At 35.5% G+C, this 139,680-nt stretch overlaps 18 protein-coding genes and 1 pseudogene across 24 annotated transcripts in view; 8 read left to right on the forward strand and 11 right to left on the reverse strand.

The window, feature by feature from the left end:
* Window positions 1–2,592: 2,592 nt before the first annotated feature.
* Window positions 2,593–5,474, forward strand: LOC145630085 (putative polygalacturonase). The gene is made up of 6 exons (XM_081682329.1): window positions 2,593–2,792; window positions 3,243–3,572; window positions 4,059–4,179; window positions 4,296–4,470; window positions 4,561–4,631; window positions 4,727–5,474. The coding sequence occupies exons 1-6, from the start codon at window positions 2,760–2,762 to the stop codon at window positions 5,440–5,442; spliced, it is 1,446 nt and encodes a 481-aa protein (XP_081538455.1). The 5' UTR covers window positions 2,593–2,759; the 3' UTR covers window positions 5,443–5,474.
* Window positions 5,475–5,916: 442 nt separating this feature from the next.
* LOC145630086 (protein GET1-like) lies at window positions 5,917–10,362 on the reverse strand. Its single transcript, XM_081682330.1, has 8 exons — window positions 10,013–10,362; window positions 9,430–9,606; window positions 8,888–8,970; window positions 8,577–8,647; window positions 8,127–8,197; window positions 7,964–8,045; window positions 7,693–7,742; window positions 5,917–6,373 (listed from the first exon to the last, which is right to left on the reverse strand). Exons 2-8 carry the CDS (start codon window positions 9,523–9,525, stop codon window positions 6,305–6,307), a joined length of 522 nt encoding a protein of 173 aa, XP_081538456.1. The 5' UTR covers window positions 9,526–9,606; window positions 10,013–10,362; the 3' UTR covers window positions 5,917–6,304.
* Window positions 10,363–11,278: 916 nt separating this feature from the next.
* LOC145630087 (glutaminyl-peptide cyclotransferase-like) lies at window positions 11,279–18,862 on the reverse strand. Its single transcript, XM_081682331.1, has 11 exons — window positions 18,502–18,862; window positions 17,692–17,748; window positions 17,112–17,147; window positions 16,383–16,447; window positions 15,638–15,701; window positions 14,308–14,425; window positions 13,689–13,786; window positions 12,950–13,020; window positions 12,831–12,858; window positions 12,507–12,561; window positions 11,279–11,754 (listed from the first exon to the last, which is right to left on the reverse strand). The coding sequence occupies exons 1-11, from the start codon at window positions 18,778–18,780 to the stop codon at window positions 11,651–11,653; spliced, it is 975 nt and encodes a 324-aa protein (XP_081538457.1). The 5' UTR covers window positions 18,781–18,862; the 3' UTR covers window positions 11,279–11,650.
* Window positions 18,863–23,522: 4,660 nt separating this feature from the next.
* On the forward strand, window positions 23,523–26,995 carry LOC145631546 (heat shock protein 90-1). Its single transcript, XM_081683648.1, has 4 exons — window positions 23,523–23,854; window positions 23,956–24,097; window positions 24,705–24,985; window positions 25,211–26,995. The coding sequence occupies exons 1-4, from the start codon at window positions 23,717–23,719 to the stop codon at window positions 26,759–26,761; spliced, it is 2,112 nt and encodes a 703-aa protein (XP_081539774.1). The 5' UTR covers window positions 23,523–23,716; the 3' UTR covers window positions 26,762–26,995.
* A 3,288-nt stretch (window positions 26,996–30,283) lies between these two features.
* LOC145631329 (uncharacterized) lies at window positions 30,284–32,669 on the forward strand. The gene is made up of 5 exons (XM_081683404.1): window positions 30,284–30,312; window positions 30,411–30,565; window positions 31,525–31,748; window positions 31,888–31,996; window positions 32,266–32,669. Exons 1-5 carry the CDS (start codon window positions 30,284–30,286, stop codon window positions 32,538–32,540), a joined length of 792 nt encoding a protein of 263 aa, XP_081539530.1. The 3' UTR covers window positions 32,541–32,669.
* Window positions 32,670–33,017: 348 nt separating this feature from the next.
* On the forward strand, window positions 33,018–35,740 carry LOC145630088 (uncharacterized). Its single transcript, XM_081682332.1, has 4 exons — window positions 33,018–33,092; window positions 34,113–34,188; window positions 34,311–35,162; window positions 35,247–35,740. The coding sequence occupies exons 1-4, from the start codon at window positions 33,045–33,047 to the stop codon at window positions 35,378–35,380; spliced, it is 1,110 nt and encodes a 369-aa protein (XP_081538458.1). The 5' UTR covers window positions 33,018–33,044; the 3' UTR covers window positions 35,381–35,740.
* Window positions 35,741–36,010: 270 nt separating this feature from the next.
* On the reverse strand, window positions 36,011–37,043 carry LOC145630089 (heavy metal-associated isoprenylated plant protein 39-like). The gene is made up of 3 exons (XM_081682333.1): window positions 36,866–37,043; window positions 36,659–36,734; window positions 36,011–36,548 (listed from the first exon to the last, which is right to left on the reverse strand). Exons 1-3 carry the CDS (start codon window positions 36,869–36,871, stop codon window positions 36,235–36,237), a joined length of 396 nt encoding a protein of 131 aa, XP_081538459.1. The 5' UTR covers window positions 36,872–37,043; the 3' UTR covers window positions 36,011–36,234.
* Window positions 37,044–38,805: 1,762 nt separating this feature from the next.
* On the reverse strand, window positions 38,806–39,884 carry LOC145630090 (heavy metal-associated isoprenylated plant protein 12-like). Its single transcript, XM_081682334.1, has 3 exons — window positions 39,745–39,884; window positions 39,471–39,549; window positions 38,806–39,389 (listed from the first exon to the last, which is right to left on the reverse strand). The coding sequence occupies exons 1-3, from the start codon at window positions 39,850–39,852 to the stop codon at window positions 39,064–39,066; spliced, it is 513 nt and encodes a 170-aa protein (XP_081538460.1). The 5' UTR covers window positions 39,853–39,884; the 3' UTR covers window positions 38,806–39,063.
* Window positions 39,885–45,429: 5,545 nt separating this feature from the next.
* Window positions 45,430–46,687, reverse strand: LOC145630091 (heavy metal-associated isoprenylated plant protein 39-like). Its single transcript, XM_081682335.1, has 3 exons — window positions 46,529–46,687; window positions 46,230–46,308; window positions 45,430–46,082 (listed from the first exon to the last, which is right to left on the reverse strand). Exons 1-3 carry the CDS (start codon window positions 46,532–46,534, stop codon window positions 45,763–45,765), a joined length of 405 nt encoding a protein of 134 aa, XP_081538461.1. The 5' UTR covers window positions 46,535–46,687; the 3' UTR covers window positions 45,430–45,762.
* A 1,796-nt stretch (window positions 46,688–48,483) lies between these two features.
* LOC145631548 (heavy metal-associated isoprenylated plant protein 39-like) lies at window positions 48,484–50,017 on the reverse strand. 2 transcript variants are annotated; one of them, XM_081683652.1, is made up of 4 exons: window positions 49,891–50,017; window positions 49,728–49,787; window positions 49,216–49,291; window positions 48,484–49,017 (listed from the first exon to the last, which is right to left on the reverse strand). In XM_081683652.1, exons 2-4 carry the CDS (start codon window positions 49,731–49,733, stop codon window positions 48,671–48,673), a joined length of 429 nt encoding a protein of 142 aa, XP_081539778.1. In that variant the 5' UTR covers window positions 49,734–49,787; window positions 49,891–50,017; the 3' UTR covers window positions 48,484–48,670. The 2 variants fall into 2 exon arrangements, with proteins under 2 accessions (XP_081539778.1, XP_081539776.1); XM_081683650.1 differs by lacking the exon at window positions 49,891–50,017 and having other exon boundaries at window positions 49,728–49,882.
* Window positions 50,018–54,011: 3,994 nt separating this feature from the next.
* Window positions 54,012–63,167, forward strand: LOC145631550 (protein REVEILLE 6-like). Of its 2 annotated transcripts, none has more exons than XM_081683658.1 (8): window positions 54,012–54,411; window positions 57,259–57,316; window positions 57,571–57,694; window positions 57,898–58,056; window positions 58,168–58,290; window positions 58,944–59,053; window positions 61,633–61,692; window positions 62,694–63,167. In XM_081683658.1, exons 1-8 carry the CDS (start codon window positions 54,164–54,166, stop codon window positions 62,709–62,711), a joined length of 900 nt encoding a protein of 299 aa, XP_081539784.1. In that variant the 5' UTR covers window positions 54,012–54,163; the 3' UTR covers window positions 62,712–63,167. The 2 variants fall into 2 exon arrangements, with proteins under 2 accessions (XP_081539784.1, XP_081539783.1); XM_081683657.1 differs by having other exon boundaries at window positions 54,013–54,411; window positions 62,689–63,167.
* Window positions 63,168–63,460: 293 nt separating this feature from the next.
* LOC145631551 (uncharacterized protein PAM68-like) lies at window positions 63,461–64,165 on the reverse strand. Its single transcript, XM_081683659.1, has one exon. The coding sequence runs from the start codon at window positions 64,099–64,101 to the stop codon at window positions 63,550–63,552; it is 552 nt and encodes a 183-aa protein (XP_081539785.1). The 5' UTR covers window positions 64,102–64,165; the 3' UTR covers window positions 63,461–63,549.
* A 229-nt stretch (window positions 64,166–64,394) lies between these two features.
* LOC145631549 (DUF21 domain-containing protein At5g52790-like) lies at window positions 64,395–72,756 on the reverse strand. Of its 4 annotated transcripts, none has more exons than XM_081683655.1 (14): window positions 72,616–72,756; window positions 70,502–70,737; window positions 69,211–69,297; window positions 69,021–69,097; window positions 68,862–68,945; window positions 68,599–68,712; window positions 67,901–67,987; window positions 67,605–67,744; window positions 67,439–67,526; window positions 66,669–66,742; window positions 66,257–66,435; window positions 65,911–66,155; window positions 65,386–65,432; window positions 64,396–65,101 (listed from the first exon to the last, which is right to left on the reverse strand). In XM_081683655.1, the coding sequence occupies exons 3-14, from the start codon at window positions 69,278–69,280 to the stop codon at window positions 64,807–64,809; spliced, it is 1,500 nt and encodes a 499-aa protein (XP_081539781.1). In that variant the 5' UTR covers window positions 69,281–69,297; window positions 70,502–70,737; window positions 72,616–72,756; the 3' UTR covers window positions 64,396–64,806. The 4 variants fall into 4 exon arrangements, with proteins under 4 accessions (XP_081539779.1, XP_081539781.1, XP_081539780.1 ...); XM_081683654.1 differs by having other exon boundaries at window positions 69,211–69,321; XM_081683653.1 differs by having other exon boundaries at window positions 64,395–65,101; window positions 69,211–70,737.
* Window positions 72,757–76,801: 4,045 nt separating this feature from the next.
* Window positions 76,802–77,821, reverse strand: LOC145630092 (uncharacterized). Its single transcript, XM_081682336.1, has one exon. It carries the CDS (start codon window positions 77,759–77,761, stop codon window positions 76,955–76,957), a length of 807 nt encoding a protein of 268 aa, XP_081538462.1. The 5' UTR covers window positions 77,762–77,821; the 3' UTR covers window positions 76,802–76,954.
* A 5,390-nt stretch (window positions 77,822–83,211) lies between these two features.
* On the forward strand, window positions 83,212–90,395 carry LOC145631553 (DUF21 domain-containing protein At4g14240-like). Of its 2 annotated transcripts, XM_081683661.1 has the most exons (14): window positions 83,212–83,390; window positions 83,505–83,533; window positions 83,813–83,889; window positions 84,648–84,731; window positions 84,838–84,951; window positions 85,563–85,646; window positions 85,816–85,887; window positions 86,397–86,464; window positions 87,611–87,698; window positions 88,033–88,106; window positions 88,185–88,554; window positions 89,498–89,544; window positions 89,642–89,723; window positions 90,059–90,395. In XM_081683661.1, exons 1-14 carry the CDS (start codon window positions 83,296–83,298, stop codon window positions 90,131–90,133), a joined length of 1,359 nt encoding a protein of 452 aa, XP_081539787.1. In that variant the 5' UTR covers window positions 83,212–83,295; the 3' UTR covers window positions 90,134–90,395. The 2 variants fall into 2 exon arrangements, with proteins under 2 accessions (XP_081539787.1, XP_081539786.1); XM_081683660.1 differs by having other exon boundaries at window positions 83,215–83,533.
* Window positions 90,396–91,386: 991 nt separating this feature from the next.
* LOC145631554 (uncharacterized) lies at window positions 91,387–97,782 on the forward strand. Its single transcript, XM_081683662.1, has 14 exons — window positions 91,387–91,506; window positions 92,235–92,371; window positions 92,715–92,884; window positions 93,016–93,162; window positions 93,260–93,311; window positions 94,058–94,232; window positions 94,556–94,638; window positions 94,907–95,119; window positions 95,323–95,439; window positions 95,753–95,909; window positions 96,593–96,700; window positions 96,808–96,873; window positions 96,949–97,172; window positions 97,263–97,782. The coding sequence occupies exons 1-14, from the start codon at window positions 91,452–91,454 to the stop codon at window positions 97,344–97,346; spliced, it is 1,788 nt and encodes a 595-aa protein (XP_081539788.1). The 5' UTR covers window positions 91,387–91,451; the 3' UTR covers window positions 97,347–97,782.
* Window positions 97,783–98,488: 706 nt separating this feature from the next.
* On the reverse strand, window positions 98,489–99,803 carry LOC145631555 (protein SAR DEFICIENT 4 pseudogene; annotated as a pseudogene).
* Window positions 99,804–101,677: 1,874 nt separating this feature from the next.
* On the forward strand, window positions 101,678–103,172 carry LOC145631556 (uncharacterized). The gene has a single exon (XM_081683665.1). It carries the CDS (start codon window positions 101,828–101,830, stop codon window positions 103,001–103,003), a length of 1,176 nt encoding a protein of 391 aa, XP_081539791.1. The 5' UTR covers window positions 101,678–101,827; the 3' UTR covers window positions 103,004–103,172.
* Window positions 103,173–127,218: 24,046 nt separating this feature from the next.
* Window positions 127,219–139,680, reverse strand: part of LOC145631557 (uncharacterized protein At3g49140-like) — a 14,506-nt gene continuing 2,044 nt past the window's right edge. Inside the window, exons 4-11 of the mRNA XM_081683666.1 lie at window positions 138,682–138,784; window positions 138,513–138,580; window positions 137,736–137,897; window positions 137,499–137,624; window positions 136,925–137,266; window positions 128,732–128,884; window positions 128,054–128,149; window positions 127,219–127,969 (exon numbers count right to left, since the gene is read on the reverse strand). Coding sequence (XP_081539792.1) covers window positions 127,865–127,969; window positions 128,054–128,149; window positions 128,732–128,884; window positions 136,925–137,266; window positions 137,499–137,624; window positions 137,736–137,897; window positions 138,513–138,580; window positions 138,682–138,784 — 1,155 coding nt within the window. The 3' untranslated portion in view covers window positions 127,219–127,864. The remainder of the gene's footprint in view (window positions 127,970–128,053; window positions 128,150–128,731; window positions 128,885–136,924; window positions 137,267–137,498; window positions 137,625–137,735; window positions 137,898–138,512; window positions 138,581–138,681; window positions 138,785–139,680) is intronic.

The raw sequence follows: 139,680 nt of genomic DNA on the forward strand, positions 1-139,680 counted from the left end.
CCTGATTGGCCGTGCTGACGCGCGTCTGTCAGGGCTGCAAATATAATTTTTTTTTTTGCATTTCCTACCCTCAAAACGCAGCGTTTTGAGGTGAAGCAAAGCAGACGCTTCCTCAAAACGCTGCGTTTCGAGGTAAGCTTAGCAAAAAAAAATTAAAATGCAGCTATACACGTGGGGCCCAGTTCTTCTTGGTCAGTTTTTTAATTTTGCCCAAACTTTGATCAAAAATTGATTTCCCCATGGGCATTTTTAATTTAGACCATTGATGGGGAGTTATTTTTTTTATTAAACCCCAAAAACTACCCATGGGCATTTTTCTCCCCATTGGTGGCAATGCTCTAATAACTTCATCTAAAGAGCAGATGTTCATGCTGAGCCTGAGCATTATTATGATGATTGAATAAGGATTCAGGTCGATTTTGGCTTGGAAAAAATGAGCATGAACTAATTTTTGGCCTAAGGCCTAACCATGGTGATCCATGTCTAGTCCTATTATTATTATCTTAGAAAATGTCAAAATGATACTTGCTGGTTCAAATGGGATTGACCATCTCACCCATGTCCAACTTGATTCTCAACTTGGGCTCATGCAAGACTTGACCAATGGAAAACTCAAACCACTACCTTACCCGATTCTTCACCCTGCAAACATAATGCTATAATATCCGAATATACACCGTACACAATCAAACTACTCCATATTTAAAAAGAAACGGAACGAATACTGATCTGATAGATACCCGAAAAAGATAGAGAATTCCCTAGACAATTGTACTTGGTAGGAAAATATCGTTTCACCAATATCTACTGCTCTACTCGTATTACATTAGACAAATGAAGTAGGAAATCATAAAGAATTAAAGATCAATCAATTAGTCTAAGGTGCACCCTTGTGCACCTTAAATAGGTGTAACAACGTAGCCCAAAAGCCCTAATTATACACATCCAATTAAAAAATGCCCTAAAACTAAAAAAACACGGAAATTGCAATACACCCACCCACACCCAATAAATGTAACGTCATTTCCAAACTCAAAAATCTTCTTCTTCTATATGATTTTCTCTCTCCTCTTTTTCACTTTCTCTCTCCTCTATTTCATTCTTTCACTAAAAAACTGTAAAAACTTCAATGGACATTAGGAAAGAGATGCAAAATCAAAAGGATCCTCCCCAAAAATGCTATTTTATGTAAATTTCACTTAATTTTGTTTGAATTTATATGATTATCACTTAATTTTGTTTGAATATTGTTCGAAATTTATTATGGAATTGTCAAAAAAATTAGTGAAATCAAACGGATATTTTATGTTCACATTTCGAAATGCATATGTTTATATTTTGAATTCTTATGTTCATATTTTTTTATGTATATGTTCACCTTCTGAAATGCTTAATTATGTTCATACGCATTCAAAAATGAATCAATGCATATGTTCATATTTTGAATTCATATGTTCATATTTTTAATACTTATGAATTGAGATGCATATGTTTCATAATCATATTATTTTTATTTCTTCAATTTTTTATGTTCATAATAAAATGCCTTATATTCATAATAATATTTTATATGTTCATAATGTAAATATTCATAGAAAATATTTGTTGTTCTCATTAAGTCTGTTTATGCATATCTTCTCTCTCTTAAATGCATATGATCATATTTTTTACGCATATGTTCACCTTTTAAATGGTTATATTCACTTTAAGGAAACCAATGCTTACGTTCATATATTGAATTGTTATGTTTACTTTCTGAAATGCATATGTTCATATGTTTTATGCTTATGTTCACTTTCTGAAAAGCTAATGTTCACATTTAAGGAAACCTATGCATATGTTCATATTTTGCATGATTATGTTCATTGATAAAAAAAATGTAGAAAATCAAATGAAATTCATACACAAATAAAATTGATCGAAGCTAAAAAAAATAATCAATTCATATGAATTCAAAAAATCAAATAAACAACCAATTCCATATTGTAAGTAACATATTCAATCGTTAAATCGAAAAAACGAGAAAAATAGAAAAAAAAAAAAAAGAGGAAAAAGGAATTAAAAAAGGAAGGAGAAAATATAGAGTATAATTTGTGAATTCAAAGATTCATATATACCTTAATCAATCGAAATTAAAGCACAAAATCGAAATTCACACAAAAATTCATACTTAATAACTATTTTCATGTTGTAAGAAACAAATTCAATAAAAAAAAGTGTAAAAAGGGGGGGGGGGAAATTAAAAAACAGAGGACAGAGAAAATAAAAAATGAAGGAGAAAAATAAAGGAGAAGAAACCTAATGTTCACTTTCTGAAAAGTTAATGTTCATATTGTGCTGTTGTTACACCTATTTATAGGTGCATGAGTGTGCACCTAAGAATATACGCCTCACATCATATGATATGTAGTCTGTAGTATGCAAGCCCCATGAATTGAAGGGCGACAAACCAAACGAACATCATTTCGCCTGCCCACTTTGGCCTTTTGCTGATCTCATTATTCGCTGCGTTACGAAATCTTATTTTTTTATCAGATTAGATACATTTATTTCATTGATAACAATCTATTATTACCATTTAACCAATTTAATGTAATTGTACTCCTTAATGATTTCTTTCCATTTTTATAAATCAAATAAAATCTTTGAGTTTCCTCTAATACTGATATTTATTTATTTTCTTCTGCCTATAAAATTCTTCATTTGACAGTCTTTATTTCATTTTTTATTATTTCACAAAATAAAGTACTTCTCCAATAATGTCTTCTTCTCTACTGTTCAAAACATACCATGTAAAGTCTCAACCTTTGTGTGTCATTCTTCATGTAGTTCTTTGATGCATCAATTTATAGGGGTTCCATTTTTTTTTTTTTAATTCGAATTTTTAGTGAAAATTTAAACATTTTCAAAGTTTAGTATAGCTAAATTGATAGGTACGGAGTAAAATCTTTTCTAATGCTCCGTAAATAATTTCGAAGGGGAGATGATTTTCCTTGATTAATGAATTGAGACTTGAGAGTGGGAACTCCTTTCAGTGACGGGATCCTTACTAGAGAGGATCCCGTCCTGAGATCTGGTCCTAAAGGACTAATTGTATGTTTTTCACAACTTTTTTTTAATTAAAAAAAAGTTCGTACTTTGTAATTTTTATGTAATCTTTCGAATATGATTAGAATATCGACTATAATTGTTTCATGAATTTTACCAATTGTCTTGATTCTAACATTTTAAAATTGGAACAGGCTTATGAAGTGGTTTTGGCCTTGTTATCAGTTATCCTACTACTAAGCATCAACTTAGTGGAATGTCGAACGGTTAGAGTGTTGGAGGGTGGAGTTCCGAAAGGGTGTCGAAAGCATGGTGCATTTTTGACGGATTTTGGTGGCGTAGGAGATGGAAAGACGTCGAACACCAAGGCGTTTCGATCAGCCATTGCTAGCCTAAGCAAGTATGCATCCGATGGCGGGGCGGAACTTATTGTTCCACCAGGGAAATGGCTGACTGGCAGCTTCAATCTCACTAGTAGCTTTACTCTTTACCTTGACAAAGATGCCGTTCTTATTGCTTCCGAGGTAATAAAACTCAATTCTAAACATGATTAATAGTTGAAATGTTGTCACTATAATGCCCCTATTTAAAGTTTAGTCAAATTATATCGTGCACTTGAGAGTATGGAGAACCGTGCTTTTAAAGTTGTTACATACACGGCCTCTCATACTCTCACTCGTTAAACATAACACTTGGATGGACAAAGGGAGGCATGAGATCCTCTATTGTGTATTTGTGTGTATACAACATACAAGTATATAAATCCAATTCGAACTTATCAAATTTATGTATCGATAAATGGGAGGACGAGGGTTTTAATACTCCCTCAGTCCAACAGTTGGCAACAATTTTGTTTTAGGATGTCCCAAATAATTGGCGATTTAGTAAATCTTGGAATTAAAATTTTTAGTACACCAATATGACCATATTACACCTAATATTGGATTTATAAACCATAGGATTTCATTTCCTATTCATTAGTTTCTTGGTCATTCTTATATGTCAAACAGGATGAATCAGAATGGCCTGTTCTTCCTCCCTTGCCTTCCTATGGAAAAGGCAGGGACGCTCCGGCCGGGAGATATGCTAGTCTCATCTTTGGAACCAACCTTACTGATGTTGTAATTACTGGTAATATTCTTAACACCTTAATCATCCTATTACCAACTTCTCTAGCTAATCTGTCTTGCTAAACAGACTGTCATGATCAAAATCTTATGCATCTGTTTTTTTGTTTAAATCAATAGGAGGCAATGCAACAATTGATGGCCAAGGGGCTTACTGGTGGGACAAATTTAAGAAGCAAGAGCTTAATCTAACGCGTCCTTACTTAATCGAGATTATGTTCTCTGATCAAGTTCAAATCTTTAATCTCACTTTACTGAACTCTCCTTCATGGAATGTCCATCCTATTTACAGCAGGTTGATTAGTCTTTAGATTATTCATTTTGGCCTAAATATTTACTTTTTTTTTTTTATCCTATGAAACTAATCTTTAGAGTTTCATTGCAGCAATGTTATAGTTCAAGGCCTAACCATCTTAGCTCCTGTGGATTCTCCTAATACAGATGGGATCAATCCAGGTGATTTCTAGAATTTCAGTAACATTGTGGAAGTGTGTACAAACTTATATCGCCAAAAGCCTAAACTCTTCAACCTATTTCTTATAATCATGCAGATTCTTGCTCGAATGTTAGGATTGAGGATAGCTATATAGTCTCAGGAGATGACTGTATCGCGATCAAGAGTGGTTGGGATCAATATGGGATCAAATTCGGAATGCCAACACAACATGTAAACATTCGAAGAATAACCTGCATTTCCCCTGATAGTGCAACAATTGCCTTAGGTAGTGAAATGTCAGGTGGAATCCAAGATGTAAGGGCAGAACAAATCACAGCAATTAACACAGAATCAGGGGTCAGAATTAAGACAGCCCCAGGGAGGGGTGCCTTTGTTAAGGACATATATGTCAAGGGCATGACCTTGAGTACAATGAAGTATGTGTTCTGGATGACTGGCGATTACGGGTCCCACCCTGATCCAGGTTTCGATCCCAAGGCGCTGCCTATAATCAGCGGGATCAATTACCAGGATGTGACAGCTGAGGATGTTCAGATGTCAGGAAATCTTGCAGGAATCGAGAATGATAAGTTCACCGGGATCTGTCTCTCTAATGTGACTATTTTTTTGGCTGAGAAACATAAGAAAGTTCAGTGGAATTGCACAAACATTGAAGGGACTACCAGTGGGGTTAATCCTCAAGCTTGTGATTTGTTGCCTGATAAGCAGCCTGGTAAAGTAGTGCCTTGTCCTTTCCCTACTGATAAACTTCCTATTGATGATGTTGAGTTGAAGATTTGTACAGTTAGGCCAAAACCTCCTAGATATTAGGCTAATCAAATGCAATTCTAGTCTTTTTAACTTCGCGGTTTGGTAATAAGATGATCGGTTTCTAGTTTAACTTTCATTTTAACTTAAGGACTGTAAAATATTTTCTACTCCGACTATATTTTCCCCTGTTTTCTAGGCATAAAGCTCTAATTCTTTGTAATCTAGTCCCAAGACTGTCATTTTTTAAAAAAGAAATAGTACATTACGCTCTATAAGCCAACTTGAAGGAGATCTTGACCCAATTAACATAAACTAAATACTACCTCCGTTACAGATTATATGCAACGATTTGACATAAAGCAGAGAGGGAAAATGTCTAATCGTAGCACATAACCTGTAACGGAGGTAGTTATTTTTTGTTCAATTTCCAGTAAACACAATAATTTGAGCCAATTTCCAGTTACAAACTCTGTTGGAAATATCTCAAACGGAGTATAAATGAATCTAGACCGAAGCCAATTCAGAATCCATGTATTCAGCAAAATATGTGAGAATGAAATGATACTTGTCCATTGAACCCAATTACAAAGCACATAATAAAGATTTACTTTGTACTTGTATTAGGAACCAGCAAGAGACATGTATTCTTCAAAGAATCGAAAAAGAAAAAAAGAAAAAAGAACATAACTAGATCAGTTATAATTCGTATGAGATGTCTGCATAAGACCAAGCAAGACCAAGTTTCAAAGCCTTCCAGCGTGCTATATACGTCGATCCTTTTCTATTGATTTACGCTTGCTTTATAACTTTGTGCCAGTGCGACAAAAACAGCAACATGAACCCATATATTTCAAATGCTCACTCAGACTTCAGAAATCTGAATTAAACAGCTAGCTGCTGACCACAAAACACCAGTAAAATCTTACATGACCTTCCGACAGATGAGCTTACTAACCCTGGAGCATAATATTAGCCAAGGTACAATACCAATCTGCGTACACAGGATTAGCAAGAATTTTTTGTTATAATTTATTTTTATATTGAAGTGAGATCACTAACTGTATCAAAATCAAAATAAGTACATCAGAACATGATAGCCTAAAAACCAAAAGAAGACACTTGCATGTTAGGTGTAATTGTGAGATAAATATGGGATCTTTAGTTAACTTAAATAAAAAAAATGTCATAAAAAGATTAGCACGTAGAGTAAATTCAGCAGCTGAAAGCCTGAAAATGGAGACACTTCAGAGTTCAGGCCATCCACTTAAGAAACCCAATGGAAGGGTAAGTGGCTCTGACCTGCTCATCCCAAATACTTCGTACAAGGGTGAAATCTGTTTCAATGACAGAAAGCATTCACTTTAGAGGGCCAACTATCACATCTCAGATTCCATGTACGATACAAGTATAGGATTGCTAGGAGCCTCAGACAGTAACCTAGCTGCATCTAAAGATGCTTTAAAGAAAATTCATTGTTGTGTGATATGGCTATTAAGACAGGACAAAAATACATAAAGGATAGTTTCACTGATGTCAGGGAAAAATAATTATTCCATAAAGGGTTTTATGAAGAGCATGCTGAGGATGCTCAAGATTTCTTGCACATAGGTCAGATTCATAAGAGTAATAAAATCACAAGACATAGCACACTTAACAGGATTAAAAAAAAAAGATCTTTTCTACAACGTGAGCAAATATGCCATACCATCTAGCAAGCACCCTGGCTGACTGGCAAATAGATGAATAAGGATAAAATCTCAAGGGTCTTGAATGAAAGACATCAGCTATGACTCTATGAAGCCCGTGAAAAGTGTCAGCCTGAAGTTAGACTAGAAGACCCCATTTAAGATCATGGAAACTGATATCTTACAGAAAGCAGGTGACTGATGTGGGAGAAGTTGTTGGGGAATCCAACCCAGTGTATACAATGTGATATAAATAAGCATGGGGTGGATAGATTCTGACAAAAGTCCAACGGTTAGTAGTGCAGGTAGCTACAATGGATGCCATGCAAGATTGCTTCTGGGTATAAGGCAGATTTGGCATGAAGCAGGATAAAGACTCAAGACTTGAGGTATGTGCATTGGCAGATCATTATCAAGATTGAAGCTCGTAAATTGTTTCAAACACTGAACACAACAAATGCATTTTTTTTATAATAATGAAAATTCAACTTTGCATCCTACAAATCTTCTAAAACCTTAACAATCATACCCTTGATAGGTAAGTAGTCAACTTGCAAAATGAGAGGTGCAGGAATCAACCAGTCATGCAAAAATTAAAGAGAAAAGAACCATATCACACTCATACCATCACTTTGTCCTCTGAACCACCACCAGATTTCCAAGATAGCATCCTTCCTGCACCAAGAAAATATATAGATTACAAGACTGTAGGCAGTGAATTGTATCATGAGCTAACACCCAGACACCATCTCTGATTCTCCCAAAGATTATTGTAGGTAGTTTCAAAAAAGGGTTAGTTGCTAATGTAAAAACCATACACACTAAATTTATAGAAGCTTAATAAAGAAACAAAAACATTGCAATAAAATGACTTGCAAGTGGTTGAAGTTCCTCACCAAATGGTTGTACAAGCTCCTTAGATATTGATCCAACAGGGTATTTCCAAAACCAAACTCCCAGCAAAAGATAGGTTAATGCCTGAAACACAGATAAATAATTTAAAACCTGAAATGTACAAGCACATAAGAATTAGCACAAGCAGAGTCTGCAAATAGGCACCTTTACAGGGGTCACATACTTCATATATGGATCGTATAATGATTTCCTATCCAGAATTTGTTGTTCTTGCCCTACAAGTGATGTCGAACACAAGACTAAAATCAATATTATGTATCAACAAATTCAAGAACAAGATCCCACGGGAATTCTCCATTTGCTAATACAGCTGTATAGTACCGTGTCAAATTACCAAATACTACTCCAACAGTACATATGGCAATTAGTAAAAGCCAGCAGAAAAAAATACATCTAAAGTTAAGTTTTGGACACAAGATACAATATCAAATCCATCACTTTGGTCTCTACAAAGAAAAAAGGACACACATTAAACCAGCTATAGACCAACTCGGTAATAAATAATAAGTTGCATTACATGACCAACAAGTCAAGATGATTTATTAATGCTTGTTAATCTGACAAAATGACAAGCTATGGTTTCCTTTCACTTACATTTTATAAGCTCTTTTTCCTTAGCTGCTGCCGTTCTCCTAAGTTTTGCTGCTTGTGCAAACGTTGATGGTCTATTGTCAACAATATGCACGAAGGTAAGAAGACACGAATCACACGATATTGCCAAGGGAGGTATAATATATAGGGAAAGCAGAAAAGTCAATAATATTTTTCTTGTGATAGTTACATGACGGTCAGTATACAGAAAATGGCAGGCAGCACTAATTCGCTTCAATCCCAGTCCTGGGTGAAGAGTTCAACTTAAATGCATTAATTTGATCCAACTATAACAGGAAATAACAAGACTCAACTGTGACAATGTGCTAGCTTCTTTCAAAAGCTGCTTAATTTCTGCACGCAGCTCCTTTTCTTCATCACTCGGAGCTCCTCCACTCTTGAGAGAAAAATAAACAAATAAGCCAATAAAGTCTCGGTTAGTGCTACATTATTATAGAGATTAAGCATATTGCGGGATACCCCCCACCCACCCACAAAAAAAAAAAGAAAAAAAAAAGAAAATCAAAGAAAACCACAATCATATAAATCTTAATCATCAGAATTCATGGTACCATTCTAAAAGAATCCGAAGTCAAAGTGTGCACAATTTTTCATAGAAGACAATAACAGTATAGAGCTATATGACATCTTTTCTGATACCATAACTGATTTGAACGACGACAGCTTCTGTAACAGGAAATGATAAGTTTCAAATACACTCCTTAAACCGTAAAACATCAAAATGTGATCTGCTCGTCGTATTTTTCAATTCTTGAGCTCATAGGAATTTATTACACTCTTTATTCATACATACTAGCGTGTGCACTATACTCAAGTAGAGAGAATAATGCATTACCTTAATTTGGTGCTCTAAGTATCTAGGAATAAACTGAAGCAAGGCAACGAGGATAAAGATCGTCGGAGCTGCCAAACTACTTCCATCATCATCCATTTTCTCTCCTGCTTAATCAAATTACAATAAAACCGGCAACAATTCGAGAGTCACGAATGCACCGTACTTCGGGACAACAACCTGTTAAAGACATTCAGTTGATAAATTCTACAGCATTGGTACAAATGATGACATAGTTAACAACTAAACAAGCAGACATTTATTTATAATTCTACTACAGGTGAAACAACTAAATTGGATTCGTGAATTTAGGATCACTAACTCTCACAAAAATAAATTAAAAGCATTAAGACATGAAGATTTACAATTCATAACAACTAGTTTGTCAATAAGTGATTGAATTAATTGAAATAAATCATATTATCGATCAAGCAATATTCAAATCGACAATTAAATACAACAAATCATCATAAATGAATGAACAAATGACCGATAAAAACAAATCACAGGTAAATATCAGTAGTATAAGCTAAAATTAACTAGAAATACAGCTCAAAATAAGAAGTGAAGAATGAAGAGCACTTACCAAAATTATTTAGGAATCTCCAAACTAGAGATAAATCACGAACCCTAATTTTTGGAAATAAAAGTCAAATCAGCCCTTAAAATTGACGGATTGATGAAGGATATAGAAATTAAAAGTATGAATCATGAAGTATTGAAGATGGAAGAGGTGGATGTTGCGTTTTTCAGCAAAATTAATGGTGGGACGTGGGTTTGTTCTTTCTTCTATTTGTTGGGCAGGAGAAAACTGGAGAAGGTGAACCGTTTTTTTATTTATTCGTTTATTTTAACGACTTCTAACGTGCCAGATTAGATGACACGTTTCGACTTTAACATATTTCATAAATCCTTTTTTTTTTTCCGAGGACACAATTCATAAGCTTGGTTTTGATTAATCGTGATTTATTTTAATTAACTTTCACTTTAAAAACGTTACTGCTTTGCCAATTTTACTCCTCAATTGATTTTTTTTTCCTTAAAATAAAATTAGAAAATGAAGTAAATGGTTACTTGTATTAATGAAGTTATTTGAAGATTTAGGGTGAGTTTATCCCCAGACCCGGATCCAGATTTCGAACTCTACCACATCAGCTTTCCACTAACTTTAAAATACTTTTATATTATTCAGATTCATACAAGACTTTCTCCAAATTTACACATTATCCCAAGACTCACTCCAAACTCATTTAATCCTCTTCAAAATATATTTATTTTTTTTGTAAAATATTATTTTTTTTTTAAAAAAAAATTATTGTAAACTTTTGGTTGGTGAGGTGGCTAATTTTCATTGGCCTTGCAAAGTCTTGACATGGGTTAGGATTTTCCAAACTCCATGTAAGACTCACATGAGTCTTAGATGAGTTTATTGCAAGAATCTTGAGTAAGACTCATGTTGAGACTTTGATTAAGACTTGCAATAAACTTACCCTTAGTTTTTAAAGCTTTCTCTTTAAATCTTACTCCGTATTCCGAAGTAAATACCGGGGGCGGAGACCGGTAAATACTCCGTATATTTCATCAAAGTAAAAATGTAGCTCAAGATAAACTTCACAAAACCCCACATGACTCTATATTTTCTTATACATAAATCACATTATGTTTTTAAAGAGTTGAAGATCGTGTGAAACAAGTAACAATACTGTAGTATGTAAATTTCAAAATTGACCTGGCAAATTTTGATCAACCCAAAGACGGATCAGAATTCGAAACCAAAAGCCTAAAACAATATTCCAAATTATACGAAGTATAAAGGAATAAATGGAAAAGTATAAAGGAATAAATGGAAAAGTAACCAAATCCGACTCGAAACCGGAAGGAGTAACCTATCTTTGTTCAAATAAAAAAGAGTTGGACATCATGATAATTACAAGCTTTTACCAAAAGTCCCCAAAGCTTTTCTAATGATTTGTATTCTATGTATAGCAAAATTAATAGAGTTACAAGTATTGAGATGGAGGAGAGAGCTCGCAGGTGTCAAATTCATTGGCACCCTGCAAAACAAAACGCTTACTACCAGAGCTTTGCTTAACATTCCAACTTAGCTGACCAGTAGGAACTATCAACCAGATCCGACGGGGACTGTATATACAAACCCAGCTCCATTTGTATCAAGAACAAAAAAATAACTAATTTAGTATCTTTGTTGGCGTGGCCTGCTGCTCTAGAAATGAAATTGCTCTCGGATACATAGCTGCTTAATATCTACACTTTCCTTCACTGGTTGCAACTTGATCTCATACAGCTTCGGCCAAAGTTTACCAGTCACTGCAAGGAAAGAATGTTATAAACCCAACTAGGTCATGATGGACTTAAAGACCTTTTTGTACTCTATTAGTCTTCTCCTTAATCTAAAATTTTTACCTTTTACTGTAATACACATGAGGCACAAACGAAAGGGGTAATTGAATCTAGGACCTAATAAACCTAGGTGGCTAAGGCCTTAATCAGATCCAGTATCTTGTACGGGGTAATACAGATGTTTATAAGTCTGGCCATTACAAATTAGACAGGCAGCCAAAAAAAAAAGCATTTGATCTACAACTATCAAGCAGACTAGCAGAGAGCTTGCTTAATTATGTTCCCTGCGCATGTTAAAGAACCAATATTTACTCTTCTGTTATACAAATACTAAACATCTATTAACTGTTATTTATAGCAGCTTAAAATTATTACGAGTAATAATTTACATCATAGAAGGAATGGTCCAATTAGGTTTAGAAATATATCAGAACGGAAAACTTACAATGGAGACGAAGCTAATTAAGGAATGTTGATATTAGGCTAAGAACAAAGAACGAATTTAGAGACCTTGAGGTAAATCACCCAGCTAAGTCGCATTGGGCTAAAAAGTTACGTGGGAAAGGGCATAGGAAGAGCAAAAAAAAACATTTACTAGTATTTATCTCATCATTTAAAGCACTGTGGCTTGTGAATGAAAGTTTCAAAATATCTCTGCTTATGCATTGCTAAAATTGATTGATTCCTCATGCAGGTAACATGCAAAAGAAATAGCTTACCAAAGATGCGCTGTTTACTGCTGTCCCAAGCTATGCCATTCAAAACGTCAATACTCTACAGAAATGTAAAATGTCATATATGAGAATTTAGAACCTTTTTCCCTCTAAAGGATACCCTATTGCAGGGCTCACAACAAAACCAGTAGTCCAGTACCCACCCCCCAGGCCCCCATCATGTGCTAACTATAACACTGAGGCAATCACAGCAGGCTACATGAGAAAACTTTCAAGAATATCACTTGTAAAAAGACTCATTAAAAAATTACGTAATAATAATAATAGAAAAATAAAATCATGGGCCATCTGATAGAGTCGAATTATTACCTTTTCACCAGAAGCTATCAATCCTTCCCTGAAAATTTGGGCAAAAGAAAAAGGTGTCAATATGATATTAGGAAGAAAAAATAAAAAGATGAGATTAGTTGCATAAATTCAGTGAGCACCTCAAATTGGGAAGAAGAATCCACCCAACCACAATGCCATCTCCAGGTGATATTTTAGCAATGCAATCAGTCTGCCCACGAAGAACGAATCAACTTTAGAAGGCTCACATGGCCCCAAGAAAAACACGTGCTACCAAGCCCCATTACAAGCAACCTTCAGGCCTCATATTTACCCACCCACCCAACCCCCCCCCCCCCCCCCCCAAAAACAAAAAAAAAAAAAAAAAAAAAAAAAACACACACACACACACTCTTTAGGCTTCCTAGGAAGCATAGAAAAACTTTCTAAAAATGGAGTTATTACCCATAGAAATCATGAATTAAAATTATCTAATGTAAAAGAAGACTTTCAAAGTGATATGAAACAAGTTGCTCAATAAGCACTAGTAATTAGCCCATTTATAAAAGATATTACAAAAGCTGCTGTCAGCACTAAAATAACGCCCTCTCATAACATAACCAGACTCTTGGCTAAATTATAGAGAAAATTGTCAACTGCCAACATATAATAAGTATAACTTTTTGGAACTGAAGTAAAGTTGGCCTCAGATTTTGAAAGGAAAAAGATGAAATATTTCACATGAGTTGGCACTGCCAGGCTGCAAGCTCAATATGCAAACACAGATGCTTCAAAAAGATTCAAGCAAAAGTTTACTGACTCAGTGAACTTCTCCGTAGGTTTGAAAACACAAGCAACAGAGCAGAAAGCCACAGTATTACAATTATACAAATGTATTACCATCCAAACATTTGCCCACACTTCACCATTCACAAACTCTAATTCATTCAGGTTGTGTACTTCAAGATCTTGATATCTAATGGTTTGCCTTTGAATTTCTGTAAACAAGTGCTAACATAAGTAAGGTTAAGTATGTCATTAACTAAAAGAAAACAGCAGAGCAGAAAAATATTCATCTAAAGAACCAAGGGTATATGAGAAATGTTATGTGCACCCACAACTGAGCTGAGATTACATTCAAATTACATAAGTTTCAGAAAAGATAGCAACGAGTAGAAAAGTAGACAAAAGACAGACATTGAAGTTGAAGGTGCAGTATTGCACAATAACAGTTCGTGCACATACTTACTCCCACTGTACAACAGCAAGTGAATGACATCTTGGCATGCAAGTTTTATGTATATGAAACCTAAGATCTCATCTATTCCACCTTTTTCCTATTGAATTTATCTTTGGGAGGGGGAGGGGGAGGGGAATAGAGAGGTGGAGAATATTCTAAATGTCAGACTGAGGAAAGATAATACACCAAATAGCAATGTGGGGAAATAGCAAATGAACTTTGAGACCAGGGATGTTTCGAATACTAAATGAGAAGAGCAGTGAAATCATAAACAGGTACCTTTCATAGTTTGGGGATCATATTGATATAATGTTGAAGAGCCATCACTTCCAAACAAGATTTTACCATCAGTAGCAAGTCCCCAACCATCATTCATTTGATGCGTAAATGATGCTAGCTGCAAGAAGCATGTAGGCATAAATAAGTAAAGCATCTAAACTAATCAATCAAAGGCATTAAAAAAGAACACAAAACAGGAGTCCATGAATTAGATCAGCTATAACCAATTGACCTAATATTTGTTTTAAAAATTTGTCAAACGAACAAAAGATACACATAACATCCACGGCAGGTGCTTTCACTACAAGTCTACAACAATCTTTTGATATGGTGTTGGTGAATGAATCAGCAAAAACAAGCTGTGAGGCTTACTATTGAAATATGAAGAATGAATACTATGATCAAAGAAAAGCATAAATTATGTACAGCAAGCTCAAGTAAGGTGCAAGGAAAGAAGACATGGGAAAATAAGAAAAAGAAATGGAAGAAACAAGGAATGAAGTGCATACAAAACATGTTCACTTTGGACATCATATACCCTATTTGATTCCATCTCATACCCACAATCAAGATAATTTCACAAGTCACAGAACAAGTTTAGCAGTCTTCACCACACTTGAACATATTGGAGTTTTAGTTGAAGACTATGAGCAGTCAATTGCATGCCAAATATTTAAAATATTGTATCACAGATAAAACCAGACATACATCAAAACTATGATTGAAGTTTACTTAACAGTTATAAAGCTTTAAGTATCAAAAATCAAAATGCAACAAATCTCATAACAGCAGTCAAAAAATCAAAATGCAACAAATCTCATAACAGCAGTCAAAAAATCAAAATGCAAGGTATTTACACAGAAGACAGTTCTTTACTTCCTCCGTTCTTTACTACTTGACCCGCTTTGACTTTTACACTATTCACCACCCCTCCTTTGACCGTCTTTTGTGAATAATATGTAAGGAAAAATATATTAATGTATGATATTTTTGGATTCGTCTCAATAAGTACTATCATAATATATAACTTTTATAATTTTTACTTATGGAGAATTTAAGTTATTGATCGTTAAAGTTTTGCATTGGCAAGCGTGATAAAAGAAACAGGTCAAGTAAAAAAGAACAGAGGAAGTATTAACCAGCAAATGAAACCAAAATGGACTTTATTGAAGCAATGTGATGCAAATCCAGAAGATATGGGTAGGCCAGACTTCCAGCGAGATTTAAATCAATATTTTATGGCAAATCAGACAATACATAATACTCTTAAGTCGTAAAAAATTATAAACAATAAAAATAGATCAAGATGGGTAAAGAATGTAACACAGACTCTGTTAAAATTTTGTCTGTCATAGATGTAACCAATTTTCTGCAACCACGTAAGTTGATACAACCTACAAAGGCAATAATCAATGATTTAGAAAACACATCAAAGTACTGTGCCACTGAACATTTTCATTCACTTAAGATGAATAATTAGTGTTAAAGTAAAAGAAAATAGATTAGGTTCTTCAAAGGCATACATAAATTATTATTCTGAGATTCATTGGAGAGGAAGTTATAAATTTCAGAAAACTATAGTATAAAATAGCCGTCTTTTTGCCTTGATATACAAGACCTCTTTCTTTGACATTTATAAATAATGGCCAATAATAGAGCCACAATTATTTGCTTGCTAATTTGAGATTTCTATTTGGCTAATCGAAGGACTTGTTCAGTTACCATTTTTCTAAGTCAATCGTTATGTCCATTAGACAAAGATTTCTCATTTATGGTGCAATTAAATTTCCCTCTATCATAGCCTATGAACTTGTACCAAACTATCAAATGAAGGACAAGAGTGTATGCCGTATATGTGACATAAAAGAAGCTGCTTGTTTGACAACATATGCAAATGTTGAGAGCAAGCCAGCAGAAAACTATGCTAAGAAAAAGAATCATACAATCACAGCCACTCAACTGGACATACATTCACAGCCACTACTAAAAATCTCAAGGACTTTTCTACATACAGCATTAACGAGAGAATGACCAAAAGTAAAAAAGTTATTACTAAAACAATTAGGGATACATACCTTTCACCAAAGAGAGTTAATCCTTCCCCAAAAGAAGAATAATCCATCTTATACTCAGCCTCAACCTGTTAAATCAAGGGATGCAACTATCAGAAGCAGTCAACAAAACTCAATAGATGAAAAGCATAACAAATATGTGCTCACACGTATAACACGAATAAATTTCATCTGGGTATACAGGGGGAAATAGTACAGAAAATTAAAATCTAGAGCCCCTCTACACAAGCAATAAATTGGCACAGTAAAAAATTAAAATAAAATACTAAAAAGAAAAGCGCATGTGGAAGATCTTTCCAATCACCTATGAGAAGGAGAGGAGCAACCGGCAAGAAAATAAAACAGCTAAATTAAATCTTATACTGTTCAAGCGAACTTTGTGGTACCTTATCGAAGCCCCAGATGCTATGCAGGTATAACATAAACACCAGTATAAACTAGCATAGTTAGTCCCGATAATACAATAGCAGGTATATCATTATCACCACTGTTGAATTTAATAGGACACCAACTCTTGGATAGTTTAATACAATGGGAGAGTCTCTAAAATTCCAGATTCATGCAAGATGCAAAAATTTCAATTTAAATATAAAAATAAAAACAAAACCTCACAAGACAAACCGACAAAGATATTAAAACTTCCTAGACCATGTTAGATCATCAAGTTCACAAATTGAAGTGGAAATGAACATAAAGTACTTTAAAAATAAAAATAAAAAAAAAAAAGTGTACCTTCCCTGTTTGTAGAGCAACTCTCCTCACGGCAGACTGCAAGATTTAAATTGAAGTCAGATTACAAACATTAAAATTATCCAAACACCAACAACACGGATGTATAGTTTAATTTATTTTTTTTTATTCTGACAATTTTATTTTATTTAATTTTTTTTATTTTGGATGATAGTGGAAAGAAGGTTAGAGGGAATAGAAAAGAAGAGGAGCTCAGAAAGAAAGAATAGTTTTGAGATGGTTCCATCATAAAGAAACATTGATGAACCCTGATTTCCTTTCTTAAGATTGGAGTGGGAAACAGTATAACAAGGACAGTAACAGTGGCAACAGAAAACCAACAGGTATGGCAAATAACAGTAGTCTAAAGAAGTCAAAAGGTGTGTAGTCTACCTCTAATTATTTTTAACTAGAAGAGAGAGTGTTTTCGAAGGAAGAGTTGCAGAATAACTTGAAGTAGTATCATCAAGCAATGGCCTTGTTATAACTTGTGCACTAAACAGTTAATCATGCTTGATTCATGACATATTGAAGTTCTTACTTCTTCCAAGCATACCAAATCAAAACTCGAGGAAGAACTCACCTGGCCATAAAGACCAATTGATTCATAAAGAGTGTCATTTTTCCAATATAGAAGCCCCTGGAAAGAGACACATATTGATGTTAGTCTCCGGCAACACACACACATGTATAATCGCTTGTTTAGCACAAAACAACACCCACTTGGCACATTCAGAATTGAAACTTCTAAACTCAGCATAAGCACACTCAAATGACCCACCACTCCGAACCTCATTCGATATAATCGGAAAATTTTAGACGGCTCCAGCCACAACATGTAATTTAACAATATACATATTGAAATTTGAAAGCTTTACTTCTTAAATCTAGACTCATTGAACAACCTACAGATAAATTCAAGGGATAAACTATCATCGACAAAGTCACCCAATTGATTTTAATCAGCCTGATATGGCACATTAGCTTGATCATCTAAATCCTACAGTTGACCACTTCTTGTTGTGACAACATCATTACAATCCAATCTATATCAGCACGAACATTAGAACAAAAACTTATGAGCTAAGTCTAAAATCAACAAGTGAAAAACCCTAAATTCAGGAATTCAATGTACTCTTATCACACAACTCTAAACAAAATTATCATCAAATCTGTCATCAATATGCAAATCCCTTTCCCCCCAAGATAAATCATGAACTCATAACAATCAGAAATTCAACGATAAATTAAATTACAACAGAAAAACCCTAATCGCAGCCAACAAATTTCATGTAATTTAGCACAATGAGCATAATTTCTCAAATGTTTAATCAATTACAACAATCAAAATTCATACATAATAACAGGAAACAACAACTTGAAAAATTCAAACCTGGGTAAAAGCTTTGGGATCATGGGGAAACTCATTAACAACATCAATGGAAAAAATCTGATTAGATTGAAATTTCTGGGAAATGTGAGGGAGTGCAACCCAGGCGTTCGACGAAATGCCAAAAAGAACAAGGACAAAGAGAAGAAGCGCAATTGGGATAACTCGAGTTAGCCATCGATAAGGAGAAGAAGGAGAGGGAGAAGGCATGGACGAGTGAGGAACTGAGTTGGATCGTTCAGTGAGTTTCTTCTTCTTTCTCTGGGTTCCACCACCTGCCATTAACGATCGAGTAGAGAGAAAAGTCCAACAACTTTCTTACATCATTTTTTAGGCAGTATGATGGTGCGTTACTAGACGAGGAATGGTCCAGGTCTCTCCCAATAAGGACGAGGGGTGAGCAAACATAGTTGAAAATTGGGGTCACCAATCCAATTAGGGTTGGCATTGGTCGAGTCAAATGGAAGACCCATTTTAGGGGGGGGGGGGGGGGGGTGGGATAGGGAGAGACATTTTGTTTGCTATTTGGCGCACTAGGTTGTTGCTTGTAAAAGAGTAAAGTAACCCCTTGTGATACTAACCGAATAACTCTTACAACACTAACCTATTATCCCGAGTAAAGTAACCCCTGTGATAATGACCAAATAACTCTTACAACACTGACCTATTATCCCTTATAACAATTATGAATTAACTCTTGTAATACTAAGGGTCCGTTCTAATTTACAAAACTGAACTGAGCTGAACTGAATTGTTTATGAGAGAAGGAAATGAGGAACTAAACTGAGTTGAGCTAAACTGATTTGTTTATGAAAGAAGAAAATTAGAAACTGAACTAAACTAAACTGAAATGAAATTAAGCTGAATAGAACAGGTCTTAACCGAGTAACCCACATAACACTGACAAAATAACTTTTGTAACACTAGCTAAGTAACCCCCATAACAGATAACAATAATGAAGTAATCAAGTAATCCTTATGATGGTTGGTCACACGATGTTGTGTGAGTTTTTTTAAACTAATTTTAAAAATATAATATTCTTATTTTTTTTTTTAAAAAAAAAAAAACGCATGAACATTCTTATCGGAAAAGCCTAAAAACAACATCAACAATAATTTCAGTTTAATAAAAATAAGTTTAGTTCAGTAAAAATAATTCCATTTAAGTAAAAATAAGTTCATTTCAGTAAAATTCAGTAACTTTTGTTTTTAAGAAAAATTCAGTAACTTTAAAAAAGAAATATAATAGAAAATTAGCAAAAATAGTTTAAGTTTTGTAAAATTAATTTCAATTTAGTTAAATAACTTAAATTCAGTAAAAATAATTTCGGTTCAAAAAAAAATAATTTTAGTTTAACAATGAAGTGAACAAGTTCTTATAATTCAATCTAATTTTTGTAAATAACTTATCAACTATAATTTTATTAGTTTAAATTGATTTTTACTAATACTAGTCTTGTGCCCTGTGCGATACACGAGTTGTTTATTGAGTTTTAAGATAAATTTTTAATCTATATGTCAAATTTTAAAATATAGCATTGATACAAAATTAGTTGGTGCAAATGTTCGATTTAATTTAATATATTAAAAAAATTAACAATAAATAAATGTTCAAAGCCCATTGGTTTGACCCGAATCCAAAGCAGGGGTAGTTATTTATCCCTACACTCTGAAGCATGTATCTTTCCCTACACCCCTACTTATATATACGACACCGCCTAACCTCCACTACCCCACTCCCGTTTATTCACTGCCATTATTCATACTTCACCGCCATCTTTATCGGGACGTCAGGGTTCATCTTTTTTTTTTTCTTTTTTTTTTTTTTTTTTTTGTCTCTTCATTTTCAATTTGTGGCTGCCATTATATTGGTGGGTTGGTGATTATAGCTCAATTGTTCTTATGATTTTGTAGAATGACTTTTTTTTAAAAAAAAAATTAATAATAATTAAACTATCCTTTTCCGGTCTAAGTTGAAGTTTAATTATTGAATTTGGCATGATCTAGAGCGTAACTCTAACAATTTAACAAAAAATTGGACAAAGTGAACTTCATTGCTCAAACCTGGATGCTAAGCCTTCAATAATCACATTGTTCAATGTTCATTCTCATTTAGTAAAATGTTCATTTTCATTTAGTAAAATGTTCATTTTAAAGTGTTACATGTTTAGTATTGATTTTTCTTTATTTTTGTATCGTAAAATACGCATTATATATTAAGTTACCTATAAGGCTATAATTGTTGTTTTAACAATTACATAAGAATTTTTTTATTTTTTGAAATAAAACAATTACATAAGAATATAAGGATACATGGCCAATCTCATATTAATAGATGTTCATATTGAATTTACATTATAATATAAGATTGTTATGTAAAGTATGGAGTAGTAAGTAATTAAGTATACTTGGTACTTTGTTTCTATGTCACAACTAATACAAAAATATATATTAGACAAGCAACAAAAGACTAAAAATGATGAGCAAGGAACTTAACAAGTTTAACTCTATATATTTTTAATGCTCATTAGTTTTCACTTCATGTTCATTATCATTTCAATTTATGTTCATTTATATATGAGTAGATGCTCATTTACATATTATGTTGATCATACCAATTTTTATTCTATTTCATGTTCATTCTTATGTAAATACTATTTCATTATTTAATACTAAAACTAAGGTGCTTACAAATAAATTTGGTGTTTAACTGTTTTTATCAAAGTCTTGTACTGTGCTCAATCTCATGTGGATACTAGTCAATAAAACTTTAAATAGATTATTTGATGTTCTTATCAAAGTCTTGTGTTCATTCTCATATAGATATATAGACAAAGTTTTGATAGATGTATATTTTGAATTTTAGTAGATGTTTATATGAACATTGCAATTGTTCAATCCCATAATTTAAATGCACAGTTAGTGTATTTATTATTATTTTTTTAATTATATAATAATATTTTAATAAATATTCATTCTTGTATTAAAATATGTTCATCTAAATATGGAAGCATGTTCATTGTCATATTAACACGTGTACATCAAGTGAGTGAGCTATAGATAATATATGGGACTTTCATATACTGACAATACAATAATTAAAATGATAACTATAGGAGAACAAATTGATTGCACAACCTAGCTATAGTGTATCTATTGAACAACGGAAAAATCTTTTTATTGAATGTTCATTTTCAATTTGATAAATGTTCATTTATATATTAGAATATGACCATCCACATATTAATAGACGATCATTATAGTTCTGATAAATGATATTTCATATTAAAATATGATCATTTCCATATTGCTAAATGTTCATTCACCATATGTTGGCTAATGTTCATATTTATTCACTTTAATAAATATTTATCTAAATTTTTATTATATGTACAATTTTAAATTTAAAGATATTCATCCAAATTTTATTACTAGTTAAACTTCATATGTTAATTACTTTCAAATACCCACATTTATATATTTCGTACATTTTAGATTAACTGTTTGTTGCCTCAATGTCGCTGTCACAACAACAAAAATCGGCATAATTACAACCTTTGTTCAAAACTCCATGTCTCCATCCCAACCAGGGAATTTTGGCTCAAACTCTCTTTACGATTCTTATAGTGTTAATTGCTTGTAATTTGTAAAGTTAGGCATAGTTTTTAACCTTCGTTAATGGTGCAAAGCAAAATATTTACACAGCAACTTGCAAGACAATCAGCTAAGATATTTAAACATACACTATCAATTTTAATACGATTAAGATATAAAATTATGCATAAATAAATTAAATTGTATCAAATACTCTATCTTCCTATAATTTATCCTACGAAGTAATATTTTTGTTTTAATAAGGCTTGTAGTTTGCTTGTTAAATTGATTGAATACAAGTTAGGAGAATCAATTTGTGATCAAATATATCGGTACCATGAATTAATCTCTGCATTGTCTTTCCTTTTGAAAAAAATACAGAGATAACGAGATAAGAATTCAACTTCTATGATATACAATTAAACCTTGCCTTGAATAGAGCGAAGTCGGTTGAGGCGCATACAAACTTAGTAGCTTCTCTGCAATCTTTTGTGCAATGAGGAATGGCATAATTGTGGCTGGGAAGTCTGTTAGGTGCGTGATGTGGTGCTGCAAGAGCAATAGGGTGTAGAGAGCAGCAGTGAACCAAAGTTGAGAATTGAGATGCGGCGTCGTTTAAAGGTGGTGCAGGGATTATTGCCTACATTAGAGTAAAGTGAAAAATTTGTAAAGTAGGGGTTGAACATTTCTTGATTCATAACCCAAAGTGACTCAATTCGAGGTGACTCATGACCCAAACCTAATTGATAGATTTACATAATAATAAAATTAAGATGATATAAAAAATTAAGATGCTTTATGCTTTAAACTACTTCCTTCCTATAAAAAAATTAAGATGATATAAAAAAAATTATATTATAATTTTTGAGAATTATAATCTAATAATTTTTTTTGAATAAAATTAAAATTCAATTTACATCTGAAATATTGGTATTTTATCAAAAATAAAACTCTAATCTATGAATTTTATCCTAAAATTTTATCCAAATAAAATTCCAGATTAATTTTAATTTTTCGAAGTTTATTTAAATATATCCAATGTGATTTCCTTCAAAAAAAAAAAAAAAAAAAAAAAAAAAAAAATTACAATGCGACGCAATACTTGAAAAAAAATTATAATGATAAGTGTCGCTATCAAACTTGGTCAAGGAAAAAGTTACACCGTAACAAATGAATGATAAACCACAAAAACGTTTGGTTTCCCATTTTTCGTTACCCGCAATCTTTCATGTAAATCTTCACGAAAAAACCGGGAACATTCCAGACCCAACTAGCTGGCTCGAACCTTCTCGAATTCCCCTTCTTAAAAAAAAAACACGATTCCATCAAAAAAAGTAAACGCTCAAAACGCTGTCGTTTCACTTCAAAAAATTTCAAAAAAACCCACCAAAAAAACATAAAACACACTTCAAACTCTAGAGAAAGGTAGAACACTCCAGAACCATAAACACATCCCATTCTCCTATATAAACCTCCCTTCCTCTTTCTCTCTCCTCCATCATAAAATCTTCCATTGTTAATCGCAAGCATATCTTAAACCAATTCTCTAAATCGCAACCAATTTTCTCTCTCTTCTAAAAAGCGAAATTCCTAGGGTTTTTTCTGTTTTCTTGAAGGTTCATCAATGGCGGACGTAGCAATGGGTGAAGCAGAGACATTTGCATTCCAGGCTGAAATCAACCAGCTTCTTAGTCTAATTATCAATACTTTTTACTCTAACAAGGAGATCTTCCTTCGTGAACTCATCTCCAATTCTTCTGATGTATGTCATCTTTTTTCCTCTGGTTTTTTATTTTTATTTGTTTTATGATTTTGATTTTGTGCATTTGATTGATGATGATTTTTGTGGTTTTGATTTTGTAGGCGTTGGATAAAATTAGATTTGAGAGTTTGACTGATAAGAGTAAGCTTGATGCTCAACCAGAGTTGTTCATCAGGCTTGTTCCTGACAAGGCTAACAAGACCCTGTCGATTATAGACAGTGGTATCGGCATGACTAAAGCAGGTAATGTATTTGATTGACATCAATTTATACTCGAATCATATTATGATTTATTTATTTATAATTTGTGTGTGTTTAAATCCATGATTTTTATTTTTCTGTAATTTAGCTTGGAAATTTTCGATCATGCGATTCTTAATTTGTTTGCAATGACGATAATTTAGAGCAATTTTGTGTGTTATTGTTTGCATTGTTGTTGGTTCTACATGATTATTCTTCATATTTACCTGAGCCCTGAGGTTATGTAAATGAAAACGTAGATAAAAATACATGATTGTTAATATGTATTTTAATGGACATATATTTTGAAGTTTCGCCTAGATTTTTAAGAAATTTCTCAGTTTTGTTCTTTAGTAATTAGATCTGTATATTGTACCACAGTTGTATTTTTCTCGTAAGCTTCATATGTCAAATGTTATGAGCGTAGCCGATTTGTGTTTTTGTGATGTTAGTTGAAACAAAATCATAAAACTGGACTATACATTGCATTATTTACAATGAAAAGTTCATTCCTATGTCAATTGTATGAAATTTCCTGGGTACTATAGTAAGACAAAATATATGTGTGTATACCAAAGATCTGTACTCATCATGAGATGAATTACTGCAGACTTGGTGAACAACTTGGGTACCATTGCCCGATCCGGCACCAAAGAATTCATGGAGGCATTGCAGGCTGGAGCAGATGTAAGCATGATTGGGCAATTTGGTGTTGGTTTCTACTCAGCTTACTTGGTTGCTGAAAAGGTCATTGTGACCACCAAGCACAACGATGACGAGCAGTACGTTTGGGAGTCTCAAGCTGGTGGTTCCTTCACTGTCACAAGGGACACTACCGGCGAACAACTTGGAAGGGGTACTAAGATTACCCTCTTCCTCAAGGAAGATCAGGTAAATTTTTATTGCCCACATTTTATTATATTCATTGTTTTACATAATCTTTCTGTCTTGTTGATTAGCTTTGAGTGATGATTGTGTTTTTACAAACTAATATAGTAATTGCAAGCTAGAATGTTAAATTTGAAATCAAAGGTTAGAATAAATTAATGTCAGTAAGAATATGATTGTATGATGTTGTTCTCTGAGTACTAATGAATCTGCTGCTTTTATGTGCAGTTGGAATACTTGGAAGAGAGGAGGATCAAAGATCTTGTGAAGAAGCACTCTGAGTTCATCAGCTACCCAATTTACCTATGGACTGAGAAGACTACAGAGAAGGAGATCAGTGATGACGAGGATGAGGATGAGCCCAAGAAGGAGGAAGAGGGTGAAGTCGAGGATGTCGATGAGGAAAAGGAGAAGGATAAGAAAAAGAAGAAGAAGATAAAGGAGGTGTCGCATGAATGGCAGTTGATCAACAAGCAGAAGCCAATCTGGCTCCGTAAGCCTGAGGAGATTACCAAGGAAGAATATGCTTCCTTCTACAAGAGCTTGACTAATGACTGGGAAGATCACCTTGCTGTCAAGCACTTCTCTGTTGAGGGGCAGCTTGAGTTTAAGGCTATTCTGTTTGTTCCGAAGAGGGCTCCTTTTGATCTCTTCGACACCCGAAAGAAGCCAAACAACATTAAGCTTTATGTCAGGAGGGTGTTCATTATGGACAACTGTGAGGAGCTCATCCCAGAGTACCTCAGCTTTGTTAAGGGTGTTGTTGACTCTGATGACCTTCCACTCAACATCTCTCGTGAGATGTTGCAACAGAACAAGATTTTGAAGGTGATCAGGAAGAACCTGGTGAAGAAATGCATTGAAATGTTCAATGAAATCGCTGAGAACAAGGATGATTACAACAAGTTCTATGAGGCTTTTTCGAAGAACATCAAGTTGGGTGTCCACGAGGATAGCCAAAACAGGTCTAAGTTGGCTGACCTTCTTCGATACCACTCAACTAAGAGTGGTGAGGAGATGACTAGCCTCAAGGACTATGTCACAAGAATGAAGGAAGGTCAGAAGGACATCTACTACATCACCGGAGAAAGCAAAAAGGCTGTTGAAAACTCCCCTTTTTTGGAGAAGCTCAAGAAGAGGGGCTATGAAGTGCTGTATATGGTTGATGCCATTGATGAGTATGCTGTTGGGCAATTGAAGGAGTATGAAGGCAAGAAACTTGTTTGTGCTACCAAGGAAGGGTTGAAGCTCGACGATGAAACTGAGGAAGAAAAGAAGAAACGTGAAGAAAAGAAGCAGTCATTTGAGAACTTGTGCAAGGTGATCAAGGACATTTTGGGTGACAAGGTTGAGAAGGTTGTTGTGTCAGACAGAATTGTTGATTCTCCTTGCTGTTTGGTGACCGGTGAATATGGTTGGAGTGCAAACATGGAAAGAATCATGAAGGCGCAAGCTTTGAGGGACAGCAGCATGGGTGCTTACATGTCTAGCAAGAAGACTATGGAAATCAACCCCGACAATGGAATCATGGAGGAGCTTAGGAAACGCGCAGAGGCTGATAAGAACGACAAGTCGGTCAAAGACCTCGTCATGCTGCTATTTGAAACTGCGCTGCTTACCTCTGGTTTCAGTCTTGAGGATCCAAACACCTTTGCTGCTAGGATCCACAGGATGTTGAAACTGGGGTTGAGCATTGACGAGGAAGAGACTGAGGATGCTGACATGCCTGCTCTGGAGGAAGATGCTGCTGAGGAGAGCAAGATGGAGGAAGTTGATTAAGCTGTTGATTTTCTTACAGAAATGTTTTCTACCATTGTTGATAAAGTGGATATATTCTAGTCTGACAAAGTTATGTTTCTAGTAGTAGTTTCCTAAGGCGAGTTTTTGGTCTGTGGCTTTAAGTGTCTTCTAGTATTGAGTCTGTTAGGTTTTCTATGTCGAACTTGGTTGTGTTGCTCTATATGTAACTTGGTCAAGTTGAATAATCAATAGTGAAACTCTTTTGGTTATTAATTCTTTTGATGTGCCTCTTTGCTCCTTAATTTGACAGTTCTTGAACGTTTTCTAATCTGCCATTTTGAAACTTGTTTGTCTATTGAAAGCTGAAATTTACACAATCTCCTTGCTTTTAATTTAATGCCATTCTTTACCTTACTGCTGCACATTGAGTCAGAATCTAATTGCTTAGATGCTCTGGATTTGGAGTCTTCTGTTCTTTGTTTGAAAACTTTGGTTTGTGCAAACATTGAACTGTAGAAGTTTCAAACGGAAATATAAACTGATGCATGAAAAATTTGTGCTAAGATAAAGTGTCCGTCAAATTGAAATGAATTGCTGATAATCAATCTGTGATGATTTTGTTCCTAATATTGTGAAAGTCTTGTGAACAAAGTTCAGTATCAACATTGAACTAATGAAATCTTTCTACCATTTTAGATTCCTCTTCATTATTCTCGATTTTTAAGTTTCAATCGGGTCACTGGTCTGTCTAGTTGGTTCATTGAGTAGCAAACTTTTTCTCGGTCCAATTTGAGAATTCAATTGTGTCACTACTTTGTTAGTCATTTAGATGTTCTGGTAAAAAGAGCAAGTAATGAAAAAGACAATGCATCAGAAAAATTTTTAGAGTGTGCCTGATCAAAGTACTGTGTCTCTTTTTGTGTGTGTGGGAGGGGGGAGGGGGAGGGGGAGGGGGAGGGGGAGGGTTTGGTTATTTCCGAAAAATAAAATTATTAAAAAATTGCCAATAGTAAAAATTCCTACTACTTGTTGTAGTTACACTGAAAATAAGAAGAAAAAAGAAGTAGCATCAGTAATTCATCAAAATAATAAAATTGGCCAGTATAAACTTTTTTTCATAAATTTCAACAAAATAAGTTTATAATCACAAGTATAACGTTATACAGTATAAGATAATACAATTCCATTAAGTTAAGTAGCTAGGTTTAATTAAAAAAGAATAGGTTAATCTTAGTTATACGAAGTTAATTGAATATGAGTGTATGATCGCAGTTTGTAAGTTATCATAATTACTTAGAGCAACCCCTTGATGAACAAAAAGAAGTCATTATCACTTTGTAATTTCGGACATCATTTTTTCATTCTTCCACTTCATTGTAATCATCCAATAAAATTACAATATTTACTCTAATTATAAATCATATTCGCATATCCAAGTTTATGTGGCTAATAAATAAAACATAAAGAGAGTACAAATTTAGTATCAACAAAGACTAATATTTGCTAAAAATGCAGGAAAAGTTGAAAACTATAATAGCTTTTAATTTGTTTAAAGCTTATATTGAAAAAATATATTGTTTAAGAATTATGATCCTCTCCCTATTTAGCGGTTTAAATGGTAAAAGGCACACTCTGTATATGTGTTAATAACTACGGAGTACTAATTTATTAAATATATCATCCTAATAGGCTAATATCAACAATGTACGAGTAGTAAGCTAATTGACATTTACAAGACCAAATTACAATAAATTGAGGTAATAAATATTCCGCGCATATCTTACTCATTTACTGATTTGCACTCTCCTTCCCTTCTCTCTCTTTTCCACTCTCCCTGTTTCATTACCAATTTTAGCAATCTCTTCACAAGCACAATTTTACTAAACAATCTTAAACCCTATAAATCTCCCAACACTCTTTCTTCCTTCATTTCTCACCCTAACTTTCAATTTCATCTCTCTTTCTCTTCATTTTTCTCTCAAATTCTACTTTTTCTTCTCCATTTTTCTGCAGAATTCTGTAAATTTACTCTACTTTTAGTTCGATCATCTTCTTCCTTCATTATTTTTTCTGCAATTCTTCAGTAATTCATCATTATTTTTCCAGTTTTTCGATTATTTTAGCTTCTGTAACGTCAAGGTTTTGCGTTTTTGGAGGAGAGAGAATTTCGAAGAATGAGCTGCGAAGGCGAATGTCGGAGCTGTGAAGTAGCTTTGAAATCGAACGAAGTTTCTGGAGGATTCCGGAAGTAAGATTTCTGTAATTTTTTGTGCTTCTGAAATTCTGCTGTACTGTAATTTGTACTGAAATTGATAATGTGTGCAATTTTTTGACGATTCAGAAATTCGAGGATTTCGTATTCAAGAGATTGCTTGTTGTCTTTCGCTGAAGTGAATTATACGAAAGCGTTACCTACTGGATTTGATCGGTCTATTCTCAGGTGAAATTCGCATTTTTTCAGACTAAATTTTGAATTATTTTTGAGCGCTTTTTTTGCTGTAATTATGCTATGACGATTAATTAATGTAATAATTCTGCAATATTATCAGTTATCACTCCAAAAACTTCGAAATTTGATGCAATGTGGCTTGTTGTTTACGCAATCGTTTCGCGCGCTAGTGTTCTAATCATATAGATTTATCTATTGCATGTAACAGTTCAATATGTAGTTATTTTTAGCATCTGTGCAACATTTATGTTTATTTTTAGATTATTTGTAGTTTTATGAAGATTGATGTTAAGTAAGTTTTTGTTTGAATCAAGTTTTACAAGATAACTGTACCTTTCAGTGTTTTTAGTCTTCTTGGAGGTTTTAGCTCTTATATAAGAAACATTTGATGTGCACTACTCCATGATGGTATGATGTGTATGTATTCTATATGTATATATAGAAATTGTATATACTCAACTTATTTGCAACATTCTGGTTAATTTTCGAATGAAATTTTGTTGATTTCGTATTCTATTCGTCATAAAACTCATAACCGTGGCTGAAAGCATTATAGACTACGGAGTAGCTAGGTTGCAACGTTCTAGTTATAGCATGTTAACTGGATTCCACTATATGTAGTGTCCTACACAAAGCATAGATAGATCCAAGTGTAGACATGACCTTTTTATTAAATATTGAATGATTTAGGTCCAAAATGAAGTATTTAAGTATCATATCCAGTCCAAGTATCCAAGATGGATCTGGAAGTAAAATGAAGAATCAAAAGTAACATAATACTTACCGATTAATCACTTGTTGATTTCTTATTCTATACGTATCATTGCCATATATAGAGATTTTATGTACCCGCTCATTTGCAACATCTGAGTTAAGTTTTCCCATGCATGAATTGTTAATTATTCTATACGTATCATTGCCATATATAGAGATTTTATGTACCCGCTCATTTGCAACATCTGAGTTAAGTTTTCCCATGCATGAATTGTTAATAACTTGTTCTTCATGTTATGGATGTGGCCTAAATCCTGAAACAGCTTGCTTTTTTTTTTTTTTTTTTTTTTTTTTTTTTATATAATTTTTATCTTGTGCAATCCTAGGAGTCTAATCAGATGCCTTATCAGGCTGCCTGTTTTTGCATGTATGATTTTTCTTTTTCAGAGCCTCAACTCATTTCGCACAAGTTTGAGGGCATAGATCTTTCACGTATAATTCCTTATTAAATCTGCTTTTGAACAGTGAGCTGGATGATGCTTGCAAGAGTGCACCTGAAAACCAGAAACTACCTGGTCTTGAATCAGTTTATACTAGCAGGACATGGGGCGATTCAAGTCGAGATTCATCAGAAAAGTGGGGCAATTATAATTTGAGCTCAAAGGACTGCAAGTTCACAGGTATTAACGCTATTGCCTCCTTTCTGCAATGTATGTATATGTATACACATATCTTTTGGCTTAATAATAATAGTCTCATTTGTGGTGGCCCTAATTGTAAGAAATTGGGAACAAAAGAAAGCATGAGAAACTATATAAAAATAAAACCTTTTTCTATGGGGAGGTCAGCCATTTATGTGTTAATGAACTTTTTTAATGAGCAACTGACAACTGGCATCTAGTCTGGGATATCGTTGAGCTCTACAATCTTGATCGATTTTATTCTTTGATTTGGATGGATTCTCATCTTTCTTATGGTTAATATTGAGGTAGCTAACTATCCATTTAACTAGCCATCTTAGCACCTCACTTGTAGCTACGCGTTTCTCTTCCATCTTAATAGGATTCAAAGTCAACAGATTTCTTTGCAAGAGTGCACTGTGCACCTGGACACTAGAAACTACAAGGTCATGGCTCAATATTCACTGGCAAGCTATGCAGTGATTTTAGTCAAGATTCATCTCTAAAAATGGGAAGTTTTAAGTTGAGCTCAAAAAACAGCAAGTCCTTATGTCGTATTGCTGTTACCTCCTCTCTGCCACACACAAACACACACAGAGTATATCTTTCTACTTAGTAATAATAGTCTCTCTTATCGTGGACCCAAATTTTCATAAAGTGGGAACAAAAGCTAGCATGAGAAAACATAAGAATTTAATACACCTTTCTATTGGAAATTCAGCCATATCGATAAATCCTACAATTTTGATGCTCTTAATGTTGAGGCAGCTAACTAGCCTTCAAAGTGCCTCACTTGCAGCTACATTTTTCTCTTAATTGATAATAGGAAGCAAAATCAACAGGCTTCTTTGGTGCTCTTAATTTGATTGCATTTGATTGATTTTAACTGAATATTGCTTTTTTATGTGATTACTTTAAAAAAAAAGTCGCTGAAGCATTTGATGTACCATGTACCACAGGTCATGCTCATAGCAATCAATCTCATCATTCCTGGCAAAAACCTGGAAGTACTGCTATTTTGACATCAATTCGAAATCCTGAACATAATAGCATTCTAGGAAGCTGGTCTACTTCAAAGTTACCATCAGCTGGATCAGAAGGGTCAGTTATAAAACTTCCAGGGACTGATAGTGGTCTGCTGAGCAGGTGCAACGAACCATATCGTCCTCCATCATTTTATAAGGTCTGTTTCTCTTTGTTTATGTACAGAGAGGGGTAATAGGGATGAGGGGAAGCAGTTATTCTTTATTGTAATTTAGTTGCAGATTTGATTGTGGTTTAAAATGTTGATATAGAGATTTTCAAAAACCCTCTTTGTTCAGGCAATGAATCATTCAGGTAAACTAAAATATGGCACTTCTAGCAATGGAATATCTGAATGTGCTGAATCGTCAAACAAGGCGAGGTCAATGGAGGGAAATTGGAGGAAAGGTGATTTTTTGTGTACCCTATGCTATGTATAGTGTCTTCTGTATTTATATAGGCTTTCAGGTTAGATATATTCATGATTTTATCTAATGTGGTACCTTAATTGCTGGTTCACTCCTAAGCTTTCATAACTTTTTGCTTATTCACAACATAAGGAGTAACGAGCAATTGTGGGCAATCCTTTATAATTTAACTTGATTTTGCCTTTCAATTTGGGCAATACATGAAAGGCAAAAACAAGTCAAACTAATAGATAGAAAATTCTGATGCAGATACTTGTCTAGTGCTGGAAGACCATTCAGCTGCGCCAGCAGTTACCAGCAACAAAAGTCCTTCACCTATCTCTCCTTCTATTCCTGGATCTGTTGAAAGCGTCTGTTCTATTGGGGAAGCTTCTGAAAAGTACCGTACAGAAGAAAATCCTGACCATCACCCTCTGACACAGGTAAGTATTGTAATTATAAAAAAAAAAATAATCCCCTTTTCTCCAATCTACAAATTATTGCAATGCAATGAACACAAAGTGTGTGTTAGACTAGATGTCTAACTATTGCAAATATGTATTAAAGGAATGGCTGTTGTAGTGTCATACTGAATGACCAAGTTATACGCTAATTTGTTTTATTGGTGCAAATTGTTCACTAATCTGTTTATAGGAGATATATGATGCCGTAAGCTTCTCATACGTGTGATTGTGTGAATGTGCAATAGTAGATGATAATTTTTAAAATAAAATGACTAGATTTTACTTCAAAAGTTTTATTGCCATATTATTGTGTCAAAAATGAATTTCCTGTATCAATCTGTTATGCAATGATGTCTAAGCCAACTAGTGCTTCAGTTTCAGTTTACAAACCTACAAGCTATGTAATGACCGCACAATTTGCTTAAAATGGCTAAAAGGTGAACTTACTAATCTAGCTGTCCAATGGTGCAACAGTTTACTTCTAAAAACCAATTGATTGAAGTGGATTCTGGAGTGGCTATCAGTAAAGAGCAGTTGCAGCCTTTTCAGGGTCAAATTTTGGATGGAGGTCGGTTCTCTGCCCTTATGAATTTGGAAGAAGCAGAGGATATTGATGCTTACTTTCTCGATGAGGTATGCTTGTTCATCATTTCTGGTTGAACTCAAGGTGAATTTTATTAGTAACTTCAGGTGTTACTTTTGCAATCATGATTCTTGAGAGAGGAGTGATAAATGTCCTTACCTTGCCATTGCATCCAAGGCCAATAGCCTATGTGAATTCGCTACCTCAAAGATAATCTAAATGAGCTTTAGTGACCAGTTACTCATTCCTATTCAAAATTATATGCCAGTAAATATTTAGTGCCACAGTATGTGCTTAATTTGTTGATTGCAAACTTATTTATTCCGTGCTCCTTGTGTGATTTTTTGTCTTGCTTTGAACTCGGCAGACTTGAAATGTAGCAATAAGTTTCGAGTCTTTGATCCCAGTTTCTCACCTGCTCTTTATTTTGATATAAATGATTTAAAAACCTACATGACATGCATAGTCAATATGTATTTGGATGAGCTGCCATTTATGTAATTCCACTTCAACAATCCAAATCCATCTGTTTCTGTGAATGTATCCATAATTAGGTTTTGTCAATCACCAAGGCACCAGGTTAGTTTTAATGATGAAACAAGAGTGTTTCAATGGGTAGCACTACATAATGCTATATTTGATATTCATGCAATCCAGAAAAAGAACTAGCTTTCTTTGGTATCAAATCAGCAACATAATTTCCTTCTCGTTTCATAAAGGTGACCTTTATATGTCTAAAAACACTTATACAGCACCCTGCAATGATTAGCAACATGAAAATAGCAATTATCTGTTATAAAAGGCTGGTGAATTAAAGAGAGAGCCTGTGAGTTGTCCAAGTATTATATAACAATTATGTCAATAAACTAGGCCATTTTGTTAAAGTATGTTGCCTAGATCAACATATTATATACATTGCTATTAAGATTGGTTTGTTTGATAGCAAACCATCATTGTAAATTTGTAGTAAAGATCAGATCAGACCAGACCTTAAATTATGCCAACACAATTATATTAAGAAGAGTACTTAATATATTCATTCTTGACCTTTGAATTTTCATCCTTGGCAGAAATATGATGTCATGGTGAATGGAAGAAACGGCTCCAGAACTAAATCAAAATTTATACACTGGTTTCCAGATAATGGTATGTTGTTACAACAGTGATCTCTCTGTCATAGACCCTCCTCCCTTGGCCTTTTAGTTTTAGCCTTTCGTTTCCTACTCTTTGATACCAGTGTTAATAATTCTTTTGCCATTCCTTACCAGATAATTATGATGGTAACATCTTGTCTGAGGCTGAGAGAGATGGGTGGAAAGTTTGGAGAGAACCTACTGGAATGTCAATGCAGGTGAATCCCTTGGATCAAAAGAAGTCAAAGGAGGCAACAACGTATGGCCAGAAAGCTTCATTCAGGGAGAAATCAAAGACATGCGTTATTGACTGCCTTGACTCTGACAGTGTTGTGCTAAACTGTTGCTCTCCTGATCGCAAAAATCTTGATTCTCGGATTGTTAAAGAGCCTGAGTTGGAAAAAATAGCTGATGAAGCTGGTTCAAGTTTGGAACTCAATCTGCCAGATGAGGATAGTTTGATTACTGTTGATGGCATCTATATCTTTGAGCAAGAAGAGCCAAATAGTCCTGAGATCCCTATCAGAGGTGAAAGAGGTGTTTCTCCTTTCCGTGGTTCAAACAAGCTGAAAGGATCAGAAAGTGTGCAGGAAAAGTTGAGCTCACCAGATCCACAGTATCATGAACCTCAGATAAATTCCAAGAATCTATTTGTCCATCCTTCTGATTCCCTGGCTTGTGTCAGTACCCCTCCTACTATTCAAGATTCATGGAAGAATCGTTACAATCCCATTCCTTTTGCTCCTCCTCCCTTTGGTCAGCTGCCTTTGAAGCCAAATTATGATTCTGTTGAGAATTTTCTGTCACCCAAAATGCCACGTGCTGATGACTACTGCCCTGACCTCGACAAAATTCTGTCAGCTGATCCTTCAATCTATCATCAGTTTCTTCAGTCTCCAAGATACAATCAGGAGTCTAACGTGTTAAGAAGTCTTCCTCTCAATTATCAGACAAATGTGAAATCAGACATGTATATGGGAAAGAGAGGTAGTAATCGACAAATCACACTGATTCTCTATAAGCTGGTTCTACCTGATACGTGTAAACTTAATGTTCCAATTCTCTTTGTAGGTTTTCATGCTGAAGAGAGCAACAATTCTCCGATCAACCATCACCTCCAGATACAAAGGAAGTTGGCACAGATAAGTCTTGAAGCAGCTGAGCATAGGGCTTACAGTAAAGCAATCAGCAACCGTTTCTGGTAAAGATTCAGTAATACATAATTACTTAATTAGTAGTCTTGTGCTTTGCATGAAAATGAGCTTGTTTGTGAACATAAAAGTCGGGTATAGAATGTTGTTACAGTCAATAGAAGTATCAGTACACAGTCTGTGCTTTTTAGTGAAGTGCAAAATGTGGAAGGAAAGAAGAAAAAAAAAATGGATTCATTAAAATTAGTTTCACAAAGTAGAATCTTGTCATATGTAAATAAAATTAAGTGCGAATTGTGAATAGCCGAAAAAGGGCAGAGGTAAGGTTTTAGTATAAAGTAAAAATGTAAGTACCCGTTGATGTCTGTAGTCTATGCTACATAACCCCAAAGAATATATATATCCTCAATGAGAAGTATAGTTCACTTTTGGCAAGTTTTTTTAAGTACTCCTTTGCCTTTCTATGCTCTAACTGATCTCATTTTACAAGTAATTTTCGAATGAAACCATGAAACTGCATATTGTCTATGACGATGTGCTTGGTGCAATGGTGCACCATTTTGTGTGGGTATATTTGCAATGTATAGGATTATTTGATGAGCCAAGAGTCACTTTCTCATTTACCACTGCCTGCAAAACAAAATTTCCAGTACTTCTGATGATACAAACAACAAGAACAAAGCCTTAGTCCCAAAAATTCCAAAACTTCTGATGGTACAAAAATCTCTTACAATTTAACATTGATTGGCTATTATAATATTCAATAGTACAACTATGAACTATACTACTCAACCCTATCTCTAATCACACATGAACTTAAGCTTTACACCTAACGGAATAAGTAGACAATTTAACTAATCCAATATGAATAATATTTTTTTTTCTTCTTTTTTGTAGTAATACTTCAATTAACAAATAACACAACCATTTGGATCTTCTTCAACGCTTCTTGCATAACCATTGTATCTTGAGTAAAGGGGATTATTGTAGTAAGAGTTAGTATAGGAGTTATGGGCCTGCATAGCATGTATAAAGTCAGACACTTGGACCACAGTATTGGGCTCCTCAGGACTCTTGGGCTTTTCGGGCTCTTTTGCTGGCCCAACTGTGACAATGTCAGTGTAATAGTTTTTCCTCAATTTCTTCACCACTGCCAGAGGATCCATGTCACCTATTACTGTCAATTTCTTTTCCTTCATATTCATTGAGATTGAATCAATCCCTGCAAAAATAAAACCTCAATTATTCATATCCAATTCTTTATTTAAAAAACCAATTATTCTTGAAAATATTGCCACAAAATGAAAGGCTATTTTGGGGAAAAAAGTGTACCAGGAATAGAAGAGACCAATTTTATAGCCTTTTGCTTGTTATTATCATCTTGGATATCCAATTTCACCACCAACTTCTGAAGCAAAACCCAACAAAAACGAAATAATTAATTACATGAAAATAACAACTAAAAATTCAATAGCAAGATGAGATACTCGGGGTAATTATGTGTATATACGTTGGATCTTAAAGAAGTAGAGATCTAACCTGCATTCTGTTATCCTTTTCTTGGTTCCTTACAATACTATAGAGGGGGAGATATGAGAGAGGAGATAAAAACAATTACAAGTAAGAGAGTAGAAAGCAATGACAATTAGTGTATTAAGAATGTAGGAAGGGATAAACATGAGTAGTCCTATTTATACGGGGAAGGGAAATGAAATTGAGAAGCTTGTGAATGGGCGACAAAGTCAAAGTCTTTTGTATGTCCAAGTCTTCATTAGACTATGTCTTTGTGGATCTGTGAATGCCGCGTGTGTCAGTCGGGTAAGGCTAAAGGCGGCTTCCAATGTCTCCAACTTGTTGATTTTACGTGGATACACAGACACTGTTAAAACTTAATAAGGTGAACACACCTAAAATAAATGTTACGGAGTGAATTTCTTCATGTATGATTTCATTTTTAATCATCATTTCCACTTCTCAAACACCATATTAATTATTTTGTCCTCATTTTTCAATTATTATTTTTTTTTTCAAGTGAGATTATCTAATTATGAGTACTTTTCTTAATTTACTTCTTGATTTCAAGTGAGAAGAAAAGTTTTTTCATGTCTAATGAAGCTAGTTTTAAAAAGTTCTAAATATTGATGAAAGATTGAACAGTTATTATCGTATACTATTGAAGTATTGATAATAAAAGTGACGCCTTTGTATTATTTTGTTTATGTGTTTGACTACGGAGTACGAGTAGTACGTATATACTCCCTCCGTGTTGATGAGACTTGAACCCGAAATCTCCTTAAGCGACATTAAATTGTTTATCACGTAAGTTAACTTTTGTTGAAAATATATTACTTGTCATTAGTTAGACTCGTACCAAAATTACAAAGTCGGAACTGACTGTGTCATGTTAATCCAAAATGATCTGCATCATATGGTCAATTTGTCCAAAAAAAATCTTGTTGAGAAGTTTCGAACTCTTTGCAATCGTACTTGTCCAGCCGTCAACATAGTAACATGGTCTTTTGGCATTCGCTTTTCCTAACCTCAATAGGCCTTATTTGGTTGACATTCTAAACTGGAGGAATTGAAAATTCATGGGAATTGAGAAAATAAGGAGTTGTTTGGTTGACATAACAAAGCAAAAATAGGGGAAGTGGGAATTCATGGGAATTTCAACTTCCCACAAAACATGGGAAGTAAATTTCCTAGCCTCCTAGATAAACCAAAATTCATGGGAATTCTAATTTCCCTTATTGCCAACCAAACACATTTAAGAAATTCCTAGGAATTTCATTAAGGAATTAACTTCCCATAAAATATAAATTCCTATGGAATTAAATTCCCACGGGAATTAAATTCCCACATCAACCAAACAACACCTTACTTATAAACTACTTCCTCTATTTTGTTTACCTGAAACAATTTGTTTGTCAATAATTTCAATTCGTTAATAATACAGAATTAATTACAATTATCATTATGTGAAAATTATGCAATTCTAAAAAGTTGTTATTTTAAATTAAAGGATAATAAAAATATATAATAATATATAATTATAGAGTACATAGACAAATTAAGGGTTTTAAGTATTTTAACCGTAACTTAAGTTTTTTGTTGAATTTGTTGATCACTTGATCCTATAACACGATATTAGAGTTAAAAAGTCACGAGTTTAAATTTTATTCATCTTTCATTTTAAGTGATATATAAAGTTAAGTATGGGAATTTATGTTGCATTTACATTTTGAGCCCAATGAGAGTGGAGTGTTTAAAAATACCTATAGATGGATCAAAATAAGTAGCATTGAATTTTAATACCACTATACAATATACATGAAGTATAATACACCAGACATTTCAATATTGACCAATTCTTTGAAGAATACGGGTGTTTTTAAGATTTACCATCTTACAAAAAAAACTTAAAATTGCTTTGTATTATTAAAATGGCTTTTGCACATGGAAAGAGCTTTACAGCTAAGTGGACCAGTAATTTAATTCATTCACTGTATGTAGTTAAAAATAATACAAGTATACATATTCTGCTCCACAAAAGTCACAATAGCGATTTCTACCTTTTCAGGCAATTTCACTAATTATTTATCCACTGTTTTAGAAAAGCTCTTAAAGTGAAGCTTAATTACTTAAGTTTGAAAAAAAAACTCCCAACTTACTAGCTAGAACCGGGAAAAACTAAATTAAGGAGAAAACAACGATTTTGTTCTGAAACGGAGAGAGTACTACGAACAAATAACGCAACCGGTTGGATCTTCTTCCACGCTTCTTGTGTAACCCTTGTATCTGGAATAGCATGGATCAGTGTAGGGTGTGTAGTAAGTGTTATGCGCATGCATAGCATTAACATAGTCAACCACTGGGACTACAACTTTGGGCTTCACAGGCTTTTTGGTCACTTCTTTGGGCTTCTCAGGCTCTTTTGCAGGCCCAACTGATATAATTTTAGCACTATAATTCTTCCTTAGTTTTTTCATCACATCTACTGGATCCATCTCCCCTACAACGGTCAATTTCTTTTCCTTCATGTCCATTGAGATTGAATCAATCCCTACAAAAAATTAAAACCCAATATTAAAAATATGCCACATTTTAATGGAAAGCTATCTATTTATTCTGAACATGAAATTACCAAGAATAGAGGAGACTAGATTTATAGCCTTTTGCTTGCAATTCAAATCATTGTGGACATCCAATTGTAGCACCAATTTCTGAAGTAAAACCAAAGTTAAAAAAAAAAAAGACAAATTAAAATTACTTTATTAACACTAACATTAAACAGATAGCTAGGAAAAGAGGTGAATTGTAATTATATTATTATAATGTTACATTCATCTATTAGAAGCGAAACTAAAACAAAACAGTTCATAGAATAAAGACAAAGAAACAATGTTAAAAGGTTTAACCTGCATTTTAGCTAACCGGAGATTGTACAATGTAGGGAGAGTGATAGATGAAAGTATGAAAGTGGTGGAGTAAGAACTAAGAAGTGTAGCATTATCATGTGCAATCATGAATATTTATAGGGAGTCATTGGCCGACTCCGAAGCCGCAAAACAAGTGAAATAGATGTTAAAAGCCATGTCATTTTTATTAATTTTATACGATTAGAAAAATTTGATTATAATAATTCAGGTTTGATAAGTTTAGTTTTCATAAGTTATTATAATTTTCCTCTCTTCTCTCTCTAAAACCCTAGCCTCCATTGTTGAATTTTGAAGGGGCTTCCATCAGATTTACCGGTGGAAAGCCCCAATCGTTGTTTCTTTTGTGCCTTTTCTCTTGCTTTAGGTTTATAATAATTCTTCCTCTTCTAGGAGGAATATTTCTCCCTCGAAAGACAGGGTTTTTCTTCCTCTTTAAAAGGATTTGGCTCCTTCGAAAGACCGGGTTTTTCTTCTCTCTTTTGAGGGAGGATTTGCTTTTAATTTCATGGATTGCTATAAAGTTGTTTCATGGGTAAAATTTTGTGCGGGATTGAAAAAGAGATTGATATTTCGACAACAATCGAACGAATCAGACGGAAATTTTCTGCACGGCTACAACAGATCGATAGACCCCCTCGCCGAAAAAGGCTGTAAATCACAGCGATATGAAAGAGGGTATGAAGAAATGACGATTTGCAACAACGATCGTAGCTTTGCTTACAGAATGTTTTTATTTGATTCAATTATTATGTATTTGTTAGATCTTAATCTCTTTGTAGATGTCGTATGACTTATTTATGAATCAATTTTATTTCAAAAAAAAGTTTAGTTTTTATTATTATTTAATAATCCCATCTTTATAAAATATTCTATTTCGAAGCCTTTCCTAACCCCATGCCTACCCCTCCGACTGTCCGACAGCCCTCCCCCATAGCGTCGGCCGATCAAGACCACTCCTCAACCCGGACGACCCAGTCCGCAGGGAAGTCGGTTGGGTCGGCCGGCTTAGGGGAGGAGTTTGGCCTCGCCGACCTTCCAGGGAGGGCTGCCAAATGGTTGGGGTTGGGCTGGCCTTTATTTTTTAATTGTTTTTTTAAAAAAATATTTTATTTTATTGCTCCTTTGTCCTTACTCGTTGGTCATGCGCTGTTCTTACGTCATTCATATGCCACGTTGAAATTTCACAGTTTCCAATGTCTCTAGCCTTTTTTTTTTTCTTTCAAAGGTGTTAATTATCCCACGAGTATTATGGCCATTATGGGGATTTGCTGATCTAAATGAGTTTTTTTTTTTTTGTTTTTTTTTTTAGGAAAATGTTACCATGGAAATTTATTTATTCCAAATCAAGGTCCGTCAAGGCAAAGTACTTTGTGGAATAGAATCTAAATGAGTTTGTCATCTCTACAAGAGAATAAGGTACTCCATAATTTCCTATCCTTGTATTTCCTCCTTTATTTTTTAGTTGATCTGCATTGACTTGTATATTATTGACCACCTCTTCTTTAATCATTTTTTATGAATAATATATATTTAAGGGTTATTTTTTAGTTGAACCGCTTTGACTGATACATTATTCACCATCTTTTGTGAATAATATGTAAAGAAAAACATGTTCATGTAGGTCTTTTCAAATTCGTATTAATCAATACTAACATAATATATATAAGTTTTAAAGAGTGAAAGATAACTTGAATGGTTAGAATATCTCGTTCGATTCCATAAGTTCTTGTGATCGATTCTCATCACTCGTCTTGTGGCTCTCTAAACACCCAAAAATGACAATAGTAAGAGTAACTCCTCTATCTTATAAAGTGGAACCACCTCTCTTCATTCTCCAATGTGCGACATTCACAAGTGGGCTACATTGGATTTTAACAAGATTATTAATTTTCATTTTTCCTTTTTTTATTTTATTTAGTCGGGTTTAGAGAATTTGTTTTATACTCCCTCCATTTTTAAATACTTGCTCCATTTCTATTTTTTGCACTATTCATTTGGATGTTTCTACTATGGTCATCTTAAGTATGACTATAGCTATACTTAAATGTCATTGGTTGATTTTAGATTTATTTTTTTAGCTTGGTCAAACCTTATTTAAGGGTAATTAAGGTATTTTTCTTCTTTAATTCATTTTCTTATTTTTCAAATTTCAATTAATGAATTTCTGAAAATATTATTTTAATTTTCGAATTTATTTTATCTAAATCTAATTTTAATAAAAATCTAAAATTAAGATTAAAAAAAAAATTAAAAATCAAAAATTTGTTCTTCGTCGTTCTTCGATGTTCATCAATGTTCTTCCTAGTTCATCCAAATTTTTCATCAAATAATGAAATCAACCACGATTTTATGTTCCATGTACCTTAATTACAATCGCGCATCAATGGAGACCGAAAAAATAGGCCAGATTTATACAGCCATTGCGCAACTTTATAGTACATATAATCGGTTTCTTTCATCCTGTGGGTGGGTTCTTAATCTTTGAATAACATACTTTAATTGTACAAAGTCAAGCATCGGATTCGAAAATAGCGATTTAAGGTATAAGAAATAAAAAATTTTAAGTTTTCCGGTAATATATGTTCGTCATGAAAATCTGAGAAGAAACCATAACACATTTTTTTTCACAACTCTTTTTGATCCAAAAAATCGAAGATCGAATTATAAACACTGTTTGTGATAAAGGTATTGACCCAAATACAAATATGACATAACCTTAACTGAATTTTATTAATTATAAAAAGATAATGACCAAACGTAACATTGGACATTTCCAATTATTATTATAGAATTTACTTCGATGGCAATTTATAATACGATGAACCTGGACAATGATTCGAACTAATCAATAAACAAAAATTATGGAATCGATATATTTTAAGTATAAAAATTGCATTTTAATATTGGAAATCACTTATTCTAATCATGATCTTTTCCTAAATTTCTATCTTTTAAAATTTTGAATAGATTATATATTGGAAATCAGTTATTCTAAATAGGATATTTTCCTAATTTATTATTTTTAAAAGGTAAATGATTTTTATCTTTTAAATTTTAAAAAATCTTTACAAACAATAGCGTTAGGGTTCTTTGCTTCACATCTTTATCATCCTCGCATACTCTTTTCAACCGAATTTGTTTCACAGTTTGCACAATTATTTTTGGTATTCACAAGAGTTGAATATGGTTGAAAAGAGTATGCGAGGATGATAAAGATGTGAAGCAAAGAACCCTAACGCTGTTGTTTGTAAAGATTTTTTAAAATTTAAAAGATAAAAATTATTTACCTTTTAAAGATAATAAATTAGGAAAATATCCTATTTAGAATAACTGATTTCCAATATATAATCTATTCAAAATTTAAAAAGATAGAAATTTAGGAAAAGATCATAATTAGAATAAGTGATTTCCAATATTAAAATGCAATTTCTATACTTAAAATATATCGATTCCATAATTTTTGTTTATTGATTAGTTCGAATCATTGTCCAGGTTCATCGTATTATAAATTGCCATCGAAGTAAATTCTATTATAATAATTTTAAATGTCCAATGTTACGTTTGGTCATTATCTTTTTATAATTAATAAAATGCAGTTAAGGTTATGTCATATTTGTATTTGGGTCAATACCTTTATCACAAACAGTGTTTATAATTCGATCTTCGATTTTTTGGATCAAAAAAAGTTGTGAAAAAAAATGTGATACGGTTTTTTCTCAGATTTTCATGACGAACTTATATTACCGAAAAACTTAAAATTTTTGATTTCTTATACCTTAAATCGCTATTTTCGAATCCGATGCTTGATTTTGTACAATTAAAATCTATAATTCAAAGATTAAGAATTCACCCACAGGATGATAGAAACCGATTATGTGTACCATAAAATTGCGCAATAGCTGTATAAATCAAGCCTATTTTTCGATCTCAATTGATGCGCGATTGAAATTAAGGTACATGTAACATAAAATCGTGGTTGATTTCATTATTTGATGAAAAATTTGGATGAACTAGGAAGAACATTGATGAACATCGAAGAACGACGAAGAACAAATTTTCGATTTTTAATTTTTTTTTAATCTTAATTTTAGATAAAATAATTTCGAAATTAAATTAAGAATTTCAGAAAATCAATAATTGAAATTTGAAAAATAAGAAAATGAATTAAAAAAAGCAAAATACCTTAATTACCCTTAAATAAGGTTTGACCAAGCTAAAAAAAAATCTAAAAACAACCAATGAAAATTAAGTATAGTGATGGTCATTTTGAGAGTGACCATACTAGAATTTTTATATTCATTTATCCTACTTTGACTCATATTTGTGATTTATACCTAAGAAAAAATATAGTCTTGTGAAACTTGTTGAAATTATCTCAATGAATAGATTATTAATTTTCAATTGTTAGAATTTATACTTATTTTTTATTAAAGATATTAGTGATCAAAGATTATCATCGACATACGTGTCTAAGAAAAATGGAACAAGTATTTAAAAACGGATGAAGTATTTGTATACGTTTGTTGACTCATTGATGAGTTCCACGTTTGTAAAAAAAAAAAAAAAAAAAAAAAAAAAAATCTAGTTCACTTAAATGCATTTGCTGACTCATTGATGATGCAATGATGGTAGTTCACTCAAAAACAAACCTATAATTCTTTACTTGTATTTAGTACGGATTATAATATGATATGATATACGACGAGTAATGGTCTAATGGGCACATGCACCAGCTAAACTCATACAGAGTATTGTTCTTCAAATTTTTCCAGTAAACTAAGAGTAGGAGTAATAAACAATGGTATCTTTGTTTGCGTACCGATTAAAAAAAAAAATAAAAAAAAAAAAAAAATAAGTAGAAATTTTTTTTTAGGAAATCCCCTATTGTACATGCATTGTTTATATGTGTGAGTGTGACTTGCTATTAAACATTACTACTCTGTACTTGCCTAATAACTAAGTTTTTATAAATAAATACCCCATAATTCTAATTCGTGCTAAGCACGATTTGTTTAATGTAATTAATGATTAAGGGGCCTATTCTGTTCAGCTTAATTTTAGTTTAGTTCACTTCAGTTCATAATTTCCTTCTCTTATAAACAATTCATTTCAACTCTATTCAGTTCACTTCAATTTAGCTGTTTTCAATAAATCAGAATAGGCCCGAGTTATTTTCATTTCAATGGCCACATGTTCGATGCAAAATTGCATGTAGCTATCCACAAAATTCAGAATTCATAGTGTCATGCTAAATTGTAAATGACAAAATGACCTGCATCTTCAAATTGTCAACTTAATCTAACTTTCGCTTGAGAAATTTGAATTCTTTGAAAACTCTGCCCGCATAACATAGTAAGGACTAACGAGTATGTACAAAATAATTTGAGATGACTAACATAAATCACTAACTATTAATGTATATTTAAAGAGAATGGGTAGAAAGCCGGATAAACTTGTACTTTTTAACATTAGTGTTTGTTAATGGTATATAGAGGTGAAAGATAAGCTGTTTCGTGGTGAGTTTTATTATAGACAACTACTCCTTACTTATTAGTGAGCAATTGGACATGGAGTTTAATAAAAATAGGAATATTTATTACAAAAATTTTCAAATCTTTGAAGGAAACAAATGTGCTAAGTTTTAGCATCTTACAAAAAATTACATAAAATAAATAATAATAATAATAATAATAATAATAATTTTATACAATTTTTCAGAGCGTTTTTAATGCTTATATATAGCCCTAAGGGCTATGTATAGCATTACCCTAATAATAATAATAATAATAATAATAATAATAATAAATTACACCTATACCGCTATACGTAATCCACATTTACTTTTCTGATAAATGTTATTCACCTATTTAGGACTTAGGAGAGCTCAGAGCTATTTAATATTAATATAAATAATGAATATATCTAACCAAAAAAAAAAAAAAAAAAAAAAAAATCGGAAACATTGTTATGAAATAGAGGGAGTACTCCGCCTCGTAGTTAACAAATAACGCATCCAACTGGGTCTTCTTCCACACTTCTTGCATAAGCATAACCATTGTATCTAGAATAGTATGGATCAATGTAGTAGGTGTTACTCCCAAAGTTATGGGCTTGCATTGGATGAACATATTGAATCACTGGGACTCCAGCTTTGGGCTCCTCGGGTTTTTTGGGCTTTTCAGGCTCTTTTGCAGGCCCAACTGATATTATTTGAGATGAATATCTTTTCCTTAGTTTTTTCACCACTGTTATAGGATCCATGTCTCCTATTATAGTCAATTTCCTTGCCTTTATATCCATTGAGATTGAATCAATCCCTACAAAAAATTTAAACCCAATTTTAGATTTTTTTTTTTGTATAAAAAAGTATTTGACTTTTTAAAATAAAAAAATTAAAAAAAAAAAAAGCAAATGCCATGTTATTATGAAAAGCTAGCTAGTTATTTTGGGACGTATAGAATTACCATGAATAGAAGAGACTAATTTTAGAGCCTTTTGTTTGCAATTCAAATCGTCATGGACGTCCAATTGTAGCACCAATTTCTGAAGGGAAAAAAAAACATTAATATAAGAAAAAAATACTAAATAAGTATTATTTTATTATATTGACAATAAACATATAAGAAAAGAGGTAAGTGCTAATTATAAGTCACATTTAATCTATTTGACGAGAAACAAAAAAAAAAAGAATATCACTAATAGATACAAAAGCCGTCTTTAGACAAAAGACAAAGCATCAAATTTAAAAGGTAAGAGATCTAACCTGCATTTTTGCTATGTTTTTGCTTTGCTTGATTGGAGAATTTCACACTTTAGAAAGAAATTAAAATGATGATATTGTAAAAGAGAGAGTAGAAAGTGTTAACAAATGAAAGTGTTGAAGTATGAAGAATAACAAAATATGTGCAATATTTATATGAATAGGGAAAGTGGAAATTGAATCAAGACTACTTACCAAGTCAACTGACTAATGAAAGCCAAGTCTTTTTTATTTATTGTAAGCCTTGTTTTTAATCTACCTTTGTACTGTCATAGTGTAAATGCCGCGTGTCAGGCTAATCAGGTGAGCCCAATGGCAGCTTCCATTTTCGTCAATTTGTCATTTTTAATTTTTGTTTTTTAGTCGTATTTTGGTTTTTTTTTGGTGATTATAGTGATAACCAGATCATGATTCATGAATGTGATCTCTAAATTAGACTTATACAAGTAACTTTTTTCGCCTACTTATTTATACTAACTCCGATTTTTTTTTTTTTTTTTTTTTTTTGCAATTTTGGGATATTATTTGAGAGATATAAAATATTTCAAAGTTACAACTAAAAAAAATCAGAGGTAGTATTTATTTTAAATACACACTTAAGTATTGATTTGATTAGTTTGTAAATTATTGATTTTGTTTATTTGCTATAAGTTGCTTTATTAGTTAAGATCAGGCTCATTTTAGGTTTTTATTTCTATGTGAGATTTGAGTTTTTCAAAGTCCGTAATCACTAGATTTGATATGGTAAGGGATTGATTTAAGTTACCTACTTAGCTTAACATTAAGCAGTTATGCACGTTTCGTGTTATAGCATATCTCAATCGTAAAATGAATTACTTGAAAAAGTAATAATCAAATACAAGTAGGTGTTAGAGGCGTAAAACAAATTTGTAGTGTGCTTACAAAATTGCGAATACAAATTAAAAGTAATAATCAAAGTATGTCCCACAAAGTATAGGTGATAGAGGCGTATAAATGCAAATTGCCTAAGGAAGAAACGATGACTTCATCATCGTCAACGTTAGTCGTCAATGAATTATGCGTCAAAGTCTTCTCATTTTCTGTTTTGAAGTTTCTTGCCCCTTGCCTACGTTCTAGTCGTTCCTTTTCCTCAGCCATCATTATTGACCTTTTTTCCTTTACGACGACATGCATTAATATGTTAGTATTCATCAACTAACTCACGGTGTAGATAATGTTAGATAGTTTACCCTTAATATATAATATAAAACCACGAGTAAAATTCTTTTAGCACCATGTTTTCACCCACTAAACACGTATTTTTTAAAGTAAGACTCTATACGTGTTTTTTGAGTTTATGACCAGAGCAGATCAATACACAATTCCAAACTTGGATATCGATTTGGTAGTGCATAATTAAACATAACAGTCAAAATTCTTAAAAAATGTCTTAATTAGAGACATCAATATCATGCAAAATCACATATTAATTAAGTTGATTGCGAAATAGGGAAATGGAATATAATTTACTAAAGAGACTAAAATCGATTATGGGCATATTTAACAGAGAACAGTAGTAAATTGTCACAATTTGTACAACAAGTGTGAACTTGGAAAAGTGAGTGGAACATTATTTGTTAGGTGATCAAACGTCTTGGGTGGGGTTTTATACATTGACTACATTGTCACATTTTTACAATGACTCCAAATTAAATGCATGTAGGAAGTGGTTAAGACTAAAAAAAGAACTACTTTGGCAATATTTAAATTAGTTTTTTCCTTTTTAGGAAGAGGAAGAGTACAAGAGTAAGATTAATCATTAATTAGCCTTTTTTTTTCATGGTAATACAACCTAATTTATCAAAAACCTAATTAGAATATTTTATTTAAAAGAATTTATCTCTAGATCCAACTTCCAAATTATTATTGTAACATTTTATAAGTTTTACTATATAATAGATGATAAAATATATTAATATTATAAAAAAAGATTTGAATTGACAAACGTAAAACTTCATTAACTAGAGAAATTATGTTTTATACAATTATACCTTACACATTATTGGCTTATTGCTGATAACTATACATTAAGCATCTCTACCACACTCCAATTAAAATACAAGGCAAAACTCATAAAATGACTAAACATTATTAATTGTCATTAAGCTTTGAAAATTAAACTATTTAACAAATAACACAAGAGTTTGGATTTTCTTCCACAATATGATTGCTAACAGGATGATAATGAACATAATAGGGAGGTGCGTAAAAGCCCGTTACAGCCTCACCAACTTGGGCCTGACTTTTGGGCTCTTGTTTCTTGGGCTCATCTTTGTTGGGCTGATCTTTCTTCTTATTGTCCTCTTGTTTCTTGGGCTCATCTTTTTTCTTCTCGGGCTCTTTTGCAGGCCCAACTGAGACAATTTCTGTATGATACACTTTCCTTAGTTTACTCACTAATGCTACTGGATCTATGTCTCCTGTTAGTGTCAATTTTTTCTCCTTCATGTCCATTGAGATTGAATCAAGCCCTACAAATTCAATGTTAGCTTGTCAACATACCCTTTTCACCATTCATTTAATTAGATTATTCAGATCAAGTCCGTTTAATTATATTTGGGTTATGAGTCATTCAGATTGAGTCTAGTCAAATTAAGACACTCTTACTACTGTTACGAATATGATATTGTGATAAATTAGAATTGAGGAAATAAATCAACTATTCATACCAGTAACAGAAGAGGCCATCTTCATTGCCCTTTGCTTGCACTTCTCATCATGAACATCCAATTTCAACACCACTTTCTAAATGGTTCAACAAAAAATAAGTAGTATTAGCCTTAAAACAACATACTTGTACATAATGAATTTTTTTTTTTTTTTTTTTTTTTTTTTTTTTTTTGGTGAAAAGAATATATAATGAGTTTAGTCTATAGAACAATTAAAAGAGAATTATTATTATTATTATTATTATTATTATTATTATATTGAGATTTGAGAATGGGAAATAAAAATAATACGTTCATCAATCATCAGTCATCACACTTCTAAAAGTACTATTCCCTCGGTCTTGATTTATTAATAGTCATGTTAATAGCGTAATTAGACAATACAACATAAAATTAACGACTAAAACGGGATAGAGGGAGTAATAACAATAATACATAATACAAATGAATTGATGATGAATCAGCAAAAAAAAAAGGGAAGAAATAAAAAGAAATGGCATCTTATGACATACCTTCATTATTGATAAGGAGAGTAATTCGAGATCTGCGTTGAAGTGTTGTAGAATTTGTTCCTAGATTGATTAAGAGAAAGATGAAGAGCTTGAGAAGAGAAAGAGTTACTATACGTAATAAATAAAAGAAGGAAGTGTATTTATATTGAGATGTAGTCAATACTGAGTCAACCACATGAAGGAATTTAAAGCAGTGGGCTCGACTAGTGTACTCGTACTATCCACCGTCGACTCTTAATAATAATAACCCTTTTGCCGTGTGGAGTTGGATCTTGGATGTGGTGCCGTTCTTCCTTTACTTGCCTTCTTTGGGAAGCTTTGCTGCCTTCTTTCAGGATTTTAGTATTCATCAATAACTATATACGAAATACTAAAAGACACACTAACAATAACACGTGTTATCACCATATGATCTTGGCCAGAGCAAATGGTGTGATCTCGAACTATATTTATGTGATTCACTAAAAATTACTCATACTTGTGTATTCTATTATAATAAAGTAAAAATGTTCTAATTTTACTCTCTTTGATATGACTTTAACTAACTAAACTAATACAGTATAATCTTATACGGAGTTATATACACTTATAACAAATTTTTGTATCGTGACAATGGCAATCAACACATCAATTTTTTTCCCCAGAAATGTTGGCTATTGGTTGAATTATAAAACTTAATCAACATTGTTACCTCATAAAATAAGTATGTATCAATCAAAAATATTTTTATTATATTTTTTTCCCCAATTGGATAATTTTAATCGAATTTTCACTTGTTGTGTGCTGTACTGCCGGTAGTTGCGCTCAAAATTTGTCCAGTTATGCTGGTAAGATCATGTATCACAATAATAAGTCATGTACTCACTACTCAATATTCATGTGCTATGCTTAAGGAGTATATACAATTAAGCCTACCACGACTTTCCAGTCAATGTTCGATCTAGGTTTTTTTTTTTTTTTTTTTTTTTTTTTTTTTTTTTGGGAGATTTCCCAAGTTTTGGTACTTTCCTATGAGTAATATGTAAATTTATCTAGTAATTAATGCATGGGATACTTTGTATGGAGTAGATGTAAATTCGGAGTACTCTGTGAATACTAAGAATTGAAAAGGCGTTGATTTTCATTAGTGTTTTAGCACAGGTAATATAATGTTGTGAGCTAAAATTTCCATTTGTAGAACTCGTAGTTGTATCTTGTATGTCATTCATTTTAGCTTGAGTACATGTACTACGAGTCTACGAGTAATATAACAAAACTATTTAGATTAAGTTGAGCTTCTTAGAAGACTATGCTCATGGGTTAGTTTGCGATAAAAGCAAACAGACTGCTACAATTATCATTTGATTTTAAGATGAAACTTCACTTTGAGCTTTATTAGTGGGTCTCTAAAACGAGAAATAGACTTCTCTCGATGGCATGAGTACTATCGACCACAACCACGTGTGTAAGTGTGTGTTATAAACTTACACATCCTAAAAAATGGTTACACAAAAACAAGGTTTTACTTGATGCTCCCAAAGTATATTAGCACAATCAGTATCATTCCCACTCATGGATTTGGGACCTGAGTTTCCTGTTTCTGTTTTTCCCTTGTAGGCTCAAGGATAACGATTGGGCTCAAGGAGAAGGATATGCTTTGACAGAGTTCAAGTTGGGCTAAAAAAGGTAAACAAAAATTTTGGGAGCCCACGGTTGTTCTACTATTCGACCCATTAGACATCAATAAACAGACCACTGAGGTGAAAATAATGTACAGACTAAATGCACTTCATAAGAGCATCATCACTCGTGGTATAATTTTATACCACGATGTAAAAACTCATAAAAACATGCAATTTTTTATTACATTGGTGGTATAAAACTATACCATTTGATGGTATATACTAGGGCTGAACAAAACTACCCGAAAAAATCGAAAAACCGAAAACCCGAAAAACCGATTCGTAACCGTTCCGAAAATTAGGGTATCCGATTCGATAACCATAACAGTTCGGGTACCCATTCCGATAATTTGTTATCGGGTATGGTTATGGGTATCATTTTAAAATTAACGGTTACCCGATCCGATCCGATAAGCATTTTTTTTTGCTTTTTTTCCCTACTTAAATCTATTAATATAAATCTAAACTTTTACTTTACTTCATAATCACTTTATAATATCAATGATTAGTAATATTATTAATAATTTGGTCAAGATCATATGGTATTGTTTTTAATTAGTTGTAAATTATATCATAATAACGAACTTATCAGTTTCAGTTATGGGTATCACTTTTAGTGATTTTGGTTTTCGGGTACCCTTCCCATGCTCACCCCTAGACTATATACCATTCCATGGTAAACAATTGCTTTGGTCCCCGTGAAACATGAACCAACCAGGTCACGTCATGTGGCCCGGTTATCATGTACTTTTATTTTTTTTTTCAATTGCATTTTGAGAGAAAATTATAAAGTAAAAAATTACCATTGTTCAAAATTTTTCAAGAGCTACACATAGACACCCATATTGATATAGTTTTTTTTTCAAATTCACTTTTTAATACATAAATTACTTATTTTATTTAATCAACTTTACAAATATTAATTAGTTATTTCCAATAATAAAATGAAATATAATTATAATTAAATTAAGTGTATTATTAATACAAAATAGGAGAGAGAAAGTGTGGTGGTAAACTTTTTTTATACCATGGGTGGGATGATTTTTGGAGAAAGTATATTGTATTGTAGTATAGATAATGTGGATGAATGAGAAAGTGGTAGAGAGAGAGGGATGGTATAAATTTTTATACCATGAGTGATGATGGTCTAAGCACAAAAGGTACATTTATTTATTTTCTTATGATACATTAGGAATTTTTCTTTATCAGATGTTTCCCTCGTGAGGAGCATGAGGATTGAGGGGGGCTTTCTAATAAAAAAATATTGATGCAAAATCATAATGTTTTGAATTTTAACATTGATTATGATTTATGAAGCTCGTTTTGATATTTTTTTTATTATTATATAAAATAAATTTAAGTGCTAAATATATTTGGATTTTTTCTAAATGAATTGATATAATATTTTTATAACTTATACTTAAAAATAATTAAATATACAAAATATATATTAATGCTCAGAGTCGTGCGTTGTCAAACAAATTGAAAATCAAAATGAAATAATTAAAACAACATACCGATGTATGGTACTCCATAGTCCGTAGTAGACTAGTAGTAGTAATGGTAAGAAGAAGAAAGGGCAAAGAAACTTAGCTGCCTACACTATGAAAGAGGAAAAACTTCTTTCAAATCAATTGACAACTTGTAGTCTTGACTAGGTAGGGGAAGACAATGGAAAATCAACCCAAAAAAATCTTGAACCTAAAAAAAAAAAAAAAAAAAAAAAAAAAAAAAAAAAAAAAAAAAAACCTTGAGATTTCAATTGGAAAACTAAAAACCTTACACAAGAGTAGTCAACTATAAAGATGGATTTGATAAGGATCAAACTCCCACCTTGTGATTGGGAATTTGGGAGAAGGTATATCTATCATACAAATCTTTCTAACAATTACGAATTAGCAAAATTATACACATACTTCTTTGATTTTATTTTTATTTTTATTGTTGCAACGTTAATTATACACTCAAGCATACTTGAAGGAATTTACTGAAGATGATGGGTTTACGACACTTGCCCCAACATGTGTGATGTATCACAACTTATATCCGGTCAAAATAAACATATAACGCTATATGCTGATGACTCTCCACTTGATTAACCGTATATACGCATAAAAAATGGTAGAATCAATGCCCACCATACATTATAATAGAGGATAAGATATCATGTGAAAAGTATAGGCAATTAGGCAAACTAATGTGAAGTAGACCTTACTCAATCACTCATCTTTCAATCAATGTTTAAGTGGCCTCTAATTGTATCAAGATCAAAAAGTAGCCAAACACAAGCATATGTTGATGGACTAAGCTCCACCTTTAAGAGACCACCTAGGAAGAAAGGATATCAAAGCATAAGATATTTTTCACCCATATGTGTCACAATCTTATTGGTCAATTTTTTGCCATAAAGTATTCTCCTACCAAAAAAATTCCTAATATTTTGTCATCTCCACAACCTTAGGCTAATATGAAATGACACATTAGATATTACTTGATAAAAAATATTAACAAAAATTTCACATTATTATACACTAATCAATAACGTGTGGACTTCGCACTGGCTAATTAAACTCCCACTTAAAAACTCATATCACCATATAAATAAGCAAATTACTAAATAAAGTATCCTACACTACATTTTTCAGCTGCTCATCATTTTTATTTTCTTTCAACCCTAAAAAAAAAAAAAAAAAATCAAAAAAACAAAACAAAAAAAAAATCTTCTATCATCTTCTTCTGTTATCTTATTGCAAATTTTCTCTCTCCTCTCCTTTAATGGTGTCGATGAACCCTAGTTCGCCGGAAGGATTCTACTTGGACGCTAATGGAGTCGCTTTGCCGGGATTGAACCCGTTCTCGGCGCCGCCACCGGAGGAATCGCCGGCGACGGCGGCTACTGCGACGGTGTCTTCTCCGACGGACGATTCGAGTAGTAAGAAGATTAGGAAGCCGTATACGATTACGAAGTCTCGAGAGAGTTGGACTGAACCTGAGCACGATAAATTTCTTGAAGCTCTTCAGCTGTATGTTGAATTTCATGCTTTTTTAGTTTACTTTTTTTTTTTTTTGGTAATTTTAAAATTGATTGATATTTTTTAGGGTTTGTTAGTGATTATTACTCTATTAGTTGTTGGTTATGTTGAATTGACTTAGATTGTGCTAGGAAACTCAGAAATTAGAATTATGCCTTTTGAGTAAAAAATTTCTGCTATTTTCCAGAATTACGAAGAATTGGTGAAATTTTGTGTTAATTACTGTAAGTTAGTAATGATCAATGTTATCGCGAAAATTTTACTGATTTGAGGAATCCCTGGTTGGATGTTTGCTTGATTTCCCGCTCTAATTTTGTGGCATATTGGGGGGAGGTACTTGATTCTGGTTGGTGAGTTGTATGATCGATTATAATTTATTTATGGCTTTGAGAATTCGTGAAGATGCGATTCTAACTGGGCAATAAAAATTGGGGTTAGTTATTAAAACATGTTTCCAGATTGATTGGTAAGGGTTTTAGGTCATGCTTTGATAATGCCTTAATGTGCATTTTTGTGAAATGGTCAATTAGTTACACAATTAGGTTTATTAGCTGTTTTTGTTGGGAAAGGCAGCTCATTTTTCTCTTTATGCTACGGAGATGAAGCTAGCAACATGGACAATTAGGAAGCTTTCACGTTTGTGATTATATTGGCCCTCTTTTTATCCTCTAAATAGGAGAGGGTACCTACTTACCCGGACAAAAAGGCAGATGGACAATTGTTTTTTTTTTTTTTTTTTTTTTTTTTTTTTTTTTTTTTTTTTTTTGTGGGCTGATTTTGCCCCAAAACAGTGAAACACTTTTCAGTCCCTATTTGGTTACACAACTTTGTGCTTGTTTGATGAGTCACCGTGATCCATTAAAGCTGCATCGTGGAGCAGTCTTGCAACTCAAAAAATGATATATATTTAACTCCTTTCACTTGTTTCATGTTTGCCTGTCCTGTTTCCATAATTTCCTTTTAGGATTTTGATATATGACTTGCATAGAGTTCAAACCATCTAATGATGGATGTTCAGAGGGGAGGAGCTTGAGCTTTATACTTTAAGGGCTTTTTGGTTGAGGGTAATTGAGAATAGAAAAGCTAATTATGAACCTAAAATCCCTTTGTAAGTGTTTGGTGGACATTTTCATATATTCCCCTTTCCTCACTTCTCAAAATATTTTTTCCTTAGCCCCTCTTCATGTTTCCCCACACTCCCATGGGATTTGAATTCTTCAAATTAGGCATTTTGTTATCTCAACCCTTTCACCATCTTTCATCAACACCATTGGCCTTAAAATATGTGCCACTGACAGCCTTGACCTATTCACATTGCCCATTACATAACCACCGCCCACCGCAAACACCTCAACGTAACATCATTGCCACTAAGCCTCTTTCCCAATGCCACTACTTTTCCAAATCACTGTGAATTGTCGGCACTATTATCAACATACCTACCACCGTGATCACTTTACCAAGTAGTGTTTTCGCCAAATTATAAATCCAAAGGTCTCGTCACTTCAAATTTTCTACTCTATTATGCTTGAATTTGGCCAAAAAGTAGGGTTGAAAGTCAACCATAAGAAGGCTACTTTGTGGTCTCATTGGTAGTTTTTGTGGAGAGTGGGAGGGAAGATGGTGGTGATGAAGCATGGATCATAGATACTGGAGGTCAGTGATGGCTTGGTGATGTTGGGTTTGTGGTAGTGATAAGATGTCTGTGGTGGAAAAGGGACTATTAAGATATGTTGGGCTTGATGAGTGCTGGTTGTGATTGCTTTTCCTTTTTATTCTTTTTCTGCAAGCACTTGAAAATTTGAAATGGAATTAAAGCTCTTTCCCCTCTCCACCCAGACAAGATGGATCAATGAAGGAGTTTTTATACTATTCCTTTCGTTTATCTTTGTTATTTCCTTTCCTCATCTTCAAATCAAACTGCCCCTTATTGTTATTAAATAAATAAATAGTGATTTAAGAAGGGTCTGGCAAGCAGAAAGACCAGGAAAGTGAGAAGACTGAGAACTTGGTGTGGCTGCTCATATATCAATTATTGAAGGAGGTGTATGTATCCTTGAGGCGTGTCATAGTAGAAGATATGAACAGTTTATAAGCTTGAAAAGCAGCATACTGAACATTGAATTTCCTTCATATTTTTCTACTAAGAAGTAAAGCGTCATTAAAATTGCTGTAATGTAAGCGATGAACTGAAAAGTAACAGGTAATTGGTAATCTAACTTTGTAATGCCATGGAAAAAAGTAGAAGATTACTTACTGTTGTATTTATAAAATAAGATCAGTAAGACAATAACATAAGTGAAGAGATTGAGTGTAAAAGTAGCCTTTGAAGGCTCTGAGATTGATGAGATCAACTACTTGTTGGACTTATAGTGGGACTTTTGATCATAGATAAATATTGGTCCACCACCTGGTTACCTTTAAAGAACAGATTCTTTCTTTTTTCGGTTGTTAACCTGATGTCATTAGTGTTAAGTTGAAAGCATTGAAATCTGTGGGTTCACGTTTCAGCAATAGAAACATAGACCATTTTAGTCCAAATATAGTGGGATGAAGTTTTTCCCTGGAATTGATTTGGGATTCTGAAACTAGTGAAGCTGGGCGACAACCTTACAAACTAATATAAGTGTTATGACAGGTAGTTTGTTGATATTTTCTTTCGGTGACCTTTTATATTAAGATTATTAACTATCCACCCCAAGCCCTTGAATAACATTACACTTGTACTTTCTAGCTAAGCTTGAATTTCTATAATATGTGATTCTGCCATATTCACTCAAATCTTTGTTTAATGTATTAAAGTATGTAGTACTAATTCTTTTTCCTTACTTTCTGTAGTTTTGACCGTGATTGGAAAAAGATTGAAGCTTTTATTGGGTCAAAAACTGTTATTCAGGTAAATTTATTGCAACTTTTCTAGATAATTGAAGCAATAAATGTTTTTCCCAGCTGTGATAAATGTTCATGCTGTATAACAAACAGCTTTTGCGAAATTCATGAGAAACTAATGCCTACTGTTTAACGCCAAAATTGTTGTCCTTTTCATGAACCACTAGTGTTTTTTTGTTTTTTTAAAAAGCGGTGTCTCAGTTTTATCAAACTATGAGAATTCCCTATGAGTAAGGACAATAATGATAGTAGCTTCTGCAGATTCGCAGTCATGCTCAGAAGTATTTTCTGAAGGTTCAAAAGAGTGGCAGCAATGAGCATCTACCGCCTCCTAGGCCAAAACGAAAAGCTGCGCATCCATATCCACAGAAAGCTCCTAAAATAGGTTAGCATTTGTCACTTCTGAAAGGCAATATGGAAACCCCCCCCCCCCCCAAAGCTAACCTTTCTTTTCTGGTTCCTTAATGTGGAGGATTTTCATGATGGAATTGCCTGATTGATCTCCAATTTTGTATTTTGTTATCTTTGTTGCACATTTTGTTTGAAAACACTGTGTGAGCCAGCTCTTGTTTTAAATCTTTGTAACAGGTCCATCAGTTTCTCAACCAACAGGTTCTTTGCAATCGTCTTCTCTTTTGCTTGAACCTGGGCTTCAAAGGCCAGATTCTACTACAATACCCCAATATCCTAATAATACTGCAGCTGTATCTTCATGGGTCAATAATTCTCAGCCTAATGTGGCTAAAGGTTTCTTTACTTTTACTTTTTATTTTTTAATTTTTTAATTTTATGTTTTCAGATCTACAAGTTGAATTTTCTGCTTTTAGTTCTTAACCTGTTTGAGTTTTGTTTGATCAGGTGAATTAAAACCCCCAGTGCCACCAATTGCAAATAACTGTTCAAGCAGTACTGAGAGCACAGCAATGGCACGCAATACCGGTGGACTGAATGAAGCAGTAAAGCATGCTCCACCATTAAGAGGTGGTTGATAAATTCTCTACTTTTTCTTGTTTAAAAAACTGAAATTTAGTTCATAGAAAATTGCATGTCTGTGATTAGTTTCAGACTTTCATCTTCACCAGTATAAGTATGTGTATATTTATACAACCATGAGCCAAAGGAATAGCTATGTTTGGTTGTTCATGGCCCCTTGATGCAACTTTCTTCCTCTTTGTGGGTTTTAGCCGGTGGGACTGCTGCAATCACTGTCTTAAATGCAGTTGCAGGGGATGTGGTGCTTTAACTTATGAATTGTATACAACAAGGAATGTATGATTTTAACCCTGCTGCTACGTAATAACGCAATGGAATTTTGTATGTATGGGTTTATTCTTTTTATAGAACAAGCTATAGTGTCATTCATGTGTTCCATATCTACATAACTATATTTTGTTTATTGTTTATATTTGTGTTTTTCTGTATTATATGGAAAAGGTGAGTGATCTACTAAATATAAGTCTTGCCTATCTCTGATGTGAGTTAATATTAAAAGGCTCTTCAGTGTAGTTCTGGTCTGTTTGATTTTGTTTTATTGTTGCAAAATGATGTATGCTGTGTTTTTTTTACTATGTCCTTGGCTGTTTTCTATATACTCATTATGCACTCATTCTAAGTATGTGTTTCATTTTCTGCAGTTCTGCCTGACTTTGCTCAAGTATACGGCTTTATTGGCAGTGTCTTTGACCCAGAAGTTAGTGGTCATATGCAGAGGCTTAAGAAGATGGATCCAATTGATGTTGAAACGGTGTGTTCTCATTCAGTTATCTGTCATTGACATGTTGTTGATATGTTTTTTTTTTCCTTTTTCTTATTCACTGTAGTTACTTTATTAACCTTATGCTTGGTCTTTTCCAAACAATGAATTGATTAGATTTGTCATTTTCAACAACCCCCCCACACCCCACCCCCCACAACAAAAAAATAAAATTTCCCGTGTCTTCAAATCAACTTCATTTAGCTCTTTGATATTAGGATTGGGTCAATGCCTCATTGTCAAGGTATATATAACATTCCTAATATCTATATCCAGAAGCCATTGATAAGCTGGGTCAACATCTAATCTCTAGGACATGGCATAGCCCCATTCAAACCTTAAATCAGCTATGTTTCACCCCTATTATAGGCTATGCATTAAGTACTTGTGCATCTTTCCAACTAGGTGCATGCTCCATTTGTAAGGATAAGGCTTGTTCGAGGCAAGGGTACATGTAACATTGAGGCCCGTATTAGTAGACCAAGAATTTGACAAAAACGTCATTCACAGACTAAAATATATCAAAGATTAAGGTAAGGCCAAACAAAAGGCTAAGGAAAAGGACTGGGCCAAGTCCAAAGACTAAACCATGGCTTCTTCTGATGTCCATGCTAGGCATCTGTCATTCTAGGATTACCAAGTTCACCTATCCGGCCATCCCCTTTCTTAGTGATCTATATAACCCTTTCACATTTGTGGCTTGCTTGAATACATTATCTGCTACTCTGAAAGACTGAAAGTGTTATCAAAAGCTGAAAATTTGCAATCATGAAATGTCAGTTTTTTGGGTCCTGTTTCTGGTACATTTTTCCATTTTAGACATCAATATTAATTTTAGAAACATTCAGAATAAGCAGAAGATTAATATTTTGTATTTTTATAAAGAGGATTGTTTGTACAGGCCTTCAGGGTATTGTAATTTGCTAACTAGTGTTTTCTGTAGTGTTTTCAATTTATACTCCCTTTGGATTACTGAGAAGCAAACTGTGTATCTATTGCTACATCTTTGTATTAAATGTTCTACGATTTAGCTAATTGTTTGTTGTCGCAATAAAGATCTCGTCATCAGGCTATATAGTCAATTTACACTTAACAAATGTACCAACCTCAAAAAATGTGGGAAATGGGGCAGTCAAGCAAAGTCCGTAAATAACCTTCAGAGTTTCCTAGAGCTAATGAAGTGGTGAGACTGTCAATGACATTGGATCAAAGCTGCCTAGTTTAAATCTTTTTGAAGGTTAAATTTTATGGTTGTGTATTTTCTTGAAGACTGACGTAGCATTCTTGTTGAAGTTAAAATTTAGGATGACTTACAGTCTTACAGGTACCTTTATACCCTTGTAATGAGTGGACTGCAATTGACGCAAGGTCCAAGACCAATTTGATTTACAAAGGCCATAAGTTATTATCCTGAAACTCTAGGAATAAATGGGGGAAAGCTCTGCTATGTCTGAAATATTTTTTGGGTGACAGAGAATTTTTGGACAGAATATGAGACGATGGAGGGAAGTACTTTTGAATCTGTCAACAGGCAATGGCCCTTGAGGCTATAGATCATACTATATTTTTGATTGATTTATTCTAAGTTCTTGCAAGAGCCATTATTGAATCTGATGTAAGATCTTTTCAGAAATTAGAAGCAAGTCCTGCATTTTTTATCTGAACCATAAATGAAAATCACTCTGTAATTCACTACTTCTTTGAGATCATCTGGTGTGCTGCACCAAAAATTTGAATATTAATAGTATTAATTTTCAAATTCTAATGTCTTTTAATTTATAAATGTCGCTAGACCTAAATTTAAATTCATTGGCATTTAAGTTCTCTACTTGAGTTAACATGTCTATGCCGACCAAGACTGTAGGTGATGCTTAATTCCAGGTTTTTTTGAGTGTTTAAGGTTATAGTGTACAGTTGTACACTTATAACAGTTATAAGTCTATGAAACCTTTCACTGGCCAAAAAAGAATTTTGTTGTGACTTGGAGCTTTAGTCGTTTTGGAATTTGGGATGACAAAATGTATAAAAAGACAGTAGAAGACTAGAAGCAATTGATAGTTTCCAAGTCCCTGTTAAATCCTGTTTGAGCCTTGAGGCCCATGGAACTGCACTGTAATTTGGGAAAGTTTTGTGAACATTAAGCAGCCTCTGTGTCCCCATTAAATATCAATACTATAGATGATTCTGGAGCAGACATCATCATGCAAAGCCTATCTTATAAACCATATCTCACATCCTTTAAAAGTAATTTTTAAGTTCTCTGACAGAAAATCCTTATGCAAGCTCACTGCGAACCTCCTCAACTTCAAGTCAATACTCCTAGAAACTCTATAATCATATCTCTTTTTTTGTATCCTAGTTCAATTTCTTTGAAACCTTACTCGTGCTTATGATTGGAAGCATCTAGCATGTAAAGATGTGCGTGTTGTACATTTGCTTTTACAGTACTCATTAGGGAAAAAAAATTGTATTTCATAATATCTGTTTAGTTTCTTGTCTTGATTTTAGAAAATGTGGTATGTTGGACTGTTGGTATTGTGGCTTAACTTCATTTGTTTGAACTTTTGCAGGTATTATTGTTGATGAGGAATCTCTCAATCAATTTGAGGAGTCCTGATTTTGAGGATCATGTAAGTAAAAAAAATTGCATTACAAGCGACTTTCTTTTCCTAAATCACTGTTGTTGCTTTCTCTCCCTCCCTTTTGGATGGGTCTTCTTTCTGTCCCATATATGTTGCAAAACATCTGCCTTAGATTTTATATGTGGATATGGTGTTTTATTTATTTGTATCTGACCTAAAAACCAGCGTATCGTGTTCTTTCCCCAGGAAATTTATTTAGAAATACAAACACCCTCCTTTGATTTGGTAATTGGCCTGCCCTGAGTTGAGGGTGTTTAGAGCAGTGTAAGACATCATTCTGGAACCTCAAAGCATCTGCAGACTGCAGGTGTATGTAATTGGGATGCTAGGTGACAATCTCAGTAGTGTCACATTTTTCTTTCATGCTAATCAAAACCCTTGGGATTGAGTAGGCTAGAATATAGTGGGAAGTGCAATAGGAGATAACAAATTTTCCCACATGTGTAATACCAAGTGTTCAAGTGGTGCAGAATGATTTTTCCTTGGAAGAAAGTGAGGGAACAGAGAAGACAGCCTGTATGGGTTGAGCATGAGAACTTTTATCTTGCAGGCCTTCTTTACTGGCCTAACTCTCTTATCTGAATCACATGTGACTGAAGCTGTACTGTTATACTCTTGCTGATCTAATATGAGCGCAATGGAAGATTTACCAGTGTGGTTGCATCATGAGTGTGACACAAGCTGTTTCAGTACTATGTGTGTATATCAATGCTTTTTAAGGCTTTTGTGGGGTTGCTATATGAACTGATACCAACGGTCCTTTTTCCCTTCTATGTTACGATGCATCAATCCTTGTATTCCCGTATTTATTTGGGTTCCTGTCAATGTTCTTTGATTTATAACAAAAAACATTGAGTTTAGTCCCACCAACTCTTTTTCTATTTTAAGGGCTCTATTGGTTGTGGTATATCTGTATATGTATATCTGATTACTGGTATTTTTGGTATCATAAATGTTTATTTTTTTCCTTCTTTTCGTTGACAGAGAAGACTGCTCTCATCTTATGACATTGACTCTGACAAGGGCATTCCTGGTGGCATGAGAGATGTTGTATGTGGCAAGTGATGAGACTAAGTATAGTGCTGCGGTGCTGCCATGTCCTACACAAAAAGGGGCGAACCATGAACGACCACTTTCCCTGACCTTTTTCAGTTGATAATTGGATATAGGATTAGCCTAGTTTTTCTTCAGTATCCTTTTGTGTATATAGGAGAAATTCGTAGAAGTAGCTGAAATGTCGTTCTATTGGTTGTAAAGCTCTCAGTTTGCTATTGATGGTTTCGTGTATAGGAGGGAGGCTCTGTATATTTGAGGGTTTTTTGGGGTCTCAGACATAAAATTCTGTATGTTCTGTGCAGTAAGTTATCTTCTGCTTCTTTAGTTAAATGTAAGTTGGCTTGTATATTTCAAAAGCTAATAAGATACCAGACAACTGATCTCCAGTGTTGTTCGTGTTGATTGTATTCGAGGTTGTTGTATCTTATTGACTACTAATTCATGGCTTCATGCCTAATGTTAATAATCATGTTTATCAATGCATCATCTCCATGCTACTGCTACATAATTGTTTCTTCTTGGCTAAATATTTGGTCCAATGTTTTTCAATATTTATTTATTTTTTTTAATTATTTTTTTTTAAAGAAGCTTTTAGAAAAGTTTGTTGCTTGGGAGTATTATGATTCAATTGCAATGGGGGTGTTTATTTTTCCCAGAACTCAAGACGAGACAATGTAAATTTATGTAGAACAGTAGGATAGATTCCAAACACCCTCTTATTTTGAAAAACTATCATATACTTAACATTTTTCTTAATCATATTCAAAAACAACATATTTGATATCATAATCAATTCTTATTCTCTTCCTCTTTCCACATCTCATCCCAATTTTGTTTGGCTTCTTCAATACCAAGCAGGGAGCCTTTCTTCTCAGCATCCCAACTAGTTGATAAAGATCCATATGGAACACCGAGAACTGAGCTTCCAAAGAACACAAATGTTGTTAAAAATGGCACCCAAATAGGCACATCCCACAACTGTTTTTCCTTCAATATGTCAAAGAGTTTTAGCAACAGCACCCCAATTACCATGGGCGCGCCCACTGAGGTCAAGATCCTTCTTACCATCCTATCGAAAACAACCGATGGGATTTTATCATCGTCATCTTCTTCTTCTTTGTTGTCTTGACTCGAGCCTTTTTTTGGTGCATTTGCCTTCTTCTGTATCGAGTCATTTGCACCCCCAAATCCTTTGGATTGAGCATGCAACTTCCAAGAGCTTGTATAAAGTGAATGATGGTTATTTATTGTTGTAGAGTAGAATGGTTGGCTTCTTTGATCCCATAAAGATGGTTTTGTAATGCAGATGGGTTGTTGATGAAAGATTGCCAAAGTTTTCATCCTTTCTTCTTGTTAAGCACTCTGAGTTTAGTGCTTACCATACAATGCAAGATAATGCAAAATACTTGTATGTTTTGAATATTGTCAAGGTTTATCCGAAAACAAATGGGTGGTGGTGACCTCATTTGGTATGTATCAAGTGGAGATATTTTCAAAGAGCCTTTTTGTCTCATTGTTCTATCATCCTTTATTCAAAAATTTAAGGAATCAATTATCAATCAAGCAAACAAAATATACCAAGAAAATAAGCGCGAAAATTCTCAAAATGTGGCTCAAGTAATTACTACTTGTATTATTTGTGCTTGGTGTGTTTTTTTTTTTTTTTTTTTTTTTTTAAATCTAAAATCTCCCCAGTGGAATTAGATGATGCACCTAGATAAATGAAATTCTTTATACCACTCACCTTAGATAATATGTGGGTTTTTAATGCTAGTATAATTCATTTTGAGACTAAAAGCTTTGTTGTAGTAATGTAATTATAATCTGCAGGCATTGGGTTTTATAATTAAGTTATTCTGCTTGTAAATCCATCTTCTCCTTTGACAGTCAGATGATATTCATATATCAAGTTCAGAAAGGCATCCCAAAAATACCATACATTGACAATATGTGGGAGTCCTTGGTTCTGTACTATACAGATACAAATCAGTACATAAAAAAGACGCATAATACGTGTGGGCCAGCATGTTCTCTAAAAATACATGATCAACGCCGCAGCTTCTCATATGAATTAGTTGCTACCTGCCTCAGTGGAGAAGTACGCATAGGACTACCCGAGTTAGTAGAGGGAGAAGGTAGTCTGGATCTCATCGGAGAGCTTAATAGAGATGGTCTAATCAAGGGAGATGGAATAAATGCTTGTGTTGGAGACTGCAGGATTGGAGTATTATGATATGAGGAAAAAGGCGATGCAACTGGACTCTGACTCAGATGAGAAACTGGTGTGGCTCCAGCAGATCTTGGAGCTGATCTTATGACAGGCAACATATTTATCCGTATCCTACAGATACAAAAATTTATGTTCAGAAAAGGCGACAATAATGACATTACTCTTTCAATCCTTAGTTTGCATAATTCACTAGATGTAACTTTGCAAGTGGTGAAGAGTACTAATAGTTAGGTTTGTAAGCAAATCTAGACAGATTTATAGAGCATCCTTGCACTTAAAATCATCATTAATAGTGGTTTAGCCTCAGAGGTCAGAAATAGGGCACGTAACATGGGATGAAGAGAATACTTCAAGTTAACAAGATAATACTACAACTGTATTAAGTAGCCTCTTACCTGTTGTGTACATCGACATAATCGTCAGTCTCGTCAAAAATTTCCTCCTGTAACACAATGCACACAGAATTAATGAACATATTAGCAATGATGACAAAAAAATCAGGAAAAGAAGATGACAGGTTATGCCAAGATTGTAGGAGAGATTACTTCAGCCTCATACCACAATACAATATTCGTTGCTATACTGATACAGACATATTGAAATGCATTATTTTCTTCAACTGAAGCCATAAAAGTGTATTCAAAAACTGCAAGAGCTCTCATCAAGAGCTTTACAAACATATACAAAGTATGTAGAATATGTGTGATTTTGATGTTCATGGGAGTCTTATCATAAACTTCAAAAAAGTACTTTCATCCTTCAAAAAGTATTTTCACCCCTCCCCTACCCTTCCAAAAAAGGTGATTTCTGAGTATACAAAACATCATCAGAGTAGCTCAGCACCACTACAATCTCTGCACTAGGAAGCAGTAAAAAAAAAGGAAAGTATACAATATACTGATAGAGTATTAAGATTTTACCTGCAGCAATTCCTCCAACACGTCTTCCATTGTGATGATACCAATAACTTCTTCACTGGGATCGGGGCAAGAATCTAGATCAGGTACCTGCAGTATAGTATCTTCGTGATGCAGAATTACATTTTTTCCTAGCTCCATGGCATCAAGCATTGGAAGACTATGAGGTCCAGTTTTAGTTGAATGCACAATGGATGTGTTCCTTGATGTTTTCTTTTGATCTTTTCTATGGTTTTGATGATTTACCCCTGTGGAATTGTGTATAACTTCAATGTCAAACATCTCTGCAAGATCTACTACTGCACCAGCAGGAAAGTTTGCAGATTTATGTCACCTATACTAATTATACCTTTTTTTCCTGATTGTTCAGGTCTTGGGATTGCATTCGTCTTCATCGCAGATATTGCAGAATTGGATGTAGCATCTGACATATCTTTCACGCCTTGTTTCCTCACAACTATACCCATATGACTATGACCCATTTGAAATAGGTTCAGTATATCATACAGTGGCAAGTGATCGTAGAATCTGTAACAGTTAAAATGCTCATTAAAAAGCTAAAGAAAAAGGATGACAGCATGCAAATCATTACAGAGAGAAGACAGCCACACAAGATGTGCATATGGCTATAAATTATGACCGCCATTGCTGCCCCCTAAAAAAGAATTTACTAGTACACTGATACAGAAAGCTAATCAAAATAATACAAAAGAAATAAGCATCAAATTCAGGAACTTCTGAGCAATGTATAAAGGTCAAACCTGGAGATCTTTCTAATAGTGAGATTTCTTATAGGAGTTTCATCTTCAGGTCGGCAAACAACCAAATTTTTTACCTGCAATTGAAAGAAAATTATTTTCAAGTGCCATGAATATGCATGGATGAAACTACATAGTTACGTACTACATACTACTGGTAAATAGGAAGTGAAATACAGGCCATTTCTGAGTTGTGATTAAATGATTAAGAGCAAACATTGCCAGGGAACAGAGAATCAAAGGGATAATCTTTCCCATGCTAAGTTTGGTATGTCGACAGAAATAATTTTGTTTGTGTTTGGGGACGAAGGCTATTGATCAATCAACCAAGTTCCATAAGAAGTAGAAGATTTGCAGAGAGATAAAATTTCTAAATGAAGTCTCCATCAAATCAACAGGAGGAGGAGATTTCTTGAAAATACCGTAGCTATTGTTTGCAAAAGGGCCACCATGGTGGAAAGAGGGAGTATGAGAGAAGATAGAGGAGAGAAATGAAACGTGATGATAAGTTATTCAGAAGAGGAGAGATAGAGTTGCTCAAATAGCTACCATAGGGTAGGGTAAAGTAGTGTAATACCCTTGTTCAGTGGGAAAAAATTACAAGTCCAATCCTTTAGCCCCAATACAGGCATACAATTCCAACCCTTATTTTTCATCCCCCCACCACCACCACCACCAATTATACCCGATCCAGGAGACTCCATCGAGAATGAAACTTCCCCGGTTTAGAGTAAAAGGCCTAGTAATCTTCTTACATATCCCTACTCCCTTACCAAAATAAGGCCTATGATATTTGAAGGGCAGCCAGAGTAAATAGGCACTCGACTGTGCCCCTCCCTCATTATCAGCTCCATTGTGCCCCTGGAAACAACCAGTGAAGAAAATTTGAGAATGGAAAATGTGAAAATGTACAAAACCAAGGCTAATGAGAAAGCTCACTTGTCAAGTTTAGCATCTACATCAAGGGAAAATACTTTAGACATGTCAGTCATAGCATCTTTAGCAGTCTTTGTTGTTAGATCCAAAGCTCCACCAATGATAGTGGTTTCATCTTGAGTCAATTCCCCACCTTTGCCTGCCTGATGTGATAAAAATATCTCTGTGTTATGACACTTGAATCAATTATTAGCATGTTGTAAATTTACAACAAAACCTCTTTCTTCTAGAAAGCTATACCAATCAGACTTTTACGCAAGGAATATAATTGTATACGAAGTAGAGGATTCACTACATACCTCATTGGCATGCAGGTCCACAAAAGTTTTCAGCTCTGAGCGTCTTAGCAAAGCAGAATGGCCTCTGCCTAGCAACCAGTCCAACAGCTGCCATGGCATAAATTTGGTACATAGGAAAGGCATATAGGATTAAGTAATCAAAAAGAACGGGAAACAGAAATACCCTCCACATTTTAATTACTTTTATGTACTGAGTATCAAGAAGAGAGACAAAATAAATAATTCCTCCATTTCTAAATAGATGCATCATGTTGACAAGACATGTTTGTCAATGAATTACTTTGACCATTAATATCTTTAATATGCTTCGATAAAATTTATATTTCGAAAATACACAATGAGATTAACTCAACAATGATTAAAATAATGATATTTATTTTTATATATTATTAGTAATAAAACATGATCAAAGTTAGTATAGGAATAGTGTTAGAACTCTAAAGTCAATATGATGCATCTATTAAGAAACTGAGGAAGTATATATATATAAATAAAGAAATAAAATCATACTTTTCCTCTGGAGATCACAATTACCTCAGACTACAGTATTTACCCTCCACAATTGATACTTCCTTATTTTAAGTATCTTAAACTGGTTAAGAGATTAAGTAAAGTGTTTCTCGCTTATGTTTTCCACTTTTCCGCCCCTCCCCAGTTTTCACCACACTTACTTGTGACTTATGAGGCAAAATACTTACCTTGCTGATAGGATAAGAAATGGGTAGCAGTAGAATGACAAGTACACGGACCAGAACAGAAAGTTTTGCACCCACACTTAGTCCATACTGAGAGCAAATGGATTGGGGAATTATCTGAAATTTAATCATAGTGTCACTATTAAACTTTTGTTACAGCAAAAGAATCCAAAACTTGGGGTAGGGGAAACAAACAACGAGAAAAAGGAGGAGAAAAGGAAACGACTTCTGAAAATTTTGCAATGATGCATATTGTTCCCAATTACCTCTCCAAACGCAAGTATAAGAGTGACTGATATCAATATGGAAGCCCACGCAGGGAGAAGCGCATCAAGGAAAATTGGCAAAGCCTGGAAGACAAAAAAATGGTGAAGGAAGAAAAAGGCAGGAAAGACAACCATCGATACATTCAGTTGCAAACATACCTCCATTGCCATGGCATTATATATGAGGAGGGTGCAGAGTAACAAGTGCTGATTTTTAACAAGAGGCAAAATCTTCTCTGTAATGATCAGAAAATGCAGAAGAAATGAGAATTTTTTTAATGTTTTCAATGTTAACTGTCAAGGACTTTTCAGAATAATAGCCTAAGAGAAAAAATTGTTATACAGAGACCTGCATTTCTCCTGTCCTTGGGCTGGCCAGACTTTGAAAGAACCTCAAGATCAACTAGGCTAAGAGACATGAGCCCTAGGGTAAGACCTGACATAAGACCAGCAAAGCACACTAGAGCCACACATATGATCAGATAAACCCAAAACATGGTTTCACAGCAAGGCACATCATTTGCAGCCATCTTCTCTCGGAAACAAATGCAAGAAACTTCACTAGAGATGCCTTTATAAGGGAAGTTCCTCAACAAGAAAACATAAAATGAACAAGAAGCAGAAACCACTGAAGGTTCATATAGAAACGAAAAAGGTGATTGGGAATATAAAAGGAATAAAAGTGTAGCACAACTTGACGGAGATAGCATTTAAAACAACTAGAGAGAATAAGGTGCAGAGTTCAACAATCTCAAAAGAAAGGGTGACAAAACAGACAAACCAAAAGAAACAAACCCCCAAATTAACTATCACGCACTTTATACTACTTAATTTATAAACAATAACAATCACCCTATGCAGGATATGTCAACTCTAAGGAAGTCAAAATAACATAACCTAGCCTCTAACTAGTACTATCTTCATTTCACAGCGATTTTAACATTTGCCATTTGGGTCCCTTTTTAAAAACTCTTAACATGGTGCTTTATTCTGTTTTTGGTAGATCTTATTCACTATCTTACCGCACAGCATTTACACTTTTTCATTCGCTCTCTATTTCTTTATCCACCTTTTTTCTTACACTCACCCACCTTTTTAGACACTCTATCTTACTTTATCCATCTTTTTCTCATACAATCAACTTTTACACACACTCTTTCCTTTGTTTGATATTTGTGCAAATAGTATATCTTAAGATTATTGTGAAACAGAGGTAGTATAATCTTAAAAAACAACTGTATGCAATTGGCAATTACCATATCAATTCATAACCATTTCATTCATTACTCAGATTAACATGATTGGTAAACCAATCAAAAGTACGCAGTCTAACTCGCTGCAAAAATATGTAATAAATAGCTTGTACCAGTTAGACCCTTTAATGATACACGTCTATTAAAAAAAATTAAAAATATATATTTTAATTGTTTACAAGGCTACAATTTCATAGAAAATACGAAGTACAAGAAGTTTATTGTGCTTATTAACTTGAGTCCCCATAACCTAAAGCTATAATGTTATTAATAACTTTGCAACTCCATATGAAATTGACAAGTATACCACAAAACTAAGGAGGATTAATAGAAAATACAAGTAACAACTACAGCTGAATTATTACAAATAAAATAGTAAACCATCACCTTAGTGGAGGTACATCAGCAATTGGACTCAGTATGCAAATCGAGTGGTCCTTCCATATCAATGATTATTATCAGTCCGAGAATATCTAATCTTTCTGATGGAAGAATATAATATATGCTTTTCCATCTCATCATCAACTGATCAACTCCAAAGAGCCATGGACAATCATGAGCATATTCATCCTGCCCACGATTCATAGCTCAAGATTTACATTAGAATACGAACTGGTTTAAACCTGGAGGAAAGTGAATTACGTCAACACATCATTGGGAACCTGATGAATTGTTCAATTACTGTGGTTTATTTGACAGAAAAATAACATAATAATCTTTGTATATTTTTCATACATTAGAATCTACGGGGGCTAATTGAAAAGTAACAGAAGTAGACTGCAAGTGAACAACTTACTATGTAGCTAAGATCGACAAGTCACCAACACAACCTGTACGGTTGTACCTTATACCTTCATAGTTTAGTCAGCCTAGTTGTGACTTGTATACAACCACAAAATCATGAAAGGATCTAATGACAGATACAAGTTACTTGGATTGATTCCCACAAAATGTAACTGTGAAGGTATAAACTATAAAGTATCTTTGTTTGTTACTGCATGTAATCACGAACTACCCTAAATGGTGATAAATGAATTTCTCCATGCCACCTAATGACTGACAAGAAGATCCATCCAAAAATGAATGTAGTGGGTTGATTAATGCCTAAAGATAATTCCAGAATGTCAATAACAAGCTATTTATAATTGCCGAAAGGCAAAAGCATCATAAAGACACACACTTTCCTATCCATGTTGCAATCCCTCGTTAACCTACAACATACAATCAAAATGCACATAAGGTTAGGTACAATTAGCGATTAAACTAACTAGAATAGTAGTTTCCATGATATTTCCCAAGCTTGAAAAAAGTGGCACATACATGCTAAAAGGGATTGATCTTTCCATAACTGTCATTGGCATCATTTTCAACTCCCACTGTCCAAGAAAAATAATTTACCACTACCAATTTCATAAGAAATTCTTATATTAAGTCATGCCACAATAGTATTGTCTGTTTTTTAATCGTACGTAAAGGGTACGTGTCAAGCTTTTAAGACTTCTCAAGCACCTTTCAGGCTTTCACAACTAAAAACAATCTTACAAATTCACACAAGATAATAGATTTTGTACAAATGAATATGTCACATAAACACATGTATCCAAAACCAATACAATGTAAGCTCCACCACTTTCATTAATTTGCAAATAATAGGCAAAATTAAAGCATCCAGTTAAATGTAACCATGGCGGAGTGCCTAAGTACCCAACCTATTAATCATACAGATGAACTATCAACAATATCATCCTAAACATCACATCAAAAAACCCATCAAGACCTCTACACTAGTCTTGACTAATAATGGGTAAAATCAATAAGATTAACCAAAATAACAACAATGTCAAAGCCTTAATCCCAAAATCAAATAAATTCCAACCTTCCACATACTTTTCGCAGGAAAAAAAAAAAAGGGATTGCAATTCCAAATTCAAAACCTTGTCAAAGCTGGCACCACCCTCACCACCTTAACATCATCATTACTCAGATATCTCAAATAAAGCACAAATCTTTAAATCAAACAGTTTTGATATTTCCATTTTAATCAAAGAAAAAGGGTTTTTTTTTTTTTTTTTTTTTTTTTTGGGTGGGGGGGGGGGGGGGGGGGGTTAGCAATTGACAAAAAAAAAAAATCAACCCATAAACAACATACCAATTACAAAAAGATAAATAAAAATAAAGGAACTAGTAACTGAAAATCTAAAGAGCTAATATTATAATCCTGGATAACATACTAGGAGTGGGACTTGCCTCGTCAAGCACCACAAAGATAACCACAGTTAATTAAAGAAACCAAACTCAATTAAAATAATTAGGTTCTGAATCCAACTATACAAAGCCATAATTAACCAATAATTTATTTCTAAAGCACACAAAAACCCAAGATTATGCACCAAAAAGTTGTAATTTCTAATTAAAAATAGAGTGGAAGTATAAATATGGCATACAATACATAAATAGAATTGAAAACAATAAATCAAATGAACAAGAACACTGAAGCTCACCTGATTTTGGTGGCCTTTGGTTAAATTAAGGGTTAGGATTGGAATCGCCAACTCTTCCACGCCAATTTAACATCAAACGACGCCATGCCAATATGGCGTGCCCTCTCCATGCTTCCCTTTTCCATTCACATTTTCAGGAGTTTAAAAAGCTGCAAAGGTTAAAAAAAAATTTATAGTTTCTCCCTTTCTGCATATATGTGATACAAATCTTTTAGTTATTGATCAGTATAAATTTTAATAATTAAAATTTAATAATTTATTTATTGAGACGATTACAATAATTACCCATATAAAACTAAAGAGTATAGTTGGACTTTTTTATACTCTTTCTGTATCTATTTTGATTTAATAAAGCACATTTTATTTATACGGCAAACAATTAGGAACAAAGAAAGTATAGAACTATAGGGTAAGAAGAGAAGACCCTGACCAGATCGACCTTAACCAATTATAGAGTACTTTGTTTTTCAGGTCAACACTTGTAGAAGAGGGAGGTAAGAGAATCCCTCTACTTGAGTTCCCCACCAACTCCAACGAAGCTTGGTTTAGTGTACAAGATTTTTTTTTATTATTTTATTTTTTTAGAAATAGTGTACAAGTAATATAATCATGTTTGTTTGACATAAAGAAAATTGTATGTATTATGACAATTTTAATTGTTTTTTTCTAAATTTTTCAGACAATAATGATCTATCAATGATTTTTACCTCCCCTATAATTTTAGTGCAACCTAATAAGATTCTAATTAATTAAATTTTTCTACCTTAATTCTTATCCTGTATTATATCATTCTTTACGAGCTCTAATATATGAAGTACGGAGTAAATATTTTACTAGTAATATAAAGTATTCTGTAATAAATAGAGTAATATAATAATGAAAAATGGTACTCCCTTCGTTTCACTTTGTTAGTCTCATATAAAATCAATCACAAAAAAATAAGAGAATGAATAATATTTGGAATCTTCCATTTTAGTACAAAAATTGCTTAATTAGTTCTATCTTATTAAATGTGGTGATTTTTCTATTTGGAAAGCATCAATTACAATGCTTGTTTAATGGGATTGATGACCAATCAGAATATTTAATTACTGTCATGTCATCAATCCACTAATGGGATTAGAAATTATAAGACCAAATTAGGAAAATAAAATAAAATTTAAAAAGGAATAGGTTCAATACAAACTTTAAACAAAATCGGGTGTACAATAATTATTGTACATCCACTATAAAGATAGACTAGATTGATCAAAAGTTACCCCTAAAATAAATAAAACTTACCCTAATATGCATAAAAGTAATCCAATACAAATAAAAATTATTAGTGAAGAATCACATTTTAAATGACTAAAAATCAATTATTTGTGATTAAATGTAATTAAATTACCATTATAAAACTTTTCTTATTGTCTATTTATATAAAAATTGTATTATGTTAAAAGCTACCCAAAAAAAAGCAAAAAGTTACCCTAAAATTAGGTAAAAGTTACCCTTATACTGCTCGATGTACAGTAAAATTAGTGTAAACCGGGTGTATACAAAAGTTTTTGTAGATTCAATATAGGTAGATCATTTTAAAACGCTCAAAATAGTATATGGGACTAATATTATGAAACGGAGGGAGCATTTCGAAATTATAACATGAAAGTTTTAAGGATCAAATTAAATTAATATGTCAAAAATAAAAGGAATGGAATATTATTAACGATTGGAAATTATTTGGAATAGTATTTGACCCTAACTATTGCGATAGAAAATGGTTTTCAATGCTTTAGGTGAAGGTGAACGGTACTTATTAAAAGGTTTTGAAAAATTATGATTTTATTAGTACATGCAATGGCCCCCATTCCTCAGATCCATTAAAATCTTACTTCAACATACGACAGGTTTATAAGTTGTTGGTAACACACTAACAAACCGCCCTTGATTGTTGTACTTTAATGTAAAGTGCAATAATTCAATGGTTTATCTAAAAGATCTATAAAAATAGTATTGTACATTATTCATTAAGCATCATCCATTCATCCTACATACATTTTGGTCAACTCAAAGTGTATATGAAGTAGATATTATCATTTGTGGAGTATCATATTACCCTTAAAGGCAAGTACTCAACGCGAGGACAATATTAAAAAAAAAAAAAAATGATTCAATTTAAAAGTTAAAAGTTAAAAGTTCTACTTCGTAAATCAAAATAGAGGAAGTATAAGATATAAAGCGTTCATTAACTTTAAGCTTAAAAGTAGGGGTGAGCATCGGACAGGTACCCGTACCGTTAGTACTAACAGTTTGGGTATTCGATAACCAAAATTCCTAAAAGTGATATCCATAACCCGAACCGATAAGTTCAGGTACCCGGATTTCGGGTACCCAGATTTTCGGATCGGTTATCGGGTACCCAATAAGATGTCCAATAATAATAATTAAACTTAATTATGTAGTTATTATGATATAATTTACCACTAATTAACAACAATACCATATGATTTTGACCAAATTATTAATAATATTACTAATCATTGATAATATAAAGTAAGAGTTTAGATTTTAAAAATATAGATTTAAGTAGGGAAAAAAGCAAAAAAATACTTATCGGAACGAATCGGGTAACCGTTATTTTTAAAATGATACCCAATAACCATACCCGATAACAAATTACCAGAACGGGTACCGAACCGTTATGGTTATCGGATCGGGTACCCTAATTTTCGGAACGGTTACGGATTGGTTTTTCGGGTAGTTTTGCTCAGCCCTACTTAAAAATGGTATTCTTCAAGGGGGAAAAAAAACAAAAACTGAATTAATACTACCTCCGCTTTTTTTTAGTTCACACGTTCTGACTTTAGCACTATCCATACACTCTCCTTTGACTGTATTTTGTGGTTTATCCGTAATGAAAAATATAGTGATGTGGGATATTGTTAGATTCGTCACGATATATATTTTCAAAATATCAATGGTTAAAGTTGTGTATTGACAAACGTGACTAAAAAAACGTGTCATTTAAAAAGAAATGGAGAAAGTAGAATCGAATTCTTATCACCATTGGGCTCAAACAAATTGAAGTTGATACCACATTGCATGGGTTGGGCCCAAGGGAGTCTTTGGGCCGTAACTGTAATTGAGTACCAATCTATTGTTTTTGGGCTAAATCAGGGTCATGAATTCATGATGCTAGCTAATTACCAACGGCCAACTTAATATTTTTCCAATGGTTTGGCCTGATGTGAGTGTTTTCCAATGCACAAAGCATAGACCAGTACCATTTTTTTTAATTTTTTTTTTTATTTTTACAACAAGCAATCAAGCATTTAAGCATATATACATGTACTTTGTATTTCTATTTCACATTTCACAAAATACGGAAAATAATCCTCGCCCCCCCACCCCCAAAAAAAAAAAAAAAAAAAAAAGGAAATAAAGGACACAAAAACTCCATTGGCTTTAAGTTGCGAACCGAGGTTGTTGCCTTTGAGGCTACGATCTAAATTTTAATACTGTATGAATTTTTCAATAGTGCTGATAATTTCCGGTTCTTAATTAATCACAACAAAGGAATATTTTATATCTCACAAATAATACCCATTTGTTGCGAGTAATAAGAACCGGAGATAGTATTTATGTATATAAATTGGGCTAATTCAACTTTAAGACAATGTCATTGAGGATGAAGATATCGAAGGTGTTTGAATATTGTGTTGATGATATATATGATTGAGGACAAAGGGGAAGGGGTGATTGATCATGACCTTTTATATTTTTAATTAAATAATTTATTTTCAAGAGATTTATTTTTCTTTATTTAATTAATAGATTGATTACAGCGAGTCAGCAACGCGTGAAATAAAAGTACAAGTGTATTATGTGCATAGTTAATTAATCATATATATTTTTAATAGTTGAGTATTAATTTAAATAAATGTGTAAGCGTTATTATGACATATCATCGTATGCTTCAATTTTTTGTCGAATGTATTTATCTTCCATAATCCATACATCACTTTATTTGAAAAATGGCATGCACAAGCATGAAATCAAGCTGAATTCAAAGTCAACAAATTGTAATATACTCCAACTTGCATGGTAAGATAAAAGCCCAGGCCATTAACTGATTTTGCTATCACTTGATTAGTAACATGATATCAGCATGCAACATAAAACAAAGTACAATGACATCGTCCAACAATACAAATTAAAACAAATCGCGAAAATGAGAAATGAAAGAGAAAGCAATGCAAATCAGATGCAAAATAAAAAGATCAACAGATTAAAGCAGAAAACGTAACAACGAACTAACACACCAAACATCAACATTTTTAATCAAACAATCTCGCAAAAACTACTCATCATCATCATTGTCATCGTTGTTGTCGTCGTCGTCCTGATTTTCTTCCACCTTCTCTGCTGCCTCCTCAGCGAGATGGTCAGTAAACTGATCATAGCCTTCAGCTAAAGCAAGTCCTCCCAAAATTCCTGCAGCTGCTCCTATAGCAATTCCTGTACCCATTCCTCCAAAACTGCTCTTTTTCTTCTCCTCTACTGGCTGCTGCCCGTACTGCCCTTGATCGTACCCGCCATACCCTTGCTGCCCGTACCCTGCAGAAGGATAGCCTGCAGCTGCAGGCTGTCCATAAGCAGGGGACTCCCCGTAATACTGCGGGGCGCCATAGTCAACGTCCCTAGACGTTGTCATTGACGCCCCGTGGTGAGGAGGGGGGTAAGGGTTATAACTTTGATATCGCTCACGCACAATGATCTCAAGCTCAAGCTTTCCTTGAGGCCGACCAGAGGAACGCTTGAGCTTGAGCTTGCGCGTGACACAGTTCCCAATGCCTACATCGTCCAACACGTCACGTAGATCTAGCTTTGCAGTGCCGATGTGAGGCTTGGTGTCCTCATCGACATCTGCAAAGTGGACAACCTCGATGGTTAAGGTAGCATCGTCTATAGGACCATTTAGAGGGACCTTCAGTGTTTGGTCCCATCTAGGGTTTGTATCACCCTCGTCGTCGGTCCGGGTCGTGACTTTACGATCCGAATCGAACCACATTATGGCGTACGGCTTCGTAGGGCCGTAACGCCAATTGACATTCTTGATATCCTTAGCGGATAATACTGTTACTTCAACCTCGTACCTTGAGGCCATTTGAATCAACACTACACTTATTAAGGAAGATTTTTTTTTTTTTTTGTTTGTTTTTGCACTTTGGACATACAATGAAATACTACTATCCTAGTATCTTAAGGACTATGGTATTTATAACATTTCTTTGGGTACCATTTGTCTAAAAAATTTCCCAAAGTACCCTTTTGTCCGTGTTATTTTCGTGGGTGCACGATACTCTAAGCGCATATAGGCAGTATAGCATAGTAGTTAGTAGTTCATTATTAAGGTTCGTTAGTTCATCTTTTCAAATCTTTGGAGTTAACAAGTAACAAATTAACAATATAAATATAATCATGTTAAAACTTAAAAGGTTACCATTTTATGTACTTTGTATATATTAGAGATATGAATTGTTTGAAATTAGGGAGAGTCAGAGAGATAGTATTTGTTAAATCATATAATCATCATGTTAATCTAAATGATAAATCAACATTATATTATAGACTAATTTCGCGAAAAGAAAAAAAAAAGATTAATTATAATCATAAATTTTTATGTTAGGTTTGAATGTTAAATTATACTCATACTTAAAATGAATGAAATATATCCTCTACGAAAAAAGACGATCTTAATTATTGGAAAACTTAGTAGGGTAGATAGCTACATTTTGTTTATTTTTTTTAAAAAACAAAATATGTAATATATTGTGTGTAGAATTTGAGTATTGCATAAACGAATAATAATATTTTGAAAAGATTTGTGGCTAAAAGTTACTGTACTATGTATACTTCTAATTCTTTGTATCTAACAATTATTTCCATTTATCTTTTTGCCCCAATCTTAAATTCAATATTTGACATTTATACATCAATCAATCAATCAATCAATAACATAATAACAGACACCAAGAATGACACGTGTCATTTCTTGGTGCTGTCATTTTTCCTCCAAAACCATCCTTCATCTTCTCTTGCCAAAATAATATTTATAGAATATGATTTGTTATTGGTTTTTCCTTAATCTTCTATATGTATACACAATTATTTCAAATTTTATTCTAAATATTATAATTTGTATCTTTCCTTGCCAAAATCTTTTAAAATAATACTCGATTTACTATTTGGTTATTTTTTTTGGGTAATCATACTTTTTTTATACTACGTATAATGAGATGCATTTTATATTGTGCTGAGAAAAATAAACTAATGTGACTATTTTCTTTTCTCCAAAAAATTGCAAGATCACTTTGACTATCAGCTAAACTTCATTTCCTCTATTTAATCCCATTTTACCATATCACATCCCTATTTTGTTTGTTTTTCTTTTTCACTTCGTACCTACCATTGAATTAAAGACTAGAGTATCAAACATTATTATTATTGTTGTAGTAAGTCACGTATTGATTTTAAAACTATTTCAATAATATATAATATAACTTTAATTTAATTTATGCAAAATTATATTTTTTGGTTAAATTCGTGCATCGCTTGGGCACTAATCTAGTTTGAATCTATAATCATGTCAATTGAATCAACTTGTATTTAAAATTAATAGACATTAGGTTTTAATTCTTAAACTTGTACATTCACATGTTAGAGGATGATTTTTTTTTTTTTTTTTTTTTTTTTTTTTTTTTTCTGTTTTTTTGGGTCAAGTACCTATACCGTGTCATTTACGTGGGCTTACATTCCTCTTTTCGTTTTTCAAATTTAGAAGAAACGTTTAACGTTTTAAAACGTTTCAATAATGAAATAAAAGCACAAAACGTATAATTATATTGTACGGAATATATATTTAAACAAAAAATCAAACACTTATGTCCTTTGGCTTCTCGATGCAATATATCTTGAAGATTAAGTAACTGCCATACATAATACTCCGTACATAATTAATTAAGTACGAGGAAACAAATAAATAAAAAGATGTGCCTTCCCACTCACTATTCACATGGTACTCTATTTATTTTTCTTCCTTTTGACTTATCTTCACATGATACCTACGACTACACGAGTAGTTAGTTAGTTAGGGTCTTTTTTTTTAACTAGTAAATCAATTTATCTATCACACATTCACACGGTCACACCATGCAATATCTAATTAGCCTATGCTCGATCGCCTGCAAGTAAAGGATCAAATTGTTTCATTATAAGCTTTTTGGACATAATACCTCAAAGTTGCACATACATATTACATTTAATGGAGGTAATACTCCATTTATCTTTTTGCACAATCTTAAATTCAATATGTATTAATAGTTATATAGTTCGTTGTGTAATGCTTTTTTTTTCTTTTTTTTTTTGACAAAGTTCGCTGGGTAATGTAAATTGATAAATAATTGAATAATAGACCTCTTGAGTATCACTACACGTAAGTGTCCCATGTTAATTGGTTGAACAAGAGATAGTTAATCACTTATAAGGCTAAGGGGCTATTCGTCCTGTTGCCCTATGGTTTTGGGATAAATCTCCTTTGATCTTGTGAAGTTGACTATTTTCTCTTGGTGATGCGGCCTAGACCTGTATATTTAACATGGTATCAAAGCTAAGTTCACGATATGAAACCCTAAATGGCTAAAGTTCACTAGGTCAAGTGTAGGTCCATGTGAGGGGGAGTGAAGAAGCACCCTAACCCGAAAAATCTCATGAGACAAAGTGAAAAGGGACTTTATGTGAGGGGGACTGTTGTAAAATAGATCTCTCATCAAGTATTACCACATGTAAATATCTCACATTGGTTGAAGAAGAGAATATTAATCACTTTATAAGGCTAAGAGGTTATTCCTCCTATGCTATATAGCCCAAACCCGTATTCAACACAGACAGATTGAAAGAACAGCAACAAATAAAAGGCTATAATTCTTACTCCCTCCGCCCCTATTTGTTTGCCCCATTGCCAAAATACGAGTCAAACTCTAATAAATTTGATTATTGATTCCTGTTTTTCTATCAAAGGAAGTATAGTCAGGTGTTATTTTGTTTGGTTCGTCTCATTATAAATTTAATTAGTATCAACTTTATGTAATTTTAACGCATATGAAAATTGAGATATAAATGTTTTTATACGTGTCTTCGAGACCGCATAATGTCAAAGAAGCAAAAATAAAGGGACAAAGGGACTATAAACATTGCACCCGAATAAAAGAAATAATAAAACTTGATAATATTTTTTTTTGGACAGGAAGAAGAATGTTTTGTTTTGTTTTTTTTTTTTACAAAGAAGTGTGTGTATGTTTTGCTATGATGCTTTAAGCATCTATTTATAATATATTTTCCTTTCCTTGTAAAAAAAAATGTTACTGTCTCCCTAATCCTTAAACTCCTTATTAATGTAATATTAGTATTAATGTATGTAGTTTTTTTTTTTTTTTTTTTCCCGAGGAAAGTATGTAGATGTTATTTTGCTTTGTTTGGTAATTTGGTAATGTACTAATGTTCAATAATTATGTATGTCGACATCAAAAGTTATCCATAACGTTTTCAAAGTCAAATTATAAACATTGTAGATGCCACCTGGCATATGCCTCCACTTACCCACTACAAGTTGGACCTACAAGATCACGCTCAACATCCCACCTGCAAATTGCAATGTAGGGTTTCTGCTCTTGCTAATTCATCCAGAAATACTTGTGTTGTAGCCCCTATTTGGTAACTAGCGATAAGCTTATCTGATTAACTAGTTGTATTAACTGATTTGATTAATTAGTTGCATTAGTTGTTTTGGCTAGCTGATTGGTAAAATTAGCCTATTAATTGTAGTTATAGTTATTTGTTAGTCGAACATATGAAATAACAATATAAAAATTGACAACTTATTTTTGCTCGACTAGGGTAAGAAAAGAGGAAGGACAAGAATGTAAATTATTTTTTAGAATAAAATTGTCATCTGACACCTTTTACTTAATTAGCTAATCTTAAAAGCTCTAATTTTTTTTTTTAGTTTTTTACAAAGTAGCTTATTTGCCTCAATCAACTTATTTAAAAAGTTCTTTTACCAAACGACCAAATTAGATGATTTATGTAGTCAAACTTCTAACTAGGTCAAATAAGCTCGTTTTAATCAAAACTTTATTTACCAAACATGGCCTTAGGCCTTTAGTTAGACATATCAAAATATTTATTGATTTGAAATCAACCTGTTAGTTTGACTCGAAACTTATATAAATCCACACCACAAGGCTTGAAATTAATCCAAATAAAAGTTGAAATCCAATCTAATCTAAATAAAGTTATTGACTCAAAGTGGATTAAATTGTAATTGACAAATTGGATGTTCGAATCGGAATGAAGAAGTTTGGATCCAAATAAGTGGAACATACGTTGAGTAATTTTTTTTCTTCTTGAATACGAATTACATCTCTTTGCTTTTGCATTATTCATATGGAGTATAATTGTTATCTTCGTATTAAAAAGGAGTACAAGTAATACACACTCCTTCCGTTTTTAAATATTTGCTCCATTTTTACTTTTTGCAATATCCATGTGTCCGGTTTTAACTAATTTTTGTGACTTATACATAAGAAAATATATAGTTTTGTGGGTACTTGTTAGAATCGTCTGAATGAATAGATAAGTAATTCTCAATTATTAGAATTTATGTTTATTGATTATTAAAGATATTATTGATCAAAGATTTGTATCGACATACGTGTCTAGGAAAAATGTAGCAAATATTTAAAAACGGAAGGGGGTACTACTCCATTCATTTCATTATAGTCGTAACACTTTGACCCACACACCTGCCAACGCACAACTTTAACCGTTAATAATTATAATCATATAGGTAGTATTATAAACAAGTATACTCCGTATTGTATATAAAGACTAATCCAAAAATAATCTATCTATACTTTTGTATTTAAAAATACAAACCATAAATTTTTCATATGACACATGACATCACAAGTCACTCATCACCCCATATGCCACATATCATTTCCCTTAATATTTATGTTTAAGTGTTTATGCATTATACAACTTGCAAATTCAAGTAAGAAAATGAAGTGTTTCATTTCCACCATAATAAAATAATGTTTTAATTAATACACATTACATAAACATATAAATTATAATAAAAATTGTCTTTTCAACTCCTAGACTTTAAATATAATTTAAAATAATATGTCATTTTATATCCCACAATCTTTATGTGTATATATCTAATAACTAAATCCCTTCATCTTCTTTCAAGTTTCTACCCCCCCTCTCTCTCTCTTTTTTTTTTTAAGTTTTAGAAATGAAACAATTTTCTTCATATGAAAATAATTAACCCAAGTAACAACCCGTGCATTGAACGGGCCAAAAAGCTAGTTGTATATAAAGACTAATCCAAAAATAATTCATAGTACACCATAATATGTGTTTTATAAATTACACGGAGTAGTCAAAGTTAGCATATGAGTATACAAAAGTTAAATTGTTGCAATTATTCTAAAACAAAGGGAGTAAATCGGAATAAACATAAAGATACGGGAGCAGTTGACTTGTGACCACCATATAAGCAATTACGATCACTCCTGACCGCAATCACTGCGCCACGCACATCTCAGTGACACACCCAACGAAACACAGAGAGAGATGCATGCGCTAAACTCTCTAGCAATGGCGTGGTTCGCCAATACAACGGAGAGTTATTCATTAGCCTCTGAAATCGATTTCGGGACGGTTTCGTGGTTCGTCTATGCCGGTTTATGTGTAGTATTGGTTCTATTTGCTGGTCTTATGTCTGGTTTAACTCTTGGTTTGATGTCTTTTAATCTTGTTGATTTGGAAATTCTTGCTCGCAGTGGTACTCCCAATGAACAACAACAGGCAGGTTAGATAATTCTTTTTTTTTTTTTTTCATTTAGTATTACAATTGAATTTCAATATGATTTTGGGCAATTTTTACATCTGGGTTTTGTGGGCGGATGTTAACTAGCTTAGTTGGTTAAAGTCGCGGGGATGGATGGTATGTGGGTATGATTGTTTTAGATGGTGTGAAATGGGGGTTGGTGTTTAATGATTTCTTCAGGTGTTTATATGATTTTACTTGCTGAAATGGGCAATTTGTTGTAGTTGGTACTGATTATGTTCTGTTTTTTTGTTAATCCAGCTAGTATTCTTCCTGTTGTTAAAAAGCAGCACCAACTTTTAGTGACATTGCTTCTATGCAATGCGGCTGCCATGGAGGTACATATTCGGATACTGATTCTTTGTTAGTTTGTATACATAATTGAGAATCTTGATCACTACTCCTGTCTTATTGATTTGTGTATTTTTCTGCCTAAATCTCGGGTTTGCTGTTGTTGTTGTTGTTGTTGATCAACCTCATTATTCTTAATTATTGCTCTTGAGGTGGTTGTTGTTGTTGTCGTCGTCTTTGTCTTATACTCTTGTTCAATTGTGAACTTGAGCAACAATGTAATATGTTGCTTAACCTCAAGGTTATATAAAAGTGTGAATAAGATTTTGAGGGGAATGGCAATAGAGTAGTTTATGAATACAATAGTTTGTATGGAAAAATGTAGACATATACTACATTGGTCTTCCCACAAGAAAATGATTTGTACTAGGATGGCTGGATGGACATGTATATAACAAACTTCAAAAAATTTTGTTCTAGTATTTTTCGTACCCCTTCGTTTGTACCTCTTCCCATGATGTGATGCTTGTTGCATACTTGTCTACTTGCATAATGGGTTAGAGAAAACAGGATGTCGTGCTAGGGGATCGTGTCATCAAGTTAGGGGCGGAAGGAAGATGTGTTGCTTGGATGTCTTTTATTGACTCTGCTATGTTGATCTCATTGGCATATTGCTGCACCATTATGCTATACTGTCGATACAGTTTCTAGTATCTAGGAGCTTTACCTGGCTTCAAAGTATTCCGAACTGATAATGATATCATCTTTCCCTGATTGACTCTTTTGTTCTGATTTTTACCTGCAGACACTTCCTTTATACCTGGACAAGCTTTTTAATCAGTATGTAGCTATCATTTTATCTGTAACATTGGTCCTATCTTTTGGGGAGGTATGTAGCTTTTGACTCTGTTATCCTTCTGTTGTTTCTATTTTCATTCATCAATACTTTCTCAGTTCTCTCAGTAAAGAAAAGTTTGACTTCTCTGAATTTTTAGGTTATACCCCAAGCTATATGCACAAGATATGGCCTTGCTGTTGGCGCAAATTTTATATGGATTGTACGAATATTGATGATTGTAACCTATCCAATTTCTTACCCTATTGGAAAGGTAATTTTCTTGCCCAAAATGAAAGCTTAATATAAGGTTACTGTACTTGATACAACGAGAAATGCATCAGACATCTGCTTCTAGACTGGGCTGTATGATTGAAGGGAAACCACTGAGGCACTCATCATAAAACTTTAAGCGAGCATTGTTTGGATCAAAGAGTTGATTTTCTGGTGATCTATTCTAACTTTCTCTAGGCTGTAGGATGGGGATCAAATTGGGTTTTTATCTTTGGGCATGGTACTTGAGCTTCCTCATATATTTCCACCCCAGGAATATGCACATATATGTTTCTATGTTCCTATAGTATGTTGATGAGCAAAAAAGGAGGTCAGCAAGCTATATTCATGATCATAAAAATGGCTGGGTGGTTATTTTGTCAAGTTCAGTGAAAGCTGAAAGTCATTTGCACTTAAGCTTCTGGATACGACATTAGCATGCGGTCAAATAATCATTGGTGTGGGGCTAGGAATGGGGTTCTACTGCTACTTGTTAGACAGCATTATACCACATCCAGTCATACCTAAATTGGCAAATTACATCATACTGTAAATTTAATTTATATGAACTCTTTGTGCTGCGTTTTTTAATAAAATATTCTGCAATTGAAGGTATTGGACTGCTTACTAGGACATAATGAAGCACTCTTCAGGAGAGCTCAACTGAAAGCACTTGTCTCTATTCACGGTGAAGCGGTAACTGACTTTCTATGGAATTGCTTTTCTATATAAGAAAATGCAATAACTTCAATTCCTGGATACCTGTTTTGTTCCTAATGCTGATATTTTCTGTGTTCTTTAAGAATTCTGAAACTGTCTTTGTGGTTGCTTATGCATTATCTGACTAGAACTTATATTCTTTTAGGCTGGAAAGGGAGGCGAGCTTACTCATGATGAGACAACAATTATTAATGGTGCATTAGATTTGACAGAGAAGGTAGCTGCTGAAATAAACTTTTAATTTTTGTGTTCTGTCAATTGTTGAGTTTCTTAATGTCTAGTTTAAGTTATGATCCACAGAAGTACCGAATTAAGCTGCTCTCTTCTGAATACTAAAATATCCAAACTGCCTGGATACAGGATGGAATGCCAAATTTGTGGTCATGCTATTGAATTTAACATGTTGTTTTGAGCGTAAAAGAAATTAAGCATTCGGCAAGAGCCTCGTTTTCTTGGTTTCTGATTCTATTTGTGTTTCCGGTGGAGATATCCAGTGTTTGCAAGAGCTACTTAATCTGCTGTCCAGTATAATGCCATATTGACATCAAACAGGGCAAACACTGATACATTTTCAAGGATTGCAATTTTGAGCAATCTTTCTTGTCCACTAATCTATTTACACTTAATATGCTATGAAGATACATAGTTTTCTGCAAGCTTGATATATACTTGGTAACCTTTAATATCATCTAAATCTGCTCCCCACTTTATTTTCTTGCTGAACAGACTGCTGAGGAGGCAATGACACCGATTGAGTCAACTTTCGCCTTGGATGCCAACTCAAAATTAGATTGGTAATGATGTTTATTTTCTCCTTCCTCATATATAAAATGATTCATATATATTACCCACCTCTGAAAAAGAGTAGGCAAGTTCAATTCATTACTGGCGTTGTTAAGCATGTTTAAGTCATGGGATCATGGAAGAAATTGAACTGTTGAGTACTGCTGTTCTGTTTTATTGCTTCATATATGATTCTGCAATGCTTTTCTTTTCTTTTTTCTTTTTTTAATGCCCAATCACGTAGGTGATGAGTGCATGACCTGAGAATAGAGGTGGTTATTGGACATGGTAATCCAATGATAATAGGGTCAGGGCCAAGCTTATAGGGCTTTTAATGGACAGGGCTATTAATGGACAGGGCCCTTATTGGGTAGGGTCAATATAGGGCCAACATATTTTTCCAATTTAGTTGATAAAAAAAATACATAATGTAAAAATAATTATATAGATTAATTTGTTTTCATTTGTATTTAATAATGGCTTTATCCAATATTTATTTTAATTGATATTTTGTAGGCCCGCCCATTATCGACCCGCGGCCCGCATTGTCCCGACCCTATAAAATGTGACCCTCTTTGACCCTGACCCGCATCCGACCCTGACCCGACCCACCCAATAACCAGGTCTACCTGAGAAGTGCCTATTATTGGTTAGCTAAAAATTGAAAGTATAAATGTTTATATACTGCTAGTAGATGGAGCATTGGTTTGATGTTATCTAAACATACTTTTTTGAATATTTTGAATGGAGTTTTGGAATGCCTTAGTAGCCAAGATATTCTTAGTTATAAATTGTGTTCACCTCGCCCCCTATTATCTGCACCTTAGGGAAGCCAACTTTTTTTTTTTTTTTTTATGATGTATCTCACTTTTTTTACTCAACCGAAAGCATCTTAAGTACTCAGCTACGTGTCCAACAAAGGAACACATAATATAGTGGATAATAGTAATGTTGGAATGTGTGACTAGGGAGCTTATGGAAGTTTCATACTTTGTTTCTCGTTTGAGGTGGGAATGTGGGATCTGCCAGTATCTCCTCTTTATTGAATTTATTGGGAGATGAATATTCTGCAATCTGCTACTTTCCCCCTCTTTAAGAAAAATTGTAGAGATGCTGCTTTGCTTGTTTGTTGATTTGGCCACAATTTCATTTTGTAGGGAAACAATGGGAAAAATACAAGCTCGTGGCCATAGTCGTGTACCTGTTTATTCTGGAAATCCAAAAAACTTCATAGGAATGCTATTGGTGTGTGTCAAAAAGTCCTAGTTTTGAGCTTTTGAATTCCCTTTATCCCAAAATGAACTTCACACTTACTGTTGGCATAGACATTAAGAATGTTGTTGAATGTATAAAAATGGGGATTAGTGTAAAAAGGAAATGTGACCTTTTGGGGGACAATCATTTGAAATATCTGAAGTTCATTATATGATGGAGGGGCATCTTAAAATGGAAAGTATTTTGTATGATAAGCGTATCAAGTCCCCGAAGTTGTTTTAATTTTTATTTTAGATGTAATGATTCTTATGCTCTATAACTGGCCTTTAAAAGGAACTTGATTAAGCTCTTCTTCAATCCTCAGACTAAAAGTCTATTAACAGTACGACCCGAAACAGATACTCCTGTAAGTGCAGTTTCCATTCGAAATATTCCAAGGTATGGTCTAGAATCTATATATATTGTACTCCTAGTCCATGAATCATTAATGGAGTAATATTCCTACATGTTTTCCAGGGTACCAGCAGACATGCCTTTGTATGATATATTGAATGAATTTCAGAAAGGTCAGAGTCATATGGCAGCTGTGGTGAAGGGAAGGGCAAAGAGTATTCATAATTTGTGTATCATTGATGAAAAACCTAAGCGGTCAAATGTCACTAATGACAAGTGCGATTTAGCTACTCCTTTATTGTCCAAGCAAAGTGACAACTCTGAGAGTATTGTGGACATTGAAATAATCCCTAAAACAAGAAACAAGAACGAGCATAATTCACAGCAGGATTATGCATTACCTAACTCTTCTCGAAATTCAGTAGAAATTTCTAGGGAGGGAGAAGTTATTGGCATTATTACCCTTGAAGATGTTTTTGAAGAGATTTTGCAGGTAGGTATTTACGAAATATTATACAGTATAACTTTATATTGTTCTTTTTGGATTTTTTTTTAATATTTTATATTAATGTTAAAGAGGACCCTAACTAAACCTCAACAATCATGGTTTCTTAGTCTGGTCTTTGCGAGCCAAGCACTTGAAAGTGAGGGGCAAAGGTAAAAGCACTTGCAGCTGGGGGGGGGGGGGAGGGAAGGATTCAATCTCGTGACCTCTAGGTTGCAAGGTGAATCCCCAACCAACTGCACCAAGCCTTGCTTGGTAATGAGGAAGTTAGGCTACATGAAAGTATATCAGAAACAGGAAGTGCACCAATTCCTACTTTTTGGAAGCATTTTGTCCAAGAATGGGGCTCCTTGATGGAAGACCAGCCATACCTAGGGGCTAAGGATGTACTGTTAGGCCCAGCTACATGAAACAAACATTTAGGACATTATGTTTAATTTGTTCTTATGTGGAAATCAATCTTGGTGTGGATCATCCCCCCCCCCCCCCCCCCCAACACACACCCCTTTTTCCTATGGTTCTCAATACCTATTGTGTAGCAAACTAGCAATTCTGAAGCCAATTTTGGAGTAGTATATAGAACCAGCAGCACACCCCCCTAGAGCTAATAGCCGGCTGATTAATTTTGTCCCTAAGTGTACACATGGTGTAACCATTTGTCTAAAATGGGTATTGGATTTTGAGATGTGGAGGCAAATATATACTGATTTACCCAAGTAACCCAGACCGCTGTCTTTTTCTTAGATAAACAGACTTTAGCTCATGCAATAGAGTGTGTTAACTATAACGTTTAACATACTCCCTTGAATTTCTGCTTTATGCAAAGATTGTTCTTTGATCTTATCCCTTATTTTATTTATTTCTTAAAATTCCCTCTTTCTACACCGAAGCTATCATATTCACTCTCTTCATGTGCTCTTTGGAAATACAGGAGGAGATTGTAGATGAAACAGATGAATATGTTGATGTTCATAAGAGGTATCGGCCATTGTTTCATTGACAATACCAAGCTCAGTTGCAGGTGACTGATTTGGCGATAAAGACTGGCACTGACAATTTTACTCACTTCATGCAGAATACGTGTTGCTGCAGTTACAGCTGCTTCTTTGGTTGCACGTGCTCCATCTCTTCGGAGGTTAGCTAGCCAAAAGAATGTTGTAAGTATATTGTTTCCCTTCCTCCTCCCCATTTTTTCTTGTTAGCTTAGCTTTGCGTTTATTTGTGAATCATCTCTGTAACTTCAACTGTATTTTTAATGTTTTTGATCCGATTTAGAGAAAAGGTTTTGATGATCTGCTTCCTGTTAAGGATATGTGGTTTTAGAACCTCTAGGGGCACTAGAGCTCTATGATTCCTATCTCAAAGTTGATTTAAACCATGTTAACATCCAAATAAATTTTTCCCTTCCTGATAAAAAAAATATTCCTATCTCAGAGTTGTAAAATTGTAAGCTTAGCATAGAAGTTTAATTTCCTTGTGTGGTGTTGCTCAGGGTCAGGGAAGCCACAACAGGCTTAAAAAAGGTGCAAAAAAGACTGATGACGAGATTCATGCTTCAACAATGTGATTACTGATTATACCCCTGCGCCCCTCTCAATCGAGTCAGTTCGTGAGAAGAGGCGAAATACTGTACTTTGTATCTTTCATTTATGATTCCTATACATGTTAATAAGATCTTGAACTATGCTATGTGTAAGCATCTAGAGGAGAAATGGTGTTGTTCACCTTTGGTTTTGTATCAAGTTATGTACATGACAATATGACATGTACAATGCACACTCATGTCAGAAACACAGAACGCCAATTATTCATCCAAAACTACTTTTTCCCATCATAATTATCACAGTATATCAAAAGGATTTTTTGTTGCAAAATGCAAGGTAAGAAAAATTTAGCCTGCAAACAGAGTGATATGTTTAGGGTTTGCTCTCTTCAGCTTAATTTCAGTTCAGCTCCAACCAATTCAGTTCAGTTCAACTCTTAATTTCCTTCTCTCATAAAATATTCATTTCAGCTCAGCTCAGTTCAGCTCAAATCAGTTCAGTTTAGTTAAGCTCTGTTCAGTAAATGTGAACAAACCCTAAGTATGTTTGATATCTCTAATTATTGCATATAAATTTTGTTTTGAGATATCGGAGTGATGGAATTTAGTTGAGATAATCGAAATTTATTGGGTAATGGAGTATGGATCTTTATAATTTGGCAATTGCATTCATTTTAATGGGAAAATCTAGCAATTTTTACTTTACAATTGGTTGTACCTTGTAATGTACAACTAATTAACGCCCTTGGTTGTTTGATGGTAATTAATAGGTCTAGTGCTTGTATAGTCGTATGTGATATGTCTCCAAGTTATTTGACAAATTGACATTGTTACTTGTATTGAATTTTGAGAAAGATTACATGCTTTTATCATAATTAAATCGTAACAACCATAGTACTCGTAACATAAAAGTCACCTTTTTACTTGAGGGTCCCCATTGATCCTTTTGATAAACGATTGATATTTATATAGGAGTAAAATCGTAATATAATAAGCAAATTTTGCACCAAAACACACTAAAAACGGTATTTGAGTAGCGGTTTTAGTCCAAAATTGCTACTTCAAATAGCGGTTTTATTCATAAAAAGTAAATATCATATGCACTTATTTGCGATATTGCTACTAGATACTGTTGTTTATTGTGAAGATCAACTTGTATTTTCCCCGTTTTACAAAAACGGCATATAAAAAATGTTTGCATTTGAAAATGAGTGGTTTCCCGCTAAAAGATGAAAACATATTCCATTTGCACTTTATATCAGAATCCCGCGAAATTGAAAAGAGTAGCGAAAATTGCCGAGGAAGATAGCTTCTTCAAAAATACGAGTAGCAGAAAATCGTCATGGATGATGTCGATCGTCTGTTCGAATGCTTCAAATGTGGCGTTACTCCTCCTGGTAAATCTCTCTTCACTGCAATTCGTCATTAGTAAGCTCAATTTGATCTCCATTTTTACTTACTCATAAATTTTAATTTTTGATTTAGTGCTTATTATCACCATTTAGCTGTAATTGATCTTCAATTCTTCCTAATTATAGTATTAATTAGTTCGTCATTACTGCTAATTGCTCTTCTAGGGTTCGGATTTGTTTGGATATATTTATTAGGGTTTGAAAATGATCCAATAGTTTAATTAAGAAATTTATTGTGTAATTAAGTTAGGTATTGATCTTGAGAAATCATCTAATTTTTCCAGGATATCAAGGTGAAAACCTAATTTTGTGATGCTGTTGCGAGTTCTTGGGTGGATGTATTGTACGATTTAGTCATGAATTTGCCATAGCTTTTTTAGATTTTACTAATTCACTTAATTAATGGCAATCTCAAATTTCTGTGCCAATTTTAGTAAGCAAGTCTGTTAAGTTAATTTATCTTTTCATGTATAGGTCTCGTCCGAATTAGTAACTACGAAGGAGTTTAATGATTGATTGTGGGCTCTTTTGGTTCCTTCTGAAAATTTTCAGGCATTTGAAGTAGTTTAGGATGAAATGAGATGCCCAATTTACTATTTTAGTTGGGATATTGGGCATAACATTCCATACATGTTATTGATAGTTTAATGGTTATGGTATTTTATAAACTCTATATTGGTTTCTTCCATCAAAATAACAAATGTTGTGTACAGAATCTGCTATTAGAGAGAGAAAAACAAGTGTGAGTAGACTGAAGCCAGAGAATTCAAGTGTGAAGGGCACCGACTCACCAAGTTCAGCAAGACAAGGCGAGAAGAAAACTGTGGATGTATGTGGGAAATCAGAAAGTGTATGTCATGTGCTCTTAGCAACTCATTCTTTTTGGTGGGCTTATTACCCCCATTGCTGAAATTTGATTATTAAACTTTCATGCTCGTTTCTGTCCGAACATCTTGTTAAAGGATGAACCTTCACAAGTGTAAAAATTATCAGATATGCAATTTCCGTATCCTCTATCTATTATATATCTATGTTACTGGCTTTTTTCTTCTGAATTATTAGAAAAGAAAAAAGTAATAGTGAATCCGTATCTTCTTCGTTTCCCTTGTCTTTTGATGCATATTATTCATATCTTTTAGTTTATTTGTATTTATGATGCATTGCAGCTTAGTTTTCTGCACTTAATATCACAGGGTGTGTCAGTGACAAATAAAACAAACAAACTCATTGCTGGTAGGCAGCTTTCTCCGGGTGTGTTCTATGGATCGCCACATGGAGTGCCTCCTAAGAGGCCATCCAGTTTACTCCGAGTATTGCGTGAAATACACCTTGATTTATCTGAAAGACGTAAATCCAACTTAAGGTATAATGCTTTGGCTTTTTGTACTATCATTTACATTCATATGAGGAGTTGATCACGTTTCTAGTTGTTTACATACACTCTACTGTATCTGTCTTGTATCTCTTGACAATCATGTTTAAATGTTTGGTCAGGAAGCAAATATGGGCTACATTTCCAAAGCAGGATGATGCTATAAAATTTGCAAAAGAACAAGCCAATGTTCGCATATTCAGCTACCAAGATCATTTCAGTGGTCAAAGAAGATTCCTTGTTTCTACCTATCAAGAGTTTTGGAGAAGGTTACTTGTCACCACAAATTATCTTCAACATTTTAGTTGTCTTTTTGCTGGCTTGTGTTTCTTACTTACTGAAAGTTGATCCTGCATCATTATATAGGTACAAGAATATGGACTCAAAGTCCCGTCATCATTATGAGGTGATCCAAGATGTGAGTATCTGTTGTTTAATATCCTGTGCAAGGACTGTTCAATTGCTTCTTTCATGGTTTTATACTATGATTCGAATTATTCAAGATTATTTGTTGGGTTGTTGAGCTAAATTTGTACTGCTTGCAATTCATTTCCCTTTGTGCTAATTCCTATAAAGTACTTGCTGATCATCCATGTATACTTTAACACTTGTATGCCATCAGGAAGAGGCCTTTATGTTTTGAGTAGATAAACTTCTCCATCCCTATCTGTATTCTTTTTGCACCTGAGTTATTATTTGTTATTTAGCTCCTCAACCTTGCTTTTGTAAAAGTGAGCTGTTTGATAAAATTAAACTTTGGACAACATGCCTTCTCCTTGTGCTGGCCCAAGTCCTTTGTTGATTAGAAAAAAGCATTTATCCAACACAATATTCAGGTTATCAAATCTTGATTTTAAATTTCAATTAAATATTCTTTTCAAGAATGTGGGAAGATTCAAACAGGATCATAAAAAATGTGATACAGATACTATATTAGGACGAATGAGGAAGAGAGTATAGTAAGTACGAAACTATCAGAAAGGTTATTATTCAAAATCATGTTAAATCTTGTTACAATGAGTTGGATATTAAAACAAAGCAACAACTTCCCAAAGGGTGGAGGCATATGAACAGGAATATAACTTTACATTATGTCCTTATTCAAACTTGTTACTTCTTGTTTGAGGCAAAATCTAATCTTGTTGGGCTATTTTCTATTTCCAGGGCTTTCCTTGTCATCTATACTTTGATCTAGAGTTCAATAGATTGGAGAATACAAATAGAGATGGTAATCAAATGGTCGATCTTCTTTTGCTGGTCATATTTGAGGCATTACATGAGAAATATCATATACAAGGAGAAGAAGATTGGGTTGTAGAACTCGATTCCTCCACTGAAGGTAGGGCTGTGATTTAGGTGAGTGATTTGAATATTTGAATACATAAACTTCATATTCATAACCGATTTTTCTAATGTTTCATCTTTGGCCTTTGTACCTTTTCATTACTTGCTGGTAAGAGAGTATATTATCATATTTGTTTGGACAAAGATGGATTTTGTTTCTTTATATCTCCAATTTCCAAAAGTCTTCAAAAACAGCCAAGTGTGGTCTGTTCAATCCGATACATCATTGGTTCATGCAGTGATGCAATTTGATTTATGATTTGTTTTATAAATCTTGTTTTGAAAGTCTTATAAATATGTTTATTGGTTACATGGCAGCAAAATTCTCTCGCCATTTGGTGCTACGTATTCCGAAGGCTGCGTTCAAGGATAATTCTCATGCTGGTGCTTTTGTTTCCGAGGTATGGCTACTTGATAGTTATTTCTGTTAATGATCCTATTTAAATATAAAATAAAAAGGGATAAAATATATGTGGAAGCATTAGAAATATGTCAGAGCAGTTGAACATAGTATAATCCATCTTACATCTATTTGTTACATCTTTACTTTAAGATTTGACCATGTGAAACCTGTAAAGACTTTTGTGCAATTTTAATATCTGCACACCATGTCCTCTCTTGTATTGTGTATCTGTCTAATCATCATCCACCCTTTTCTGTCAATATCAGTTGTTCTCAAGAATTCATAAAGCGAAGGAGAAGGATGAGAGATTTCACCAACTCTTTATTTTAAAAGATTCTAGCTCTGCAGGACCCTCAATGCAACTATTTGTGGATAATGCTGTATATTCAAGAAATCGTTGTTTCCGCTTAGCTCTATCATCAAAAGCCGGGAAGACTTCTTTGCTTCTGCCTACTGGACGATTCAAGTGTAAGGGCATGGTATGAAACCTTTTTGTATCTTTGTCCTAATTGGAAGTTTTTTGTTTAGCCTAAGCAATTATTGCTATTTACATTTATTGATGAGCTGGAAAAATTGATCCATGCTGCTTATGTGCCCATTCATGTATTCATTATTATTAGTTGTATTATTCCAAGAAGGCTTTTTTGTAATTTTATCTAAACATGCCGTGTGTGGTTTACAGTGTGAAGAAGACGTTTTCATGGCATCTTTGATCTGCAATATAGATGATGACTGTGAAAAGCTTTTAGTGTGTAAAATGGAGTTGGACTGTATCAAAACTCTGCAGTTTGATACCGAGGTAATATTTAGCTTAGTTTTAATGGTTTACTCTCTTTTACCAACCATATTGATGCTATCAACTTGTCAAGTAAACTCTTTATTTTTTTTTCTTACAAATTCCATTATACTGCGTATATTTTAAGATATATCTTTGTTGGATGTTTTTTTTTTTCCTTTTCCTTTGAGGGATCTTGAGGACTCTTTCATAGCCTTAAAGTCATGACATCATGTTGCTCTATGTCATTCTAACCTTCATTGTTTAATTTTTTGATGCTTCAAAATATTTGTTTTCTTCTTTGATTGCGAAATGATGTATTGCTTGACTTATGCAGGTTAATATTACTAGTAGGAGACCTTTGAGTGCGCTTCAAGAATTCACATCTAATGCTTGTAGAAATGATGCCTCGAGAACTTACCTAATGGGAGCTTCTCCATTTCCTGCCCTGGATGCATTCATAGAATCTGTTGCTTCTTTTGGAGCAGTGACTGGTATGTATAATATTTAAGAGCTGTTTTTTCAGGATTGACTTGGTGAAGTGCAATCTCAGATTTTTATATTGGTTTCTTGGGAAATTTAGTTAATTTAATCAGCATTTGAAAGGGCATCTTGTGATTTTTCTTCTGTACTTTTGCAATCTATAATCCTTCAAGACTTTAAGTTAGTTCAACTAGTCCTTTTTGCGAACTTTCTTTCATCCAATAGTGTAGTATAGTTCACATTTTGTGGCCAAAAACCAATCTCCAAAGTTGTAATCTGTAATTGCCTGGTTTTGTCAGTAAATTTTTTTCTTCACAGAAATTTTTTCAATAGTTGTAATCCTGGGGAACTGCAAGAAATGTCTTTCCACTAGTATCTTCCAAATTTATTCACTCTTACTGAACAGAGTTTTTATATTACAAGAGAAAAGACAGCTAAAGAAAACATTATGTTTAGGTAGCTCGATACATGTTGATTGGAGCATCTTATTTTGGTGTACTAGTCTTCATGAAAACAGTTGATACCGTAAGTTTGAGCTTACATAAGCCTAATTAGTTCGACTTGCAGCCCCTTCAGCCTTTTCTTTTTGCATTGTAATGGTTTTGTAGATTTCTAAAGGTTTCCTTCATCCATTTCACTGGTTGATTGATTAAAATTTTGATTGTTGACTATGATGACTCCCTCCAAATTCCAGGAAAGATCCGAAGCTGGTATTGGTTTTCTGAGTACAGTTTGTTGGTCTACAGTATGTCAAAGAGCAGATACTGTGGAAGGATTGGTCGAGAACACAAAAGCAATCATGGTATGTTGCATTGTCCTATCTCACTTTTTACACTCGAAAATATGAATTCACGAATCCTGCTTATTATCCAAGTCCACATGATGTACTAACTTTTGTTTGTCCTCTAGTTATGTATGTGGCTGACCTACAGTGGGCTCTTTACTATCAGAAGTGTTATGATCCTGATTGCCAAGGTTTGTCCCATTGCATTTGAGAACTTATGAGTTAAACCCTGCAGTCACTTCTCACTAAATTTCTGTTTGGATCAGGATATCGATCGCCCTCCCGTCCCATTCCACTTGATTTAATCCCTGAAGTTTCCAGTTTAGAAAACACAGGAGTTATTGATGGCTCTGATAATAATAAGGAGCACATGTTACTTGGTGGTCATGAAAGCATGATAGACGGAGATAATGATGAAAGTTGGTGGCTTGAAGCAGTGAAAGCTGCTGACAATGTTGAAACTATGGGAGATTTATTTATCAGTACCACGGTTAGTTTATCTGTGCCTTTGTAACATTTGGTTGCTTTTGCGAACTTTCTTTCTCTGGTTGGTTCAGTCTCCTGTTTGTATATATTGAAGGATAATGATAATGAAGATGACGAGGGATGGTGGATGGAAGTTGAGAGGACTGCATCTCAGGCTGAATTAAACTGCCACTGTTAAAGACATGATAATCTGTTGCATTTCTAGATATTAACATGCCTGTCCTATTGCAAAGACTACTAGTGCCCAGTGCTCACTGTTGGTGTGAGTTCCTGGAGATTCCTCAGATAATAAGGTAATTATTACTCCTTCGGTCCTAAACTCATTTTTAATCGCAGGATTGTATGAAGTTAAAGAATTATGGTTAAAAGTAGAACAAAAAAAAGTTGAGAAAGAGAATGAAAGATTATTGGGATGGAGAGAGAAATGGGAAAATTAACTAGGAACTGGGAAGAAAAATTAAAATACCCCAAGATAGAATTTGTGAAGGCAAATTTGGGGTGGATGGAGTAATGAAGTTCCTCACATTGTAGTTTCTGGAGAATAGTTGTCTGAGTTTCTGGAGAAGAGTTATCTGGCTGTCTGGCACAGTCCTTTAGAAAATATCCTGAATTCCCCTATCTTCTAAAACTAATTAAGGGGGTGTTTGGTTCATTAAATTGGTATGAATTGGTATGGAATTTCATACTAGAGAGTTATGGATTCTAAAACCCATAATAGTCTAAATTTGTTTGGTTTAAATGTTGAAATGAACTATATGCCTCATTAATAGAATGGATTGAGAATATTAAGGGGAGAGGTGGGTATGAGATTCCATAGGTATAGGGTAGAGTTAGTCAGTTAGAAACCCCTTGGGTATGCAATCCCATACTTAAAAAAGCTCAACCAAACAAAAAAAATAGATGGAATCGAAACTCATTCCAAAAACGACCCTGAAGGAAATGTGTGACTAAACTGCGGCAGTGGCTTCATAGTGCAACAAAGGAGCTGCATAGCCAAAATGTCCTCGTATAATTGAAGTTGAAGCTTTTGCAGATTTTTAGATGTCCCTTATTCTTGTATAGTTAGCATCTAGGAGACCTCAAGTAGCAGAACATTAGTCTAATAGTATATCCTATGTTCTGTAATTATTTAACTTTCAGTTTCGAACCTTTTAGGCCGTAATATATATGCTCCTTTTCACCAAAAAAAAAAAAAAAAAAAAAAAAAACCTCTGGTATGCGATGTATTGCAGTAAGTTTTCCCTGATCTGTAATCAAATGCTGTGATGTACTCCTGTTTGATGTATAATATGAAATAAATTGTTGAAAGATTATTTCAAGTTCAAGAAGATTATGCATTTTGCATGCACTAGATTTTCAAGTACAAAAAACTACAAAAACTTTTACTGCTAGTTTCATATATTTCATTCTGAATCAACCTTTATTCTTCCATCATTTTTACAAGGTTGTATTTGATACATGAAAGTCATACTGCTAGTCTCTACTAACTGCATAAAAGCAGGTACATTATTCTTCTCTAAGATTCATTAGTACAATATAGCATCATCATAAACCAATTATTGCTGGGAAATTTGATCTGTTTTGACAGTTTCATAAACCAGCTGAGCAGTCAGAACATCAACCACACCAGAACCAACAGATTTAAACACAGTAATCTCCTTGTCATTTTTTCTCCCAAGCTTATCACCTTTAATCAATTCCACCAAAGTCCCACAAATATCATCCCTAGTTATCACCCCTCTCTCAAAAGCACCCACCAGTTCCCCAGCTTCCTCTAATGCAACCTCATTGTCAACAAATACTCTCCCCCTCCTTATCGCCTCGTCGTCGCACTCCTTCATTGTTGGCTTAAACGACCCAACAAGATCAAGATGAGCTCCTTCCTTCAACTCCAACCCTCTCACCAACTCTCTCTCCGAATTTGTGGCGCAACTCACAATATCACCCAACCCAACCACCTCCTCCAAGCACCCATTACTCTCAAAACTCACCCCATCAAACCCATTCTCCCCCCTCAACCTATCTGCCAATGCGGCCGCCTTCTCGGGCGTTCGATTCCAAATTATCACCCTCTTGATGCTAGGCCTAACACCCAAATGGGCAGTGATCAAATGGGGTGATAAATTACCAGAACCAACCATAACAAGAACATGGGCATCATTTCTTGACAAATAAGAAGAGGCTAAGGCTGAAATTGAGGAAGTTCTGTAAAGGGTTAGCTCAGTAGCATCAAATAGAGCTAGGGTTTGGCCTGTTAGGGAGCTGAAAAGGGTGTAGCAAGCATGGATTCCGGGTAAATTGAGGGAAGAGTTTTGAGGGTGTGAAGTTACAAGTTTGACCCCAATGTAAGGGAGAGAAGAAGAGGTTGAGAAAGAGGGCATGAGGAGAAGAGTGGAATTTGGGGAGGTAGAGAGAGAATGGCGAGGTGGGGTAGAGAGAGAAAGAGAGGCGTTTGGGAGTGTGGTTTGGAAGTGGCTGACTAATGTTTTGTGGGTCAGGATTGAGCGGAGGGTGGTGGTTGAGATGAATATTGGGGTGGTTGCGGCGGCAGAAGCGGCGGCAGCGGCTGCAGCAGCGGCGGGTGTTGCCATGGCGTAGAGAGAGAGAGAGAGAGAGAGAGGGGGAGAGGAAAAAATGTTAAGTCTAAATGTGTGTAGGCATTTGGGGTTAGGGGTTGGAGGAGTATTTTAAGGTTGCCAAAGATAAGAAGAAATAGAGAATATTGCTTTTGAAACTTCAGAGAAATTGGTTCTAAGTCCGAAATTTCACAAGTTATAGTAACAAGTTTAGGAAATTATTTGTATCTTTTCGTTGTAGTTTCTACATCGAAGACTGATTTGATTGATTTTAAATTCTTGAGTAATTGCATATTTAAAAAATATACTTTTAAGAGTATGTTCGGCAAAATTAGTTGTTGTAGTAGCGGTTAATTTTTTAGACATTGACATTATTGTAGACTATGAGAGTACTAATAATGAATTTTTAGATGTAGTTTTCAATATTGTTGTGTATGATTTAAGTGTTTCTTACAAAAATAACTATTACAAATTTGCAATATGAAAATAATTTTAGGAAATTATATATTGTAGGGCTAAATTGATGGCTATTGTTAACATTTGTCCATAATCTAAAAATTAATTTAGTGAAACACCGTTTCAAAAGCTCAAAATTACCATCGAATGTAATAGCCTACCTTGCCATGTGATTTCAAGTACTCTAGTCTCTAGATGCTCACTTTGCTATTGATTTCCATCATATTCCATTCTAATGTAATTACAAAAAATTTCAAACTTTGAGACAAAGTTGTTGGCATATATCTCAACAATTTATATCAAAATAAAATTCTATCTAATCTGTTAACAAACATAATAATTGATACTTGCATGTTCTTTAAAACTTTCCTTGGCTAGTTGGTTAGAGGTTTTTGATGCATGTTACTCAAAGCTTCCAACTAGTATGTTGTATTCTTGCTCAATTTGACAATTACATCACTTATACAATGAAAAATCATAATGTTACCATAGTAAAAGGAGGTAGGATTGCTTAGTTAGTTAAAAATCCCTCTCAATTCGATTCTCATTAGTTGCTTTGCCCTGTTCTTGTATTAATAGAACATTATACAAAGTAATTATAGTTGAAGCTATAATTCTTAATAAAGGAGTCCAACTACCTTTTCAGTGTAGCATTCCGAACGTTCAAATTGAAGATGATAATCTATTAGTCATCAACTCAATAAAAGGTATTTGGTCAATCCCTTGACAAATCAAGCATATTATCAAAGACACTTCCTCTCTCCTCACTTAATTTCATTGGAGTATTTAATATCGAGAGGCAAATCAAGCAGCAAATTGAATCTTTAATGTAGGTCATTTAGTGTCTAATAATTTGGATTGTGATGTTTGTAAATTGTACTTCGTAATAGCTCTAGCCTATTTCGCATTCTTTGTTCTAATAGGTTAGGAATTCTCCTTGTAAGGAGGTTTCTTAATATTAATTAATAATCAATAACGATATACTAAAAGACACACCAGCAATGACACATGTCAATTTCTGGTGTGTCCTTAGTATTTTTTTTTAAAAAAATATTTAATAGAAAATTTATTTAAGGAAATTATTTGTAAAATTTAATTACTATATAAATAAAATGATATTTACATTAAATTAACTAATTAATATGGAAAATAGAATAGCAAAATATAATCTTTGTAAATATTTTTTAAAAAATCTTCTACTATAAGTTTTTATGTGGCAAACATAATATTCGTTTCAAGGATACGATTGAGATAGACAAAATTTAATGACTAAAAACGAGATATTACAATATATGACAACTAATAAGTATATACGTACATAATTTTTTTTGTCAATAATCGTGCATGACACGGGACCTAACCTAATTACGAGTAATAATATTAACCGCCTCTCCGTCAAAGGAAAAAAATAATAATAATAATAATAATAACCGCCTCTCTCCTTCGGTTCTTCCACAATAATAATACGGGGTAAAACCAAAAATATCAAAACTGGACCATCTTATCGTCTTTGTAACTCAAAACTTTCTGGGTCGCTTCAATTCTCTCTCATCTGTATCTTTCCAATTAGGGTTTTTTCATCTTAATTGGAGTTGAAATTTCCCAATTTCGGCAATCAAATCATCAAATGGAATGCAGCAAACTCCAACAATTGCAGGTTTTCATCCGATCACCCGATCTCCAATTCCCAATTCGTGCCCTAACCCTAAATCCCAATCAAACATGGGCTGATCTCAAAAAATCTCTTCCATTCTCCAATTCATCATCAACATCATCATCTTCTTCCTCTGAGCTCAGATTCTTGTCTGTCAATGGCAAAAAGCTCGACGAATCCTCCACCATCAGCTCTTCCGGCATCGCCGCAAACTCCACCATTAATCTCCACTTTAAGCTCCTTGGCGGCGGCGGAGATGGCGGCTCAACTTGCGCAGAATCAAGAGATTGCTACTTGAAGATGTACGCCGAGAAGAAGCCGGAAAAAGTGGACCCTAACGAGAAGCGGCTTTCGAAGTGGACAACTTGCGCGCTTTCCTTCGAGCCATTGAAGCCGCCGTGTGTTATCGACCGCCTCGGTAACGTATTCAACAAGGAAGCTCTTGTTAAGGGGTTGCTAGCTAAGAGTTTGCCGAAACCCTTTTCGTTGTATATTAAGGGTTTGAAGGATTTGATTCCAATTCAATTGTCTTCTGTTGAAGGTGATAAAGTAGAAGGATCACGTTTTCAGTGCCCAATTTCTGGGTTTGAATTCAATGGGAATTACAGATTTTATGCTTTGAGTAAGTGTGGTCATGTTATTAGTGCAAAGGCACTCAAAGAGATTAAATCTTCTGCTTGTATTGTATGTCATGAGGAATTCGAGGAAGACGATAAGATTGTTATTAATGGGACTGATGAGGAGGTTGATGTTCTTAGGAAGAAGATGATTGAGATGAAGGATAAGGAGAGGGAGAAGAAGGCGGCGAGTAAGGTTAAGAAGTCAAAATCGAAACAATTAAACTCGGTTGATGTTTCCGGGGGAGGTGATGAGGGTGTTAGTGTTGTAACTAGTGATGATGTTCGATTGAGTGGGAAGAAGCATGGGATTGATGTTGTTAATTCGAAGGCCGAGGTCAATGCCAAGCTTCCTAATGCTGTTGCTGGTGCTGCTGCTACTAAAAATGGTTCAGCTAAGAGATTCAAGGCTGTTGATATTGCACCCCCTAATGCTGATAAGAAAGTTTATGCTTCTCTTTTTACCTCTTCTAGGAAATCTGATTTTAAGGAAACCTATTCTTGCAGATCACTTCCTTTAGGTCGAAACTGATTGTTTGCTTATTAATGTGAGTTTTGTTTTCTTGTTTTTACATGGCTGTCAATTCGCTTGTTTCGTTACCATGTTGGTTATGTTGAAGCATTGGCATCTTTGTGTTTCGAAACCATATACATTGTTATATGTATGATCTATGTATACAAGTATTAACTTTCTTGTACTATTTGTTTTCCTGTGTTCCTGATCCTCCTGCTTTAAGTAGATTTTTGAAGTAGTATACGTTCTTGTTTGAGATAGGGTGGTGGTAATTATTCTGTGCTTTAATATTTAGTAGAATGAGCTGAATTAACTCACCAAAGTCCAAAGGATTGTTCTTTTGGATGTAAATCGCACTGTATAGAGCTTAAGAACAAGGATTTCTGTGATGAGAAAGGTGGGAAGCAAGTAGTAACGGCAGTAGGTATAACTGTATAATGGTATAGTTAAAGGAGCACATGGATGGCATGAAGCAGAAGAAATAAACAGAAAGTTGGGTGTATCTTTTGTTGGTAGAGTAAGTTAATGCTTTGAAATAAGCTTGTTTTAGGGGTTTGTCGATTTATTCTTGTCATCTTTAGATTGAAGCACTTGCTTATATTGTTGTATGGTTGATCAAAGTGTGTACATTCTTTGTTGATTGGACAGTGTGTTGAGGTTCTGCCTTGTTGTTGGGTATGTAGATTCTTTTGAAGTTTCTGCTTTTATGTCACCACAATCCTTGCTTGCTTGGTAGGAGGCCAAGGCTAAGTAGCTTCTTATATTGCAAGCGGCTTTCCTGCTAATCTGCTATGATTCCTGTGAAAGGATGGCTTTTTATTCTGCACATATTAGGCCTATAATCTTCCAATTTCTTCTGACCCATATCTCAACTGCCCTTCTTTTAAAGTCTATGTCTTAACATTTGTCATATTTAAGCTTGCTCATACTATGTTAGTGCTGGGGAATTTTATCCTTTTTACTTTTTCCAATCTTTTCTGTTTGATTTTTCATAATTGCATCTCAAGCCCCCATATTTGGTATATCCAATTTGCTATCTTTACTCTTCAGTACTAATGTCATCTCAAGTCCATTTTTGTCAGGTTCCATACATGGATTTTCTTGCATTGTATGATCTGTTTATTCGTGTAAATTGTGATTAAGCTGGAATTTGTGTATCCCGTCTTGTTTGTTTGGTTGCCTTAGACATTTATTTACCATGGGTTGTACTTCTCCTGACAGTCATATATTGGAGCATTCTCACGGTTATCACATTGGCAGGCATTTTCACCAAAGTCAACTGATAATTGTGAATCGCGTATGCCAACAATAATTGTCAGAATATGTCTTGAGATCATACTTATAGAAGATTTGTAGATTTCCCTGTGTTAGAAGATTATGTTTTGCAGGGGGCTATTTATCTGTTTGTGAGATGGGTTAGCTATGTCACTGTATGAGGTGATGCAGCTGTCGATTCATTCCTCCTTGTAATTGGCATTGTTGCATCAGTAACTATTTGTCAAACCATTGAAGAAGCATCCTGCTTTGCACCAGTGGATGCCTTGAGAATCTGCTTAGGGTTATAAACATGCTGGGGTTAGTAATATAGATGGACCAAACACAGGTGCCAACTCTAAAAGTACATACTCCGTACTCTGTTGGACCTGTGTTAGACTAGTACAATTTTGGTTTATATTGATGAATTGTATAGTTCTCACTGTCAAGTTACCATTTCTGAGCTACAAGGGGTATTCTGAGTATCCGAATTCTGCAGTATCGTCGGTTGCATAGCCAAGTATCACAACAGTCAAAAATATTTGAAAATAGGCTCTTTTGCTTGATATTTGTGAGATACATTCATGGATTACCCCTATGGGGAGTGTTATGACCAATTACGCCTTTCATTACCCTTAATGTATATAGCAAGAACTTGGGCATTGTTGTGAGAAAATGCGTCTTGCATAGCTCTTGATGTATAGCAAGAACATTTCTTTACCCTTATGTTACTTCTTAGTTGTAGTTTAAAACCTCCAAAATTTCTCAAAAAGCGTGGATATTAGTCTTTAATTTTGGATTTTTTTTGACTTTTTTTTCACCAAAAAATAAAAATTGCCGAAATGATTACCATGGTTTCTAATACCCATTGGAAGTCCAATTGGCTGGGTGGAACCATCCAATAAGTCTTTATTAAACGACCAATTTAATGGGTTACAACTTGCATCGATTTCATTAACTCAAGCTTGCCACGAACATTTATAACAACCTATAATGATCATATATGGAACCAAACGGCATTATATGACCCTGAGATGTATCCCCTAAAATCTCAATGTTTTTCGACACCGGGTACCAAACCATTCGAAATTTCTCAAAAACAGTGGATATTAGCCTTCAATTTTGGAATTTTTTGACTTTATTTTTTGCCCGGATATAAAAATTGCAGAAATGTTTACCATACTTCCAAATACCCTCCGGGAGTCCAGTTGGGTGGGTGTAACCATCCAATTTGCCTTTACACGACCAATTTACCGGTTTACAACTTACACCGATTTCATTAATTCAAGTCCACGACGAATATTTATGACAACAAATAATGATCATAGATGGTTCCAAACGACATTATATGACTCCGAGATGTATTCTCAAGAATTTAAAGACTTTTCAACACCAGCCCAAAGACTCCAAAAATTCTCAAAAAGCGTGGATATAGCCTTCAATTTTTAAAATTTTTGACTTTTTTTGCAGGGAAATAAAATTATCGAAATGTTTACCAAGGTCCCTAATATCCTCCGTGAGTCCAATTAGGTGGGTGGAACCAACTAATTTGCCTTTAAACGACCAAGTTACCGGTTCACAACTTGCACCACTCAAGCCTATCACGAACATTTATGACAACATTTAATGATCATTTATGATTCCAACAACATTATATGACCCCGAAATATATCCCTAAGAATTTCAAGACTTTTCGACACCGTGCCCCGAAACCTCCAAAATTTTGGACTTTTTTTCGCTAGGAAATAAAAATTGTCGGGTGTCCTAATAACCTCCGGGTGTCCAATTGGGATGGTGGTACCATCCAATCAATTTGCCTTTAAACGACCAATTTAATTACCGGTTTACAACGTGTACGGATTTTATTAACTCAAGCTTACTACGAACATTTATGACAACATATAATGATAATATATGGTTCCAAACGGAATTATATGACCCGAGATGTATTCCATAAAATATTAATATTGTTCTATACCGGGCCCGAAACCTTCAAAATTTCTCTAAAAATGTAGATATTAGCCTTAAATTTTGAATTTTTTTGATTTTTTAACGCGCGAAAATAAAAATTACTGAATGTTTACCATTTTCCCTAATACCCTTCAAGAGTCCAAATGAGTAGGTGGAACCATCCAATTTGCCTTTCAACGACCAATTTACCAGTTCACAACTTGCACCGATTTTATTAACTCAAACCTATCACGAATATTTATGTCAACAAATAATGATCATATATAGTTCCAAACAGCGTTATATGACCCCGAGATGTATCCCCTAAAATTTAAAGACTTTTCGACACCAGGCCCTGAAACCTCCAAAATTTCTCAAAAAGCGTGGATATTAGTCTTCAATTTTGGAATTTTTTGACTTTTTTTCGCTAAGAAATAAAAATTGCCGAAATATTTACCATGTCCCCTAATACCCTTCGAGAGTCCAATTGGGTTGGTGGTACCAACCAATTTTCCTTTTAAACGACCAATTTAATTATCGGTTTACAACTTGCACAGATTTCATTATTTCAAGCCTACTACGAACATTTATGACAACATATAATGATCATATATTGTTCCAAACGGCATTATATGACCCCGAGATGTATCCCCTATAATATTAATACTTTTCTATACCGAGCCCCGAAACCTTCAAAATTTCTCAAAAAACGTGGATATTAGCCTTCAATTTTGAAATTTTTTTATTTTTTAACGCCCAGAAATAAAAATTGACGAAATGTTTACCATGGTCCCTAATAACTCTTCTGAAGTCCAAATGGGTGGGTGGAACCATCCAATTTGCCTTTAAACGACCAATTTACCGGTTTACAATTTGTACCGATTTCATTAACTCAAGCCTATCACAAACATTTATGACAACAAATAATGATCATATATGGTTTCAAACGGCGTTATATGACCCCGAGATATATCCCCTAAAATTTTAAGACTTTTCGACACCGGGCCTGAAACCTCCAAAATTTATCAAAAAGCGTGGAAATTAGTCTTAATTTTGGAATTTTTTGACTTTTTTCGCAAGGAAATAAAATTGCCGAAATATTTATCATGACCCATGATACCCTCCGGGAGTCCAATTAGGGTTGGTGGTACCATCCCATTTGCCTTTAAACGACCAATTTAATTACCGGTTTACAACTTGCACGGATTTTATTAACTCAAGCCTACTACGAATATTTATGACAACATATAATGATCATATATGGTACAAACGGAATTATATGACCCCGAGATGTATCCCCTAAAATATTTATACTTTCCTATACCGTGCTCCGAAACCTTAAAAATTTCTCTAAAAGCGTGGATATTAGCCTTCAATTTTGAAATGTTTTGATTTTTTAACCCCCGGAAATAATAATTACAGAAATATTTACCATGGTCCTTAATACCTTTTGGGATTCCAAATGAGTTGGTTGAACCATCCAATTTGCCTTTAAACGACCAATTTACCGGTTTACAACTTGCACCGATTTCATAAACTCAAGCTTATCACGAACATTTATGACAACATATAATGATTAAATATGGTTCCAAAGGCATTATATGACCCCGTGATGTATCCCTTAAAATTTCAAACTTTTTGACATCGAGCCCCGAAACCTCCAAAATTTCTCAAAAAACGTTGATATTAGTTTTCAATTTTGGAACTTTTTGACTTTTATTTTCGCTCGGAAATAAAAATTGTCAAAATATTTACCGTGATCCCTAATCCCCTCCGGGAGTCCAATTGGGTTGGTGGTACCATCCAATTTGCCTTTAAACGGACAATTTAATTACCGGTTTTGCAACTTGCACGGATTTCATTAACGAACTCAAGTCTACTACGGACATTTATGACAACATAGAATGATCATATATGGTTGCAAACGACATTATATGACCCCGAGATGTATTCCCTAAAATATTAATACTTTTTTATACCGGGCCCGAAACCTTCAAAATTTATTAAAAAGCGTGGATATTAGCCTTCAATTTTGAATTTTTTTTATTTTTTAATGCCCGGAAATAAAAATTACTGAAATGTTTACTATGGTCCCTAGTACCGTTCGGGAGTCCAAATTGGTGGGTGGAACCATCCAATTTGTCTCTAAACGACCAATTTACCGGTTTACAATTTGCATCGATTTCATTAACTCAAGCCTACCACGAACATTTAAAGACAACAAATAATGATCATAAATGGTTCCAAATAGCATTATATGACCCCGAGATGTATCCCTTAAAGTTTCAACACTTCAACACCGGGCCTTGAAATCTCCAAAATTTCTCAAAAAGCGTGGATCTTCAATTTTGGAATTTTTTGACTTTTTTTGCCTGGAAATTAAAATTGCCGAAATATTTACCATGGACCTTAATCCCCATCGGGAGTCCAATTTGGTTGGAGGAAACATCTAATTTGCCTTTAAACGGCCAATTTAATTATCGGTTTAAAAATTGCACGGATTTCATTAACTCAAGCCTACTACGAAGATTTATGACAACATTTAATGATCATATATGGTTTCAAACGTAATTATATTACCTCGTGATGTATCCCTAAAAATATCAATACTTTCTACACCGAGCCGCAAAACCTCCAAAATTTCTCAAAAAGCGTGGATACTAGCCTTCAATTTTGATTTTTTTTTTTTTTTTATTTTTAACATCGGGAAATAAAAATTGTTGAAATGTTTACCATGGTCCCTAATACCCTTCGGGATTCCAAATGGATGGGTGGAACCATCCAATTTGCCTTTAAACGACCAATTTACCGGTTTACAAATTGCACCGATTTCATTAGCTCAAGCCTACCACTAACATTTATGACTTTAAATAATGATCATATATGGTTCAGAATAGCATTAAATGACCCTGAGATTTATCACCCAAAATTTCAAGACTTTTCGACACCGGCCCCGAATCCTCCAAAATTTCTGAAAAAGCGTGGATATTAGCCTTCAATTTTGAAAATTTTGACTTTTATTCGCCCGAAAATAAAAATAGCCGTAATGTTTACCATGGTCCCTAATACCATCTGCCCGTCTGGGTGTCTCATTGGGTGGGTGGAACCATCCAATTTGCCTTTAAGCGACCAATTTAGCGGTTAACAACTTGCACCGATTTCATCAACTCAAGTCTACCACGAACATTTATGACATCAAATAATGATCATATATGTTTCCAAACAACATTATATAACCCCGAGATGTATCCCATAAAATTTCAAGACGTTTCGACACCTATCCCCGAAACATTCAACTCAAGTCTTCAATTTTGGAATTTTTTGAATTTTTTAGCCCGGAAATTAAAATTTCCGAAATATTTAGTATGGTCCCTAATACCCTCCTGGAGCCCAATTGGGTTGGTGGAACACTCCAATTTGCCTTTAAACGGCCAATTTAATTACCGATTTACAAATTGCACGGATTTCATTAACTCAAGTCTACTACGAACATTTAAGACAACATATAATGATCATATATGGTTCCAAATGGAATTATATGACCCTGAGATGTATCCTCTAAAATATTTATACTTTTCAACAACGGGTTCCGAAACCTCCAAAATTTCTCAAAAAACTTGGATATTAGCCTTCAATTTTTTGATTTTTTAACGCCCGGAAATAAAAATTGCCGAAATGTTTACCATAGTCCCTAATACCCTTCGGGAGTCCAGATAGGTAGGTGGAACCATCTAATTTGCCTTGAAACAACCAATTTAACGGTTTACTACTTGCACCGATTTCATTAACACAAGCCTACCACAAACATTTATGACAACAAATAATGATCATGTATGGTTCCAAACGGCATTATATGTCCCCGAGATGTATCCCCTAAAATTTCAAGACTTTTCGACACCGGGCCCCGAAACCTCCAAAATTTCTCAAAAAGCGTGGATATTAGTCTTTAATTTTGGAATTTTTTGACTTTTTTTCGCTTGTAAATAAAAATTGCCGAAATATTTACCATGGTCCCTAATACCCTCCGGGAGTCCAATTGGGTTGATGGTACCATACAATTTGGCTTTAAACGACCAATTTACCGGTTTACAACTTGCACGGATTATATTAACTCAAGCCTACTACAAACATTTATGACAACATATAATGATCATAAATGGTTCCAAACGGCATTATATGACCCCGAGATGTATCCCCTAAAATATTGATACTTTTCTATACCGCGCCCCGAAACCTTCAAAATTTCTAAAAAAAGCGTGGATAGTAGCCTTCAATTTTGAAATTTTTTGATTTTTTAACGCCCGAAAATAAAAATTACCGAAATGTTTACCATGGTCTATATTACCCTTCGGAAGTCCTAATGGGTGGGTGGAACAATCCAATTTGCATTTAAACGACCAATTTACCAGTTTACACTTGCACAGATTTCATTAACTCAAGCCTAGTACAAACATTTATTGCAACAAAAAATGATCATATATGGTTCCAAACGGCATTAAAGGACCCCGAGATGTATCCCCTATAATTTCAAAACTTTTCGACTCCTGGCCCCGAATCCTCCAAAATTTCTCAAAAAGCATAGATATTAGCCTTCAATTTTGAAATTTTTTCCTTTTTTTGGTCAGAAATAAAAATTGCCGTAATGTTTACCATGGTCCTTAATACCGTCCGGGAGTCCCATTTGGTGGGTGGAACTATCCAATTTTCCTTTAAACGACCAATTACCGATTTACATCTTGCACCGATTTAAAAAAACTCAAGCCATCCACGAACATTTATGATAACAAATAATGATTATATATGGTTCCAAACAACATTATATGAATCGGAAATGTATCCCTTAAAAATTCAAGACTTTTCGACAGTGGGCCCCAAAAGCTACAAAATTTCTCGAAAAGCGTGGATATTAGTCTTTAATTTTTGACTTTTTGACTTTTTTTCGTTCGGAAATAAAAATTGCAAAAATATTTACCACGGTCCCTAATACCCTCAGGGGGTCCAATTGGGTTGGTGGAAACATCCAATTTGCCTTTAAAGGACCAATTTAATTACTGGTTTACAACTTGCACGGATTTCATCAACTCAAACCTACTACGAAGATTTATGACAACATTTAATGATCATATATGGTTTCAAATGGCATTATATGACCCCGAGATGTATCCCCTAAAATATTAATACTTTTCAACACCGGGCCCGAAACCTCCAAAATTTCTCAAAAAGCGTGGATATTAGCCTTCAATTTTGATTTTTTTTAATTTTTATTTTTTAACATCCGGAAATAAAAATTGTCGAAATGTTTACCATGGTCCCTAATAACCTTCGGAAGTCTAAAATGGGTGGGTGGAACCATTCAATTTGCGTTTAAATGACCAATTTACCGGTTTACAAATTACACCGATTTCATTAACTCAAGCCTACCACGAACATTTATGAAAACAAATAATGATAATATATGGTTCCAAACAGTATGAAATGACCCCGAGATGTATCACCCAAAATTTCAAGACTTTCGACACCGGCCCCGAATCCTCCAAAATTTCTCAAAAAGCGTGGATATTAGCCTTTAATTTTGAAATTTTTGACTTTTTTTCGCCCGAAAATAAAAATTACCGTAATGTTAACCATGGTCCCTAATACTGTCCAGGTGTCCCATTGAGTAGGTGGAACCATTCAATTTGCCTTTAAATGACCAATTTAGCGGTTTACAATTTGCACCGATTTCATCAACTCAAGTCTACCACGAACATTTATGACAACAAATAATGATCATATATGGTTCCAAACAGCATTATATGACCCCTAGATGTATTCCCTAAAATTTCAAGACTTTTCGACACCGAGCCTTGAAACGTCTAAAATTTCTCAAAAAGCGTGGATATTAGTCTTCAGTTTTGGATTTTTTTGACTTTTTTTCCCCCGGAAATTAAAATTGCTGAAATATTTACTATGGTACCTAATACCCTCCTGGAGTCCAATTTGGTTGGTGGAACCATCAAATTTGCCTTTAAACGACCAATTTAATTATCAGTTTACAATTTGCACGTATTTCATTAACTCATGCCTACTACGAACATTTATGACAACATATAATGATCATATATGGTTCCAAACGACATTATATGACCCTGAGATGTATCCCCTAAAATATTAATATTTTTCTACACCGGGCTCCGAAACCTCCAAAATTTCTCAAAAAGCGTGGATATTAGCCTTCAATTTTAATTTTTTTTTATTTTCTAACGCCCGTAAATAAAAATTGCAGAAATGTTTATCATGGTCCCTAGTACCCTTCAGGAGTCCGATTGGGTGGGTGGAACCATCCAAATTGCCTTTAAACGACCAATTTACCGGTTTACAACTTGTATTGATTTCATTAATTCAAGCCTACCACGAACATTTATGACAACAAATAATGATCATTTATAGTTCCAAACGGAATTATATGACCCCGAGATATATCCCATAGAATTTCATGACTTTTCGACATTGAGCTCCGAAACCTCCAAAATTTCTCAAAGTCTTGGGTATTATCCTTCAATTTTGAAATTTTTTGACGTTTTTCCCCTAGAAATAAAAATTTCTGAAATGTTTACCATGGTCTAATACCCTCCGGGAGTCCAATTGGGTGTGTGGAACCATTCAATTTGCTTTTAAACGGCCAATTTACCGGTTTATAACTTGCGTCGATTTACCGGTTTACAACGGCCAATTTAATTAACTTGCACCGAACTCGACTTGAACCGAAATTGAACCAATCCGTTTTAACCCGTCAAAACCCGAATCTAAACAGAAGTGTTACTAACCTGACCTGAATTCAACCTGATCCGTTTCTTACCGGACCCGAATTTAACCAAACCTGTTACAAACCCGATTCGAAATCAACTCGACTTGTTATTGGCCTGACCCAAATTCAACCCAACTTGTTATTGACTCGACCCTAATTTTACCGTACCTATTACTTACCCAACCTTAAAATTCAACCCGATTTGTTACTAACCCGACTCGAAATTAACACGACTTGTTATTAACCCGACCTAAAATCAATTCAAATTTTTCCTGACCCGATTTCAAATCACCTTAAATGCAATTTAGACCACCTTATTATTGTTGATCAAATCATTTTGTCTTGGGAGACCAAGTCGGTCCAGGCAAGCTAAAGAAAGGAGCATCATCCTCAAATTTAAGAGTTAAATATAGTACGAAGTATATATTTTTGTTGTATGGTTAAAGGTGATAATTATCTTCTTAAATTATAGACTATAGTTCCCTAGTATATTGTCATATATATTATAGTCAAAGGAAATAATTAGCTTGATAAAAATGGTGATTATTTATTTATAGTTAGTGAACCCGAATATGACCTGACTTGGAAATGACCCGACCTAATTGTAACCTGTAAATTATTGACTTGAACATAACCCGACTTGAACCAGAGAATGACCCGACTTGAAAATGACCCAACCTGATTATAACCCGCAAATTATTGACTTGAATCGAATCTGACTTCAACCCGTGAATGACCTGACCTGATTATAATCCGCAAATTATTTACTTGAACGGAACCCGACTCAATCCCGAGAATGACCCGACCTAATTCTAACCCGCAAATTATTGACTTGAACCGAACCCGACTCAAACCCGAGAATTACCCTAACCCGTTTTAAACCGTGAAAACCCAAATTAAACCCGACCTATTGTTCATCCGACCCGAATGTAACTCGACCTGTTATTAACCCGATCTGAACCCGATAAGAAGTATGACCCTACTTGACCCAACTTAAGCATGACCCAACTCAAACCCGACCCGCATAGGTTATGGAATTAATCTGAATTGACCCGACCCGAGTTGACCCAACCCACTCTTATCCGACTTAAACCCGACCCGTTTACTCGAATTGACTGCTGTTTCGGGTGAAAACAATGGGGCCTTTCCGAAGGCCCGTTGAAGTGGTGAAGACTGGATTCGGTCCCAGGGATGTTGGGCCGAAGGTTTCCTGCACAGCAAACACACGTAAACTAGCCTCGGGGGTGTTGCCGAGGAAGGCCCCTCCGATGCTAAAGTCAGTACAATGTGTAGAGAGAGAAAGCTATACAAGAGAGTTAATTGCTTGAGGCTTTGTTGTGTGTTGTTTACAAATGAATGAATTGAAGGCTTTTATACCTTAACACATATGGAGAATATGGGCCGTGGCCCAATTGTCATGTCTGGTGGACTGACCTTGACTTTAGCACAATTGGAGAGTTGAACCTGGACCTTGGGCTTTTAATTGGATTATTTAATGACTAGGCCCAATTGGACTAAATTGGACCCAAACAACTTGCCCCCCAGACCCGATTTGGAAGGATGACGGGTCGGGTTTGATTCCAATAAAAAATGGAGGGAAGTAAATGATTTAATTAATCCAAGAAATTTGGATTTAAACCGTAATTAATGAGATAACAACGGTTAGGTGAATGATTGTGGAAGTTTGGACGGATAATGGGCGGTTTAATCGTGAGGTCGTGTGTTTAACGGTTACTTAGTGGAGTATTTAAGAGAAATTAAAGCGCAGACTCCCAGAATTCCCATTCTTGGAGATATAATCAGAGGCGCGTCATCCCTCCTCACTTCTTCACCAACACAAACCCAGAACTTTCGAGAAAAGACCTAAGAACCCGCATCAAAACCTCGCAAATTCCCTGAGCATTGAGCTTAGAAACTGAGATTCGTCACTACCAATTCGTAAATCGGCAACTTTCGCTTCAGATTAAGGTAATTCCCTTTGATTTTAGTTTTTATTTTTCTTCAAATTCGAACTCTTTTTCCTCTCTTTCGACTTTTTTCTTCGAAATTCATCAATGGCGAGGGAAGTTAGAGGTAGGGCCCGTGCTCCAAGAAGAGCAAGGCCGATTCCCGATCCTAGGAACAGGACGGGGACCTGGAATGGGCAGAGAGCAGAATCTGACCCTGCTGAAGGGATTAGGGCGACTCCCATTTCTTCGGCTCCTCCTCAGGGGGCGGAGGGGCCGAGCATTTCTGGGCGAGACGATGAAGTTCCCGCCGTCCTTTGGGACATCCTTCCTGGGTTTTCAGAGTGGGAGGATGCTGAAGTGGCTTCGGCCATGATAAAGAACCGCCCCTACTCATGGTGGGTAGAGAATGCCGAACAGTATCGGTTTGCCGAGCAGATTGAGTTGCATTACGGCATCCTCGAAGCTGATGGGTATTGGTGCCGAATGCCCGTAGCATCCGATAGAATCCATCGTCCACCCCCGGGGTATGTGGGGGTATATACAAGATAACTTCAGTATGGGCTGAGGTTCCCTTTGGACGTATTCGTCCGAGACTTGCTGATCCATTATAACATTTCTCTATGTCAGCTAACTCCCATCAGCATCCGAAGGGTGATGACATACTTGTGGGTCTGCAAGTTCTTCAGGTATGTGCCGAACCTGCACTGCTTCAGAAAGCTCCATCGGCTAGTGCCAAATATTCAAAGTGGGCACGGACATCACGGCTCTGGGTGGTACCGGATTGAGTCTCGGCCCCAGTATCTGACCATGTGGCCGAATGACTCTTCAGACAAAGACTGGAGAGGTCAATGGATCTGGGTTAGGGCGCCCACAGATCCAGACCACCCTTGCGTCTTCAGCGCCCCCAGGTATCTTGCCGAGCCTGATCCCGAGATGGGAAGCTTGGGTCCCCCCGAAGGTGACGGTTCGGATCCGAACCTTAATCAGCAGAATATCTTTGGCAAGCGGCCGAACCCGGGGGGCAGCGGTCGGATGCAGCATATCCCGGAGACTTGGCTCCCCGATACGCATTATGTCTTCCAAGAGAACATGTTAGCAGCTGTCGGCCTCAGCCGAAAGTTTAGGGATGGTAAGTTTCTTCGGCTGGGGCCGAGGCCTTTTCATTATATCTTTTCCTCTGCTTTTACTTCGTACTTCTCTGCTGTGCCGACCTAGCTGAACTAATCCTTTCCCTCTTCTTCTTTCAGAGCGGGACGAGACCAACGTCGGCATTAACTACGATCGTCTCGGCGTCAACCGAGAACGTGTCGTAACTGCTCGGGCTCCTCCTATCACTGAATCGAAGCATAGGGAAGTCCATCTAGACTCTACCCATTTCCAAATTGAGGCTGTTGCTCTATATCAGAAGCAGAAGCCTTGGTGGAAGAAGAGGGATCCCTTGTTTCAGCTGCTAGACGAAGAAGCTGAAGCTGCCCGTACAGCCGAAGAGGTTGCCCGGGTTATTGAAGCTTGCGAAGGAGGAGTGGGGTCTTCCAGAGCTGCTGAAGAAGAAGCTGCAGCTAGGGCAGCTGAAGAAGACGAGGCTTTGCTGAAGACTTCGGTGAGTTCTTTAGACCTAGCTTTTCAGCTTTGCTCTTCTCTCTTTTTTTTTTTTTTTTTTTTTTTTTTTTTTTTTTTTTTTTGCTGTTACTCATACCCTTCGTCCCCCCTTGTCTTTTACAGTCGGAGGAGAGTAATAGACAGAGAGAAGGTAAAGCCCCTGCTCGTCCCGAGGACCAGATACAAGAAGAGTCTGAAGACTCAGACATGGACGAGCAGCCGCTTCAAAAAAGGCGACGAAGGATGGCCATCATCGGCCCTCATGACTTTCAAAGGAGGCCGATGACCATCGGCATTGAAATAAGGGAACCTGAGGAAGGCGGTGGATCGCCGAGGGTTCCCCGGCCGCCGGCTCAATCACCTCCGAGGACCCCTCCGCCACCTCCCGAGATGGAGGTGGATCAAAAAACTCCCGATCCTAAGGGAGGGGTTCAAGAGGAAGCTCAAGAGTGTGCTGCTGAGCACAGGGATGAGAATGCTGTGATGCCCAATGCTGAGGGTTTCACAGCCGATATTGTAAGAGAGGTTGAGGCTTTCGTCCTCACACCTGATGAAGAAGCGGAGGTCATAGTAATTGACTCTGCTGAGAAGAAGGGGAATGCTGAGCAATCTAAGACTCAAGAGGCTCCATCGTCATCCTTCCCTTCCTTCCAGACGCTGCAGTCTGGAGAAATGGGTTTCTCGGCCCCCCGAATGCCAATCCCAGATCATATCTGGGACCTCATATGGGGTCAGAACCGAGAAGGTGCTGCAGCCTACTTCGGCAATTTTGCTGGCATGTCCGAAGTAGATAGGGCGAGGATCTGGTCGCTGAAGGCCACTGCTGGGATGGGCGAATCCAGCAGATCAGTTCCAGACCCAGCCAGGTCTAACCAACTGCTGATGATGCAGGTGATTCTTCTTTGCCTTTATCTCTTTTTCGCTTCAGCTCTTCAGTTGTGTTTTGTTTTTCTTCTTTTTTTTTTTTTTTTTTTTGACTTGTGCCCCTGTTTCCAGTTTGTGCACAATCAGACTCTCACTGTAGAGCTGATAGATACCCTACAAGATAGGGTTGACGCTGCTGAGTACGACAAGAAGGTAGCCGAAGAGGAGCTAAAGCTTGCCAAGCTGAAGCAAGCAGCGGCTGAGGAGAAGCAGCAGAAGGGTGAGGAGTACGAGAAGAAAGCTGCTGAAGCCCTTCAGACCTTCTGCGATGCCATGGAGCAGGAAGTTTTCCCCCCGCTGATGGAAGGGGAAAAATTTCTTCAGGAGCACATGGGAGTGGATATTTCCAAATTCAAAGCTGCCATCGGGAGCCGGATCCAAGAGGGAACTGTTGCACAAGCTGAAGTGCAGCAGAAGTTGGAAGCTCTTGAAGCAAGCAGAATGGCTGCTGAAGAGACGCTCCAGGCTCGGAATGTCCAACTCTCCGAAGCTGCTACTACCGCTGAAGCTCAACTTGCCAAGCTCCAAGAGGCTGAGGATCAGCTGAAGGTCAAGGAAGATAAGTTGAGCCAAGCTCAGACCAAGGCTTCCCAATTTCAGCAGGAACTGGACGAGCAGAAAGAGTCTTCCTCCAAGCTTGCTGATGAGCTAAAGAAATCCAAAGAAGACTTGGAGGAGACGAAAAGGAAGCTGGCTGATGCTGAGGCTCTACTCAAGGTCCGCATCTATACCCAAGAAGAGTATGAAATGGGTTTTAGAAACGGGTTCAGAGTGTGCCGAAGAGTCTGCCTACATGCTGAGCCGAAGCTTGACTGGTCCAAATGTGCTGAATGGGTCCAGGATCCCGAAGACCCTCACATGAAGTATGCAACTCCAATCGAAGCTGAAATCCTTAAGGCTGAGGAAGCCGAAGAAGAAGCTGAGAGGGAGGAGTTGGAGGCTGAACGGAGGGAGAGGGAGGCTCAGCAGGGTGCAAAGCCCGCCTCTTCTGCTGCTGGGGCCGAGGCCACCATGGGGCCCAACAACGCTGATCAGTCTGATCCTCGGGCTGAAGCATAGGAACTCGGGCAGTCGTCTTCAGAATCTTGCGGTTCATCGTGCGCTCAACTTTAGACTTGCCGCTTTCTGAATTTTTTGCCTTGTTTTTTGCTTCAGCTTGCCTTGTCGTACAAACAGTTTATTTTTGTTTCTGTACGTATTTCGGCAGCTGTTATTTTCCGCTTGTGGGCGGCTGCCGATACAGTCTTTGATTTATTTGAACTTGTAGCTCACTTTCTGAGCATGAATTATTAATCTGATGTTCCTTTCTTCAACTGCTTTGTCTTGTTTTGAATGCTTTACTGTTTCTGATCTTGAGAAATGTTCGTAAAAAATTCGCGAAGTGCAAAGCTTTCGGCTTGAAGAGTTCTGCTGAACATAGACTTGCACTGGTAGTGCCTCTTGCCCCCTCAGAAATCTAAAGATTCAAGTCTTTGGATTACTGGGCTGGGTTTTATTTTTCTATCTTTTGAAAATGGATATCCGAAACACAGGGCCAACTGAAGGCAATGCTTCGGACGATGGCTTTCTGGGATACAAGGCTCAGTTAAGGCAATACCCCAGAATGAAGAACAAGTCTTTGGAGAACAAGTCCTACTGCAGTTTGACTTCAGCTGCAAGACCGGAGTTCTTTAAAAAGACGAGCTTGTCAGCAATCCGAAACCCAGTTACCCGGAGGCGAAGGTTTCAGGCAGGGCTGAATAAAAAATTTCCAACAGTTGTTGATATCCTTGATTTCCTGTCTATCTTTAAAAATGGATATCCGAAACACAGGGCCAACTGAAGGCAATGTTTCGGATAATGGCTTGCTGGGATACGAGGCTCAGTCAAGGCAATATCCCAGACTTGTCCATGGACTCATGTCTTTGGAGAACAAGTCTTACTGAAGCTTGACTTCAGCTGGAAGACCAGTGTTCTTTAAAAAGACGGGTTTGTCAGCAATCCGAAACCCAGTTACCCGGAGGCGAAGGTTTCAGACAGGGCTGAATAAAAATCCTTAAAGAGTAGATAGAACAAAGAAAACTTTGAAAGAATAAAAAGTTGCAAATGTTTATATAAATGGTGGCTCCAAGGCCTTTCATTAATTCAAAAGTACTTACAAAGATTGTTCTGCCCCGAAGGGTTTACACATGATATTTCTTCAGTACATCAGCGTTCCAGTGATTTTTCAACTCAGTTCCATCCAACTGCCGAAGTCGGTATGTCCCTGGCTGAAGCTCATCACTGATCTCGTAGGGCCCTTCCCATGTAGCTGAGAGTTTCCCATGGATTCGGCCTTTCTGAACTGCAGCAGCATTCCGAAGGACAAGGTCTCCAATTTTGAGGGGCCTTGCATGGACCCTTCGGTTGTAAAATTTGCTGATTTTCTGCTTATAAGCAGCCATTCTGTCTCGGGCTGAGTCTCTTACTTCGTCGAGGAAATCGAGAGATTCTTTCATCAGTTGCTCATTCTCAGCTGAGAAGTGGTGCACCCGTAAGCTCTCAGAGCCAATTTCCACAGGAAGGACGGCTTCGGCACCATATACCAGTTCAAAAGGTGAATAGCCCGTCGCCTCTTTTTCAATTGTTCGTAGGGACCCAAGGGTTCCTGGGAGCTCCTCCAGCCACTTGGACTTTTGATCCTCTACCCTCTTTTTGAGGGCATTTAGGATCTGTTTATTTGCAGCTTCGGCTTGTCCGTTACTTTGCGGGTGGCATACCGCTGAATATGCCAGTTTGATGCCGAACTGATCTGTATACCGCTTCAGCGGTATATTATCGAATTGCCTCCCATGATCGAAGACAAATACTCTCGGGATGCCGAAACGAGTGATGATATTCTGCCAGATAAATTTTCTGACAGTTTGCTCTGTAATGTTCGAGGCTGCTTCGGCCTCTATCCATTTACTGAAGTAATCAACACCGACTATCAGCCATTTTTTCTTGTACATAGCATCTGGAAATGGTCCCAGTATATCCAGTCCCCATTGGGCAAACGGGAGTGGATTAAGAATCGGCTGAAGATCCCTAGCTGGCTGATGGATAACTGGTGCGAATTTTTGACATTTTTCGCATTTCCGAACCAGCTCCTTAGCATCTGAGATCATGGTGGGCCAGTAATATCCGGCCCTCAATGCCTTGTGGGCTAAGGTCTTTCCCCCGATGTGGTTCCCGCAGATGCCGAGGTGAATCTCCCGTAGGATATAATCTGCATCTGTCGGTCCCACGCACTTCAGCAATGGGGCTGAGAAGGATTTCTTCAGAAGCTCCCCCCTGAAGACGACGAACCTTGAGCTGGTTCTCTTCAGCTTGGAGGCCAAAATTCTATCTTCGGGAATCTCTTCCCGAAGCTTGAAAGCTAGGATGGGGTCCATCCAGCTGGGCTCTGGGTCAGCGCAGCACACTTCAGGTGCTTCGTCGACACTTCTCTCTCGACGCACCTCCACATATACAGATTTGCTCAGCTCAGTGAGAGTTGAACTAGCAAGTTTGGAGAGTGCATCGGCCTGAGTATTCTGACCCCTTGGGATCAGTTGAACCTCAAAGGTTCTCAGCTTTGCAATAACTGATTTGATCTTGGCAAGATAGGCTATCATGGAGGGCTCTTTGGCCTCGTAGCTGCCACTGATCTGATATGCAACTAGCTGAGAGTCTGTTTTCAGGCAGACATGCTCGGCTTCCAGGGAGATGCACAGCTCTAGGCCAGCGATTGCTGCCTCATATTCAGCTTCGTTGTTCGAAGCCTTGAAAGAAAATTTTAGCGCATGTTCAAAGGATTTGCCTTCGGGAGAGGTTATCACTACCCCTGCCCCTGAACCATTTACGGTGGAGGATCCGTCCGTAAAAACAGTCCAGACTTTCCTTCCATTATCTAGCGTCTCTTGGTACGAGCATTCGGCCAAGAAATCCGCTAGAGCTTGAGCCTTTATGGCAGCCCTCGGCTGGTAGCTGATGCTGAATTCGGTGAGCTCAAAAGCCCACTTGGCCAGCCTACCAGATTTTTCAACTTTGCCGAGAACTTTTTCCAGCGGCTGATCAGTTAAGACCACTATCTGATGGCAATCAAAATAGGGCCTCAGCTTCCGAGCCGCTACCACTACCGCAAAGGAGACTTTCTCGAGTAGAGGGTAGCGAGTCTCGGCATCCGTCAGGGTGTGACTGACGAAATAGATCGGTTGCTGAATTTTGCTTTCTTCCTTCAGCAGTACTGCACTGATGGTGGCTGGGCTAACAGCCACGTACAGGTACAAAGTCTCTCCCTCTGCTGGGCTAGCCAGCGTTGGGAGTTGAGCCAGATGCTCCCGAAGCTGCTTGAAGGCTTCTTTTTGCTCTTCCTCCCAAACGAGCTCCTTTGTTTTCGGGAGTTTCAGGGCTTTGAAGAAAGGTAACCCCTTATCCGAAGCTCTGGAAATGAACCTCGAAAGGGCTGCCATTCTTCCGGTGAGCCGCTGAACATCCCGCTTTGTTTTCGGCTCAGGAAGGTCAAGCGCTGCTTTGACTTTGGAGGGATTGGCATCAATCCCCCTCTTGCTGACCATGAACCCAAGGAATTTCCCTGACTTCACGCCGAAGACACACTTCTTCGGATTCAGCTTCATTTGATTCTTTCTTAAGGTGGCGAAGGTTTCAGCCAGGTCCTTAACATGGTCCTCAGATTTTTTGCTTTTAACGATCGAATCGTCAACATAGACTTCCATGTTTCGGCCCTTTTGATCGGCGAAAACTTGATCCACCAGCCTTTGATAGGTTGCCCCCGCATTTTTCAATCCGAAGGGCATCATTTTATAATTGTACACCCCGGCGTTCGTGACGAATGCCGTCTTTGCTCGATCGTCGGGGTGCATGAAGATCTGATGATACCCTGAGAATGCGTCCATGAAACTAAGCAAGGCATGGCCACTTGTCGAGTCGACTAGCTGATCGATCCTCGGCAAGGGATAGAAATCCTTCGGACAAGCCTTATTTAGGTCCGTGAAGTCAACGCACATCCTCCAGGTACCATTGGCCTTCTGAACCATCACCACATTTGCCAGCCATTCCGGATATTGACAAGGCTCGATGAAGCCTGCCTCCAGCAACTTTTTGACCTCGGCTGCGATGTCTCGGTTCTTATTTGCAGAGTAACTCCGCTTCTTTTGCTTAATTGGTCGACACGTTGGGTCAACGTTAAGCTTATGGGAGATGAGGTTTGGACTTATCCCGGGCATATCAGCTGCCGAGAAAGCAAACACATCTCTGTTGTTTCGAAGGAGCTGAATAAGTTCACAACGGGTGTTCGGATCAAGGTCCATCCCGATTGTTACACATTTTTCCGCGTCTCCTTCGGTCAATTCGACCGTTTCAGTCTGCTGGTCCATGTCCATTGTTGATGGGCTGGACCCTTCACAATCTGGCCTGCTGTCTATGTCAGCCGGCGTCCCAGACTTTCTGTTCTTCGGCTGGCTCTCTGAGTCTTTCGGCTCAGGCGAAGAGCTAGCCTTTTCCCTTTCTGGCCCTTTTTCTCTGGGCACAGAACCTTGGGCCGAAGCGCTTAGGCCTTTCGGCTTTTTTGTGCTTGGCTCTCTTTCTTTTCCTTTCTCCTCCTCATCCTTGTCGTCATCTGGGCGACTAGCGGATGGCTTGAGGTAGTTGCACCTTCGGGCGTCCTTTTGGCTGCCCTGGATCCTTTCGGGGAAGCCGGCGTCTGAGACGTAGATCATTAGCTGATGATAAGTTGAGACGACCCCTTGGATCTCGTGAATTATGGGTCTCCCCAAAATCACGTTATAAACTGAAGGAGCGTCGATGACCAAAAATTCAGTCATGACATTCCTGGCTGCCTCATCGCAGCCGATGGTGACAGGAAGTGTCACCTTCCCATCTGGGTAAGTTGAAGCCCCATTGAATCCGGATACCGGGTAGGGTACTGGCGTAAGATGCTTGGGCTTCAGCTTGATTTGATTGTAGGCCTTTCGGAACAGAATGTTTGCTCCGCTGCCACCGTCAACAAGGACTTTGCTGACGTCGTGGTTGGCCACCGTGGCGATGATCACCAACGGATCCTCGTGAGGGAACGTCACCCCCCGGCAGTCGGCGGCTGTGAACGTCATGTTCGGCACCGGCGACTGGGGAGGCTGAATGTCGGCGTTGTTTACCTGGTGGGTCAGAGCCCTAAGGTGTCGCTTGTGTTCCCTCCGAGAGCATATTCCTCCCGAGATAACATTGATCGGAGAGAATTTTCCCTCCGCATTTTTACTGTTCTTCCGGGGGAAGTCGAGGTCTTGCCGAGAGTCCTTTGCTGACTTCTCGGCCTCCTTTTTCTCGCGGTGATCCGCGATGTATTTTTTCAAGTATCCCTTCCGGACCATGTCTTCGATCTGGTCCTTCAGCTGGATACACTCCTCAGTGTTGTGTCCCGGAGATTCGTGGAACTCGCACCACTGATTTTTATTTTTTCGCTGATACCACTCTGGGAGTGGTCTCGGCTTTCGGTAACTCTGCTCTTCTTTCGTCACGCTGTAAATTTTGGCGCGCGGAAGAGAGAGCGGAGTGTAGGACTCGTATCTACCTGTGAACGAGGCAGACTTTTCCTTCCTCGGCTCGTTGGCCGAAGATTGTTCCGAGGCCTTGGCCTTTCCCTTTGCCCTCTGGCCTTGGCCGTCGGACAAGGGTGTTTGTTTTTTCTTCCCTCCCCCATATTGAGGTTGGGTTTTTGCTTTGTTCCACTCTTCGGCTCGGATGAATTTATCCGAGGCATTCAGAGCTTCCTCCAAGGTCTGCGGGGTATGCATGACCATGAAGTCTAGGAACTTCCCAGGCTGAAGGCCATTCTGCATTGCAAAAACGGCTAACCCCTGGTCCAGCTGAGAGACGCTGGATGACTCGTTGCTGAAACGGGTCAGGTAGTCTCGGAGGCTTTCGGTCTCCCCCTGTTGCAGACCCATGAGTTCTGCAGTAGTCTTCTCTCGGCGGTTTGCCGTGGAAAACTTGCTCCTAAATTTGGAGGACAGATCGTCCCACCCTGTTATAGAGCCTTGTTTCACTCCCTTGGAGATCCATGCTTGCGCGACCCCCTTGAGAGTGGTTGGAAAATATTTGCACCAAGTCGCTTCGGACCTGGGGCAAAGATGCATGTGAGCCTCATACGAGGTAATGTGGTCCTTTGGATCCGAAGTCCCATCATATGTAATGTGCGACGGTATTTTAACCGTGGGCACGTGCTCTTCCAGTATCCATTGCTCAAATGGCGAACTGGAAGGTAGCATAACGGCCTTGCCCTTGTTCCTGGCCGAAGGGACCGCGCTCCGCCCTCTTAGAGAGGTAGGAGTGGTTTTCGTCCCTGGCTGGGAAGTTTGGGTTTCGGCCGCAGGGAACGAGAGACGACTGTGCACGCTCGGTTCCTTACCGCCGAGTCAGTCGAGAACGCTTCGGCGAACAGTCTCAGGTTGTTCTCGGCAAGCAGATTCTGGCCGAGAAGCTGAGCTGCTGCTCTTATGCGTTTCTGGTCGAGAGGTTGAGGATCGTGAGAAAAATTGAGGGTTCTCTTTCCTCTCTCTCTCGGTTCTCCATGTATCTTCTTCCCACTTCTCCAGTTCCCGGAAGGAAGGAGGTTTTCCACCATTGTGGTCTAGCTTCCTCCGCTGATGCCGGGTGTGCGGAGGAATTCGATCGCGAGGTGGAGGCATATTTTGTGCCCTCATGGCCTCCATGAGCACTGCCAGCGCTCTCGCCACCTCCTCCGAGCTGGGCCCCGTCAAAGGGGTCCTCGGCTGAGTGTGGGAATGAGAGCGGACGGTCAATGGTCGGCTTTGGGGCACGGAATGAGTCCTATGACCGGACTGATCTCTACTAGACCGAGAGGGACTCGGCCTCTGATGAGAGTTGTGAATTACGGGAGAAAGAGAATCCTCCCTGTATGATCCTCCTCCCGAACTGGCACCCTTGGGAGAGTTCCGGTCCGGTGAGGGTGATGGTGTAGGAGTTCTAGGCTTTTCGCCTGCTCCTTGACGGAGGCTTTTGCTCTTGCGGTTCTTAGCCATTGCCACTAAGATGATTGCAAGATGAGTTTGATTAGAAATTTGGCTTAAAGATTTTTGAAAGTCTTCCCCACAGACGGCGCCAAATTGTTTCGGGTGAAAACAATGGGGCCTTTCCGAAGGCCCGTTGAAGTGGTGAAGACTGGATTCGGTCCCAGGGATGTTGGGCCGAAGGTTTCCTGCACAGCAAACACACGTAAACTAGCCTCGGGGGTGTTGCCGAGGAAGGCCCCTCCGATGCTAAAGTCAGTACAATGTGTAGAGAGAGAAAGCTATGCAAGAGAGTTAATTGCTTGAGGCTTTGTTGTGTGTTGTTTACAAATGAATGAATTGAAGGCTTTTATACCTTAACACATATGGAGAATATGGGCCGTGGCCCAATTGTCATGTCTGGTGGACTGACCTTGACTTTAGCACAATTGGAGAGTTGAACCTGGACCTTGGGCTTTTAATTGGATTATTTAATGACTAGGCCCAATTGGACTAAATTGGACCCAAACAACTGCTTTAGTTGTAGAGATGCAATTACTGTCAACAAAACACGGCCTTGTTGCAAACTCTAGTACTATCAGATTGAGAGATTAGTAGTCAACCTAAAATATGCAAGATTGCAAGTATCACTTCTACTCCGTTAAATACTCTTCTAAATTTAGTATCATACTCGACTTTGATTCTTAGATTGGTTTTTTGATTCAGTAAACTATGTTAATCGTTGGATGACAATTTGGGTTTCACTTATACTTGTCCTATTTTCCATTTGATCTTTAAATTTCGGGGAAATCAATTTAAGGTTCAGAGGTTACTGTTCCCATTCTAATTGGAAAAAAGAAATACATCCTATTGGACTTGTAAGTTTTTGTTTTTGTTCTTTTTTTTTTTTTTTGGACAAAGATCACTAACAAAACAAACAATAACAACCATAAGTCGGCTACAAAAAGCCCCGTGGAAGCTTATAGCCAATACAAGTGGCGAGTACAAAAACTGGTAAATTGTATGCTTAAAGGCAAATTGGATGGTTTCACCCACCCAAATGGACTCCCGGAGGGTATTAGGGTCTATAGGTAGCTTCTCGGCAATTTTTGTTTCCGGGCAAAAAAAAGTCAAAAATTGGCAAAATTAAAGGCATACACACATTTTGGCCAATTTCGGAGGTTTCGAGACCCGGTGTCGAAAAGTCTCGAGATACTATGGGATACATCCCAGGGTCATATAATGTCGTTTGGAACCATATATGATCATTATATGTTGCCATAAATGTCCTTGGTAGCCTCGAGTTTATGAAATCGGTGGAAGTTGTAAATGGGTAAATTGACAGTTTGAAGGTATATTGGACTTGTAAGTTGTAATAGATTAAAAATCTTTTCTTCCTTGAGCTTGATCTCCAAAGCAAAACAAAATACCATTACATTGGAGGATGCTTTACATGCCTTAAAATGTGTTATGCTTTAGTGTTATAATGAACCAATTCAACATGTACAACAACAGCAACAACAAAGCCTTGATTCCAAAATAAATTGGGGTTGGCGAACCAATTCAGCCAACATCCCCTAATAGAAGAGGGGGGGGGGGGGGGATAGAAAAGAGGGGGAGGGGGAGGGGGGGGGGGGGGGTGGGTGGGGGTGTTCAAGCCTTCAAGGCTTCAACCAAGATTTGTATGTTGGGCGTACTCAGCTACTCCTTTTAAGCCGCATATTATTGCAATCAACATTAAAAGCTTCTCTATTTCAGCCATAGTCATAGACATGTTAAAGTATAATTTACATTGAAAATCAAAATTCTACAATACATGAAGCAGTACATACATTAAAGCCACCAAACTCCATTACTAAAACCTGTTATTTCAGCATTATACACTAGAAACAACAATCTCAAAACTAACTAATGCAGACAGAAACTACTGTTGGTAATCAACATTACATACAACAAGCTTTTCAGAACCATATGTTGTGCCGTGAACCTTGTGATTGAATCTGATACTACTAAAATTTAGATGATAATGTACACATCCCCTGACTCTTTCTTTAATCAGCCGAGTGGATAGAAAACTATGATGAAAAAAAGGGGGAAACCTGTGATCTCGTACAAGAGGAGATAAATTTCTCCTCTCTTATCCTCTCTCTCAGTCTACAACTGATGACAATTTTGACAATGTTAGCATAAAAACATCAACTCTACCTTGCTGTAAAACTGTTACTTTTGCAAGCATATGTTGAAGAAAATTGGGCTGTACATAGCTCGAGCTAGTTATAGAGCAAATTATATTACTTTTGCAACATGAAGATCTTCTCAGTTAAGATACATGGGAGCTCGATCTTAAAACAGAAATATACCTGCGGCATCCAGCATCAAAGGTAAATTTTGAATAACTATTAATCATTCAACTTCAGATTTCTTTTCTACGGGTTTGTTTTACTTTTTGAACCTTCTGATTGCTTCTAGGGAATAATAAATCGTTAAGCTGTCTTTCAGCACTATATTCTGAAGTGGCCTGCAAGCATATTATGATGGCAGTGAGAACAGCATATCAGAAATATTACTAAAGATTATTCTTGTGAAAAACAAGGGTAAGGACCTGAGAAGTGAAAGCAAAACGCAATGTTTGTACTTGCGTTCCTGAGCAAACTCTCAAGTCAAAACCACGAGAATCCACACCAATAAGCGATGCCTCCTGCAACAACAATGAATAAAAAAAATAAAATAAAAAATAAAAACAAAACTCCCCAACTTATTACAAAAACAAGGGTAGAATCCAAGTAAAGCGAGAAAAACAGTTTCAACAGCTTTAGCTATATCCCCTAATCAAATCCAAGTACACATTTAAATCCTTGCATTAAGAAATTTTCAATCCAAAACAATATCTGCACAATATCAAGGATGCATCATTATTTCTCAGGGACTAAAACTGAGCGGAAACAAGGCTGCATGATGCATGTTTCTACAAATTGATTTCAAGAACATCAACTACTAAAATCACTTTTGCTTCATGTAGCTAACCCCACTTATGGGATTAAGGCTTTGATTGATTGATTGAACCTCAGAGAGAATAATTATAATTTGTCATGGAGCTGTAGATGATTTAAGCAAAAGACAGCTTAGCTGTAATATCAGCTTTTTGTCACAAAATTTTAGGCATTCTTACTTGTAAGTTTCTGATGTAAGCTTAATGTAGCTAGCAAACTTAGATTACAAGGCAGAACGGTTTGTCAGTATGTGCAACAAATCACGAGAAAATCAGCAAAAAAAATGTCACCTCTACTTGAAGACCCTTGCTTCTCCAGCACAGGGATTTGAGAGCATTGGTGGTCTTTTCTCCTGCAGCACTTACACGAGATATAATTTTGGAAGCTGAATGAGCAATTGCATCAGAGTGTGCCTTCCTGTAATCTTCAACCTCAACTTCAGTCTGTTACACAGTTTAATTCCAGGATCTCATTTTAGCAAATACTTCAAAAAATGGAGAAAATAATCCCTCACAGCGACAAAGATAATAAACAAACTATCTAATTTTAAAGGCTGGGTTGAGAGGGAGTTTGTAAAATTGGAAATTACAAAAAATTAAAAAATTAAAAAATTAAAAAAATAAATAAAAATTGTACACACACAAACAAACATAGATCCATCTTTACTCCAGCACTTCCATCTTCTTTGGAAGTATTTAAGTTAACACATCCTCACCATTTAAGGAACATCAATATTGGGTAAGGTCCTTCAAGAATTCATAAAATAATCTCTCTCTTGTTAAGTGAAGGTCCTAACTAATATAGTTCATATGAGCACATGGGCACGGCTGACATATGAAATGAAGGCACTATAAAAGGCCTCATATTTGCTTCAAAGCTTGTTACCTATACTCCTGTATTCTCACAAGTCATAACTGTCACAAGATGGGGAGCCTTTAATTGCACATTCACAGTAGTTAGTAATACAAAGAAAATTTTATTTAAAGCGGGGCATAAAACCTTAACCCTAAGGTCAATAGTCAATAAGTATTTATTATATTCTTTAAAATATACTATGAAGGATTATTGTTATTTGTTCCTAATAGAATCATAGATTCACTATTCTTGAAATTTAAATTGTAGTGAGCAAATAACCAGGGCCAGTAAACTGTAAACAATTCACATATTATTATCAAGTAGCACAAAGTCGTTTTGCACAGAAACTCGAATTAAGTCAATAGCATTGCCTTTATCACAGGAACCTCCATAAAGAGTCATTGGGGAAATGTTGATGATGTACATTCCCTGGGTCCCCAAATATTTTTTAGGCTTTCCTACTTACGATTCCCAACAATAACCATTACACTTCTACTTAAAGTAAACCATTTCCTTTTCAGTTTCTTCACATAAATCATTATATGTCTCTATCTAAACATATTTGACACATAATCCATATATACTAAAATAGCCTTATAATAACAAAACTTATTCTTGGAACTTTAAGAACTTATTGCTAGACTTGCTATGGTTCCAAAACAACTTTTATAACGTTGGGGGCACCCCCACATTCACTTCAAAAATATTGGAAGAAGTTACAAAAATTTGGTTTAAAACTATAGATATAAGTATATAACCGACAATTTTTGACATTTTCAGGTCCTAAAAGGAAAGAGGACAAGGTGCTTCCATGGACCCCAAGAGACCTCGGGAAATCACTTGGGCGGTTGGAACCATCTGTTTTGCCTTTAAACGATCAATTAATCCGGTTACATACACATCCCCCTTCATAAACTCAAGGCAATCATAGGCCTTTTTTGACCAACTAGTGTCTTGTTATGGTTTCTAACCAACATTTATGAACCTGAGGCACCCCACATATTCGCTTCAATTTTGGAAAGAGTTCAAAAAATGGGTTTGAAAATATGGATGCCTTCGGATAATTTTGGACTTTTTGGAGGTCAAAAAAGAAAGAGAACAGGGTGCATCCCCTGAGATGTCATTTGGGTGGTTGAAAGTCCGAAACTTCCAAAATTTCTCAAAAAACGTGGATATTAGCCTTCAATTTTGGAATTTTTTGACTTTTTTTCAACCGTAAATAAAAATAGACGAAATTTTTACCATGGTCCCTAATAACATCCGAGAGTCCAATTCGGTGGGTGGAACCATCCAATTGCCTTTAATCGACTAATTTACCGGCTTACAACTTGCACCGATTTCATTAACTCAAGCTTACCACGAACATTTAAGACAACATATAATGGTCATATGTGGATCCAAACGGCATTATATGACCCCAAGATGTATCCCCTAAAATCTTAATGTTTTTCGACACCGGGCCCCAAACCATTCGAAATTTCTCAAAAAGCGTGGATATTAGCCTTCAATTTTGGAATTTTTTGACTTTTTTTCGCCCGTATATAAAAATTTCCGAAATGTTTACAATGGTCCCAAATACCATCTGGGAGTCCAGTTGGGTGGGTGAAACCATCCAATTTTTCTTTAAACGAACAATTTACCGGTTAACAACTTACACCGATTTCATTAATTCAAACCTACCACAAACATTTATGACAACAAATAATGATCATATATGGTTCCAAACAACATTATATAACCCCGAGATGTATTTCCTAGAATTTAAAGACTTTCGACACCGAGCCCCGAAGACTCCAAAAATTCTCAAAAAGCGTGGATATAGCCTTCAATATTTGAATTTTTTAACTTTTTTTCGCCCGGAAATAAAAATTGCCGAAATGTTTACATGATCCCTAATACCCTCCGGGAGTCTAATTGGGGGGTAGAACCAACCAATTTGCCTTTAAACGACCAATTTACCGGTTTAAAGCTTGCACCGATTTCATTAACTCAAGCCTACCACAAACATTTATGACAACATATAATGATCATTTATGGTTCCAAGCAGCATTATATGACCCCGAGATGTATCCCATAGAATTTCAATACTTTTCGACACCGGGCAACAAAACCTCCGAAATTTCTCAAAAAGCGTAGATATTAGCCTTTAATTTTGGAATTTTTTTTACTTTACTTCGCCCGAAAATAAAAATTGTCGAAATGTTTACCATGGTCCCTAATAACCTCCGGGAGTCCAATTGGTTGGGTGGAACCATCATATTTGCCTTTAAACGGTCAATTTACCGGTACAAAACTTACACCGATTAAATCAACTTAAGCTTACTACGAACATTTATGACAAAATATAATGATCATATATGGTTCCAAACGACATTATATGACCCGAATATGTATCCTCTTAAATTTCAAAACTTTTTGACACCAGGCCTCGAAACATCCCAAATTTCTCAAAAAACGTTGATTTCAATTTTGGAATTTTTTTACTTTTGTTAATCCTGAAATAAAAATTGCCGAAATGTTTACCATGGTCTCTAATACCCTTCGGGAGTCCAATTGGGTGGGTGAAACCAACCAATTTGCCTTTAAACGATCAATTTTCCGGTTTACAACTTACACCGATTTCATTAACTCAAGCCTATAATGAACATTTATGACAACATATAATGATCATTTATGGTTCCAAATGGCATTATATGACCCCGAAATATATCCCTAGAATTTCAAGACTTTTCGACACCAGACCCTGAAACCTCTAAAATTTCTCAAAAAGTGTGGATATTAGCCTTCAATTTTGGAATTTTTTTGACTTTTTTTTACCCGGAATTAAAAATTGTCAAAATGTTTACCATGGTCCTAATATCCTCCAGAAGTCCAATTAAGTGGGTGGAACCATCCAATTTGTCTTTAAATGGTGATTTTACCGGTTTATAACTTGCACTGATTTCATTAATTCAAGCCTACCACGAACATTTATGACAACATATAATGATCATTTATGGTATAAAACAATATTATAAGACCCTGAGATGTATCCCTTAAAATCTCAAACCTTTTCGACACCGGGCCCCAAAACCTCAAAAATTTCTCAAAAAACGTGGATATTAGCCTTCAATTTTGGAATTTTTTTAACTTTTTTTCGCCAAAAATTAAAAATAGCCGAAATGTTTACCAAGCCCTCCAGTAGTCCAATTAAGTGGATGGAACCATCCAATTTGCATTTAAACGGCCAATTTACCGTTTTACAATTTGCAGTTATTTCACTAACTCAAGCCTACCAAAAGCATTTATGACAACATAAAATGGTCATTTATGGTTTCAAACGTCATTATGACCCCGAGATGTATCTAATCAAATCTCATTTCTTTTGGACACCTGGCTCGAAACCTTTTAACTTTCTCAAAAAGCATGGATATTAATCTTCAATTTTGGAATTTTTTTACTTTTTATCGCCCGGAAATAAAAATTGCAAAAATATATACCATGGTCCCTAATACCCTCTGGGAATCCAATTGGGTGGGTGGAACCATCCAATTTGCCTTTAAATGACCAATTTGCCTTTAAATGACCAATTTACCGGTTTACAACTTGAACCGATTTTATTAACTCAAGCCTACAACGAATATTTATGACAACAAATAATGATCACATATGATTCCAAACAACATTATGTGACCCCGAGATGTATTCCTTAGAATTTCAAACTTATAGACATCGGGGCCCCGAAGATTCCAAAATTTCTCAAAAAGTGAGGATCTAGCCTTCAATTTTTGAATTTTTTTACTTTTTTTCGCCCGTAAATAAAAATTACCAAAATGCATACCATGGTCCCTAATACCCTCCGGTCCAATTGTGTGGGTGGAACCTACCAATTTGCCTTTAAACGACCTATTTAACGGTTTACAAATTGCACCGATTTCATTAACTCAAACTTACCATGAATATTTATGACAGCGTATAATGATCATATATGGTTCTAAACGGCATTATATGACCCAAAGATGTAATCCAAAAATTCCAAGGCTTTTCGACATTGGACATCAAAATCTCCAAAATTTCTCAACAAGCATGCATCTAGACTTTAATTTTGGAATTTTTTGACATTTTTTTCGCCAGAAAATTAAAATTGCTAAAACGTTTACCATGGTCCCTAATACCCTTCGGAAGGCCAATTGGAAGGGTGGAACCATTAAATTTTCCTTTAAACGGCCAATTTACCGGTTTACATCTTTCACCGATTTTATTAACTCAAGCCTACCATGAACATTCATGACAACATATAATGATCATATACGGTTCCAAACGGCATTGTATGACCCCGATATGTACCCTTAATTCTTAAGGCTTTTCGACACTGGGCCCCGAATTCTCAAAAATTACTCAAAAAGCGTGGATATTAACCTTCTATTTTGGAATTTTTGACTTATTTTTGCCCAGAAATAAAAAAATTCCAAAATTTTTACTATGGTCCCTAATACCCTCCGGGCGTCCAATTCGGTGGGTGAAACTATCCAATTTGCCTTTAAACAGCCAATTTATCGGTTTACAACTTGCACTGATTTCATTAACTCAAGCCTACCATGAACATTTATGACAACATATAATGATCATATATGGTTCCAAACGACATTTTATGACCTCGAGATGTATTCCCTAAAATCTCAAGGTTTTTTGACAACGTACCCAACCTCAAAAATTTCTCAAAAAGCGTGGATATAAGCCTTCAATTTTGGAATTTTTTTGACTTTTTTTCTCCCGGAAATAAAAATTGCCGAAATTTTTACCATGGTCCCTTATACCCTCTAGGAGTCCAATTGGGTGGGTGTATCATCCAATTTGCCTTTTAACGGCCAATTTATCGGTTTAAAACTTGCACCGATTTCATTAAATCAAGCCTACTACGAACATTTATGACAACATATAATGATCATAAATGGTTCCAAACGACAGTATATGACCCCGAGATGTATCCCCTAAAATTTTAAGGGTTTTCGACACCGAGCCTCGAAACCTCCAAAATTTCTCAAAAAACTTGGATCTTAGTCTTAAATTTTGTAATTTCTTGACTTTTTATCGCTCGAAATGAAAAATTGCCGAAATATTACTGGTCCCTAATATCCTCCGGGAGTCCAACTGGGTGGGTGGAACCATCCAATTTGCCTTTAAACGGCCAATTTACTAGTTTAAAACTTGTATCGATTTCATTAACTCAAGCCTACCACTAACATCTTTAACAACATATAATGATCATATATGGTTCCAAACGACATTTTATGACCATAAGAATCCCCTAAAATCTCGAGGTTTTTCGACACTGTACCCAACCCCAAAAATTTCTCAAAAATCATGGATATAAGCCTTCAATTTTTTAATTTTTTGACTTGTTTTTTGCACGAAAATAAAAGTTGCCGAAATGTTTATCATGGTCCCTAATATCCTCCGTGAGTCCAATTGGGTGGATGAAACCATCCAATTTGCCTTTAAACAACCAATTTACCGATTTACAACTTGCACCGATTTCATTAACTCAGGCCTACCACTAACATCTATGACAACATATAATGATCATATATGATTCCAAACGGCATTATATGACCCCTAGATGTATTCCCTAAATTCTCAATACTTTGCAACATTGGGCCTCGAAACCTCTAAAATTTCTCAAAAAGCGTGGACATTAGCCTTCAATTTACCGAAATTTTTGACTTTTTTTTTGCTAGAAAATAAAAATTGCTGAAATGTTTACCATGGCCCCTAATACCCTCCAGGAGTCCAATTAGGTTGGTGGAACCATCTAATTTGCCTTTAAACGGCCAGTTTAATTACCGGTTTACAACTTGCACGGATTACATTAACTCAAGGCCTCAAGCCTACTACGAACATTTATGACAACATATAATGATCATATATGGTTCCAAACGGCATTATATGACCTCGAGATTTATCCCCTAAAATATTAATACTTTTCTATATTGGGCCCCAAAACCTCCAAAATTTCTCAAAAAACGTGGATAAAAATTGCCGAAATGTTTACCATAGTCCCTATTACCCTCCGGGAGTCCAATTGGGTGGGTAGAACCATCCAATTTGCCTTTAAACAACTAATTTATTGGTTTACAACTTTCACCGATTCCATTAATTCAAGCCTACCACAATATTTATGACAACAAATAATGATCATATATGGTTCCAAAAGGTATTATATGACCTCGAGATGTATCCCATAAAATTTTAAGACTTTTCGACACCGGGCTCCGAAACCTCCAAAATTTCTCAAAAAGCGTGAATATTAGCCTTCAATTTTGGAATTTTTTGACTTTTTTTCGCCCGGAAATAAAAATTGCCGAAATGTTTACCATGGTCTCCAATACCCTCTGGGAGTCCAATTGGGTGTGTGGAACAATTCAATTTGCTTTTAAACGGCCATTTTACCGGTTTACAACTTACACCGACTTACCGCTTTACAACGGCCAATTTAATTAACTTGCACCGAACCCGACTTGAACTAAAATTGACCCAAACCAGTTTTAACCCGTCTAAACTCGAATTTAACCCGACCTTTTACTAACCTGACCTGAATTCAACCCGACCCGTTCCTAACTCGACCCTAATTTAACCTAACCTGTTATAAACTCGACCCGAAATCAACCAGACTTGTTATTGACCTGACATAAATTCAACCCAACCTGTTATTAACTTGACCTGAATTTTACCATACCTATTACTTACCCAACCCAAAAAATTTATGACCAACTACTGGTCCATGTCATCATTTTGCCTTTAAACTATCAATTTAAAAGGCTACATAAACATCTCCCTTCATCAACTCATGGCCACCACTATGACCGACTACCGCTATTTATGGTCATCACTTTAGTTTTTGACAGCGGATTTCAAAATCTACAAAAATAAAACCCCAATTTTGTTTATCGTAGCTTTCAAATTAGAACACCAGACTCAACAAAGTTAGACATCGAGGCTTTCTGAGTTCATGGGTCCCCAAGAGGCTTATTGGTGCAAAAAATTGTTTCATTTATGCCTTGGCCCACACTTCTTTATCGTGTCTTAATATGCCTGGCTTAGCATTGCTTTGTCTTGGTCCTAAGGCAATCCAGAGGCTACAATGTGATGAAAGATAACGATAATATATATACCCCGGCCTTATATTTTTCTAAATTTGTGTTGGTAATAGCTGAGAAGGCGTTGGAGTTTATATCAGCAAGGCTTACTAAAAAAAACTCTTGCAGATCTGAGCTAGTTAGGAGTTGAGCTAGTAAGGGGTAACCAGCTTACAATCTAGAATTCTAGACATCCTAACAATTGTTATTATTAAGCCATTTTCAAGCAAGACAAAATGAAGGCATATTAAGAAAATGTTATTTAACAAGAAAACCAAAAAGGTCCAGTGATGTGTATTATTGAGCCATTTTTAAGCAAGACAATTAATGGCATTCCTTAAGGGGGAAGGAGGAATAACACTAAATCTAGGTGGCTTCTCCAGTGATTACAAAAAGAATCACTAAAAAATACTGCTGCCAAGAACTAGCATGAATTTCAAAGGATTGTGCATGTGTGCAACAAGTTGACGACCCACTAACCATTCAGACAATTGTAGAGACATGAAACAATACCTGATTTCCATAAGCTGATATAAGCTGAATCTTAATCATTTCCAGCTTATAGAATGCAGTCCCATTAGACAACCCATTATCCTTATCCAAATCCCCAGTCCACTCAGAATTATCTTCAGGAGAAACCAATGGATGAGCATGGCCATTAACCGAACCAACATTTTCAACATTGGTATCTGCAGCTTTTTCATTCATGTTGATGTCAGCATCTTTATCTGGCTGAATCAACTTGTGCTTCTTGATGACAGATCGTTCCTCAATAAAAGCAGGTCTCAGAAGGCCTTGTATAGCCAGACCTGCAGGAGGCTGTACCATAAAGTCTATAGGATTATCAGATGTGACCTGCGCATAAATAGGGCTCGTTAAGACAATATTCACAATGTACCAAGTTTTGCTTTCAACTCAAAGTAATCATCAGCATTAGTCTTATGTAACACCCAATAGGATTTTGCCTAACTTCGATAAACAATTTTGAACATCTTGAAAACATCAGCAACATCTACTCCACAATACTGCAAGGCATCACAGTGAAAATATAAAAATCATGCATAACATGATAAAGACTGAGAAGAACCTCAGAAATCTTTTTTGCGAAATACATAGGATGGGAAGCACGCATCGTTTCTAGTTTTGCCCAGTCTCCCAAAGACTCATCTGAATCAACATGATCTTCTTCAACTTCAAGAATATCAACCCAATCCTTCAAAAGACAGATCAAATGCAAGAAGGATGTCATACCATCAGATACAGATTGCTGTTATAGAAATAGTACTCGAGGCACATATGAAGCCAAATAGCAAATAGTTCTCACCCCGTCAAACTCATCGTCGTCATCATCTTCACCCTCGTCTTCATCTTCATCAAAATCACTATCTTCCTCATCAATTTCCTCAATACCAAAATCAATTGTAGCTGGACCTGACAACTCCATCTCACTCAATATTTCTTTGGTATCCAGACCAATGATGACATGCTGCAAATAAGAAACCATAAGTCTGACAAGCCAAAAACACGAAAAATGGAATGGGACAATATTAAGTGTCAGGCTTTCTGCAAACAATAAAATGTAACGCCTGTTATAATTCCTGCATTAGATTGAACATTATAACAATGGCCTCCAAAATGGGCCTCACAGTTGGCAGGCTTTGGGAAGGTCATAATGTAAGCAGTCTCAACCAGTCAACCCTAAACAGAAAACAAGATTAATAATGTAGCTTTTGTTAAGAGTTAGCTCATGTACCATTTTAGACTCCACTACTACTACTACTTAAAAATCTCACGTGCTGCTACCTTAAAAATCTAAACCAAAGCTTAACCATATCAAAACACTTACTATAAACAAACTTGACACCTAACGAAAGGTAAAATAGCTACTATAATTGTTTTTTTTTTATCTAATTTGTCAATTAGATACAAACGGCAGATAGGTAACCTTAGATCTGATGTAGCTCGGGAAATATACGTTTTCTAAACATTGCTTCGGAATCCACATGAATTTCAAGAAGAATACGAAATAAATGTATATACAGAAATGCCCCTCTTATTGACACCACCACATCACTATGCATCTCTAGGTCAATATTCTTACCACATAGTTGTTGTCCGAGGTTAGGGACTGCATAATGTCTTCGTCATTATTCACCTGGAAGTATACATCTGGGAACAAGCCAAATATAAGACACTTCGGAGATAATAAGCAGATTGAAGCTAATTTTTAACTATTAAACAAGATTATTGTAAAACCAATACCAACTCACTTCCATGTTCGTCAGTCAGGTAAGGCAGATCTGGCCAGAAAATATTCTCATGAACTTCATCATTAATCATACCAGAAAACATTAGCGTTGCTTTGCTGTTTACCTGACAACATATAGGCCAGACAATCAGTAGAAAAGATAACAAAAGGACCCATCAACCAAAATTATAGCAAAATCTATAACAAATTGAGATAATATACACACAATCAGATAAAATGAAAAAGACATGTCCTTTATAATAATCTCCTCATTATACATCAGATAGTTGATTGATCCCTCCTCTACTTTATAAAGTAGCTGCATCCTGGTGTAGAACCAGAGACAGGAAGTAAAATTAGCTACTTCTAGCCCCCAAAGGAGAAATAATATTGTCAGGACTGTTGTGTTGAGTCATATCTTGAACTTATTAAGCAACTACAATTAACTTTTATTTTGGAGTTTAAGGAACAATTATCTATTTATCAATCATTCATTTTTTTTAAAAGTTCACACAGTTTGACTTTTATGCTTCCCAACACATAATCTTGACCATTAGTATTATGGAAGTACATGTCTAGACAAATCTAAAAAGATCCCACATGATTGTTTTTCCTTGCATATAAATTCAAAAGGGGGGGGGGGGGAGGGGGGTTGTATGAATAGTGTTAGAGTACAAAGTGGGCTAAAGAAGTACTTATTATTTGACAGAATGAATAGTGTCATTGGTGATATGAGAAGTTCACTAGTAACATGTTCATAACAAGGAACTGAAGAAAGAGGATGCATTGTACTGTTGTTATGTTGTAGTCAGCAAAAGAGCTGAGATAATTTAAGAGCACTCAATGACTCAAGTATTGCTGTTTGACCCACTAACATGATGTAAAGGCATAGTTTCCAAACACTTCACTAGACCAGACACATCCACAAAACATCTAGCAACTCCAGGTATGTTGAGTCAAATAATTTTTTATGCTGCTCGAAGGAGTCTAGGGTTTTAGTTATCCAACATACTGATATAGA

Source organism: Chenopodium album, chromosome 5 (assembly GCF_948465745.1).
Source record: "Chenopodium album chromosome 5, dcCheAlbu1.1, whole genome shotgun sequence".
NCBI classification, from domain to species: Eukaryota; Viridiplantae; Streptophyta; class Magnoliopsida; order Caryophyllales; family Amaranthaceae; genus Chenopodium; species Chenopodium album.

What these genes read in the sequence shown, in the direction of transcription:
- LOC145630088 (XM_081682332.1), top strand. Translation starts at nt 33,045, where the DNA reads ATGAATTTGGAAGAAGCAGAGGATATTGATGCTTACTTTCTCGATGAG. An exon ending in ATGCTTACTTTCTCGATGAG is followed by an intron (nt 33,093 to 34,112) that starts GTATGCTTGTTC and finishes CATCCTTGGCAG; the next exon opens with AAATATGATGTCATGGTGAA. An exon ending in CATGTATATGGGAAAGAGAG is followed by an intron (nt 35,163 to 35,246) that starts GTAGTAATCGAC and finishes TTCTCTTTGTAG; the next exon opens with GTTTTCATGCTGAAGAGAGC.
- LOC145631553 (XM_081683660.1), top strand. Translation starts at nt 83,296, where the DNA reads ATGCATGCGCTAAACTCTCTAGCAATGGCGTGGTTCGCCAATACAACG. An exon ending in GCCAACTCAAAATTAGATTG is followed by an intron (nt 86,465 to 87,610) that starts GTAATGATGTTT and finishes TTCATTTTGTAG; the next exon opens with GGAAACAATGGGAAAAATAC. An exon ending in TATGTTGATGTTCATAAGAG is followed by an intron (nt 89,545 to 89,641) that starts GTATCGGCCATT and finishes CACTTCATGCAG; the next exon opens with AATACGTGTTGCTGCAGTTA.
- LOC145630085 (XM_081682329.1), top strand. Translation starts at nt 2,760, where the DNA reads ATGTCTTCTTCTCTACTGTTCAAAACATACCAT. An exon ending in TACTGATGTTGTAATTACTG is followed by an intron (nt 4,180 to 4,295) that starts GTAATATTCTTA and finishes TTAAATCAATAG; the next exon opens with GAGGCAATGCAACAATTGAT. An exon ending in TACAGATGGGATCAATCCAG is followed by an intron (nt 4,632 to 4,726) that starts GTGATTTCTAGA and finishes ATAATCATGCAG; the next exon opens with ATTCTTGCTCGAATGTTAGG.
- LOC145631551 (XM_081683659.1), bottom strand. Translation starts at nt 64,101, where the DNA reads ATGAAAACTTTGGCAATCTTTCATCAACAACCCATCTGCATTACAAAA.
- LOC145631554 (XM_081683662.1), top strand. Translation starts at nt 91,452, where the DNA reads ATGGATGATGTCGATCGTCTGTTCGAATGCTTCAAATGTGGCGTTACT. An exon ending in TATCAAGAGTTTTGGAGAAG is followed by an intron (nt 93,163 to 93,259) that starts GTTACTTGTCAC and finishes ATCATTATATAG; the next exon opens with GTACAAGAATATGGACTCAA. An exon ending in GATTCAAGTGTAAGGGCATG is followed by an intron (nt 95,120 to 95,322) that starts GTATGAAACCTT and finishes TGTGGTTTACAG; the next exon opens with TGTGAAGAAGACGTTTTCAT.
- LOC145631546 (XM_081683648.1), top strand. Translation starts at nt 23,717, where the DNA reads ATGGCGGACGTAGCAATGGGTGAAGCAGAGACATTTGCATTCCAGGCT. An exon ending in TCATCTCCAATTCTTCTGAT is followed by an intron (nt 23,855 to 23,955) that starts GTATGTCATCTT and finishes TTGATTTTGTAG; the next exon opens with GCGTTGGATAAAATTAGATT. An exon ending in TCTTCCTCAAGGAAGATCAG is followed by an intron (nt 24,986 to 25,210) that starts GTAAATTTTTAT and finishes TTTTATGTGCAG; the next exon opens with TTGGAATACTTGGAAGAGAG.
- LOC145631549 (XM_081683653.1), bottom strand. Translation starts at nt 69,571, where the DNA reads ATGCTATCTCCGTCAAGTTGTGCTACACTTTTATTCCTTTTATATTCC. An exon ending in TTTCTTATCCTATCAGCAAG is followed by an intron (nt 67,988 to 68,598) that starts GTAAGTATTTTG and finishes ATGCCATGGCAG; the next exon opens with CTGTTGGACTGGTTGCTAGG. An exon ending in TGAACAATCAGGAAAAAAAG is followed by an intron (nt 66,156 to 66,256) that starts GTATAATTAGTA and finishes ACAATTCCACAG; the next exon opens with GGGTAAATCATCAAAACCAT.
- LOC145631329 (XM_081683404.1), top strand. Translation starts at nt 30,284, where the DNA reads ATGCCTTATCAGGCTGCCTGTTTTTGCAT. An exon ending in CAGGCTGCCTGTTTTTGCAT is followed by an intron (nt 30,313 to 30,410) that starts GTATGATTTTTC and finishes GCTTTTGAACAG; the next exon opens with TGAGCTGGATGATGCTTGCA. An exon ending in GTCCTCCATCATTTTATAAG is followed by an intron (nt 31,749 to 31,887) that starts GTCTGTTTCTCT and finishes CTCTTTGTTCAG; the next exon opens with GCAATGAATCATTCAGGTAA.
- LOC145631548 (XM_081683652.1), bottom strand. An exon ending in GATGGCCTCTTCTGTTACTG is followed by an intron (nt 49,018 to 49,215) that starts GTATGAATAGTT and finishes TTGAATTTGTAG; the next exon opens with GGCTTGATTCAATCTCAATG.
- LOC145631556 (XM_081683665.1), top strand. Translation starts at nt 101,828, where the DNA reads ATGGAATGCAGCAAACTCCAACAATTGCAGGTTTTCATCCGATCACCC.
- LOC145630090 (XM_081682334.1), bottom strand. Translation starts at nt 39,852, where the DNA reads ATGATTGCACATGATAATGCTACACTTCTTAGTTCTTACTCCACCACT. An exon ending in TCCGGTTAGCTAAAATGCAG is followed by an intron (nt 39,550 to 39,744) that starts GTTAAACCTTTT and finishes GTTTTACTTCAG; the next exon opens with AAATTGGTGCTACAATTGGA. An exon ending in TCTAGTCTCCTCTATTCTTG is followed by an intron (nt 39,390 to 39,470) that starts GTAATTTCATGT and finishes AATTTTTTGTAG; the next exon opens with GGATTGATTCAATCTCAATG.
- LOC145631550 (XM_081683657.1), top strand. Translation starts at nt 54,164, where the DNA reads ATGGTGTCGATGAACCCTAGTTCGCCGGAAGGATTCTACTTGGACGCT. An exon ending in GGTCAAAAACTGTTATTCAG is followed by an intron (nt 57,317 to 57,570) that starts GTAAATTTATTG and finishes TAGCTTCTGCAG; the next exon opens with ATTCGCAGTCATGCTCAGAA. An exon ending in GCATGCTCCACCATTAAGAG is followed by an intron (nt 58,291 to 58,943) that starts GTGGTTGATAAA and finishes CATTTTCTGCAG; the next exon opens with TTCTGCCTGACTTTGCTCAA.
- LOC145630087 (XM_081682331.1), bottom strand. Translation starts at nt 18,780, where the DNA reads ATGGCAGGTGGTGGAACCCAGAGAAAGAAGAAGAAACTCACTGAACGA. An exon ending in TGATCCCCAAACTATGAAAG is followed by an intron (nt 13,787 to 14,307) that starts GTACCTGTTTAT and finishes ACTTGTTTACAG; the next exon opens with AAATTCAAAGGCAAACCATT. An exon ending in TGTGGGCAAATGTTTGGATG is followed by an intron (nt 13,021 to 13,688) that starts GTAATACATTTG and finishes CTTCGTGGGCAG; the next exon opens with ACTGATTGCATTGCTAAAAT.
- LOC145630091 (XM_081682335.1), bottom strand. An exon ending in ATTAGTCTCTTCTATTCATG is followed by an intron (nt 46,083 to 46,229) that starts GTAATTCTATAC and finishes AATTTTTTGTAG; the next exon opens with GGATTGATTCAATCTCAATG.
- LOC145630089 (XM_081682333.1), bottom strand. An exon ending in ATTGGTCTCTTCTATTCCTG is followed by an intron (nt 36,549 to 36,658) that starts GTACACTTTTTT and finishes TTATTTTTGCAG; the next exon opens with GGATTGATTCAATCTCAATG.
- LOC145630086 (XM_081682330.1), bottom strand. Translation starts at nt 9,525, where the DNA reads ATGGATGATGATGGAAGTAGTTTGGCAGCTCCGACGATCTTTATCCTC. An exon ending in ACTTAGAGCACCAAATTAAG is followed by an intron (nt 8,971 to 9,429) that starts GTAATGCATTAT and finishes TTTTCTCTCAAG; the next exon opens with AGTGGAGGAGCTCCGAGTGA. An exon ending in GTTCAGAGGACAAAGTGATG is followed by an intron (nt 6,374 to 7,692) that starts GTATGAGTGTGA and finishes CTGTGTACGCAG; the next exon opens with ATTGGTATTGTACCTTGGCT.
- LOC145630092 (XM_081682336.1), bottom strand. Translation starts at nt 77,761, where the DNA reads ATGGCCTCAAGGTACGAGGTTGAAGTAACAGTATTATCCGCTAAGGAT.